At 37.6% G+C, this 144,179-nt stretch overlaps 2 long non-coding RNA genes and 1 pseudogene across 3 annotated transcripts; 1 reads left to right on the top strand and 2 right to left on the bottom strand.

Moving 5' to 3' along the window:
• Nucleotides 1-32,029: 32,029 nt before the first annotated feature.
• On the bottom strand, nt 32,030-105,115 carry LOC131833794 (uncharacterized). Of its 2 annotated transcripts, none has more exons than XR_009354634.1 (3): nt 104,877-105,115; nt 85,867-86,097; nt 32,030-32,224 (listed from the first exon to the last, which is right to left on the bottom strand). It is a non-coding gene; the product is annotated as an uncharacterized LOC131833794 (long non-coding RNA). The 2 variants fall into 2 exon arrangements; XR_009354633.1 differs by lacking the exon at nt 32,030-32,224 and adding an exon at nt 84,602-84,882.
• On the top strand, nt 79,464-98,798 carry LOC131833793 (uncharacterized). The gene is made up of 3 exons (XR_009354632.1): nt 79,464-80,327; nt 96,577-96,755; nt 98,038-98,798. It is a non-coding gene; the product is annotated as an uncharacterized LOC131833793 (long non-coding RNA).
• LOC131834972 (U6 spliceosomal RNA) lies at nt 96,416-96,515 on the bottom strand (annotated as a pseudogene).
• Nucleotides 105,116-144,179: the final 39,064 nt, after the last annotated feature.

Below are 144,179 nucleotides of genomic sequence, written 5' to 3'. Positions count from 1 at the left end.
AATGACACAATAATTAGTAATGGGGTTGCAAGATCTGAGTTTGATTATTCTTGATATATCCCTTTAATTGTTCATATAAAATTTCCTGTAGAAAAAAATAGTCTTAGTTCTGTGTTTATTGATCATAACCAAAGATGTGTAAGTTTATGGGTGACAATAACTGCAAAGAGTAGGTCAAGTCCAGGGTGCTTATTGTATTATTAGAATCTTTCTTCCCTTTTCACTAGCTTTCCATTTAGTTATATTCTTCTGTGTCAGACTGAGAAGATCCAATTCACACTAGATGGGTCATTGTCAGGGAGATAATGACTAGGTCAAGAAATACTTTAGGGTACTTCCAGATTGATTTAGAACCTTAGGAGGTTCAGATAAGTATCCTAATTTTTAGGATTTATGTTAGTTGCTTCTCAAACATGGATTGCCTGGTGTTTACTCCTCTATTCCAAAAAATTAATTTTGTCCTTTTAAGGACCTTGTGGGTCTTGGTATAATAGTATCTGTCATATTTTTCAGTTATTTTTAGGTATATTTTAATATAAATTACTAATTATTTTAATTTTGGACAAGTGCAGTTTTTATTTATGAAGTCTGAATTATAAAATCTTTTAAATGAAGTAGAATTGTATTACTTTTAAACTCAACTATAACAGACAAATAGAACCGCTTGAATGGGGAGAAATCAAAATCTTGTCAATAACATGTTAATTATTTTTTAGGCAATGTATATTTTTAAAATACTTTATGGCAGTTCAAGGTAATTTGTTTTCCTCATCAAACACATTCAGTGAACATTAATTTGGCACTTGTTATGTGTAAGGTTTGTGACTAGAATGATGTTTGTGTTTTCTATATCAGCAAGAGAAGCAAGGACATGTAAGTTGCTTTGATTGAAGCTCTGTATTGTGAGTTAATCTATAATTTTGCTGAGGCACCAATTTTATTGGGATATGGGTGTGTGCAGGAACCACTTGGCTACTATTTCAGCCGGGTCATGTCAGCTTTGTTGCAGAATTTTATAGATAGTACATAAAATTAGTGAGAAAGATGGCATTGTTTTACATTCTAAAAATATCTTTTAAAATGCTTGGTTTAAGAGAAGATAGCAGTATTCTTGTATCTGCTTCTGCAATTTTTGTGTATACATGTGATAATGCTCAGTATAGAGGCAGATAAAGTCTTAGTAGTATTATGAAACTATTTTGATCTCAAGGAACCCCTAAAAGGGTCCCGGGGACCCCAGAGGTTCCCAGACCGCACTTAGAGAAACACCCCTCCTTATACTCAAGAGTCCACAGAGCAACTAGCTGTCTTACGAGGCAGGTCATGATCATGGCTTAAAATAGGTACAAAGGATAAATAGCAGGAGAAAAATAATTAAATGAGTATAACTTAAAAATGAAACAAAAAACACCCAAAGCTTGTACAGATTGGATTAAAGGTGACATTTTCCACTTTTGTGTGCCTCGTTTTTCTCATTTTCAGTAAAAGCAATAAAGATAAAAGGAACAATACAGGATTGTTGCAGGGCTCACAAGGGATGAAAGATGTAAGCATTTAGAAGGCTGCCTGGCCCAATCACAGATAACGATCACAGTTATTTTAAATTCAACCAGTGGAGTTGAAGGGAAGGATGCACCTGGGGGAAAGGCAAGGGCTCAGAGGCAAGACCAGTGGGGTGCATTCTGGGAATTGTGTATGTTACACTAGCCTGGATAGGTTGATTTGGGAAAGAAGCAAAAGGTCAGATTGTGGCTGTTCTTTCGGGGTAGATCAGGCGGTTTGGATTTTATTCCCATGAAATAGGGAAACCATTGACATTTGGGAGGAAGAAGTAGCCAAAAGAGATCTGTGCTCACAGCAAGCCTGGAATCAAATTCTACTTGTGTCCTATTTCCCTAATTCATTTACCTGGCTAGTTCTTTCTTTTCAGTGTGGGCCAAGAGAAACTTTAAGCCGCTGTCTGTATTCCCAATCAAGTACAAATTTAAAATTAGCACTGTTATTTCTGTTTTGCCACTGGGTGTCTCAGTTATTGAAACTCATACCCTCCCTTGATGGTATAGTCCCATCTGGGGCCCCAGATCCCCACTCCTGTGTTAAGCTGGTTGATGGATTAAAAACTCTTGCCTGGTGGTTTAGGGACTGGAGGGTGGTTTTAAGGGAAGTGGGGTTTGACAAGGTCAAGGACAAAAAGAGCTCCTGGAAAAAATAATTTGCATTCAAGATATATTTTAAAAATCCCCCCAGCAGGATGAGAAAATCATTCTAGGATTGCCAGGGCTTTACTGCAGATCTTTTAGCCAGACCCCAGATAACAATCTGCCTTAACCATAATTCCTGCATTCATTTACTTGTGCATTGCTTTTTATTACCGTGGTCAGCTTTGAGCCTTTGGAACTGTGGTATGTGAATAGCTTTGATACTTCAATTTTTTTTTTAAATAAGTAAGTCATATTTTAACTTTGTTTTGAAAGCCTCCCAAAGGCTTAAGGATCTGCATCTTTATTGCCTCAAAAGTCATGTTGTGAGGATAAAGTGAGATAATACATGTTAAAGCATTTTGATTGTTTATAGATAGAGAAGTGGTTTATGTGTATATGTGTTTGTTTCTTTTGTCTTCAGCATTTGGGAGCTTCAAAGAAAAGCAGCTTCTATGCAGTAAGCTTTTTCAGTTAATTTAGAAACCCAAGCTGTATCTAAATTCCATGGAACAAACTCAAGAGGCTCTTTTTTTTTGACATGGTAATAGGTTATGGTTGCAAAAAGCATAGCATTGACTACAGATGGGGATGTTTTGATGTCCTTGCAAACAAAAACAAAAAAAAGCAACACCAAAAAAACAAAAGGAAGAAATGAATCATTTTCCCTTTATGTATCTTTTTCTTATTTTCAGTTGGTGTACTGGGAAATTTTTAAATTTTTGTTTGTTTGTTTTAGCAGTAGCAGTATGGTGCCTGTAAGGGATGTCTTTAGCATTACAGTGAAGAATGTGCTAAAGGCAGCATTTCAGATACTCACACAAATGGGAAGGAATTCTGTAATTCTGCGGCTTTCAAGACAGAGCTATAGTTCTCAAATTGCTGTATGTTTAGAAAATGCAGTTGGACAGATAAAGCAAGAAGATGTCAGTTATTCTAGTTACAAACCCCTATTTTTTTTATTCTCAACATGTATTCTTCTCTGATTATAAAAATAATACATGTCTTTGTTAGGACGTTATAAACACACAAAAGTATCAATAAAAAAATTAAAATTACTTACCACTTTCTTACCAGGCAAGAATAATTACTTTGGCCTTTCTATATATTTCCTTCTAAACTTTTCTATTCATATGTATTGGACTGGTTAGCAAAACTGGGATAATGCCATACATAACTTTTTGTGTAATGATTTTCCCACTGATGGAATAGAAGCATATTCTGCATCATTAAGTAGTTTTTGAAAACAGTTTAATGACTAATTCATGTTCTACTCTATGGATACATGGTGGTATGTGTAGTATGTGTAGGAATTATGACCAAGTGTCCTGGAATCAGACTGCCTGGGTTTGAATCCCAGCTCTGCTGCTTGCCAGCTGGGTGCCTTTGGATGTGTTACTTAACCTCTCAGCATCTCCATTTCCTCACTTCTAAAATGAGATAAAAATAATAGAACAAAGTTCATGGGCTTGTTATAAGGATTAAATGGATTAATCTGTATTTATCAAAGCATTTAGAATGATTCCTGGCACAAAGTAAGTTTTATTACCATTATAATATTAAAGTAAGGCATCATAAATTATTATTAATAACTAATTATTAGTATTAATTAACATTTAGCCATTACTCTCTTACATAATAATCAATCCATTACTACCATCATAAGCATGATTAATGTAATTAGATAGGCTATTTCTCATTTTTATTGTTAAAAATTAAGCCATGATGAACATTCTTGTAACTGTCCTTTTCCATCTGATCGTTTCCTTAAGAGGATTCCTTACACATGGAATTTCAGGGGCAAAAATATTAAAAATATGACTAAATTGCATTCCAGAAGGATTGCAAGACTTTACCTTTCCACTTTCAATTGATGACTGTGTGTATTTCACTACACTGATGATAATACTGAGATTTTTTATTTAAAACATTTTATACTAATATTTTAAAATTTAATTTAATTTTTTTCAGTGTTCCAAAATTCACTGTTTATGCACCACACCCAGTGCTCCATGCAATATGTCCCCTCCGTAATACCCACCACCGGGCTCACCCCACCCTCCAGCCCCCCTCCAAAACCCTAAGTTTGTTTCTCAGAGTCCACAGTCTCTCCTGGTTTGTCTCCCCCTCCAATTTCCCCCAACTCACGTCTTTTCTCCATCTCACAATGTCTTCCGTGTTATTCCTTATGTTCCATAAGTAAGTGAAACCATATGATAATTGACTCTCTCTGCTTGACTTATTTCACTCAGCATAATCTCTTCCAGTCCCGGTCCGTATGATACAAAAGTTGGGTATTCATCCTTTATGATGGAGGCATAATACTCCATAGTGTATATGGACCACATCTTCCTTATCCATTCATCCATTGAAGGGCACCTTGGTTCTTTCCACAGTTTGGCGACCGTGGCCATTGCTGCTATGAACATTGGGGTACAGATGGACCTTCTTTTCACTACATCTGTATCTTTGGGGTAAATACCCAGTAGTTCAATTGCAGGGTCATAGGGTAACTCTATTTTTAATTTCTTAAGGAATCTCCACACTGTTTTCCAAAGTGGCTGCACTAACTTGCATTCCCACCAATAGTGTAAGAAGGTTCCCCTTTCTCCACATCCTCTCCAACACATGTTTCTTACTGTCATGTTGATTTTGGCCATTCTAACTGGTGTAAAGTGGTATTTCAATGTGGTTTTAATTTGAATCTCCCTGATGGCTAATGATGATGAACATTTTTTCATGTGTCTGTTAGCCAGGTGTATGGCTTCTTTGGAGAAGTGTCTATTCATGTCGTCTGCCCACTTTTTGGCATGATTATCTGTTTGTGTGTGTTGAGTTTGAGGAGTTCTTTATAGATCTTGGATATCAGCCCTTTGTAGTGTCATTTGCAAATATCTTCTCTTATTCTGTGGGTTGCCTCTTTGGTTGGTTGGTTTTTAAAAGATTTTATTTACTTATTTGAGAGACAGAGATTACAAGTAGGCAGAGAGAGAGGGTGACGCAGGCTCCCAGTTGATCAGAGAGTCTGATGCGGGGCTCGATCCAAGGACCCCGAGATCATGACCCGAGCCAAAGACAGAGGCCCAACCCACTGAGCTACGCAGGCGCCCCTGCCTCTTTGTTTCGTTGACTGTTTCCTTTGCTGTGCAGAAGCTTTTGATCTTGATGAAGTTCCAAAATTTCATTCTCACTTTTGTTTCCTTTGCCTTTGGAGACATGTCTTAAAAGAAGTTGCAGTGGCCAACATCGAAGAGGTTACTACCTATATTCTCCTCTATGTTTTTTTTTAATCCTTTCATCTATTTTTTAAAAATTTTTTATTTTTTATAAACATATACTATATTTTTATCCCCAGGGGTACCGGTCTGTGAGTCACCAGATTTACACACTTCACAGAATTCATCAAAGCACATACCCTCCCCAATGTCCATAACCCCACCCCTCTTCTCTCAACCCCCCTCCCCGCAGCAACCCTCTGTTTTGTGAGATTAAAAGTCACTTATGGTTTGTCTCCCTTCCAATCCCATCTTTTTCACTTATTCTTCTCCTACCCCCTTAACCCCCCATGTTGCATCACCACTTCCTCATATCAGGGAGATCATATGATAGTTGTCTTTCTCCGCTTGACTTATTTCGTTAAGCATGATATGCTCTAGTTCCATCCACATTATCGCAAATGGCAAGATTTCATTTCTTTTGATGGCTGCATAGTATTCCATTGTGTATATATACCACATCTTCTTGATCCATTCATCTGTTGATGGACATCTAGGTTCTTTCCATAGTTTGGCTATTGTCGACATTGTGCCTATAAACATTCAGGTGCACATGCCCCTTCTTATCACTGCGTTTGTTATCTTTAGGATAAATACCCAGTAGTGCTATTGCCTGGTCATAGGGTAGTTCTATTTTCAACGTTTTGAGGAACCTCCATGCTGTTTTCCAGAGTGGTTGCACCAGCTTGCATTCCCACCAACAGTGTAGGAGGGTTCCGCTTTCTCCGCATCCTCGCCAGCATCTGTCAGTTCCTGACTTGTTGATTTTAGCCATTCTGACTGGTGTGAGGTGATACCTCATTGTGGTTTTGATTTGTATTTCCCTGATGCCGAGTGATGTGGAGCACTTTTTCATGTGTCTGTTGGCCATCTGGATGTCTTCTTTGCAGAAATGTCTGTTCATGTCCTCTGCCCATTTCTTGATTGGATTATTTGTTCTTTGGGTGTTGAGTTTGCTAAGTTCTTTATAGATTTTGGATACTAGTCCTTTATCTTCTATGTCGTTTGCAAATATCTTCTCCCATTCTGTCAGTTGTCTTTTGGTTTTGTCAACTGTTTTCTTTGCTGTGCAAAAGCTTTTGATCTTGATGAAATCCCAATAGTTCATTTTTGCCCTTGCTTCCCTTGCCTTTGGTGATGTTCCTAGGAAGATGTTGCTGTGGCTGAGGTCAAAGAGGTTGCTGCCTGTGTTCTCCTCAAGGATTTTGATGGATTCCTTTCTCACATTGAGGTCCTTCATCCATTTTGAGTCTATTTTTGTGTGTGGTGTAAGGAAATGGTCCAATTTCATTTTTCTGCATGTGGCTGTCCAATTTTCCCAACACCATTTATTAGAGAGGCTGTCTTTTTTCCATTGGACATTCTTTCCTGCTTTGTCGAAGATTAGTTGACCATAGAGTTGAGGGTCTATTTCTGGGCTTTCTATTCTGTTCCATTGATCTATGTATCTGTTTTTGTGCCAGTACCATGCTATCTTAATGATGACAGCTTTGTAATAGAGCTTGAAGTCCGGAATTGTGATGCCACCAACTTTGGCTTTCTTTTTCAATATTCCCTTGGCTATTTGAGGTCTTTTCTGGTTCCATATAAATTTCAGGATTATTTGTTCCATTTATTTGAAAAAGATGGATTGTACTTTGATAGGAATTGCATTAAATGTGTAGATTGCTTTAGGTAGCATAGACATTTTCACAATATTTATTCTTCCAATCCAGGAGCATGGAACATTTTTCCATTTTTTTGGGTCTTCCTCAGTTGCTTTCATGAGTACTTTATAGTTTTCTGAGTATAGATTCTGTGCCTCTTTGGTTAGGTTTATTCCTAGGTATCTTATGGTTTTGGGTGCAATTGTAAATGGGATTGACTCCTTAATTTCTCTTTCTTCTGTCCTGTTGTTGGTGTAGAGAAATGCAACTGATTTCTATGCATTGATTTTATATCCTGACACTTTACTGAATTCCTGTACAAGTTCTAGCAGTTTTGGATTGGGGTCTTTTGGGTTTTCCACATATAGTATCATATCATCTGCGAAGAGTGATAGTTTGACTTCTTCTTTGCCGATTTGGATGCCTTTAATTTCCTTTTGTTGTCTGATTGCTGAGGCTAGGACTTCTAGTACTATGTTGAATAGCAGTGGTGATAATGGACATTCCTGCCGTGTTCCTGACCTTAGCGGAAAAGCTTTCAGTTTTTCTCCATTGAGAATGATATTTGCGGTGGGTTTTTCATAGATGGCTTTGATGATATTGAGGTTTGTGCCCTCTATCCCTACACTTTGAAGAGTTTTGATCAGGAAGGGATGCTGTACTTTGTCAAATGCTTTTTCAGCATCTATTGAGAGTATCATATGGTTCTTATTCTTTCTTTTATTGATGTCTTGTATCACATTGATTGATTTGCGGATGTTGAACCAACCTTGCAGCCCTGGAATAAATCCCACTTGGTCGTGGTGAATAATCCTTTTAATGTACTGTTGGATCGTATTGGCTAGTATTTTGGTGAGAATTTTCGCATCTGTGTTCATCAAGGATATTGGTCTATAGCTCTCTTTTTTGATGGGATCCTTGTTTAGTTTTGGGATCAAGGTGATGCTGGCCTCATAAAATGAGTTTGGAAATTTTCCTTCCATTTCTATTTTTTGGAACAGTTTCAGGAGAATAGGAATTAGTTCTTCTTTAAATGTTTGATAGAATTCCTCCAGGAAGCTGTCTGGCCCTGGGCTTTTGTTTGGAGCTTTTTAAGGACTGTTTCAATCTCCTTACTGGTTATGGGTCTGTTCAGGCTTTCTATTTCTTCCTGGTTCAGTTGTGGTAGTTTATATGTTTCTAGGAATGCATCCATTTATTCCAGATTGTCAAATTTGTTGGTGTAGAGTTGCTCATAGTATGTTCTTATAATTGTTTGTGTTTCTTTGGTGTTAGTTGTGATCTCTCCTCTTTCACTCATGATTTTATTTATTTGGGTCCTTTCTCTTCTTTTTGACAAGTCTGGCCAGGGGGTTATCAATTTTATTCATTCTTTCAAAGAAACAGCTCCTAGTTTCATTGATTTGTTCTATTGTTTTTTTGTTTGTTTGTTTGTTTGTTTCTATTTCATTGATTTCTGCTCTGATCTTTATGATTTCTCTTCTCCTGCTGGGTTTACGGTTTCTTTCTTGTTCTTTCTCCAGCTCCTTTAGGTGTAGGGATAGGTTGTTACCTGAAACCCTTCTTGTTTCTTGAGAAAGGTCTTGTACTGCTATGTATTTTCCTCTCAGGACTGCCTTTGTTGTGTCCCACAGATTTTGAACCGTTGTGTTTTCATTATCATTTGTTTCCATGATTTTTTTCAATTCTTCTTTAATTACCTGGTTGACTCATTCATTCTTTAGAAGGACGCTGTTTAGTCTCCATGTATTTAGGTTCTTTTCAAACTTCCTCTTGTGGTTGAGTTCTAGCTTCAGAGCATTGTGGTCTGAAAATATGCAGGGAATGATCCCAGTCTTTTGATACCGGTTGAGTCCTGATTGTGGACCGAGGATGTGATCTATTCTGGAGAATGTTCCCTGTGCATTAGAGAGGAATGTGTATTCTGTTAATTTGGGATGAAATGTTCTGAATATATCTGTGATGTCCATCTGGTCGTGTGTCATTTAAGGCCTTTATTTCCTTGTTGATATTTTGCTTGGATGATCTGTCCATTTCAGTGAGGGGAGTGTTAAAGTCCCCTACTATTATTGTATTATTGTTGATGTGTTTCTTTGATTTTGTTATTAATTGGTTTATATAGTTGTCTGCTCCCATGTTGGGGGCATAGATATTTAAAATTGTTAGATCTTCTTGTTGTACAGACCCTTTGAGTATGATATAGTGTCCTTCCTCATCTCTTATTATAGTCTTTGGCTTAAAATCTAATTGATCTGATATAAGGATTGCCACTCCTGCTTTCTTCTGATGTCCGTTAGCATAGTAAATTATTTTTCACCCCCTCACTTTAAATCTGGAAGTGTCTTTGGGCTTAAAATGAGTTTCTTGTAGGCAACATATAGATGGGTTTTGTTTTTTGATCCATTCTGATACCCTGTGTCTTTTGATTGGGGCATTTAGCCCATTAACATTCAGGGTAGCTATTGAGAGATATGAATTTAGTGCCATTGTATTGCCTGTAAGGTGACTGTTACTGTATATGGTCTCTGTTCCTTTCTGATCTACCACTTGTAGGCTCTCTCTTTGCTTAGGGGACCCCTTTCAATGTTTCCTGTAGAGCTGGTTTGGTGTTTGCAAATTCTTTCAGTTTTTGTTTGTCCTGGAAGCTTTTAATCTCTCCTTCTATTTTCAATGATAGCCTAGCTGGATATAGTATTCTTGGCTGCATGTTTTTCTCGTTTAGTGCTCTGAATATATCATGCCTGCTCTTTCTGGCCTGCCAGGTCTCTGTGGATAAGTCTGCTGCCAACCTAATATTTTTACCATTGTATGTTATAGACTTCTTTTCCCAGGCTGCTTTTAGGATTTTCTCTTTGTCACTAAGACTTGTAAATTTTACTATTAGGTGACGGGGTATAGGCCTATTCTTATTGATATTGAGGGGCATTCTCTGCACCTCCTGAATTTTTATGCTTGCTCCCTTTGCCATATTGGGGAAATTCTCCCCAATAATTCTCTCCAGTATACTTCTGCTCCCCTCTCTCTTTCTTCTTCTTCTGAAATCCCAATTATTCTAATGTTGTTTTGTCTTATGGTGTCACTTATCTCTCGAAATCTCCCCTTGTGGTCCAGTAGCTGTTTTTCCCTCTTTTGCTCAGCTTCTTTATTCTCTGTCATTTGGTCTTCTATATCACTAATTCTTTCTTCTGCCTCATTTATCCTAGCAGTGAGAGCCTCCATTTTTTATTGCACCTCATTAATAGCTTTTTTTATTTCAACTTGGTTAGATTTTAGTTCTTTTATTTCTCCAGAAAGGGCTTTTATATCTCCCGAGAGGGTTTCTCTAATATCTTCCATGCCTTTTTCGAGCCTGGCTAGAACCTTGAGAATTGTCATTATGAACTCTAGATCTGACATATTACCAATGTCTGTATTGATTAGGTCCCTAGCCTTTGGTACTTCCTCTTGTTCTTTTTTTTTTTTTTTTTTTTTGTGGTGAATTTTTCCACCTTGTCATTTTGTCCAGATAAGAGTATATGAAGGAGAAAAAAAATACTAAAAGGGTGGCAACCTCCCCAGGAAAACATGCTTTAACCAAATCAGAAGAGATCCCAAATCATGAGTGGGGGAGAAAGGGAGTAAAAAGAGGTTCAGAAAGAAAGAAAGAGAAAAAAAAAAGAAAGGAAAGAAAAGAATTTTAAAAAGAAAACGAATAAAGAAAAGTATAAAAAAGAAAATATATATATATTAGATAATCTAGTTTAAAAACATTAAAAAAGAAAAGGGTAAAAGTTAAAAACATTTTAGCAGAAGAAGAGAAAAAAAATGAAAAAGAGAAAAAGAAAATTAAATTAACTGCAAGACTAAAGAATCATAGGGAGAAAGCCATGAGTTCTGTGCTTTGCTTTCTCCTCTTCTGGAATTCTGCTGCTCTCCTTGGTATTGAAACTGCACTCCTTGGTAGGTGAACTTGGTCTTCGCCTGATTTCTTGTTGATCTTCTGGGGGAGGGGCCTGTTGTAGTGTTTCTCAAGTGTCTTTGCCCGAGGCGGAATTGCACCGCCTTTACTAGGGGCTGGGCTGAGTAATCCGCTCGGGTTTGCTTTCAGGAGCTTTTGTTCCCTGAGCGCTTTCCGTAGAGTTCCGGAGGATAGGAAAACAAATGGCGGCCTCCTGGTCTCCGGCCCAGAGGAGCCGAGAGCCCGGGGCCCCACTCCTCATTGTGCCCTCAGAGAACAGCGCCCAGCAACTCCTGTCCGCCTGACCTCCGGCACGCTCTGAGCCCAACAAGCCCATGACTGGTTCAAGGTAACCCTGAGCTGTGAGCTCACTGTCGGCTCTGTCTCTGTAGCCGGCTTCCTTGTTCTAATACCTATAAGCTCTGCGACACTCAGACACCCCCATCCTTCTGTGACCCTGCGGGATCTGAGGCCACGCTGACCCCACGTGGGCTTCACCCCGGTTTAGCCTCTGGAGCGATGTCCCTCAGCAGAACAGACCTTCAAAAGTCCAGATTTTAAAAATAAATAAATAAATAAATAAAAGTCCAGATTTTGTGCTCTGTTGCTCCGTCGCTTGCCAGGAGCCAGCCCCTCCCCTGGGGTCTATCTTCCTGTGGCTTTGGATTCACTTCTCTGCCAGTCCTACCTTTCAGAAAGTGGTTGTTTTTCTGTTTCCAGAATTGCTGTTCTTCTTCTCTTCGATCTGCCAATGGATTTGTAGGTGTTTGCAATCTTTAGATAAGCTATCTAGCTGATCTCCTGCTAGCTGAAGTAGTCTCAGCCTGCTACTTCTCCGCCATCTTGACTCCTCCCCTCTTCTATGATTTTGACAGACTCCTGCCTCATGATGAGGTGTTTCATCTATTTTGAGTTTACCTTTGTGTGTGGTGTAAGAGAATGGTTGAATTTCATTCTTCTATACATAACTATCCAATTTGTCCAGCACCATTTATTGAAAAGACTGTCTTTTTTCCACTGTTTATTTTTTCCTGCTTTGTCGAAGATTATTTGACCATAGAGTTGAGGGTCCATATCTGGGCTCTCTACTCTGTTTCTATTGGTCTGTGTGTCTGTTTTTGTGCCAGTATCATGCTGTCTTGGTGATTGCAGATTTGTAGTAAAGCTTGTAATCAGGCAATGTGATGCCCCCAGTTTTTTTTTTTCTTTTTCAAGGCTTCCCTAACAATTCAGGGTCTCTTCTGGTTGCATACAAGTTTTAGGAGCTAGGGGAAAGAGATTCCTTACATACAGAGGAAGGTCCATCAGAATAACATCAGACCTGTCCACAGAAGCCTGGCAAGCAGAAAGGGCTGGCAAGACATATTCAGGACCCTAAATGAGAAGAACATGCAGCCAAGAATACTTTATCCAGCAAGGCTGACATTCAAAATGGATGGAGAGATAAAGAGCTTCTAAGACCAGCAAGGTTTAAAAGAGTATGTGACCACCACGTCGGCACTACAAGAAATATTAAGGGGGATTCTATAAAGGAAGAAAGAACCCAAGAGTGACATAAAACAGAAATTTACAGAGAAAGTCTATAGAAACAAGGACTTCACAGTCAACATGCTGTCAATAAAAATGTATCGTTCAATGATTACTCTCAATGTAACCGGCCTAAATGCTCCCATAAAATGACACAGGGTTGCAGATTGGATAAAACAACAGGGTCCATGCATATGCTGTCTATAAGACACCCATTTGGAACCTAAAGATACATCCAGACTGAAAGTGAAGGGGTGGAGAAGCATCTTTCATGCCAATGGGCCTCTAGAGAAAGCTAAAATAGTGATTCTCACATCAGATAAATTAGATTATATACTAAAGACTGTGCTCAGAGATAAAGAAGGATACTACATCATTCTTAAATGGTCTATCCACCAAGAAGATCTAACAATTGTAAATATTTATGCCCTTAATACGGGAGCAGCCAACTACATAAGACAACTGTTAATCAAGATGAAGAGTCATACTGATATGAATACATTAATAGTAGGGGATCTAAACACGCCACTCTCCGTAATAGATCATCCAAGCAGAAAATCAATAAAGAAACAAGAGCATTGAATGACACATTGGACCAGATGAATCTCATAGATATATATAGAACATTCCACCCTAAAACAACAGAATACTCATTGTTCTTGAGTGCACATGGAACTTTCTCCAGAGCAGACCACATACTGGGTCACAAATCAGGACTCAACCAATACCAAAAGAATGAGATTATTCCCTGCATAGTCTCAGACCACAATGCTTTGAAACTGGAACTCCAAGAAAAAGTTTGGAAGGAATTCAAACACTTGGAAGCTAAAGACCACCCTGCTTAAGAATGTTTGGATTAACTGGGAAATCAAAGAAGAACTTAAACAATTCATGGAAACCAATGATAATGAAAACACTTCAGTCCAAAACCTATGGGATACGGCAAAGGCGGTCCTAAGGGAGAAATACATAGCCATCCAAACCTCCCTCAAAAAAACTGAAAAATCCAGAATACACCAGCTCTCTTTACACCTTAAAGAACTGGAAAACCAACAACAAATTAAGCTAACCCCACACACAAGAAGGGAAGTAATCAAGATTAGAGCAGAGATCAATGAGATAGAAACTAGAGATACAGCAGAACACATCAACGAAACTAGAAGCTGTTTTTTTGAAAGAATCAATAAAATCTATAAACCATTGGCCAAACTAATCCAAAAAAAAAAAAGAGAGAGGACCCAAATTAATAAAATTATGAATGAAAAGGGAGAGATCACGACTAACAGCAAGGAAATAGAAAGAATCATCAGAAATTATTATCAACAGTTATATGCCAATAAGTTGAGTGACCTAGACGAAATGGATGCCTTCCTGGAAACCTATAAACTTCCAAAACTGAATTAGGAAGAAATTGACACCCTGAATAGACCAATATCTAGTAATGAGATTGAAGCAGTGATCCAAAACCTCCCAAAAAACAAGAGCCCAGGACCTGATGGATTCCCTGGAGAATTTTACCAAACATTCAAAGAAGAAATATACCAATATTTTATTTTTTTATTTTTTATTTGTTTTTTTTAAAGGTTAGTTTTTTTTTTTTTAAGATTTTATTTATTTACTTGACAGAGATTATAAGCAGGCAGAGAGGCAGGCAAGAGATGGGGGTGGTAGGAAGCAGGCTTCCGCCCAGCAGAGAGCCTGATATGGGGCTCAATCCCAGGACCCTGAGACCATGACCTGAGTTGAAGTCAGAGGCTTAAACCACTGAACCACCCAGGAGCCCTGAAATATACCAATATTTTAATAAATTAATTTAAATTTGTATTTCTTTGAGTACTCTTATAGAAGTTCTTAAAAAATATGTTTTTTATTTATATACTTTCCTCCCATAAGTTGTCTATTCATTTCCTTTTCCCAATTTGTGAAAATTTTTGATATGTTAATATTTTGAGGTATGATCTGTCATAGTTTTGGCAATTGTTTTCCTGTTTTTTATTTTGTTTGGGTTGTTTTTTGTGATTTATATTTATTTTGTTTTTTAAAGACAAATCTGACCTTTTATTTATTTTTTTATCTTAATGTTTTATGTTTAGTAAATTTAAAATAGCCCCCTACCTATCTTTAGTTTATTTTAAGTCTTTTTTTTTTTTTTAACAATTAACTCTTAAACCCATCTGGAATGTATATTGATTATGATTTGAGGTAGGAATTAATGGTATGTATTCCCTCCATATCTAACTATATTTTACAAAATTATTTACTGAGTAAACTTTCCTTTCTTGATAGACTTAGAAAGTCATCTCTTCAATATGCTAATCATATCATAATATGCTAAATGTAATTACTGAGCCAGTCTGTTCCTGGCGGTTTTTTTTTTTTTTAAAGATTTTTTAAATTTATTTATCAGAGAGAGAGATGGGGAGAGAGCGAGCACAGGCAGACAGAATGGCAGGCAGAGGCAGAGGGAGAAGCAGGCTCCCTGCTGAGCAAGGAGCCCAATGTGGGACTCGATCCCAGGACGCTGGGATCATGACCTGAGCCGAAGGCAGCTGCTTAACCAACTGAGCCACCCAGGCGTCCCCTGAAAACATTCTTTATTTTCATAGTGTGTTGGTTGGATAACTTCCTTCAGCTCAGCATCCCCCTGGCGGGTTTTTTGTTTTGTTTTGTTTGCTTCTATATCATTGAAACTGTATATAGTACATTTTAATATTTGGCAGTACAAATCAGATACTTCCCAAACATGTCACACACTATGGCTGTGAGGTTCCCACACCGTTCCCAACCTCCTTTTCCTGTATTTGCTTCTACCTCGGATGCTGAGAAGGCTACTTCTCACTCTTCCAGCTGCCCTTGCACCTGTCTGGCTATGTGCCCAAGGTCAAGCTACAGAGCCACAAGCAGAAGCCTGTAAGGGATTTTCTAGGAAAGCTTTATGGGACATCCTAGTTTTGTTTTGTTATGGTCTTCTGGAGGTGGAAGACCAAGAATCCTATTGTCATTCTTTTTGCCTTATGGAACTATAACAAGTATGAAGCCTTGTTTCCTATGGCAATATTTCCCACATAACGTTCTTTAGATGTTAATAGATCCTTGGTGAAGAAAGGAGTCCATAGTCATCTGTCAACAACATCCTGGACCCTTGGAAATACCTCTTGTACCTTAGCTTATTGAAGCATCTGAGTATAAACATTTTAACATTGTTTTAAATCAGTATTTTCAAAACCAGCATGAGCACACAAAGCTACTTCCTCTTCTCTTTTCGATAAACTTTTCCTAAAGGGGAACAACATTTTCAGGAAGCCTGCAATAAAGACTATAAACTATTTTGCTTTCACTGCATAAATGACTAAAACTATAGAATGTGTCCACCTGATTCAAATTATATCTCTCTTAGTAATTACAAAAGATGTATTCCCTAGTACTTTTTTTTTTTTTTTTTAAAGTAATCTCTACATCTATCATGGGGCTTGAACTCACAATACCAAGATTAAGAATGGCATGTTCTCCCCATCCTCATGGGGGGTGGTGAGCCTGGTGGTGGGTATTGTGGAGGGCACTTATTGCATGGAGCACTGGGTGTGGTGCATAAACAATGAATTTTGGAACACTGAAAAAAAATTAAATTAAATTTTTTAAAAATTGCATGTTCTACGGATTAAACTGGTCAGACAACCCTCTTTAGTACAATTTGTATCCCAGAATGAAATAACCATGCTGTTGGTTCTCTAACAATTTATCATACCATAGAGGTCATGTTATAGTGGCTAAAAACAACATATGTGCAAAGCTACAGGTGGTTTCATGTTTGGGTGAAACTTGAGACACTGCCCAAGTATCCATGTCCTCATGTTTTTGGATGTCTTCTCTTTTACTCTGGTTTGCATTCTGTTTCTCTATTCCTTGCCAGTCCATATTGGATTAGTCACTATTGCCAAATTGTCAGTCTCTGTTGTCATTCTCTGGCAGTTCCTATTGCCAAGTTCTTAGTCTGTGTGTCTGCAGCAGCCAATCTTCAATTGGATAATTTGTATTTATTGTGAACCACATTTTATGAAGAATGTTCTTTGTTCTTAAAATTTTTTTTCTCTGTTAATTATATCGAGATGTGGGTGGGGGTGGGGAGAGGCATTTGCCTCCTGTGAAAGTAGTACTTTACTTGCTGTAAGATGCCTGGGCATGGTTTGCACCATAATCTGTCTCAGTTCGGCCAGTTGAGGGTTCCCTGGATGATTCTTCACTCTTACTCAGAAAGTTCTGCTTCCATAATGTAGCTTTCAGTCTCCCTCGTATCCCAGTCTCATTTACTTTAATAACTAAAGGTACAACAGTCTACTTACTGTGATGTGAATACTTAAAAGGCTAAAATTCTAGGCTTTAGAGAACCAGGTTTTATGGTATATATGATATATAAGTTATATGGCATATACCTTCTCAGTTACATAGTTAGGCACTTCATCAATGATTCCTGGTGATGTCAAGATAGGAACCGGAGAGAAGGCAGCTTAAATGGTTGCTCACTGTAGGAGAGAGTCATTGGCTGCCTTGCCATAGGAACTGACTGTCAAGGTTTGGAACATGGATACTATTGCCTTCAGTTTCAGAGTTGAGTGAGGATTATGCTTTTCTCAGTTTCACAGAAATTATCATTTAATGGAGTAGGCCATAGGTAGGACAAGCCCCAGGATTTATTGTAAAGGAATCTGCAACAATACATGTTTGTCTTGTCTGTAGGCTGAATATAGTTGTAGATGGGTGCTTCAAGAACATGATTAACAAGGTAGGTGGGTGCCCTGCTTATATTTTTTTCAGGGGGTTGGGGAAAGACAAGCAATACATGAATAAACAATAGAAATAGTAGATACATGTGATAGAGAATGACCGCATGGCTATTTAAATTGGATGGCCAGGGAAGGACTTTCTAAAGTGGTGTCTTTTAAACTGAGATGCAATGACTCAGGAGGAGGCAACCATATGCAGATCTAGAGGAAGCATCTGCCGGCTGGAAGATTAGCTAGGCCACGGTCCTCTTGAGGCTAGAAGATTGCTCTGAGGATCAGAAAGAAAGCTGGAGGGTCCGGTGACATTGTAGGCTTGGCCAAGAAGTTTGTATTTTACTCTTGACTTTGTAGGAAAACTTAAATAAATTTGTGTTTTATGGCCTGATCATATTCAGTGACCACTCCTTCTGCTGTGTGCTCCGTAGAGGGACAGGATTCGAAGCTAGCTGGTCATGTGAGTTAAACGTTTAGGGTAAGAACAGTGTCAACAAAAATCATAGCTAATGTTTATTCTGTGCTACTGTGTGTAGGCATCATGCTAGACATAACATGCATTATCTAGTTTAGTCAAATATGGATGATTTTTTCAAAGATATGAGGGGCTCTTATGATCCAAAAAATATAAATTAGATGAAAAATACTCCTAATAGTACTTTTTATTACCCAACATTATTAAAGAATGTTAAAATTATAGTTATGTGTGGAGGGAGTTGAGTAATTTCTTCACTGTAAAGTGGTCCTTATATTTAAAAAATAGGAGGGAATATGTGAGGTGGAAAAGAATATTCAGTCATATTCAGTGCCTATCAGGAATGGCTCCCAGGAGGGTCACACCACAATGTAGAAACCAGGAGTAGGCCGAAGGGACTAAGCTTAGCAGAAGGAAGTAATGGAGGCAGGACTAGCTGTAGATCCTTCCACCTCAATAATGGGACTGCAGCCTACAAAATCCCAAATTCAGGGAGTATGGCAAAAATGCCATCCCAATACAGGCCGGTACAAATCTCTAGGGTTAGAAAACCTTATCTGAGGAGAAGAGCTGGGGACAAGATTTGGGTTTTTTTTGCAGTAGCCAAACACTAAGACAAGTATAGTTTGAGTTTGTTAACTAGGGAAGGTGGTCTGACTTAGGGTAAGACAATTGGAGTTACATTTTAGTTCTAGGAGACATGGGTATAGTAGACATGAAGAAAGAAAGTAGGACCTATATCAGCCACCTGGGGAGGACACTTCAGAATGCCAATTAGATGCAGAATCAGGGCACAGAAGGAGCTCCACTGTGGGAGAAATAGCAAAAGAACAGGTCAGGAAGATTGACTGGACTTTGCAAAGTAGATGCAAGAGCTTACCTACCCACAGGTAATCCCAGTGCCCCAGGCTTCATAATTCCTTGGCTTGTTGGTCACTAGATATAGATCATGAAGGTGTCTAGAACTCAGGTACACTCAGGAGGGAAGGAGATCCTTTTCTGACACATTCTGTTGGTTCTGAAGTGGGGACAGGGTGACATGATCTGGCTTATACCTGGTTTCAGTGACATCATCAAGTTGGTTGAACTGCATACCATGGCTTACAATTCACCGGTGACTGAATACGATACCTAATCCCAGGAGATGCCATTTAATGCGAAAATTTCTCTTAGGGATTTTGTGATTATTGCAGATGGCTGAAACAGCAAGGACTATGCATCAGGACTGATAATCCACTCTACTTTACCTTGAAAACATATCAGAAATCTACATTCATATCCCCTTCCTTAAAATAAGCCATGGTGAAAATATGTCACAGGGATAAGAATCGGTGATACAGTATTTGCTGAAGCCACACAGTATCAACCGTGTGCATCTGCAGCCACATAGGATTTTCAGGTTAATAGGAAGTCTTACTTTCTTGTCGAATTAAAAATTATAAACTGATGTTACCACGTGTTTTGCTTATCAACTTTGAAAGCTGGTTTAACAAAAGATCTAAGGAACTATTTTATTATATAGTTGAGTACCTCCACAACAGTTTACAAGTGGTTTGCTGCCTTGCCTTTATCTACTTCAAGCAAAAAAGTGTAAGGCAAATCAGTGACTTGGACATTCAAGCATCTTAAAGCCCATAGTGACAGGTATAATTTCCCAGGCTAGTGTTCCACTTGGGGCATGGAATTAAAACTGAAGCATAGCTTCAGGAGGTAATGTTGAAATACTTATTTGAGTTCAGGTATTTGCAGGTTTCCCCACCTCTTTTGAAGTCTTTAAAACAAACTGCTCAATTATAAAACTCTTCCTATAACAGGATTTCCATAATGTGTGGTCAGCTTTCTGGGAAAATTAGATTGAGATCAAGAATTTTGAAATCTGAACTTCAAGCTTGCTGGATTTCCAGTTGGTTTCAGATTTTCTTTCAAAAGTTTTATTGCCCATTGACTCAGCATTCTCAAGAAATCAAAATATAATAATAAGGGGAGCAGGTATACCATGTAAAGTACACCCATCTGGAATTCATTTCACTCTAAAAGAGCATATCTTCAATGTTAAACCAAGTTTTAGAAAATTCTTTTGCTTGAATTATAATTATGAATTATTTGGGTCTTTCTATTTTCTTCTGCAAAATATTTTAAAATTCCTCTTGATCACCAAGGCTGTTTCTTTGAAATTTAATAGGATTCAGGTGTCTCCAGCAACTCATCTACTACTCAGAAAATTCCTCTTCCTCCCTCCTCTCCATACCCTTCCTTTTACTCTTCATGAATGCATGCTACTGAATGCACACATTCTGGAAGCCAAGGCAGGCTCCTGTTCCACACCCTCCTGCCCTTGATATCGATACTACAACAAGCTTTCCTCCACCCAGATTCCTTTTTAGCCACAGTAACCATAAGAGTTGAGCAATTCATCTTTACCTTTCTCTCTTTGGTCTTCAAGCCAGGTATGAGCTATAAATTGAGGTAGAATGTACAGCTGGGTCAATAAAGGGTGTGGACAAAAAAGAAGTAGGTTTCCTATCATTTTCCACAAAGTTTGAAAAACAGAGTTGGCAAAGAGGAAAAAAATAAAACAGGAAGCGGAATTACACATATAAATTAAATATTTTCACCCCAACCCTTTTTAGATAGCCCAGGGGTATTAGGAGTGTGTGTGTTTTGGATGGGCTCAGCAGGCATTCCAACAGTAAATGGCTTCAGCGTGTTCGAAGTCAGACTGTCTTTTGGGGTTGGTTAAAAATATGTGTGAAATATGTACTTTCATTTCAAGCCAAGTCAAATGTTTTCAATCATCCCCCCTTACTTGCTTCTCCTCTCTTCTCATCCTGTCATTTCTTGCCCCCCAGACAGTAAAGTATACCCCAAAATGTGTTTTTTTTCCCAAAAGGAAGTTTAGTGATTAATTATGAGTTACATGCAAACATATATTATTGCTCTCGAAGGTATTCACCAAGAACCTGGCCACTGTCACTCTTGGCTGGCGTTTTTTGAGTGTTGGATCTTGGTGAGTAGAAGTAAGAGAGGCATGCAAAGAAACCAGGTATTTGGCTCAGGCACAACGGAGAACCAATGGATAATTGAGGGTGAGAAATGGTCTATAACTTTTCACCCCAGTGGTGATGAACCTATAATTCCCGAATTGTTTGTATAATTTTCTATTTCTACCACATCAGTAACAAATATTATTCTGTACTGCGTGTTCCTTGTGGATTTTTTTTTTTTTCATCAGCAAGGTCCAGTTAGGATGCCTGAAAGGAAAATAACATACCTGGGGCCATCAGACCTACTAAGAAATGCCACAGATGTACCCAGGAGGAAAAATATAGACTTCTGGTGGAAGCCACAGAGTCCTTTCTGCAATAGGCTGCTCTGATGTTGATACACTTTAAAAATGTATGTCATATGATCTAATTAGAGGAAACTCTCAGATGTTCGAATTTGACACCAAACTGTCGAGGAACGCTTTATGTTTGGCATAGGCTTCTGAGGCTGCAAGCACTCTCTACAAAAGGCTCAGGTAGTGGCTTTGTTTTCCGATTCCTCCATTAGTCTGAGCCTACTTAAATTCAGAAGTGTCCTTAGACAACTATGTTTACTAATGGTATTAGGTATCAGAGTTCACCCTTTCCATATTTTAAAATTTATTTAGTGTAAAAAGTGATTTTTTTTTTTTTAACTCCTAGTGTGTTACATGGCTTGTGTGTGTGGGTTGGGGAGGTGGAGAAGTCAACCTTTCCAAGTTAATCTCTAAGGATAATTTATTCGAAGAATGTTTCTTGACATGTGATTCCAGGTTTTTGGTGTTTGCTGTTTTCAAATTGGTTTAACTCCGCAAACACTTATTAAATTGTTGACTGCACAAAGCTCAGTGCTGTTTAAAGGATGTTAATGACTTGGCAGTAATTCACATTGACAAAGTCTAACACTTTTTTATTATGAGAACCGTCAGAAAATTAGGATGAAAAGGGAACGTCTGCTACATGATATACAGCATTTATAGACAAACAAACAAACAAAAACAACACATAGCTAACATCACACTCAATGGTAAAAGACTGAAACTTCCCTCATCAAATCATGAACAGGACAAGGATCTCTACTATTCAACAGTGCTATTCTACATTGTTCTGGAAGTTCTAGCTAGAGCAATTAGACAAGAAAAATAAATAAAAGGATTCAAATTGGGAAGGAAGAAGTAAAAGTATTTCTGTTCACAAATGATGTGATGTTATATATAGAAAATCCTAAAGAATCCACAAGAAAACTACAAGAGGTAATAAATAAATTCAAGAGATTTGCAGTTGCTCCACTTTTTGGTCATAGTTTAGCACTACAGTATCCTCATAATAGGTCTAATGGCTTATCTTCAACACTTAATGTTTTAAAAAGTAAATATGAAAAAAAAAGTGACTGTGGAAGATCTCTTATTTTAATGGTGAAAAGACATTTTATTTGCTACCCTCATATTCAGCTTCATGTCTGGAATTCTCATGAGATTACTTTGGCAGTCAGTCATATTTTGGTTAGGTTCCAAATACTTATGAAACTAGTAGCCCATAAAGCCTCATTATGCCTTGAAAAAGATTCATTATTGGGTTATCTCCTGAAAAAAGATGATACTGGCTAAAAAATAGAGGGAAAAGAGTGAAGATTACTTTTCAAGTTGAGTCAGGAGGGAAGGACAGAGACATGAGTGAAGCATTAAAGGAAGGTGAGGACAGGAGGGACAGAAGAATCAACAAAAGATACTGTAGCGGGGCGCCTGGGTGGCTCAGTGGGTTAATGCCTCTGCCTTCAGCTCAGGTCATGATCTCAGAGTCCTGAGATCGAGCCCCACGTCTGGCTCTCTGCTCAGCAGGGAGCCTGCTTCCCCCGCCTCCGCCCGCCTCCGCCTGCCTCTCTGCCTCCTTGTGATTTGTCTGTCAAATAAATAAATAAAATCTTTAAAAAATAGAAAAAAGATACTGTAGACCTTCACTGTTCATTATAGTAACCATGAGCTGTATTTGATTATTTAAATTAAATTAATTAAAATTAAATTAAATTAAGTTTCTTAGTCGCATTGATCACATTTCTAATGAGTGGTTATTGTGTGTGACTAGTGACTACCATCTTGAACAGCATAGATATAGAATATTTCTATCACCAAAGAAAATTTCTTGAAGAGTTCTGCTATAGGGAGTATCCTGTCTTTATGTCACTCGATAATGTGTAGCAAATATGGGTTTTTTTTGTTGAAAGTAATCTTAAGTTCAATTTTCAATGACTGGATAGTACTTGATTATGTGAGTAGATATATGATTTTTAAAAACCAGCCATTACAAAAAAGTTCTTATGTAACTTTGTTATGATAAATATGACTATGATTTTTGAAAAGCCCTTGTAGCACAATTTTTGCACTCACCTTAAATTATTTATTTAGAAAAAATTCCTGAAAATAAGTTGGCTGGATCAAATATTATGAACATTTTTAAGGCTTTTGATATGTGTGGTCAAATTCCTCTCTGGAAAGTTTGTCTGTTTACATACCATAAGCAAAAGTGACAGGAGAGGCATTTAATTTCAGAAGAAAAAGAACTATACCTGAAGGAGCAAAAATAAAACAGAGCAGTGAAGAAGGGAATTTCAAGTTTGAGTAGGAAATAACTATGAGGACTTAAGCAGTAAAACGCAATAACAACAAAGTAATAAGTAACCCCTTTTATAGTATTCCTACTTGATGGGCACTATTTATACATTTTATATGTTAGCTCAAACCTCAGACAACCTTGTGAGTTAGGTACTACTATTATTGCCTTCCTATACATAGAGGCAAATAAATAAACCCCAAAACAACAAAAAAACAAGGACAAGAGCAACAGCAAACTGAGGTACTGGAGTTAAGTTACTTGTTTGAGATCACACAGTAGATCAGAAAGCCAGCATTTGAATTACCTGAGTTGATTCAGACTGGTAAGATTTCAAGAGTAGCCCTGCCTTCAACCACTAGGCTCCATGGCCTCTAAACCATTTTATTTAAACCCCAACAAAACCAAGTATTACGGATTGGATTGTGTCTCTCAAGAAGATATGTGGAAGTCATAGACCTCGGTACTTCAAAATGTGACTTGTTTTGGGAAGAAGGTCACTATAGGTGTAATTAGTTAAGAGGAGGTCATGATCCAGTACTGTGGACTCCTAATTCAATATGACTCTTGTCCTTACAAGAAGATAGCTCTGTGAAGACAGAGACACACAAGGGGAAGCTTGTGATAATGAAGACAGATTGAGGGTATGCACATGTAATCAAGGAATGCCAAAGATTGCCAGCAAATCATCAGAAGCTGGGAATAGCAAGGAAAGAGTCCCCTACAGGTTTGAAAGGCAGCCGAGTATTGCCAAAACCGTAATTTCAGACCTCTAGCCTCCAGAAGTCTGAGGTGATAAATTTCTGTTGTTTTAAGCCACTAACTTTGTGGTACTTTGTTGCAGTAATCACAGAAGACGAAGACACCAAGTAACTTAGACGTTTCAGTGTTTGACCACATAACTGTTAGTCCATGGGCACACCTCACCTACTTTTTGCCTCAGGATCATAGCTGGTGGATAACTACTTGGTGTCCAATCACATGGGCTGAAGGCCAAAGACAATATGTTTGCAATTGAGACTGCCTGTCTTGGAAATATCAAAGAATGTTCTGACTCACAAAGAATATTTTATAGAACTTGCCAACATTTTATTCACTTTCTGGGAAGCTAATAATTGTATATTTTTGTTTGTTTGGAAGGGCGGTGATTCACTAAGACAGTATGAACCATGCTGGTATCATGTTGCAGCATTTAGATGTATCTACCTTGTAGGAAAAACCGAGGTTTAAACAGCTATAGATAATGCATGAATTTGTCCTTTTGTCCCGATTTGCACTGCTGTATTCAGTCGTATTGTAGTTTGTCCACTTTGGGAAATGCACTATGCTTCTTGGCTTAAAAAATAAACCAATGGTTTATTTTGTACTCTGATAGAAATCTTTACAGTGAAAATAACTGGAAATTATCTTATATTGAATGAACATCTGAAATATGATTTTTGGATGTTGAAAATATGATTTTCTAATTTCCCTTTTATAGTATCAGAAAGAGAGAAAAGTCTAGAAGTATCAGGAATTTCAAAAGATACTTTGCTCTCAAACATGCTTGCCCCTCCACCAGTAGTTCTTATCCTTGATTCATTTGCCTCCTCTGAAGGGATATCCTCCCCAGCCTGTGAGGGGTGCCTGAAATTCTGAAAGCAGTCCTTTTTCTTTTTTTGTTAAATTAAACATTACCTTCTCCTAGCAGACATGGTTTAAAAGAAAAGTTAGCAAAGCTTCTTTGCAATGCCTTTGCTATGCCAAGCACTGTGCTAAATACTTTTACATAGACATTGCACTTGAATTTCATAAAAATTCTCTGCAGGGTACTGAGCTAGGTGTTGATGAGGAATCCAAAGCTCAAACGAAGTTATGTTATAAGGTCTGGTATATGGCACTTCAGATTTCAAATCCCAGAATGTTCGAATCCTGGGATTTCCATGTATTTCCAGGGAATCCTGGGATTTCCAGTGTATTTCCATGCCCTATGCTTGCTTGTTTTCCTAGAGTAAGGGAGTGGACAGCAAAACACTGGGACTGTGAAAGAAGAAGCAGGAAGATGTCCCAATGGAGAAAAGAGGAGCATTAAGGACAAATTTCTGGCTCCTTTTCATTTTACCTGGGGCTTTCCTTGAATTTTTTAGATATGCTCTGTCTAGTAGGGTAGCCATTAGATGCATGGGACTACCGAGCATTTGCAATGAGGCTAATGCAGATTGAGATATGCTAGAAGTAAAAAATGCATACTGGATTTTGAAGACTTAAGATGAAGAAAAGAATGCAAAATATCTCAATATTTTTATTTTGGTTACACGGTGGATGATAATATTTACCTACATTGGCTTTAATAAAATATCAAAATTCATTTTACTATTTTCTTTTTACTTTTTTAAAAATGTGGCTTCTGTTAAAAATGTGAAATTATTCATGTGAGTCCCATTCTGTTGTTTTCAAACAATACCGTTTAGATGTCCAGATCATCTGGACACCCTAAATAATGTTAATCTAATTTAAATGAAAAAAATAGATCTTGACTTTTTAAGAAAGGTAAATAATACCATTATTCAAAACTAATACAAATTTTAAAGCACACAACATACTGTTTTCATCTTTAAGGCAATACCTTTGTTCAAATTTTAAGCCCAGTTCCTTAAAAAGGAAATGTAATAGTGGGATATGAAGGTTTTTGTCTTTGTGGTAGGCTATTTGCAAAACTAGACTCCCTCTTTTGATTTGCACTCCTTGGTATCTCCTCTGAGTAGGAGGTGGGATCTATTTTCCTACTCCTTAAATCTCCAACCATAGTGTTGGTCTTGTGAGTTGGTTTGGCCAACAGAATATGGCAGAATGATGATGGGCCAGTTTGGGGCTTAGATGTATCTATAGGCCTCACACTCTACCCACTTGCTATCTTGGGATCCTCCCCACTTTCAATCTGAGCAAAACCCGAAGATAGCCTGTTGGAGGATGAGAAGCCATGTTGAGCAGAGACAGATTCTCCCATCTGAGACAATCTGTATTGGTTTTCCATGGCTCCTCTAACAAATTACCAAACATATAGTGGCTTAAATAACACCAATTTGTCATTTCTCAGTTCTGTACGTCAAGAACAAGGCAGGTCTCACTGGACTAAAATCAGGGTGTAACCAGGGCTGTGTTGTTTTCTGGAAGCTCTAGAGAAGAATCCTTTTCCTTTCCTTTCTAGCGTCTAGAGGCTGCCCAAATTTCTTGGTTTACAGCCTCTGCTTTTATCTCTAAAGCCAGCAACTGCTGTTGGAGTCTTTCTCAATTCACTTCACTCTGACCTCCTCTTTTGACTCCCTCTTACACTTTTAAGGACCCTTGTTTTTATACTGGTATAATCTGGGTGATCTTATTTTAAAATGAGATAATTAACCTTGATTCCATCTATAATCTTAAACCCCTCTTTGCAGTATAAAGTAACATATTCAACAGGTTACATGGATTAGGATAAGGACATCTTGGGGTAGGTGGGTCATTATTCTGCCCACCACATCATCCTGGAGCACCTGGCATCTAACTAGCCCCCAGAGCTGATTGAAGATGCCTCGGTGAGTCTGGCTGTGACCAGAACTGCCCTGTTGAGCCCTGCCCAAATTGCTGACCTACAAAATGGATAATTAAATAAAGGTTGGTTGAGCATCAACCCAAAAGTGGTTGGGTGATTTGTCATGTGACAAAAGAAAACTGATACAGTTTTTGAAAAGGCCCAACAAATACTAATTGACTTAAGATTATGTGAAATATTCTTAGATCTAATTTTTAAAGCAATCCTGATCATTGAGGCTCTCAATTTTTTTTCATCGAAGTACAGTTGACATGCAATGTTATATTAATTTGAGATGTACAACATATTTATTCTACTGAAGTACTCCATTTTTATTCAGTTATTTTATTAATAATTTTTGCTATATTTTAAGGTAGTTGTGATATTATTGGGACAAGCTATGTCTTCCTACTGAATTATTTGCAGTAGAAGAAATCATAGTTGCCTGGTCTTCCCTTCCCAACATTCTCAAATCTGCTCTCAGAAGATGACTCCTGCCAACAAAAGGAAGGCTTAATCTTCAGGTCCCTGCTGTTTGAAATAATAATGACTTGGGGCATGGGCCAAATTTCCGTTAGTGAATAAATAACATTTCTTTAACAACCTCTCAAGCTGTTTAATAATATTTTAGTTCTTTTTTAAGTGGATTCAACATGCAGTAACCTACTTTTGGTTTGCACTCTGTGGTATAGATTACACAGTCAACTTCTGGAGGAATCAAAGTTTTATTTACCATTAGCAGAAAACCTTGATATGCCTCACAGTGTACATTCTCTGTTTCAGCTGTGAAACAGAAAGGGAAAAAAAGTCAAAATATTTTCCTGGGAGGCATAACATTTTAGCCTCCTGAGTAAAACCTCAGAGAAACTGGGACTAATAAAGAAGTTTCAAATGGAAAATATGAACCAAGCAGAATAATTTTCTAATTGAGGCACATGAAGTTTTCACCTTGTAATGTTTTTACCTTGTAATGTTTGATCTATGATTCCAAGATTTCCATTTCAAGTATTTACTAGCATAACACGAAGGAGCACTGGGTTGACATCATCATTTTGGTGGCAGCGCCTCATAAAATGGTACCCATCTGCCTACTATAGCCTCATGCTGTAAGAGTTCCACCAGATGTGTGTGTGTGTGTCAGTGTTATGGGGTTGTTGGTTACCAGCAAAATTTATTAGTAAAGTTCCTGAAACTGGAAGGGAATAAACAAGGTAATTATTTGGCAACCTACCAAAATCCACACATTCAAAACTCTTGGAAGTTTAAGGCACCTGCTAATGATTCCCAGGATTACAAGTAAAATAAGGAAATATATTTAGGGATAAATAAATAAGTTGCCTCATTGAAATTTCCTGGGTCTTTTTGTTTGTTTTGCATTTCCTTTCTTCTTAAGAGTGTTTTGAACTTTGTCAGCAAGATGTCATCTGAGAGGGATATGAAAGAATTTAGGTTGTTTTCTACTTTTTCCCCATGGAAAACTGAATGGATCTAGACTGACCTAAGAAATTCTGACTGTCGTGTACATTGACTACATACTGAGCTCTGTTTTTTGATATCATTATTATTGTGTTTCTTATGGGAATCATGGGACCAGAATTTGGCCTCAGAAGGATATCACCGTGTCTTCTGAATTGTAAATTAGATAAAGGCTTTTTTTCTCTTGACATGACAAAACATATTCCTATTGGAAAATTGCATAATTTTCACGGTAACCCCGAAAATGGCTTGGCTGCTCACCAGCAATTAAGATACAAAATACTTCACTTAAACAGCAGTTTGGGGCACGGAGGAGCTCTAAACAAAACTGCATTTTAGTGATGCTTCCTGACTCTGTGTGCCGTTTACTAACTAGAATGGGATGGGCCGACTTGCAGGTCAGCACATATGTGTGGTGTGTGTGCTCATATGCAAATGTGCACTAAATGTCACGCCTATTGGACACTGAGGTGAGAAGAGGTGTGTTTTCCTACTTACAGAAAAGGTCAATGTGCTTAGTGGGGCTTTGAAGTGTTTTTACTTCACATATTAAAACAGTAGTAATTCAGTTTAATTAATCTCATTAGTCCAAATGCTAGGTACATAAAGTTAGACAGGGAGACAAAAGGAGGAAGTACACTTGCAGAGCACCTCTAGTGTGTGGACCTCCAAATACACACCTCACTATAGTTAATGTTGACACCAACAGCTATTATATTTGTAGCATATGGGTAAAGAAATGATGCAGGGAGATTAAACCACGTGTATGTCCGAGCTAGGATTCACATTCTACTGTGATTCCAAATCATGTGTCATGACCTCTATTCTTTGATGCCTCTTTACCCAATAGGAGTTAATAGTTTTGTCCAATATAAAGTTCATAGACTTTTATAGACACTTTCTTGATTATGATGTGGGAAGATTTTACACACAACTGTCAGGAATGGTGGGAGAAAAAAAATGAAGTTATAAAAAATATCTTTATGGAATTCATAGTCACCAACATATTTTCATAAAAAGAGGCCCCTAATTATGTTTTAAAATCTCTACACCTGCATCTTTCTTGTGATGTTTAATCAGGACTAGACTGAATATACCAGAGATAAAGATATCACTTAAGGTCCTTGAAAGAGAGGTACTAGCCTTCATATGTATTTGATACTGTTTAACTGTTAAAATATATTTCTTAAAAGAAAAAAAAAATTTAAGACAGCGTTTAAGAATAAGACAATATTGTGCTTTATAAAGTATCTACCCCTTATTTTGAAAATGCAAAATAGTTGGCTCACAAATATCTTCTATTTAATCCTTTTAACTACTCTGAACCGTAAGCATTAATATTCAGTTTTTACAATGAAAATCTCAAGGCTGTAGGGATTAAGTAATTTATAAACATTAGCACTAGGTGTAAGGTCTTACTGAAGACCCACACTGTTCCTCAGATACCACACACGGCCTTCTCATACACAGACTTGGATATCTTTTTTTTTTTTTTCTTGAGAGAGAAAGGGAGAGTGAGTGCATGTGGGGGGTGGGGGGGGGCGGGTGTGGGAGCCGGGGTAGAGGGAGAGGGAGAGAAAAATCTCAAGACTCGATCTCACAACCCTGAGATCATGACCTGAGCTGAATCAAGATGTAGACGTATAAGCAACTGAGCCACCCAGGTGCCCCCAGACTTGAATATCTTGAATAAAGTTTATCATTGAGGCTAAGAATGATTGCTACATTGATTTGACCTAGAAAGTTCAGAGAATGGACAACAGAATGAGAAACACAATAGTTTTTGTTGCTGTTGTTTTAAATTACTGTGTTGGAATAGCAGCAGAAAAGAATTCAGAAGACAAAAAGTAGCTTTAAGTGGTAATTAGCTAGCTATCTGAAGAGTAGCTATGAGAATGACATCACCAGGGAAGAAAAGAGTAAGTATTTCAGCAGACAATCTACCTCAAGGCTAATAGATCTAAAACAAAAGGGTCACTGATAATCCTTCGATTCCTTTTCCTGGCTATCATGCTGGAAAGAGCTACATGAGCATAAGGCTGAATTGTTCTGCAAGGCCTGGTGAGCTACAGCTGGCTCATGGTTAATTGCTGGAACCTTGTTGGAGATGTAAGTCAGTCCTGTTAGCCTTTGTAGTTTCATGACTTATACCTGAAGAACACAAACATGTATGGAGTGAGTTAGGGAGTTCATTTCTTGGAACCTTTTTTACGTATTCACCATATGAATACAGAACAACATGGGTTTGCATGGGAAGATCTGTTGAATGACAGAGAAACAGACATGTGTAGTGATTCTTGAACCCTTGATTCTGTTCCTTCTGCCCCACTGACTAGTTTCATGATTTCCTGTCAGTGTCATGTATGTAAAATTCTTGGGACAGGGTTACTGTATAAGTTAAATCAGTTCATGTACAGTTGACCTTGGGACAACATGTGTTTGAACTGCATGGATCTGCACATACACAGATTTATTTTTTGATATATATAGTACAATATTATAAACATATGTTCTCTTCCTTATGACTTCTTAACATTTTTCTCTAGCTCACTTTACTGTAAGTATACATGTTTCATACATAAAACATACAAAATATGTGTTAATCTACTGTTTATATTATCAGTAAGGTTTCCAGGCAGTAGTAGACTATTAGTCGTTAACTTTGGGAGGAGTCATAAGTTAAGGAGGATTTCCAGCTGCCGGGGGAGGTCAGCACTCCTAACCCACACATTGTTTAAAGGTCAACTGTATAGAAAACAGTTGGCATTGTGCCTAGAACAGAGTTAATAAACCAAACAGTGCTTGCTATTAATGCGTATGTTGTAAGACGTAGATCTCTGACTCTTCTCAAAAGGAAAGCAGTAACCAGATTTGTCTTAAGTGAGTGTTAGTCTCCCATTATTGATCCCAGAAGGCCATTAAGCAGGGTCAAATGGGAGAAAAGCCTGTGTCTGACTTGTAGCTGCAGAAGGCTTATATTCAGGTTTGGGCTCTTGTCTTTGGTCCCTATTAATCTGACCAACCCGATGCTTCACCAGCATAAAACTACTTCCTCCCATGGTTTTCATTTGCAGAAACAAGAAGACCCTGGAGGCCAATAATTAGACATTTATTTTTAAAATGTTTTAAAGTAAAAATAATAGTGTGAGGCTTTTGCTTCAGCTTTCTTTCAGAAATGACCCTTGACAGGAACTGGAAATACTTCTTGTCAATGCAGCCATTATCTCTTGTGACCGAACGGGATGCGGGAGGCAGAGTGGAATTTCTGAGTTCTTTGTACATAGGAATAAAATGTCTGTCATTTAGTTAAAATAAATTATTGATTTTTAAATCAAATCAAAATACTGAGTCAAACAAGCAGGTACCGTACTTGAATTTTCCCTTATTTGTAAGAACTGTTTTCCACTGTTTTATGGATAGTGGGGAAAAATAAAAGGTTATAAATAACAAAAATGTGTTTTGGGCTCCATGAAACCCATACAGGCACATAATTATAGGAGAGGTTTTTTTTTTAAAAATGTTTAAATTACCATCGTTTCCTATGAAAATGATTCTCATTCTTGCCTTATCAGAGAAGCAAGCTGGCAAAATGCTCCAAGACTTAAGTCCCCTTCTCACTGGAGGCCTATGCATGAAGCCCAAACCCTTTAAACTTCCACACTCTGGTGCTTTCTCTTCCTGGGGAACGAAGGTATTAAGTGTCCTCAGCATCTCCCAGGGCTCAGGCTTGGGAAACTGGAGAGAAAGACAAATGACTGGGTTAGCTGGAAGGGAGATAGAGGAAGCCAGATACATACTAAAGTGGAATAATGACAAGAAGTTTCTCCTTATTTAGCAGGTCAAGTGTTGATTTCTCCCAGGGATTGAGATAAGACAATTTGGATTTACTGTGTTGTTGCTTTAAGACCTGCAAGATTTAAGTATCTATGGCCTGGGAGTAAAGAAAGGAAAAGGATGGGCAATGAATTATTAGCTTCTTGTTCAAATTTTCTTCAAAGCTCTAATTGTTTCAAAAACATCTTCTAAATCCTCAGAGATGAGAATGGAGGAGTTTTCTTGCTCTGCCTCCTACCTACTTATCCGGTTCCTGTCGTTGTCTTTCTGTCTTCAAACCTTGGGCTTCCCATGCTCTGCTCATGAATAAGAGCAGTATCACTGTCCTGTATCAGAAGTCTGTTTCTCTGCTTTGAATGTCCTCCTTCTTTTATCCAGAATGCTCCTACTTCATTTCCCAGGTTAACCGATCTGTCATCCTTTAAAACATGTTACTCAGCCCTGAATCTGAATTGTGTGTACTTTCTATGTTATTTCAAAATATCCTTTACTTTTGTCAGTCATTTCATTTATCACATTGTAATCCTGTTTTATTGCCTACGTCTACCACCAAACCAATGTCTTTGACTTCATTCTCTCAATACGAGGTGGAGCCTTATCAGTGGTAGGCTTATCAGTGCTTTAAAAGCTCCCTGGTGATTCTGGTTCACAGCCAGGACTAAAACCCACTGAACTAGAATGAATGCTCCATGAAGACGGGACATTGACTGTCTAGTTCACTGCCATACCCCATTTTCTAGGTCAGTGCAGGAAACACACTAAATGCTCCAGAAATATCTATGGATCAAATGTCATTATAGCCCCAATGCTTGATACAGTGTTAAACATAATTGTTGTTGAATGAATGAATGAATGAATGAACAAATGAATGAATGAATGAGTACCTTAAATTCTACAAGGATTATACAAAATAGTAAATCACAGCTTTGTTTTTGGAAAGTTATACTTGGAAGGGAATGAGGGGAATCAGAGAAGCACATATTCTGGTATAATCACTTACGCAACCAGTGATAGAAATATTTACAGTGGTTGTGATGATTTCTTAGGGAGAATCTCATGTTGAGAATCCTCCTTCTTTCTGAGTGCAGACATTTTCCAAGTGGTTTGGCAGATGTCCAGTTAATTGAAGTTTTGAGCAAACTCGGTTTTAAGTTTTTTAGAAAACTGCTAAATCTTCTGAGGTCATGCCAGACCATTTGCCTTCTGTGTTATGCACTAAGGCAGGAAATGTTTTCCTCCTTTTTGAAATGAGCAATTCAAGGGGCCAGTAAAGAATGCATGCGGTGGGACATGCTATCAGCCCCCTCCAGCTGTTTACCATGGTCCTTTTCATTCTTAACAGGGACATCAGGTTCTTTTGGATACTAGTTATGATTTTATACATAAGACAAAATAAACATTTCCTGGAGGGCTTCAGAGGGTAACTACTCTTAGGTCTTATCTTGCATTTTCCTTCAATCAAAAGAGGAAAAAATAAGATTTAATTTGAGAGAAGTCTACCATTTATCAGGTTATGCTGTAGTCAGTTGGTGTATTAAAAAAAAATTTTTTTTGAGACTGAAAGCAGAAAATCAACTTTCTCCATCTTCCATTGCTTAATTTTTTATGCTGGTGAATTGTCATGGCCCCCACCTGAGGTCATCTGAGAACGATAGTACCTGAGTCATTAACATTCTTAGGTCTTGTTTAGAAGGGGTTGGTTGGACCTGCTGTATTCTGACCTGAGTCATCCCACAGTGGGCCAAAGAGGCTAAAAAACTGGACTCTTCCCAAAGGAATGCTTGTTATCATGGCGAATCTCCAGAAGGAAACCTTAGTGCTAAGTGAACAAGTATTTTGCCTCAGATTTACTGCTGGGCATGGACAGATCATGACCTTTTAATCAGGATAGGCTGAGATTGAAGTTTTTGTACAAAATAAATTTGCTTCTGGAAGGATTTGCCAGAGACCACCCTGGGGGAAGTTTCAATGGTTCAGTTGGAGATCATGGGATTTGGAGTCAGGTAAGACTAAAGTTTAAATCCTGTCTCCATCATGTACTGTGTGAATTAGGTAAAATACTTAACTTCTTTGGGGCTCAATTTTCTCATCTATAAAATATAATAACAAATATAATAACAAAATAGTGAAAAATCACTTAATTTTGTCAGATACAAACTTTCCTAAAAAATAGTTAAAGCTATGTTGTGTGCCGTATAAAGAGAAACAGTGTCCTCCTCCTACCCAGGTATTATAGTCCATATTAATACAGAGAAGCATGTAGAGAATGACCAAATAAGAATAACCTTGAATAAGGTAAGAACAAAAGACTAGGATGGTAAAAGCATTGAATTTGAGATAGAAAGACCTCATTCCTAATCTTAACTCTAGCTGTGTGACTTGATGCTCACTTACAGAAATAGTATCTATCTTCATATCATTGTTTAGAAAGTCAAATGGTATAATGTTGACAGATCTACCTTTGAAAGTGTTAAAAGCACAAATGCCCATATTAATTATTAAGAAGTTTGTATTTCTTCTCCTACTAACCAAAACCAAAGTAGTTTAAGAGTGGGGAGTGGTACACAGGTGGGAAAGGGTTATTTTTTTCAGAAGTCAAAAAGGGAGATGGTGGTTTTAGTTAAAAGTATGCTAACTGAAAGCAATCTTTGCCATCTCCTCACCTTTCCCTTAGAAGCAGAGCTTAACTTTATGTAGACAACCCAGTGTTTGCTTTAGTGGAGCAGTTAGGTGGGGCTGAGATAAGGAACTGCGGGAATTCCTGCATAGACTTTATATGGTGTGTGCTAGTGAAAAGGATTGTGCCCTGTAAAATTATGGAGGGCAAGATTGAGGACTTCATGAAAATAGTGGTTTGTGGAAAGAGCAATCAAAATAGTGTATGTATGTGTTCGTTTAAATGTCACCGTTCAGGGCCCCCTAGGTGGTTCACTCAGTTCAGTGTCTGCCTTCAGCTCAGGTCATGATCCCCAGGGTCCTGGGATTGAGCCCTGCATCTGGCTCCCTGCTCAGTGGGGAGCCTGCTTCTCCCTCTGCCTGCCACTCCCCCTGCTTTTCTCTCTGTCTCGGATGAATAAAAAAGTAAAATCTACAAATAAATAAAAGGCAGAGTTCATAGTAGTTCTTGAAGGCATCCTCCACTAAAACAGACTAAATTTATTGTTAAAAAGTTTCTCTGATAGGTAATCATTTTCCCGACTGTCCTCCTGAATTGTTCTAGAAGTCTTCCAAAGCAGATTCTTCCATGAGTCATATGTTTTGCAAACTCATTTTAAAGCTTTTGGACCTATTGACTTGGAGTTTAACATTTTTTTGCCCTTATATAATCGTTTTGTGAATTTCCTCACGTATTAGGAAAACATGCCGCCCTTCTCCCTGGGTCTGGTCATCAGTCCACATACAGAGAAAGTAGAACCTAATCAGGTCTCCCCTTTATACAACACACCCCTTCTCTTTGGGGGCAGGGAGAGGGAGCAGCAATGGCTTCTGGGCTTTTTTGTTTGAAAGGAATCAAGTACACAAAATATAGATAAAAATATTGCAGATGTAAAACTGTCATTCAAACGTAAAATTCGATATTCTGATGATTGTAATTTGAAGCCCATATACAATGAGCCACACCTCTGGGTGATATCATGGGAAACAGTATGGCATGTTATTGTGAATGGAGAAAACACCAAATTTATCATTTACAGGCATTCATTTCAAGTTGGTTTCAGAGAAATCTCTGTACTTTCTGATCAATTTAGCTGTGAATCTAAAACTGCTCTAAACTTTAAAAAAGGAAAAAGAAAAAGAAAACAAGCAAAAAACCAACCAACCAAACAAAAAAAAAAACCCAGGAACAAACAAACTACAAACTAGATGAACAACAAACTAGATGAGATGAGAGAACAAAGGACCATGGAAGTTTTGAGCTGGGAAAATTAATTCAGAGTTGGGTTTGGAAAGTAGGGGAGAGAGATCAAGGAAAAGCTCACCGAGATGTCAAGTGGGAGACTGACCTTGAAGGAGAGATCTTGGTATGGAGAACAGAATGAGCAAAGGCACTGGTGTAATGTTCAGGTTACATAAGTGGAATGATGTGGAGTGGTTAGAATTGTGAAGATGAAGGCAACGGATTGGTGGCAGGTGATGTCATCTTTGAATATTTCTTCCTGAACCTCTAAGGGAAACTGAACTCAATATCATGCTAATTAGAAGTTCTTTTTAGTGTTATTTATTTGGATTACTGATATGGGACATGGGAAAACTAGAAAAGAATAATGAAAACATTAATGAAATAATACTTTAACATTCCTATTTAAAATGTTTCTTGGCTTTAAGTCTTTTTTGCTTTGTAAAGTGTTAGTTTCCACATTTACTTTAGAATTATTTCATTGGATATTTTTCTATTTCATTAAAATATCAGTCACACATTTTTTTAAAGCAAAATCATAAAGTGAAAAGAACACAGTATTTGAATGAGGATTGTGAATTTTTAAGCTTTTCTTTGTTTAGTATCACATTACTAAATCAGAGAAGAAATATTTATCTGACTGAAATGTAGGAAGGAATCAGGAAATATCAACCCATTTACACCTTTAGATTTCAGCAATGCACCCCCTGAGCTATGAGGCATTGGAGGTCCCAGAGAGAGATTTGTTCACTACTGGAGCTGCTCAACAACTGTTAGGCTGCTTCTAATGAAATAATTTAGAATGTATGTAGAATGATCTGACTATTCAGATTATACATTGGGGTTTTTTTCTTTTTTAATCTCCTTTCTTTTGTATATAACCTTGGTTATCTACTAGGAAAACATGGAGAAGCATGTAAGATTGGGAGGTGATAGTTTTACAGTTCTTTTCCAGGAAAACTCTATTTAGCAAAGATCAAGATTTAGAAAGTTATTTCAGCATCCATAAAATATTATTACAGGCTTCTGAAGAGAACCAAGCCAATCATGCTTCATTCTCACTGGAGTCTTTCATAAGTGAGCCTTTAACACAGTTTGGAATCAGGCAACATCAGTCATGTAGAGTAGTATAGATCCAAAGTGTATATTCTATTATATTCTTTGTGGATAATCTGGGCAAATGTACATGGACCCTAGAATGATTTGCCTCTGCTGCCAGGCATCATTCTGGGTGTTTCTAAAGAAGCGTGTCTGTACAACACCTGTCACAAAATCAAAGATTTTTGTTTAATTAATGCAGATGGATTTTAATATTATTCTAGTCACAATGTAAATAGAAGGTAAAATTGAGGTCTAAATACTCACATATTAGGTTTAATGTTGAATAGAAAAAAAAAAAGAACAGTATCTTTGCTTCTGAGATCTTTATAGTTTTCAGAGCATTCAGGACTTTAAATGCTCTGTATGAGTCCTTCTGTCTATACATGGATATCTGAGAATTCATTAACAGCTGAAGAATGGAAAGACTTGGAAATGAGTTTGGCAAGAGAAGATATTTGAGTGTTTGGGTCTGTGGACTATGTTTTCTGTCTTTTCCCCTTACAGTATTTAAAAATGAATTATGTGCTGGGGCACCTGGGTGGCTCAGTGGGTTAAGCCGCTGCCTTCGGCTCAGGTCATGATCTCAGGGTCCTGGGGTCGAGTCCCGCATCGGGCTCTCTGCTCGGCAGGGAGCCTGCTTCCCCTCTCTCTCTCTGTCTGCCTCTCCGTCTACTTGTGATTTCTCTCTATCAAATAAATAAAATCTTAAAAAAAAAAAAATGAATTATGTGCTGGATGTTACATTTTTATGTTATGCCTGATGTAAGGTTGACACAAACCATATGCATTTAACACTCAGGGTGAGTTTGTAGGAGTCTTGCTGTAAAAACTAAAATCTAATTGTTAGTAATAGTTAATAAATGAGCATGAAAACAGACTAATTTATGTAATGCCATATTTATAAGACAGACTGTTTAATTTTTTAAAAAGATTTTATTTACCTATGATGGAGGGAGAGAGCGAGAGAGGGAACAGAAGCACGGGGGAGTTGGAGAGGGAGAAGCAGGTTCCCTGCTGAGCAGGGAGCCAGTTATGGGGCTTGATCCCAGGATACTGGGATCCTGACCTGAGCTTAAGACAGACGCCTAACAACTGAGTAACCCAGGTGTCCCAGACTATTTGATTTCTTTTTTTTTTTTAAATTTTTTATCTTTTATAAACATATATTTTTATCCCCAGGGGTACAGGTCTGTGAATCACCAGGTTTACACACTTCACAGCACTCACCAAAGCACATACCCTCCCCAATGTCCATAATCCCACCCCCTTCTCCCAAACCCCCTCCCCCCAGCAACCCTCAGTTTGTTTTGTGAGATTAAGAGTCACTTATGGTTTGTCTCCCTCCCAATCCCATCTTGTTTCATTGATTCTTCTCCTACCCACTTAAGCCCCCATGTTGATTTCTTAATGTTATTTAAAATTACTCTTGGGTGCCAATTTGTCAGATATTGTCCGCAGTTCTAAGTGAAATCAAAAAAGACTAGAAGAAACAGTATAAAAAACAAACTATTTACCTTTTAAGAATTCAAGAGATATTTTAGAGAAAATTGGAGACATTGTAAACAAATTCAAATTAATTGTAAACAAATTCAACATATTCAACAATATACACACTTTGGGTCAAATACTCTATATGACTGAAGATGCTGGATTTCAAACTGTGTTAGCGAGGCTCACTGTGTTACTTCTCTCCATTGACATAGACAAGACCATGATCTAAGGACTGACCAAAATTGACGTCATGTTCTACTTCATAACATGGTTTTGAACAAACCCAGTGATTTCTTGAAGACTATATTGTGAATGAATTTTGTAACATAGTATAAATGTTTTGTGTTTTCCCAAGGATTAATCATATCAAGATGTAGTTTTCTAGCTCTTTAAAAAAGCAAACATGGTTTGAGGGCTTATTATGTACTAGAGATTATTAGGCACTGGAAATAGAAAGATAAACAGATATTGTCTCTGCCCTCATGGATAGTATACCCAATATGACTTTTCAATCAATCACATACTACCAAAAAAAAATGACATGCTGAACTGCTAATGAATTATACATAGTCTTGAAGAAGAAGAACAACAACAACAACAACAGCAACAAAACAATTAGCCCAATGAAAGGTTTAGGAAAGAAACAATAAAGATAAAAACAGAAAATAATAATAGAGCAGAGAAACATTCTGTATGGAGGACTGACATAGAAAAAAAGATCATTTCAATGAAAAAACTAATAAATTTGACAAACGTGTGATGAAGTGGTTTAAGAAAAAGAGAGAAGTCACAAAAAATGCTACTGGAATGAGTGGATGCTGCACACACTGAAATAAAAACAAAAAGGTATTATGAGCAACTTTTTGCCAGGAAATATGGAAAGTTAGATGTAATGGACAAATTCCTGGAAAACCACAATTGACAAAAAACATTAATATTCTTAATAATTATTAATAAAATCAGTAGTTAAACACAGGAGACTGTCACTTCCAGCCATGACAGAGCAGCTGGTAGTGGATTGCCCTCTTACCAAAAACAACTCTCACACAGAAGTAAATCACGAGACAAGCCTTACTAACCATTGAAGAACAGGCTGAGACAAAGGAAAGACATAAGATGAGCCCTACTGTTTGGGGTTTGGGACAAATTCTTGCTGTGTCACATGATAGGGAGCCCAAGCCAAGCCGATATAGGGTCTTGCTAAGTTTTGGAGGCAGAGATTGGAATTTGGGCAGCCTGAAGCAGCTGGAATTTGCAAGCCAGTCTGTATGAGGATCTCTCTCAGATCTTTGGCTGGGAGTTAGCCAAGCTTGTATGAGACAAGGTTCCATGAAACCTACTGGGGATCCGCTACAGGGCTGAACAGCGATGCCAGCCAGAAGAGCTGGCCCAATTAGAGAGCAAATAGAATACTTACAATACTTATAATACTTACAATAGAAGCAAATAGAAGATATGTAGTTACAATATTCATTGTATGTTAGATCCATGCACCTACAGAGTAGTGTGTGCATGCTCTCTCCCCTTCTCTCTTAGTTGTCTATATGAAAGTGTGGGTGCTCCCCCAGGTCCCACTGGAGTAGTTCCTAGTAACAGATTTATCCATTACTTATCCAGTCCTATAATTATGAAATTAACATTTACTTGTAAAAGAAATAGGTAAGAAATACCACCTGATCTTTAGATCTAATAATCTTAAACCAGTACTAAATCAAAGCAGAGGAAATTTGAATTCAGACTATTCATGTTACTTTAAAATTGATCTGGGTTTGACAGTTCTCAAAACTAATTTTCTAATGAACTTTCAGCTTAAATTTTTAAGAATTAAGATAGCAAGAGAAATTTATTTAGCTTTTTACTTTTGCTTTAAATATCATTTTTCTTGCTTTCTTTTTCTTTTTTTTTTTTTTTTTTTTTTGCTAAGAACAAAATCCTTTGGTATAGAGTTAAAAACATTGAAAAGACTTTTAAAAATCAAGAACACAAAGGTATTAAGTTTTTTAGAAATAATTTTGGGTTTAGGTAGAAACCTGTAATATTCTTGAGTTGAAAACCTTGCACCTAAATATTTTCAAACTTGGGAAAATAAAAATTAGTCATTATTTTATTTAGAATAATGGTACTATTAGCAGGGTTAAATAATAGTAACATAGTTTGATCCTAAGACAATGCAAGTTATTGATGTAAGACAGGCAGTCTCAAATTATTAACAGTGGAGCAAAACCAAGAAAGACCTCATGGTATAAAATAGCCTTGACCCAGGGGCTAAGTGTACTTCACAACTGTTTGGACTTTTCAAGAGTCCTGCTATCTTTATAACATACACTTTTAGCTTTCTGTAGTGCACTGTGTGTATTTATGGTCATTCATGCTGAACAGAGAACAGTTTATGTATGTTTACTCCTAGCATCTAAGCAACTTTGGTACTATCTTTTTTTGGGGGTGGGGGAGGATCACTTTCTGTTAGCTCAGATGTTTGCAAGCCTATTTGCATAGGAAGGGGGGATAAAAGCCATGTAGAGTGGCTTTCTGTGTTACCTAGACATAACAGAAATTCATTCGCAATGGGTTCTTAGGTTTAAGAGGCCTTATAAGGAGTATGTTCTATGAATATGTATATGAGAACCAAGAATATATGGTTGTACCCTTTATTGAATGATCGCCTTCCTAATAAGCTTGCCTTTTCATTTAGCCAGATATTGGTTTTTCCAACTCTAACGTATCAAGGTTTTCCAAGCTCAATATACCTAATAAGTAGAATACATACTCTTAGAGGTTTTCAGTCATGAGATGTATCAGTCTCCTATGTATTTGAGTTATCCTTTTCATTTTTTAGCTCTAAAAAGAAATCAATTCTCCACATATTACTTAAGAACATAGCATACAACGTTGCTACCTACCTCAACTGAAGATTTATTTATCAATATGTGGGATTTACCTACAAATTTTAGACAAATTTTCTTTTTTTTACTTTCCTCATTTTTTCCCTCTACAAATCCTGCCACAGGCTTATTCATACAAACAATCAAGAGGACACCAGCCCCATGCAAACAGAAGCCCAGGGGTCATACCAGTCCTTCCGTAGAACTCTTATCTGCATAATTTTATGACACCGAAATGATTGTGTATTCCTTCAGATAGGATATTGTTTGCTTTATCCAAGCATCCTGGGACTTTATTTACCTAGTATTGCTTTAATTATTTTGAACTTTCTTAGATCCTGCAGGTTAAAAAGTTGGTAGATATAGGTGATAGAGTAGAGATGAAAAGTGTTCAAAAATTCCTGCCCTCAGGTGTTTACATTCTACAGGTAAGACAGATATTATGCATAATAAGTAAATTTTATAGTATGCTAGAGAATGATAAATGCTATGGAAAAGAAAAGAAGCAGACTAATGGATATCAGATATATAAAGATTGGGGTTACACTCTAGGTGTGTGGGGAAAAGTATCGATGAGAAAGTGAAATTACAGCACACATTTGAGGTGTGTACTTTTGGAGAGAAGTACACCCCAGGGAGGAGGAGCAGCCCGTGAAACCCAAGGTAGGAGTGTAGACAGTATGTTTGAGACAGAAGGCCCTTGGGGCTCAAGAGGGTTAGCGAGGGCAGGAGTGGGAAGATAAAGTCAGGAGGAGGACAGGAGTGGGGGTCCAGACCAGGTAAGGCATTGTGGGCCATTATGAGAATGAGGCTCCTGCTCGTAGTGAAGGACAGTGGAGTGTTCAAACACAGTGAGGCTGTTCAAAGACATGACATTGTTGAAAGAAGCAATCTGGCTGCTATGCTGAGAATGCACCGTAGTGGGTCAGGGAAGGCCAGGGAAGAGATTACGCCAGGAATCTAGGCAAGATACGATGATGGCCTTGACTAGTGTGGTGGCAGTCAAAAAGGTGAAAAATGGCAAAATTTGGAATATATTTTGATGGTAGATCCAGCAGGACTTGCCGATGGATAGGATATTAGTAGAAGAAAAACAAGTGGACCCAGGGTTAATGCTGTTTTGGGTCTGAACAGTTGGAAGGATGGTTCAGTTCTGCACCATCTCACACTGTTTTAATCTTCTCTTATTTTTACCCTCATGACTTTATGCTTGTTTATATCCTTTAATGATAGTTTAGAGGGGCTTTGGGTTGAAGCAATGATAAACCTGTGTCTTTAACTCAGCATGTTTATCCAGAAATCCATAATCGTTATTTTGATAAATTAATTTTATTTAATTTTGCTTTGTGGGGAAGAAACCCTTTGGAATGTAACTGTAATGTGATACCTTATTTTTTAAAAAGGTGATGGAAAATAAATGTCCATGACCAAAACAATGTGGCTCATATCCATGTAACACATGATTCAATTAGAATTTCCTTGTTGTATTTGGTTTCTGTGGAGAGAGATTATTTTTTACCCTTGTGCCCTTGCCAAAATGATATCCATGAATTAACCTCTTTGCAATTAAACTAGTCCATTTTCGTGTTTTGAAAGGATTGATGGAAATCATCCAGGGCTTTTATGTGCCCAGAAAGATACCACACACCCTGCATATTTCCACAAGGAGTTAGGAAAGGTCCAAAGAATCAGAGCAGATATTTAATGCCACTCATTGAGAAATATGAACAGGATCTTCCAAAAGAGCTGGAGAAATAATATATAAATTGTTATAATCAGTAATTTGTTTTAGTTTTGTTTTGTTTGGATCAGTACTTTGTTAATTAGCTTTGTTTCCTGCTAGAAGGCAAAAGGTCAGAGTTTTAAGCTATTATTGTCCAGTTACTGCCTTTTTTACCCCCTGCTCTATAAAGGAAAGTCAAACCTTAACTGGATATGCTTATTTCTTTTAGGTATGTTCCATATCTCCCTGTCCTTTCCATGATCTAACAAGATCAACTTAAAAAAAAACCGAAAAAACAAATTATTGTCTATTTTTAAACTATATACTATAAAATGTTCTTTTTACAAAAACCTGAAAACTTTAAAAAGAGTAATTTGGGCAGCCTGAGGCATTAATTGAAGATCAATATTTTGATTATGCCTTTTGGTTATGTTGAGAATCAGATATACCTTCTGAGGGGGACCTTGGTGGCTCGTTGGTTGGATAACTTCCTTCAGCTCAGGTCATGATCCCAGAGTCCTGGGATCGAGTCCCACATCAGGCTCCCACCTCCACGGGGAGTCTGCTTCTCTCTCTAACCTTCTTCTCGCTCATGCTCTCTCTCACTGACTCTCTCTCAAATAAATAAAATATTAAAAAAAAGATACACCATCTGAATACATCAAAAAATAAAATTCTGCAGGTGAAAAGTATACTTAATCACCTTTTAAATCTTTTCAAATTGTTGATACACATGAGAATAATCAGAGAGCCAGAATATTCAAGATTATCACCACTGAGCCTCCTATTTCACAGCTGTTAAATAGTTTGTGTAATCTATCTCAGTGGCAGTATGCTAATTAGAATTCTCTTTCTATTTCCTGTTCTCAAATCGGAATACCTGAATCTCTGGGAAACCATGGCAGGTTGCTGGTGGTTGATACCCCAGAATGAACAAAGTGAAATTTCCTGGAGCAGCTATCTTGGAATTTTTTGTGAAAACTTTCTGTATTTATATATTGGTGTATAACAGAGAGTGGTCATAAAGAAGACACAAGAGAAATTTCTACTAGTTATAGGTCCCTTTGGACTTCCTTTACCTTAACCTACCTTCTATCTCCTCTACTATTCAGACACATTGATATAAACATTTGAGCTCCCCATTTTGAAAGTCTTCAGGAAAGTTTCTGTGATGTTCTTCAGATACTTCTAGGGTTTGATACTGATGATATCATATTTCATGGCTCTTGTAAAAGTGCAAAATATTCTAGAAAAGCTTGCAGAGTAAAACATAAATGTCTAATAAGCTACTAAGTTGGCCAGTCTTTCTTTTTACCAGGCATGCCTAATTTTGTCTCACGTAAGTCAATTCCATGACTTTGGATGACATTTTCAGTCTTTTTTACAGAAGATAATTCTAACAGATATGAATTGAGAGCTTGCTTTGTATTAAGAGCCTTTCTGTATTCTCTCTTTTAACCATCACAGCACTCCTCTAAGTTAAGTACTAGTCTCATATATTTTTTAAAAATTTATTTTTACTTAAATTCAATTAAAATATAATGTATTAATGGTTTCGGGGTAGAGGTCAGTGATTCATCAGTCTTATAAATACCCAGTACTCATAATATTGCATGCCCTCCTTAATATCCATCACCCATTTACCCCATCCCCCCCCAACCCTCCCCTCCAGCTACCCTCAGTTTGTCTCATTCATTTTTATAGGTGAGAACCTGCACAGAGTGCTCAGGTTACCATTCTCAAAATCATACAGCCTCAGAAGGGAAGGATCCAGGATTTGACCCCAAGTGGTCCTCTTTGGAGGCCCTACCTAACTTTAAATATTATATTTTGTCTGTAAATAATCTTGAGTTAACACACTTTGTTTAAAAACCAAATAAAATCTTTATAATTATGGATAGCAGGGTTGACTTCTGCAACGTGATGTGATCCTTACTTAACTGATGGGATCCAGGCACGCAGTGCTCAGCTTGCACGAACAGCATCAAATGAACACACACTCAGAACTGCATGATCAATCCTAAACCAAAAATGAAGTTGGTGAAATTCATGTTCCATTTTCACAGGCCTCAGCTTCCACATTCTCAACTTTTCTTGGCACATTCTCTCCAAATGCTTTCTAGCCCTCCCATCTTGTGTAAACAGAAGAGAATTTGATACTAGCCTTTATAAAAGTGTGGTTAATGGGTTCCACTTTACATGGGTATAAATGAATCTCAGTAATGTGCCTTATCTAAAGTAAGCATCTTCATTTGAACCTTTGGTTTTATCTCTAATAGAAAGATTTGAGTCCATTAAAATACCAGCCTAAGTAACCATGTGGTAAGATAACTTGAGAGAGGTCGGCCCTTGATCTATGTCTTCATAAGTTACTCTACTTAATGAGACCAATAGGTGAAGGTGGCCTGAGGAGTAACACTATGCAGTTTTCTTTGCTTATTTAGACCTACCTGCCTTTGGTGGACCCAAGACTTAACAGTGACCCATCAGTTGAAGCACCACCCATTTTCCAGGAGTTTCTGGGGACAGAAGAGCACGTATCTCATTGTTTTCTTTTTGTGCCAAGACTGGAATAGGTGTCTAGGGCACATCCATTCCTTCCGGAATACTCTGCACACCATCACTGCCTGTACAGAGGCTTCAAGATCAAACAGCTCAAGCTTCCTGTTTATTCTGATGTTGTGACGTTTGGTAACCAGCATCAAGGTTTCATAGAAACCCTGCTCTTGTGACATCCTGAAATGCCTATGTCTTTTGTATTACTTTGATCTCTGTTAAGAAGCTACTAAAAAGAAAACCATCTTCCTTACTAAAGGAGGCACTGCCATGGAATTTTCTTCTTCCATATGGTTTTTCTCTGTTTATATGTTTATCTTTTTCAGTCGACTTATCAAAGTCATGGACTGTTTCTTTTCTCTTTGCATCCTTAGTGAAAACTTGACACAGAGTAATGTAAATGTGGAATGAGGGAATTAATGAATGAGGAGTGAATAAATACATTTTTGTTGAGTCTGTATATAACTTTAGCCTCTTTAGGGGTATGTGTAGAATAATTTTCCAACAGAAATTAATAACACTGCAAAGTATCCAGTGGCATTAAGCAGCATAGTTTATGTTTCTAGAATAAGATACTAGCTTAGGCAAAACTCATCCCATTTATGAACAGAAAGTTAGGACTTAGGTATTAAGTATTAATACCTAAAATTAATAATTTTAGATTATTTAGAAAAGTCTCATTAAAAACAGGCAGAGAGGGGCACCTGGGTGGCTCAGTGGGTTAAAGCCTCTGCTTTCGGCTCAGGTCATTGTCCCAGGGTTCTGGGATCGAGCCCTGCATTGGGCTCTCTGCTCAGTGGGGAGCCTGCCTCCTCTCTCTCTGCCTCTCTGCCTGTTTGTGATCTCTGTCTGTCAAATAAATAAATAAAATCTTTTAAAAAAAAATAAATAAAAACGGGCAGAGAATCTGAATAAACATTTTTCCAAAGAAGACATACAGATGATCAATACATACATAAAGAGGTACTCAGCATCACTCATCATCAGGGAAATGCAAATCAAAACCACAATGATATATCACTTATACCAGTTAGAATGGATTACATCAAGAAGAGAAAAGATAAGTGGTGAGGATGTGGAGAAAAGAGAACCCTTGTATACTCTTGTCAGCAATGTAAATTGGTGCAACCACTATGGAAAATAGTTATGGAAGTTCCTCAAAAAATTAAAAAATCCAGTAATCCCACCTTTGCTTAAATACCAAAGAAAATGAAAACAGGATATTGAAGAGATGTGTGCACTTCCCTGTTCATTGCACCATTATTCATATAGCCAAGATAAGTGTCACTGGATGGATGAATGGATAAAGAGGATGCAGCATTTGTATGCAATGTAATACTCAGCCATGAGAAGGAAGGAAATCCTGCCATTTGTGACAGCGTGGATGGAACTTGAAGGCGTTATGCTAAGTGAAATGCGCCAGACAGGGAAAGACAATTATTGTATACTATCACATAAATATATAAAAAAGTCAAACTCATAGAGTAGAAAAGTGGTTGTCAGGGACTGGGAAATATTGAAAGATTGGTAAAAGGGTACAAGCAATCTTTCAACTAGAAGACAAATAAGGTTTGAGGATCTGATGTATAATATGGTGACTATAGTTGATAATAGTATACTGTATAATGGAAATTTGCTAAGAGGGTGAAACTCAAATGTTCTCACCAAAAGAAAAGAAGAAAGAAGAAAAAGGGAAGGGAGGGGAAGAAAAAAAAAGAGAGAGAGAAAGAAAAGGAGGAAAGAAGGAAGGAGGGAAGGAAGAAATGTGAGGTGATGGATGTGTTCGTTAACTAGATGGGGGTACTGTTTCACAATGTATGTACATCAAATCAGCATGAGGTACAGATTAAATATCTTACCATTTTGTCAGTTTTATTTCTATAAAGCTGAAATTTAAAACAAATGTACTTGGCAGTGTTGTTTGTTGTCAGAGAAGGTGTGGAGTTTTTTTTATTTTTCACTGACTCCTTTAACGATACTTCTCATATCCACTTCCTATTTGATCTTTAAAAATTAAAATCACTTGTCAAAATCATTCTTATAACCTGTCATGTCTTAATGCTGTGTCTTAATCAAATGATATTCAAACTTGTCTGAAAGGGAAGTTTGCCTTCCTGTTTGGAAATTTACACAACATTCTGCCCAACAGATGTCAATGCTTCTTTTGGAAACACTTTTTGTATGGTTTCACTTCTCATCGTGCAAAAAGCACAGTCTGTAGTTTGAAAATCTTGACACTTTTAACATCTGGGGGTGACTTGAATCCAGGAAACTCTATGGCCATAATGATAAGGATAAACAAAGAATATACCAAAGGTGGTCTTAAAGGAGAGACTATTTCCCCCCACTTTTCACTTACAGTAAAAAGTGAAATGAATAGGGAATTGAAGGATAACCTGTAAGTCTGAAACAGCACTTTTCCAGGTGCAGGAGAGGATGTGAAGTTGCTGACATTGGTTTTAAAAAAGTTCAAACTGTAAAGAAAAGGGAAATAGTACCTAGATGTTGGTTTTTCACTGAAGCTAAGATCAAAGCTCATCATTTCTAAGTATAAAGTAAATGGAGGCTTTGGGAATTGCTCTAATTTTAATATAAGATAATTTTCCAATTTTTGTGTACTTTCTACTGACTGATGCCTCTGTTTGCAGTTACATAGATTTGAAATGTCTGTATTTGTGAAAAAGTTTGGCCACTTGTCTTTTAACTTGGTAGTATGCTAATTAGCAGTGAGGTCCATTTGTTTAACATCTGGACTACTGTAATGCTAATTAGAAGGGACAGTATATTTTTAAGATTTCCATGTACCTTTATACACTGAACCTATTTTTTAAAAGATTTTTTATTTATTCATTTGAGAGAGAGCAGGCCAGAGAGATAGGAGCAGGGGGGAGGGGAAGAAAGAAAAGGAGGGGGAGGGTAAGAGGGAGAAGCAGACTTCCTGCTGAGCCAGGAGCCCAATGTGGGTTTGTGGGCTAATGCAGGGCTAATTCTCAGGACCCCAGGATCATGACCTGAGCCAAAGGCAGATGCTTAATGGACTGAACCAGCCAAGTGCCCCAACACTGAACCTTCTAATATGTCTTATTGTACTTGTCACACTTCAAGGTGTGACATTATTGGTAGCCATGATGGAAATATTTCATTTCTTGATTTAAAACATAGAAGAATAATTGTCCAGATCTTAAATGAACTCTGCCTATTTTGACAATGGGAAATGAAGCAAAGATTTTGCTCTATTTTCCTGAGTCTGTGGAAATTGTAAAGGTACACTGAGCCTCAAGTATAGTTCTGGGTCACTTCAAAACCCTTCCTTCACCTTTTGTATTTTCTACCTCTTCTGCTCTTTGAACTGCTTTGGTCCTCTTGAAAAACAAATGGGTCAAGATTTTTTTTTTTATAAGTTCTATCCTTCAGACTTAGACTTTATAAGTACATGAGTTAATATCATAAATATCATGACTAATTATGCTCTGTGCAATTAATCAAATTTCCATTTCATCTGGGGATTTTGCTAGCAGATGACACAGCTTTGGCAGTGATTAATTGGCCAGGAGAAAGGTGGTCTCTATGGGCTGGATTGATAGGGTCATGGGAAACACCCCAGTGCTAAGAAGCTGAAATGAGCCACTCTCTGAATAAAAATTATTTGAAGACTACATTTAAATTAGAAAAAATATATAGTCAGTTGTATATATGCTTCTTACAAGGGCAGTTTACATTAGCATTTTAATTAGCCCCTTTGGATATCTGCTAAACTTTGGTAAGAATGAGAATTGATATAGATATTCTCATTTTGAAAGGGCTGAAGGAAAGAATTTTTTTGAAGTAAAAGCAATTTAGAAATTTCAATGTAAAAATGGCTTTACTTAGACACTGTGAACTTTGTGTAAAAATTTAAATGCCTGAAATAAAACCTTTGTGCATGCAAGTCATTAGGGTTTGATTGACACAACAGTTTGAGCTAGCCAAAAAAAAAAAAAGTAACAAACTGTTTTTAGAATGTCTCAAGACTCCAGCACTGTGACTGCTATGCTTATGTTTCCCTACTTTGGGACAGGTTTATATTTCTTAAAACAGGAGTCAAAAAACAAGACAAAACAAAATAAAATGGAACTCTTACGACAATTGTTCCAATCACTTTCCTATTTCTGATTTCAGTAAAAAGTTTATTGGTTATTCATGGTTAAAAGGTAAACTGAGGAACATTAAAAGTTTCAAGTTTATTTGAGCATGCGTAAGTTCAAATTGGGCAGTGCCAAACCAAAGATGTTTAGAAGAGTTCTACCCATAGGAGCAAGGGACAGGGTTTTTATAGAGCAGACACTGAACCAAAGCAAAGAGATGATTTGATTGGTTATTGCTTAAGGGGTTGCCTTATTTGGGAAAGCCTCCTTCACTGTTTGTGATTAGTTGGTCTTACCAACCAAACCAAACCATTGTTTGGATTTGAGGGCATTGACTCTGGCTCAGATTTTGATTCACTTATGCTGGTTACCACTGCATTAGAGACACCTCAGTGTGCTGGACTCTTTGTTTAAATACTTTAACAACGTTATAGACATAAGCTACTGTTCCTGATTCGTGCTATAAATATGGGCAAGCTAGAATTCAAAGTTCTGTACCATACTATTCAAAAGTAAATATCATAGAGCAACACTGTTGTGTACCCAGTTATTTCCATATATCATTAGCTCTGAACAGGTTTATTTATTCTAAGACTCTTCAATCTAGGACTCTTCAATCTAGAGTCATTAAAACATGTATCACTTCTAACCTCCCAATTGTGGACTTAAGGATTCAGGTCAAGAAAAGAAGTGTAGCCCACACAAAACTGAAGATCACGGTCATGTGCAGATGAGCTTGTGGTGTAGTGATCTTGGCAGAAGCAAGTTATCTAAGTTTAAAAAACATGGGAATCCTTTAGAATCGTATTTTGTTACCATGGTAAAGAGACATAGGTTTTCATCATGTGCTTTCTCCTTATTATGTAACAGGAATGAGAAATATTTCTAGGTTCAGTAACTGAAACCTCAAAATCCCCTTTACAGATATGATAATAATTTAGTTTACTGAAAATTAAACCAGAAAAACTTGCAATTGTACCTGTCTTGATATATGTTTCTTATATGCAAAATGGGTTGGTTTCTATTCAAAGAAAGAAAAAAAAATAACTGTTTATGTAATAATAGGAATGTTTCTCACACTCACTTCTCTGCAGGGGATAAAAAACAACGTCTGTTTTCTTTGTTCCTGAGTTTTGTCTTTTTTTTTTTTAATCAGATCTATGCACTGAACTTTGTGTTGTCAGTATGTCTTTCTATTGCTGCTTGCTGTTTCTTTCTAGATGCCCTTCTGAGTAGACCTCTACGTGAACTATATTTGTTCCTGGAGAATGCAGCATGACCTCACAGATTTGGTCAAAATAATGAACATTTCTTTAAAGGCCAGCTGAGAGAGAAAGGATTTGCTCAGCACATTTTTACCACTGATGCAACTCTCTCCCCCTTTCTTTCTTTTTTTTATTTCCTCTCTCATACAAAATGTCTGATCATTCCTAAGGTTGAGAAACTCACAGGGCAAAAATGTAAGGCTTTCTCCGTGTCTGGAGGAAAATTTTGTCATTTAAAATAAAATAGCTCTGATCAGGCAGGACAGTCTTCCTGAGTATTTCATTCCTAGGACTGTTTGCATTCTTTCCCAGTGAGCTGGTGTGATAGGCACCAGAACCTATTTATAACAGGAAAGATGAGCTATTAGGCTATTCAGTACTGGTTTAAGAATAAGTGATTGGCTGGAATTTCTATGTGCCTCTTGTCAGCAAGATCCTTTGCCCTTTTGGGGGAGATGTGGCTGTTAGGCTTGTGAGAACCCAGCTCAGGAATAGCATGTGATGCGAGAAGGGAAGCAGTTGGATTGAAACCATACATGGTGAAGTCAAAAAGATGCTCTTTCTTGAGCTGTTGCTGAAATATGCTGGGGTTATTCCAGTGCCTGCAGAGTAAATAGAACTGAAGGCGCCCTGGAGGATAATGGAAAAGGATGTGAGAAGACTCTGAATTTTTCCCAGCTGTATCTCTCAGCCAGTTACCATTAGCTTTCACTCTGACTTGAGAAAACATTATTCCAGGACACAAGAGTCTGAGCCCTTTGGGAGAGCGTCCTGCTTGTTTAAAGACATAAGAGAAGTTTCTACCCAACCCTCTATTCCTCACAATTGCTGAGAATCAAACACTGAAGCTAAAGCAAAGAAACAAACAAAACAACAACAAAACTCCTCAATAAGCACAAGAAGACATTATAAATATATGATAGCTCATGATAAACTACACAGGATCATAGAATGTTCGACCCATACAAGACACCAAAAGGTCTTGATCCAAGCCCTTCTTCAGATGAAGAAAGCAAGACACACTCATTCAAATAACCTATTAACTTAGCCAGTTATACCAGAACTGGAATGACTTCTTGTGGCTTCCTGTCTCCCTGTCCAAGGGTACCCTTCTTTGGGAAATGCACATTAATAGCAAACATTACAAATGGAAAGCATGTCTATACGTTGTTAGAGCAATGTTCTCCATAGCCAGTCTCTAGCCTGATCAAGTCTGTGGTCCCAGAGCTGTGGAGCAGCCCTAAAGAAGCTACAGCATGTTGATATTACAAGTACTTCGGTTCATCTGGCTTGGTTGTCCCCAGGGAGAATAAAGTTGCTGGATATTTTTCAGAAAGTTTAGCCATTCAGATTAAAAGGAGGGTGGTGCTGGTGTTGTGAAAAACAGACCAAGGTACAGGGTTAGGTAGTTAAGAATGTTGACTGATCGGGGGAGATATTCTTCTATGCATTTTTTTACTTTATTTATAAAGCACTGAGATGTTCTCATTAAATTATTTAGAATTTAACACAATGGGGATTCGTCTGTTTAACGTAACCCATTTTTTTTTTTTTCTAATGACAGAGAGAGAGAGAACACAAGCAGAGCCTGACATGGGGCTAGATCCTAGGACCCCAGGACTATGACCAGAGCCAAAGGCAGACGCCCAATCATCTGAGCCACCTGGGAGCCCCTAATGTAACCCATTATTCTTCTATTTTGTTCAGTCTGCCAACATAGAGTATTAGTTTCTGATGTAATGTTCAATGATTCATTAGTTGTATATAACACCCAGTGCTCATCACAACATGTGCCCTCCTTAATACCCATCACCCAGCGACCTCATCCCCCTGACTTTAGACCCTCAGTTTGTTTCTTGGAGTCCAGAATCTCTCGTGTTTTTTCTCCCTCTCTGATTTCTTCCCATTCAGTTTTCCTGTGTGTTGATTATCCCCCATGATCTTCTCAACCATGTAAGAATAACTAGTGTCATCATTTCCATTCTTAAATATGAAAATGGAGGCTTAAAAAGATCATGCGACCAATCCATGGCAGAGCCACCGATCTTTATGATTCCAGAATATATGTTTTTGACTCCTAGGTTCTGTTATCTGAAATATGTTATATTTTTCATTACATCATAAAAACACAAAGTAAATAAGTTTATAACTCTGCTGGTTGTGTGCTAAGCCTGTCAGGTTTTCATTGGTTTTGTTGGTTAGGTCTTTTTGTTTTGATGAAAAATCTTAGAAGATTTTTCTTAAATCTTAAGATTTAAGATTTTCTTAAGCTCTCCTATGTTCTTTATGAAGAGAGATCAGAACAAAGTAGGCTGTCAGCAGTTGGCAAGCATTAGTGATTCATGTGAAAGACGATTGTCTTTGGTGATACAAAGAGTGCTGGGCTAAGAGCCTAGGGACAGGAATCTGCCATATCCTGGCTATGAGATGTATGTAAACAATGTCACTGGGATACGTTATCTACAGTTTCTTTTTAAAAGCTTTGGGGTGTCATGATTCCCTTATAAAATTTTCCACTTGAAGATCCGGCATTATTTATTTAGAAGGAATATGTAGCTTTATTTTTTTTTTTACTTTTTTCAATAATTTTTTATCTTTTATATTAACATATACTGTATTACTAGCCCTAGGGGTACAGGTCTGTTAATCGCCAGGTTTACACATTTCACAGCACTCACCAGAGCACACACCTTCCCCAATGTTTATTACCCCACCACCCTCTCCCTATCCCCCCTCCCCGCTGCAACTCTCAGTTTGTTTTCTGAGATTAAGAGTGTCTTATAGGGACGCCTGGGTGGCTCAGTTGGTTAAGCAGCTGCCTTCAGCTCAGGTCATGATCCCAGCGTCCTGGGATCGAGTCCCACATCGGGCTCCTTGCTCCGCAGGGAGCCTGCTTCTCCCTCTGACTCTTCCTTCCACTCTGTCTACCTGTGCTCGCTCTCACTCACTCTCTCTCTGACAAATAAATAAATAAAATCTTTAAAAAAAAAAAAAAAAAAAAAGAGTGTCTTATAGTTTGTCTCCCTCCCCATCCCATCTTGTTTCATTTATTCCTTTCCTACTCCCCCAAGCCCCCCACGTGGCCTCTCAACTTCCTAATATCAGGGAGATCATGTGATAATTGTCTTTCTCTGATTTACTTATTTCACTCAGCATCATACCCTCTAGTTCCATCCACATCATCGCAAATGGCAAGATTTCATTTCTTTTGATGGCTGCAAAGTATTCATATATATATATATATATATCACATCTTCTTTATCCATTCATCTGTTGATGGATATGTAGGTTCTTTCCATAGTTTGGCTATTGTGGACATTACTGCTATAAACATTCGAGTGCGCATGCCCCTTTGGGTGGAATATGTAGCTTTAAATCACAGGAACAAAAAATGGGATCAATCTATCATTAAATCCATACTTTCAGGGACGCCTGGGTGGCTCAGTTGGTTAGCAGCTGCCTTTGGCTCAGGTCATGATCCCAGCATCCTGGGATCAAGTCCCACATTGGGCTCCTTGCTTGGCAGGGAGCCTGCTTCTCCCTCTGCCTCTGCCTGCCATTCTGTCTGCCTGTGCTCGCTCTCTCTCTCTCTCTCTCTCTCTCTCTCTGATAAATAAATAAATAAATAAGTCTTTAAAAAAATCCATACTTTCAGAGTACCAGATTCCCTCGAAACATGATTGCTCAGAAAACTAGGGCCAACACATTCATTGTAAAATGCCTAACGGAAAAAGGTAGTAATGTGTAATATGGGGCATTCTGCTAACTGTTGTCTGGTATACGAAGAGACTTGCATCACAGAAGAAGATATATGATGTGTTTTTTGGGGGGCAGAGCCTTTGAGCCTGGTCCTCCACACCCCACCCTCATCTCAGCTTTAGCTCAGGGCTGAAGCCCTGCGAATTGTTCAATACATATTTACCCTGAAGGTGTTCTGCCTCAAGAGAGTTGAGTCATTTTGAACTTCAGTCCAGTTTTTCAGACTTAAACCTCAGCAATTTCTTTTCGCTTTTCTGTCATTCTCCCTGTCATCTTACAGATCTAGAAACTGAGCAGAAAGGGCACGAGTTACTCTAACCTGGTCACCCAGCCACTCGCAGAACTGAAACCAAGAGTCTAGATGTACACACGGACTACTACATTGCACATGATGAAAAGACAACCTCGACTTTGACACAGTTGAATTTAACGCAGTGCTGACTCGTGTAGACATGGCGTCTGAAAGGTACCCGGCCTTTCTGGGTTCAGTTACTGGGTGGGACGATTGCAGACATTATTGTCTGTGGATGTTGGGTTTCCCTGGACTTGTTTTCCCTCCCCTTTTCATAAAACAGTTTGAGATTATAAATAGAGCATCACTGCTGGAGAATAGGAGAGTTGGTAGGGTCAGTTCATAAATAAAGAATGCCATATTTTATCCTTCTGTGTACACACAGAAACACAAAGTAAAGAAAAGCACAGAAACACTTGTACAGATTTTTTCTAAACACGATCTTGTCTACATCTTTAGACCTCCCCCTGCTAAGAATGTTCTGGGATATCTCCAGCTAACATAAAAAACAACTGCGTTGGGAAATTCCTGATTGTTTTAGCTAAATGACAATTCTGCGACCGAGCTAAGTAGGTGGTTTTTCTAGTATCAGTGCTACGCAATTTTGCTGTCACGTGTCCCATTGCTCCTTAGATTTTCCCATTCACCCAGCGGTAATGTCTTCACGAAGGAGGCTTGTTCCTACAAAGAAAGCTCAGAGTGTGTTCACAAATAGTGACAATATTAGTTGCATGTTGTTCTGGATATCACTCGCCAGGGATTCTGCACACATTTCATTTTTAGGACGGGAAATTTCTATTTAGTCTATGGCTTGGCATGTGAATGTGAGCCAGTTTCTTATTCAGAAGCTGATGATGGTATATTTTTCTATCTTGATTATTTTCTTGGATTTCTGGCCATCCTGTTTAGGTGACTGCTTAGCTGCCAGTGAGTCTCCTCAACATCCAGACCATGCAGGGACAGCTGTGTTCCATAAAAGCCTGTCTGGGGAGGTGAGAGTAACTTTCCTCTTTTACAAATATCCACAGGGCACAAGACTACAAAAACATATGCCTAGCCTTTGTACCTTTGTAGACATCTTTGTAGGATATCTTTTTTTTTCTCCCCTGTAGACGATTCCTGCCACATTTCCCTCAAGCCTTTTTAAAAATACTAATTTCTTTTCACACCTAGTCTGATTTTGTCCGTTGTAGATGAAATTATTCAAGGAGGAATTATTTTGTATAGAAAATAGTGAAACTGGGAAAAAAGCAAACATGCACACCTTTATCACAGGTGAGATAAGCCTTTTTCTCTTTTATCTCCTGTATCATATTAAGAAAACTTTCATAATACGCCAATGGGAAGATTTGTTGCTATGGTCTGAGTTGTGTGGGGCCCCCCACCCCACAATCCATGTGTTGGAACCTTAACCCTCTTGATGCGATGATCTTTGGAGGCAGGGCCTTTGGGAGATAATTAGGTTTAGATGAGGTCATGAGAATGGGGCTTTCATAATGAGATTAGTGCCCTTGTAAGAAGAGACACCAGAGAGCTTGTGCTCTCTCTCTTTCTCTCCTTGCCATGAGATGACACAGGGAGAAGGGATCCATCCATAAACCATAAAGAGATCTCTCACTGGAGAGCAAACTCTGTTAGACCTTGACACTGGACTTTCCAGCCTCCAGAACTATGAGAGAATTTACTTCTCTCATTTAATCACCTAATCTATGGTATTTTTGCAGTACAGTATGGACTGACAAAGACATTCATCATATAACAAATACCAATGTAAGTATGACTGGTTAGTTTGATTTGAAAAGTGGCCTGGTTTCCTTATCCATTTAAAAGTTCACTTATAGTTAACAGTACAAAATACCAGGTGGGTTCTTCTATAGGAAAAGATGTCATAGTTCATCCCAGAAAACTCTTAGGCTCTCTCACAGCCTTAAAGACTCCTTGTCAAGTCTAATAATTTATAGATTTTCTTGGACTTTTTATTTACACAGCCATACCATTTACAAATAAAGTCTGTTTTGTTTTTAATCTCTGTGGTGTAAGCCATTTTATTTAACTGTCTTAGTGTTATTAACTTGGCTGACATACCTAATGTTTTATTGAATAAAAGAAATAGTGCAAAGTCTCCTTGTACGGTATTTGCTGGAGAGTTTTGATAAGAATCCTTTATCTGGTTAAGCCTGTTTCTCTTCCATTCCTATTTGCTAGTTTTGTTTTCTACATGAACGAGTATGAAATTAATTTTCATCATTTATTGGGAATATCATAAGTTAATTATTTTTTAAGGGGTGCATTATATTGCATTACATTTTGAGATAAATCATCACTTTATTCTTAGGGTTAGATTTCTCTGTGGATCTTTCTTTCTATAAGAAATATAAGGAGGATGTTTCTTTTGTGAGTCTAAGTAGGGGGATTGGTCAGAGGTAGCCACTTTTTTTTTTTAAGATGTATTTATTTATTTTGAGAGAGAAGAGAGAGAGACAGCTTAAGCAAAGTGGGAGGAGCAGAAGGAGAAGGAGAGAGAATCTCAAGCAGACTCTGTGCTCAGTGCAGTACCCAAGACAAGGCTCCATCTCACGACCCTAAGATCATGACCTGAGCCATGGAAGCCAAGAGTCTGAGGCTTAACCGATGGAGCTACTCTCATGCCCCCAAGAGGTAGCCTCTCTAATTTCAGTATTTTCAGATGCATCCCAGCCAGTTGGAAGGACTATGAGGAGGAGGAAGAGAGGCCTACATTTTACAAGGACATACATTTCTTTCATGATACTTCAGTGGCCATAACTTACGTGGCCACTTTTCACGATCAGAGAAGCCCCATTTTATCATTTTCTATTTAATATTTCCTGTATCCTATTTAATTTTTATATTTTCTGTTATGTATGGGCCAGATTTTTAAATCACTTATGCTTAATTTTTCTAGTTGGTTAATAAAATTATTGGTGCCTATAACTATATGTTCCTTGAAAAATCACTTAGGTAAGTCTCACAAGTTTGATATATTACACATTCAATGTTGCTCAATTCTATACATTTTATAATATTCATGTGTGAATTCCACTTCTAACCATTAACCAGAAAGTATGTTTTTTAATTTCTATATGGTTTAAGAATACATTTTTAAGGTTGATTTCTTATGTGATTGCCCAGAGAATGTGAAATATATGCTGTGGATTTTTTAATGTTTATTGAGATTGCCTTCTCATTTAATTTGTGGTCAAATCTTTTAGTTGTCCCTTTTATGCCTGAAATAAATGTGTGCTTCCTATTTATTGCATCCAGGAATTCTGTCGATCGACATTATTTATTATAATGATATTATCTTAATATTATGATAATATTATTTATTATGATAATGATATTAACTTTTCCATAATTTGTTAATTTTTACCTGCTTTTTCTGCTTTACTTCTGCATATTCTAATAGAGGTATGTTACAGTTTTTTATTGGTTGTGGATTTGTCCATTTTTCCTGAAGATTTTCCTTATATTTATCTTTATTCACATTTAATTATTGATTATTGCATCTACGTGAATTTTTCTATTAGTTTTACTCTAAATTCTAATGTAGCTTTTTAAGTATTGCTAAATTAACTTTGCATCTTCATTTGCTTGTAACATATTTTCATCCCTTTATTGTCAAGTTCTGTCTTCTTTGTTTTAGGTATGTTTCTTAACATAGACCTAGCTCAATTTCTATAAAATAAATTTAATAATTCATTCTTTTACTATATTAGTTTTAGGTATGTTTTAGGTATGTTTCTTAGCATAGACCTAGCTCAATTTCTATAAAATAAATTTAATAATTCATTCTTTTACTATATTAGTTGGACACATTTGCATTTATTATGTTAACTGATTATATGATTATAACATCTTACTTTGACTTTTTTATTTTCCATACATTTTGTTTGTTTTTCCTCTTTTATGCATTTTTTAAAAAAACTTTTAGAAAATTTGCCTTTATTTCCTTTGCTGATTTGGAAGCTATAGATTATATTTCTTTTCATGTAGTAGACATCTATTAAGTTTATACTAGCTATTTAAGTACACTTTTTTTTTAACAAAGTTCAAAATTATTCAAGATATCTATACTTACTTCATGCATGACATGGATCTCAGTATGCTTTAACTATTCACACAACACCCAATCCTATATCATTCTTATTAACTATTATATTGAGTTTTGTCTATCATTTAAAAGTAGCAAATACTCTGAAACTTTATTCTGGTCTAAAATTTTAAAAATTTGCCCTTATTCATGAATGTATAATTAAGTATAGAATTGTAATTATAAGTCATTAATCTCAGTACTTGGAAGATACTACTCCACTGTGTTATACAATCTAGTGTTACTGATAAAATTGTTTTGTCTTCCTGAATGTTGTTCATTCATAGTTTATCTCTTTTTTTCTTTTTCCTTTTTTAAATGACTTTTTATTTATCTTTGATGTAATTGCCTTGATGTACATAGTTTCCTTATAATGCATCCAGATATGAATTTATCCTTATTGTTCCTACATTTTGCTTGATGTAATCTTTCAATCTGAGAACCCATGTCTTTTTACCTAGTAAGTATTACATCAATAATCCTTTAATCAGTAATCCTGGTTCTTATATTGACAACCCACAGATTGGTTTATGGTTCTTTCCAGGTTTGCAGCTATGCTAAATCTAGAATATAAATCATTACTCCTTAGGGTTCTGTCTCATGTGAATATCAAGTGTGCTCTCATATCACCACCATTTATGGTAGGTTGTCATAATGATGGCCCCAATGAGTGATAGCTCTCAGTAGCCATGGTCTATATAGTCCCTTCCACATTGACTCTGGCCTTAAACATATGTCTTGCTTTATCTAATTGGACATCCACAAATGTGACTAAGTAGAGGCTTAATACATGCTTGTGCATTAGGGCTGGCCCTGTTAGAACCCTGAGATCACCATATTATGAGGATCATCGTTTAGCCTCTAGTCATGCCTCAGCCATCCCTTTAGCTGAAAGCTAAATGGACACCTGTGATGGACAAGCCAACACTCAGAATTATCAAAAACAATAAATCCTTGTAGTTTTAACCTACTGAGGTTTGGAGTGTTATCTTATCCAGCAATAGTTAACTAATACTCTGTCTGATTTTTAACCCTTTCCTCTTCAAGGATATGTTCCAAATGGCATACAGATTTTTATACCTAGTTGTGATGATGGCATGCAAAAAACAAACTTTTCAGTCCTTTGTTTCTTATGTTTAGTTATCCCCAGAATGAGGTCATAACTCCCAAGGGTACAAGTAATCATACTTACAGAACTTATGTAGAACATTCAGGTTCCCAATGGAGATAAAAAATTAGAACAGATTAGGTATATAAATAAAGTAGGTTTTTTTTAGAGCTGAGAAAGAAATTAAGATAGAGTTATGGGTGGAGCAGCGCCCATCTGAGAATGCCAGAGCTCTGAAAAAACAGCCAGCGGATGTCGGTAACTGAAGTAGAAGCTCTGAATCATGATCGCGGTCCTGGTTTTCCTTCCCAATAGAATGAAGTCCAGTTTTACATGGAAAAGACACAGGGTTGCCTCTGTATTTATACAAAGAGCTTTCAAGTCATACTTTCTTGGAAGCCATGTGACTAACTCCATTTTGGGTGTGTGGTTTTCTTTTAAATGGCCCTTCCCCTAACTGCTTTGATCAGACTCTCAGCTTAATGGAGAGATGTGATAAAAACTGAGGCATTGGTGCCGCTCTCCACTGCCGCTCTGACGTGCTGGCAGTGTTTGTTATTCCCTTCGTGTGGTGCCCATAGTCATGTTGTTTTTGCTTAACCTCTGTGATATTCATAGGCCATGGCTTGAGGTTTACGTTTTTTTTTTTTTTTAATCTGGTCACTCTCTTTTTGCTTTTCCAGTGTGTCAGGCTTAAGGACATCATTTACTTGGTTGGTGGCTGCAAACACGTACTTACAGCCTTTGAGAGAATACAGCACACAGGGAGATTATTATGATCACTATAAACAGAACAATTCTCAATGTTCATAATGCACTTTGTAGTGATGGTCCTCAAGACCCCAGCTAATCAAAATCAAATAAGTCAAAGAAAGATCTTATTGAAGAACTCCCCTTTTTTAAGCCAGGTGGCTTACTCAATGATCTTATGTAACTGAGTTTTAACTTCCCCAGAAGTATTAACCCTGGTATAGCTAGACAGACAGTATTGGCCACAGCATAGACACCTCCCTTGCTCAGCTAAAAGATAGTCATGGGCTATTCTATTATTAAGAACAACTTTGGCCATGGAGTCTAAGGGTCTTTGCTGCATAGCTACTGCTTAGCCGTGGATTTTTCAGTAGTTTCAAGAATTAAGGAGAAAATCCTGATCATAGCTTCATTTACATTTGTCACTAACCAGGTGAAAGAAGTGAATCCAAATTGTGAGAGCCTCCTAATAGGTCCTTTCTAACTCGATGATGTAAATTCAGGGTAAATTCAGAGGAGTCAGCCAATGAGATTTTTATTTTGCTTGTGAAAAGTGAGGGGCTCAGTTAGATTTTTTCCTAGCCTGTAATAAAGGTTGTTCTAAATTCTAAAGGTTACGCTCCTTACCAATGGCCTAGGAGATACAGTGAAAGCATTATCTTTTTAGGCCAATGTCAGAGTAAAGGAAGGGAAGAGAAAGGGTTTCATGTTCTGTTTAAGCAGGAATTCTTGACTCATCATCTGGACTGGAAGCAGTCTACCACCGTGTCAACTATTACTCTTCCCAGCCACTTTATTCAGAGGTCTCCAGTGTCTAAACAAGACCAAGTGTCAGGTGGAGTCTTTAGCTGTGGGATGGGTATCCAAGGCTCAGTACTTTCTAGTTTTGCAGCAGTGTCAGTGGTCAGGAGCACTTGGTAAGTTCCCTTCAGATTCAACTTGAGGGCTGTCTTCCTCTGATGGTATGTCCAGAATATTCAGTTACCAGGCTCTAAACTGTGACCAACAAGATCCTTTGAATTGGAATCGGAATGTTTTCTTTAACCTGTTGATGACGGGCCTGAGCATCATATTATTTGCCCAGTGACGTCAGTTCCTTGATCACTGGAGATCGTGGAGGGTTCTTTCTAAAGGGGAAACACATTTTCTTTGCCACTTTGAGGCATCAGCCTTGGGGCAGGGGAAAGCTTCAACCTATCTAGAAACCTTATGTACAATAACAAGGCCATATTGATAACCTGTACTAAGTAGCAGTTGAATGAAGTCCAGCTGCAGGCTTTAAAGGGTCCAGAGGGAGGAGGTCTGAGGCCTGTGGGGATACAGATTTTTTGTTTCAGGATTATGGACCTGACAGGTCAAGTGTTGCCAGTAGACTATTTCCACAATTTTATGAAAGTCTCCCCGCCAATGTCTATTCATAATTTGAGTCATCTGAAAAGTACTGTGGTGGGTAAAGGAATGCAAATGTTGAAAAATGGGATTTCCAGGGATCCGGGAAGAACCAAGTAACTATCTTGGGTTTCCCATAGCCCCAGCTGTTAATTTTCAACCATTGTTTACCCATCGTAGTTTCTCTGATTCAGGAGCATACTACTGCCATGTTGTAAGGATATTAGGTTGGCAAAAGGCTGGCCCCAGGAAGTCTTTCTTTGAAGAAGAAGCAGTAGAATGCGCTTCATCCCTGTGTGTCACAATTTTTTTTAAAGATTCTATTGCCAATGTCTTTGAATGAAAGCAAGCTTGATTACATATTAAAAGTTCTTTCCAAAGATCCCTTTTCAACAAACATTAATGGCTTTAATTACATATATTAAAATTTTTCTTAGCCCTTAGAAATTTCTAGTGAAAGTACAAGATGTATGAACTGTTACACTAGTATTCTTTAGATTTGCAAATTTATGAATCCATTTTCATTATTTCTAGAAGCTGCACCAACTTGCATTCCCACCAACAGTGGAAGAGAGTTCCCCTTTCTCCACATCCTCTCCAACACATGTTGTTTCCTGTTTTGTTAATTTTGGCCATTCTAACTGGTATAAGGTGATATCTCAATGTGGTTTTAATTTGAATCTCCCTGAGGGCTAGTGATGATGAACATTTTTTCATGTGTCTGATAGCCATTTGTATGTCTTCATTGGAGAAATGTCTGTTCATATCTTCTGCCCATTTTTTGATATGTTTGCCTGTTTCATGTGTGTTGAGTTTGAGGAGTTCATTATAGATCCTGGATATCAACCTTTTGTCTGTACTGTCATTTGCAAATATCTTCTCCCAAAGGGTTGCCTCTTTGTTTTTTTGACTGTTTCCTTTGCTGTGCAGAAGCTTTTGATTTTGATGAAGTCCCAAAAGTTTATTTTCACTTTTGTTTCCTTTGCCTTTGGAGACATATCTTGAAAGAAGTTGCTGTGGCTGATATCGAAGAGATTACTGCCTATGTTCTCCTCTAGGAGTCTGAAGGATTCCTGTCTCACATTGAGGCCTTTTATCCATCTTGAGTTTATCTTTGTGTATGGTGTAAGAGAATGGTCGAGTTTCATTCTTCTACTTATAGCTGTCCAGTTTTCCCAGCACCATTTATTGAAGAGACTTGCTGTCTTGGTGATCACAGCTTTGTAATAAAGCTTGAGATCAGATAATGTGATGTCCCCAGCTTTATTTTTTTTTTTTCAACATTTCCTTAGCGATTCGGGGTCTCTTCTGATTCCATACAAATTTTAGGATTATTTGCTCCAGCTCTTTGAAGAATACTGGGGGAATTTTGATCGGAATGGCATTAAAATTATATATTGCTCTAGGCAGTATAGACATTTTAACAATGTTTATTCTTCCAATACAAGAGCATGGAATGGTCTTCCATCTTTTTGTGTCTTCTTCAATTTCTTTCATGAGTGTTCTGTAGTTCCTCAAGTACAGATCCTTTACTTCTAGAAGCTTATGCTTTTTCCAGTTTTCCAGTTTCTCTGTAATAAGCTGCCAAAGTACAGAAACCAATGTAAAGTAATTAAGTTTAGTATTTTGTCTTTTTTAAAAAGATTTTATTTATTTATTGGACTGAGAGAGAATACAACCAGGGGGAGAGGCAGGCATAGAGAGAGAGGGAGAAGCAGATAAGACATGGGGCTCGATCCCAGGACACTGGGATGATGACCCAAACAGAAGGCAGAACTTTAACCAACTGAGCTTTGCAGGTGATGCAGTATTGGGTCTTATGTGGAAATGATCTAGATATTTAATGATTATCCATCATCTAACTTACCTTAGCAAAACCCTAAGATTTTAAGATACCAAAATGATCTGGGAAAATTAAGTAGACATAAATGTTGTTGAAAAATTCATTTATAAACTTTTTATCTTATATCTATTTAATTCATTTGTTTAAATATGTTTAGATTAGTCTTAAAACATCACAAGACGTTAAACAGCTAAGCACCATCTGTAAGTACCTTTCTTGCTGACAAATTCTGTGACAGAACATGAGTTTATTTGACTTATAGTGAATGTAGGTAGACCAAAAGTATTATGTTTAAGACTGAAAACTAAAAATATATCTGTTTTAGTTAAACCAACAAATGTCAATTAGCTTTTATTTATTAAAGATTAATCCTAGATCACCTGAACTTGAAAAGCATTTGGGCTAAGTTTCTACTATATTTCTGAAAGTCTAATTTGTATAAGCAATGAAATTTTTTAAGCCAACTAAATGAACTCTTTTGCAAATGAATTTTGGCAATACCATCCAGAGGTAGAAAATACCACACATCTACAGCACATATATGGGAACAAACATGAACATGCAGACAGATGCAAACACCTTATTGTTTTAAAATTTTTTGCCATAAGAAGTATAACAAAGCGAAATTCACTAGAGTTCATTAAAGGACAGTGGGATCTAGACTGTTTTTCTGGCAGATGGATTAAGTTAAGCTTGCCTGCTCAGATGGCTAAAGTTTTTTCTACTAATAGCGATAGAGAAGACACTTAAGATTTGTGTTTTTCCTTGATGAGTAAAGAAGCCATGGGCTAGATTTTGAGCAAGGGTTCTTCTATAGCCATTTGTATTTTTTTTTAAAGCCCTCTTTTTTCCCGTGGTTTTTGTTGTTGTTATTTTGTTTTGTTTTTGTTTTTGTTTTCCTTTAGTCTTAGGAATTGGGGAAGATCTAAATAAGTTTCCAGAGAGGTTAAAAACCTTTTGAAATAAAGAGGGGAGGTTTTGGGATTGGTGAAAAGGAATGGGTACAATTTGACCTTCTTCTAGAGCTACACTTCTACTTTTGCAGAAGATTTGTAAGGTAAGGACAGTTGTTCTTATTTCTTCAAAGAATGGGTTGTAATCTAAATGATCTCATAGGTTGGTCCACCTATCCAATAACTTTATCTTCAGTTTGCTTCTTTCTATCTGATACATAGCCCTAATTTTATCTAATTTCTATCAGGCTCTGAATATCAGTTTCCAGTTTGGCCAGCCTTTTGACTATAGAACTACCTTTTCAAAATATTTGCTTAAATATATTGTCAGTCTTCAATGGGCACAAACAATAAATATTTCAGGCAGTATTAATTAACCCAAAGAGGGTAAAGGGATACTATCTTCCCAAGTTTGAGAGTCACTCCCCCAAAGAAAGAACTAACAATCTCTATGTCCTCGCAGGCAGAAAACCAAGCTCAGTTCTTAGAATGCAGAATGAGACAAGGAAGAAGTCAATAGCTATCCCTAGGAGGTGAAGGATCAATAATCACTGGGTCTGTATTAGGAAGGGAAGGGACAATGTGTAATTTTATTCTCTTCACTCAACTGGGCACTATGGACAGATTTGTTAGAACTGATTCTGGAAAGAATTCTTACCTCCCTCTGGTTTCTGCCAGTTTTTCCAGGATCCCTTCTGCACACTCTGATATCTAGTTTCCTGTTGGCTACTTAAGGGAATAATGTAGCATTTTACCAGAAAATTCCTCACTTTAATCAACTCTGGCAGGGGTCCATTTGAGGGCCCTTCTCTGAAGGTAGATATGGCATGTCTGAAAAACTTAATGGACTTTTGTTTACAGTTATATAGCATTTTTTTTCCACAGTGAAAGAACAATTGAGACAGGATTACTCAAAGGAGGTTAGAAGAAATAGGAATCATGTCAGACTTAGTCTTTTGTTTTAGGCCTCTTACATCTTTAATTTTTCATTAGCCATTTGCAACAAATCTTTCAATGGAAACTGTTTTGGAATGGTGAAAACTTTGAAGACTTCTGCATGCTGATTAAAACAAGTATCTAATTCTGTTTCCTTTAGGAACCCTTGCTTTCAAGTGCTCTTCTTAAATGATACTATCTAATTGTAACATTTTGCATAATGGCATTGTAATTCTAGGTTGCTTTTAGTAAGATTTTGCCCTTTCACTAGGTATCTGTGACTTTGGGGACTACAGTTCTTAGCATAAAAGAAGCAAGTGTACTGGAAGTTGGCACACTCAACTCTCTGGAATTTAAGGATTCTATTTTTCTAAATTAAAAAGTACTTTATGCTAAAAATGCTAACCATTGTTTGAGCTTTCAGCAAGTTGTAATCTTGTTTTATTGTTAACATATATTGTATATTTATTTCAAGGGTACAGGTCTATGATTCATCAGTCTTCAATTCACAGCACTCGCCATAGCACATACCTTCCCCAAAGTCCATCGCCCAGCCACACCATCCCTCCCACCCCCCTCCACTCCAGCAACCCTCAGTTTGATTCCTGAGATTAAGAGTCTCTTACGGTTTTGTCTCCCTATCTAGTTTCATCTTGTTTCATTTTTCCCTCCATTCCCCTATGAGCCTCTGTTTTGTTTCTCAAATTCCTCATATCAGTGAGATTATGTGATAATTGTCTTTAATTATCTTATTTTTCTCAGCATAATACCCTCTAGTTCCATCCAAATCGTTGCAAATGGCAAGATTTCATTTTCAATGACTATGTAATATTCTGTTGTGTATATATACCTCATCTTCTTTATCCATCCATCTGTCCATGGACATCTGGGCTCTTTCCATGCTTTGGCTATTGTGAACACTGCTGCTATAAACATTGGGGTGTAGGTGCCCCTTTGGATCACTACATTTATATCTTTGGGGTAAATAAGCTGTAGTGCAATTACTGGGTCATAGGTAGCTCTATTTTCAACTTTTTGAGGAATATCCATATTGTTTTCCAGAGTGGTTGCACCAGCTTGCATTCCCACCAATAGTGTAGGAGGGTTTCCGTTTCTCTAAAAATCACAATGACATACCACCTCACACCAGTCAGAATGGTTAAAATTAACAAGCCAGCAAAAGAAAGATGTTGGCAATGATGTGGAGAAAAGATCCTGTTAAGTAAACCTTTGGTCACTCAGAGCTAAACTAATACCTGAAAAGAATGTGCCACTGGGTTGGAGATTATTCATAATTTACAGTGTACCTAAGGCACTATTTTCCTTGAGGTTGACAGGTGGTCTAGAGTCAATCTAACCTGTTCAGTGACCAACTTAACAGAACATGGGAGTCTTTGAGTTAGTTGGCAAGTACTCTGAACAGTTCTTTTTTTTTTTTTTAATTAGGTATTTATCCTTTTTAAATTTTTTTATTTATTTATTGTTTATTATTTTTATTGTGTTATGTTAGTCATCATACAGTACATCATTCGTTTTTGATGTAGTGCTTCATGATTCACTGTTTGCATATAACTCCCAGTGCTCCATGCAATCCGTGCCCTCCTTAATAATGCTTAACCTGTGCCCACGAATTTTTGCCTATGGTTTTCTTTTTTACACCTCCTAGATCCCTATAGGTAACAGCCATTATTTACACAAATCAGGACAAAAAAATTTTAACTCAACGCACTAGCTGTGACCTAAAGATGTCACTGTGAACTGGCCAAGAGAAGACTGTGCTCTCCACCAATTCCCAATGTGGACTAAACCAATAGACCCTGTTATGGGGACTGCAGACTGGAACTGGGGAAGGGACTCTGAAGCATGGAATTGTGGACTGAACAAAGACTAAGGACTAGTGCTCCGTTAGAGCCTCCTGTCAGTCTAGACTGACATGTAAACCTTGGACTAAAAAGCTAATTGGGTCGGAAGTGCAAATGCAAACATTGCAGAGCTCGCTCAACTGAGATGAGCTCACCAGTGGCCCTTGGAAATGGTGATAAGGACAGTGAATTATGGGGCACCGCACTGTGTTTCTCATTATTGCCAAATGCCATCAGGGGTTCACCTGATAGCCCATCACTACCACCAGAACTATTAAATAACAAAATTTAGCCAAATAGATTTTAAAGATTTAATTGGCTTTATTTATTGATAAATGAATCAGGCAGCATCTCACTGGCAAGTAGACAGGAACTCCAAAGGGCTACAGAAAGGGAAAGGTTTTTTAAAAGCAGGACAAGGAAGTCATGAACAGAAGAAAGGGTTATTTTAGGTCATTTTACCTTCCTTTGTGGGGATGGAGAGGGTCCATCTGACAGATGACCTTATTGGTGCTGACCAGAAAATTCCTAACTGGTTGAGACTACAGTTCTGGGAGAGGCTGAATGTACAATTATGTTAGATACTAGAAGTCCTGGTTTGGTGGCATGGCCAAGCATAAGTGACTCCATTTTGGGCCCATGTTTTTTTTTTGTTTTTTTTTTTTTGAACGATGCCTGACCATTGGTCAATGATCTATTTACTGAATGAATGAATTACTGTATAGAACACTGGGAAAATCTCCTCCGAGTATGGACAGGTGGTTGTTCAAAAATAGCAGAGTGGAAGCACGGTTGTTGATCTCATAGAAGATGGGATCTGCTATTACTAGAGTCAGACTTCTTGTTGGAAAGTAGAAAAGGGCTTTTGGATGTAGGGTTCTGTAAGGTTTCAGGATTTTAAGAGAAGCCTTGTTTACTTGAGGAGTCCAGAGAGTTCTAATAATGCCTCTTCAATACAGCAAGCCTTTGCTCCTGTCTAATGCCTTGATTTTTCAGAGTAAGGCTAGTGAAAACCTCACATCATAGCTGAAGCACAAATGATCTTTGCAGGCTGAAAAGCCCATACTCTTATTATTATTTTATTATTTTTTAAAATTGAAATATAGTTGACATACATTATGTTAGTTCCCAGTGTATGACATAGTCAGCAACTCTGTACGCTATATGCTATAAGCCAATATTCTAACTTGTTCTTTCTAGTTTGGCACGTACAGATACATCTTATAGTCATGATATTTTTCCCTCAAATAACAATGGCTTGAGAAATCATAAGAACATGAATAACACAGTATAGTAAGTGATAGATAAGCGGCTTTTATCCTCTGGGTGGGTTGAGGAAAGTTTTCTAGGAGAAGATGACCCTCACTGGGTCTAGAGAGGATGAATAGAGATTACTGGGGGAAAGATGAGTAGGATTTCCTGACAAATCAAAGAAACAGAGTAATTGCATGAAATGCTGAAGTACATAAATTTGGGGAATAGTGTTAGTTGTCCTGCTTAATTAGGACCCAAGGTATAAGGCACATAAGGATAGTTTAAAAATGCTAATGTTTAGAGATGAGAGGTTGTTTGAAATAAGATCTTAAGCCATTTAACTACCAAAGCAGGCAATTTGCCTATCATTTATGAGGAACCACCAGAAGTTATTAAGCAGAAAAATGATTAATAAGAGTTGAAAAACCTTGATTTTTCTATTTTTCCCCCATATTCACATTTACCATGGAAGAAGACTGTATCAAAAGAGCAAGTTTCAGGGTCTCAGCAGTCTTGAATAGCTTGAGTCAATTTAGAGATTTCTGCTGATCCAGGGTTCTAGGAATGAGAATTCTTTTCATCGATATGAGTCTTGAATTTGAATGGAGATCAAAATCTATACTATCAAGGCAAAATGGACAACTCAGTAGAGTTTAGGGTGTGAGGAGGTGGCTGGGTATAACATGTAGACTTTAAGTCAGCCCAGAGGAGTTTGGGGATATAGCCATGGATTTAGTTTCCAATTTCAAATGAAGGAGAAAAGAGGCCATCAAAATCAGAATGAAGACAGAAACCTGGAAATTGTGTCTGTGGATGTGGATTGAGAGGGCAGGTCCACACAATAGCTCAGCTGGGTTATGACAGTTGCTCCTAGGCTGCCAACATCTCTCCCTCACTTTCAGGCCAGCTTTTGTGGTGTGGTTTAACAGCACCAAAATGTATGTGAAGTTCATCTCACAGGACCTCCCATTTAAACAAGGTATTTTTAGTTCAGCTGGATCATATTCAGACAGCTTGTCATTGCGACTTTAAGGGATATCAAATGGTCTTGTTAACCTGTGAGACTGGCATAAAATAGAGAAGAGGCCAAAATGGCACATAGAGGAGGAGAAGCTCAGACACAGATGACCAGCAGCCCAGCTTGCTGTACAGATAAAAGTAGGAAATATGGCCCTATAAAAACTGCCAAGGCAAGATGCTTTCAATAGCCAATGAGAACTTGGGCAGGGGGAATTTGGTCTCTTTGAAGTCAGAATTACATTGCAGATACTTATAATCAAATAAAATGCAAAACATATTTAGGAAACGGAAATAAAGTAGGAGTCAATGATTTCTTTTTTTCAACTACTGATGATCAGATCCAAAATGCCAAAGTAAACATTCTACTGGGTATTAATACAACAATGCTATTTTAACTCAAAGAATGTTTAGCTTAAATATTTGTACAAGAATGTCAACTGCTCAGTGAATGCTTGGTTTGAGGAAGACGTTGCTTTCCAGCATACCTTATCAGATCTGAGTTGTGGCAGTAGCCACAGCTAAAAACAAACAAAAAATCAAAATAAAAACCACCTCTATCACTACTACCACCATTTCTTAAAAAAACACAGGACCACCTTTTATTGGCATTCCAATTTAGTTCTTTTTTTTCTGGCTTTGAGTAATACATGTCTCCAACTTAATTAAAGAGTGCCAGTCAGTCAAATTAGCATCCAAATAAAAAATTGGAACTAGAAACTGATTATGAAGTAGAAGAAATATCCTGGGAATGTTAAGGGCATCTTAATAATATCAGATAAGTGAACTCATTTAATGACAGAATCAGAAATGGTGGAGTGATAAGCTCAGAAAGCTACATTAGGACCAGAGTTATTTAGGCTGCAAGTTTATCAAAGTGTTGAACTGATTTTGATGTGCAGGTTGGAAGCTATCTCAAGAAAGACCCCAAATTGTTTCATTGTCCTGGGATGTTCAGTTTATCTGTTAAGATGTGCAGGGAGTAGACTAGCAGTTTCCTTGTTATAATGCTGTTTGTCCTAATCAGAGGAATTTGGGGAGGCAGAGGCAGGGAGAAGCACAGACTGTCTCATTTCAATAAGAAGGCCTAATAGCGAGCAACTCTCCTCTTGCAAAGGCACGATCTGAAATAGTTGCTCTGAATTTCTGCCAGGGAACAGCTGCAACCCTTTGGTAGCCCAACTTAACATACTCCTCCCCGTCCTGGGGGAAGTTCAGATATCATTATCTTTCCATCGTTAGCCAACCAATGGCCTGTGATTTGGGCATCTGAAAATGAGTATTATATGGAGTAGAAGGGAGTAAAGACAGAAATTTGAAATAAGGCCAACCATTTTTTAATTAGCAGAAGATAACCATGTAACTTATTTTCAAAGCTGGATAGATTTGAAAGGGGGCCCTCGTAATAATTTTACCAGGATAGCGGTAGTAAGTAGGAACTGTCTTGGGCAGATAGAACATACGATCAGTTGACCCCACAGAGAATCATATGTCCAAGTCTAATATGTTATTTCTTTAGTTCAGGTATATCTTAATATCTAAGTGTAACAAAAACGTATCTAGGCATTGTAAAGTGTAAGCTCTTATTCTACCACACTGCATATCTTTGTGAATATTTGGTGCTGCCTAGGCCCAGTACCTCAGATCTTATCAGGAATAAAAGCCATATTTGAAAAAAAGAAAGTATAGTTGACCCTTGAACAACATGTATTTGAAATTTGTGGATCCATTTATGCAGGATATTTTTGGATATAGTCCAGTACTGTAAATATATATGCTTCCAACCTAGTTAAAGTCTACATGTATTTTCTCTTGCTTACAATTTTCTCAATAATGTTTTCTTTCTCCAGCTCACTCTACTATAAGAGTAAACTGGAGAAATATAAGGATACATAAGAAATATAAGAATATATGAATATAAGAATACAGAAGTATAAGAATATAAGAATACAGTTCATAATACATATAACATACAAAATACATATATGTTAGACTGTGTATGTTGTTGGTAAGGCTTCTGATCATCAGCAGGCTATTAGTAGTTAAATCCTTGGGAGAGTTAAAAGTTGCACATGGGTTTTCAACTATGGAGAGGATTGGAGCTCGTAACCCCTAAGTTGTTCAAGGGTGAACTGTAAATGATTGTGAATAAGTGTCCCTAAAAATTTCTAAAAGATTGCATACATCCAGATTCCTACTGTATAAATTTAATTAGTCATAGGAGAAAGTGTCCTACAGGGAACTAAAGACTTTGAGAAGGATAGTAATCTGTTTATTAATAACAGATTCAACTTTAGAACAATAACCATCAGAAAAAATAGATATATATTATGGCCAGTTTATTTTTATCATGCCGGCCTTTTTGAATATATTTTAATTCAACCAATTTAAGCTTTAAATTCTTCAATTATAACTCAAATATAAGTTCTTTGTTCAAAAACTAAAGAAAGTCGATGAGCATTAAAAGAGAAAGAGGGAGAGTGTCTAATTGTATTCACCTACAGTTGGGACCTAAGGTTATATTCAAACAAATATAGTCCATGGTTTCCTGGGCCATCTTTCCCTCCCTGCCAATATAGAAATTGTTCTGCAATGCCTAAGTTGTCTTCCTGAATTGAATCACTAATACTACTACACCCCTTTATGTTGTTCTTCCTCATTGGAAGATTTTGAATGCAGAACCCATCAACTTTAAGACTCCCCTTTGGTAAAGGGTGGTGTGGACCTTCAGGATGGCCCCTTAATCTCTTCACTGTTCTGACCCCTCCTATATCTTTTTGTAGATTTCTTTTTATAAATAGAGTCCTGTTTCTTTTCCCACTGTACTTTGGGCCTAATCTGTCCATCATTTATGATGTGCAGTTTTGCTAATATGAGAGCAGGAAGATTTGTTCCTTCCTTCTGTATGTTTCTGTTGAGAGCTTACCATGTTCCAGATGCAGAGATCATGTAAATGCAGAGCAAAGCTTGGAATCATAGTAATGAGCTAGGTTAACTTTGCAGGGATTTTGTGTGTAACAATATATATTCAGTAATTCACTTTTGGCATTTAACAGGTCATGTTTTGGGGTGCGTGAGTAGCTCAGTTGATTAAGTGACCAAGTCTAGATTTTGGCTCAGATTATGTTCTCAGGATGATGGGATCAAGCCCCATGTCAGAGTCTGCTTGAAATCCTCTCTGTCCCTCTTCCTCTCACCCTCTCCCTGTTCATGCTCTCTTTCTCTCTCTCTCTGAAATAAATAACCTTTTTTTAAAAAATAACCTTTTTTTTTTAAAAAAAAAGGACATTTTTTCTTTGCTTTTGTTATCAAAATGTATTTCCATATCAGTACATATAAATTTATCTCACCCTTTTAATGACGGTTAGTCATTAATATAGATATACCTTGTTTCTATTGATAGGATGTTTAAAGCCACTTCTGAATTTGCAATGTTTCACACAATGCTTCATAGTTATTTATGCAGATATGAGTGTTTCTGTGGTAGGATGTACTTCAGGGTCCTGAAAAAATTCGAGTTAAAGATAAAGTGTAGGGTACAAAAGAAAATAGTTTGTCCTAATTATGCAGGATATGTCTGTATTGCTATTTTAAGAGAAGCAGAAATCTTTGTTGTCCCATTAACAATGGAGAACAAAGGCACGGAATGCAAGTCATGATTGTATGTGAGGGGATAGGATGAGAAAGCATGAGGAAAGTGGCACAGAAGTACTTGTGCTCTTCCCTTCTTTTTAAAAAAAAAATTTTTTTTTATTTACTTGAGAGAAATTGAAAGAGCACAAGGCAGGGGAGCAGAGGGAGAGGGAGAAGAAGGCTTCCCGTGGAGCAAAGACCCCGAACCGAAGCAGGACCCGATCCCAGGACCCTGGCATCATGATCTGAACTGAAGGCAGACGCTTAACCAACTGAGCCACCCAGCTGCCCCTACTTTTCCTTTCTATATCATTGGACTGATTTATAACAGGTAGGCATTAATTTTATTTAAAATTAATTCTCAAAAACTATATACAAAGAAAACAGTATTTTCTCTCTATTCTCATAGTGAAAAGCATAAGGCTCCATTCATCCAAGGTAAATTACACGTCTTTTTTTTTGTTTGTTTTAATAAAGTTTAATTAAAGAGCTGCTTCTGAAAACTTTAGGGTGATAGGAAAGAACTTGTCCAAGGAATCAGCTTTTTAAACAAGCAGAATTGAAAAATAAATTTAAATTACCTCTGAACCTCAGTTCTGATTTCTCTGTAGATCAACAGAACCATTCCAAACTGAGAACTATTATGTAAAAAAAAACAAACACAAGGAGCTATTGGGAAATCCAAAATAATTTTGTTAAATTAATTGAGTAACTTCCTTCCCTGTAACCCCCACCCTGCTTTGTAGGGCTGACTCCTTTGGTTCCTCATGTACCTCCTGGCCTGGTTTTCTTTTTGCCCTTCCCAATTTAAGAGGTCCAAAATCACTTCATGAGTAATTAATAAAAACCTAAAAATTATTCATTCCATGATAGTCTGTATGATTTAATATTCTATAAAATACCATGACTCCTCAAATCACAAGGTTTTCAGCTCTGAGCTGTTTGTCTAGGTTCCCCACCTTAGTTTCATAGCCCCTGATTTAGTAATTAACATCACATAATTATTGACAATTTTTATATGTGTGTACCCATATGTGTAGAGAGAGACAGAGAGACCAGGAGACTGAGAAAGACAGAGATTTCACAAAGGCTTTAAAAGAGTAGCTTTTAAGGAAACTATTTTGAGCTTTCTCCCTTATGTCCACTGAATGTGGATTATATTGTTATGGTATCATTGGATACATTACTATATTTATTGGGTGAAAAGAGGATCATAGGAAGCAGATCATTTTCCTTCATTAGGAAAGATCAGGTGAAGATACCAACATCTAGGATTAGTCCCAAACTAAACTGCTTTATCTAGTACATTCAGCCCAAACATTACTAATATTACATTTCAGACAGGCCTGCCTTGCTTAGAACCAGATCATCTTTCATCTTTGAAATTCACCTCCATACCCCCCGACCCTGCTCGCTCACTAGATACCTCTCCTCAGGAAATGCTGTTGAACTCATTTTCTAACTTTTCTGAGTATGGTGCACAGAGGTATAAATGGCATATTTACCTCTTCTAAGGAAAACTTGCCATTTAAAAACAACCTCACCACCTCCCCACAAAAGACACTACGATACAGCAGTGCTTGAATTCAGAGAAGAAGAGGTGAAGATTTCAGCCAATATTGCTTATTCTTGGGAGGAATGGTACTCTTTTCCATAAAGCCCACTGTCTTGGTCCTTAATATTGGCATTCCTAGTTCTGTTTTCTCTTGTTTAACTTCCAGTGCTTTTAGGAAAGCAGGCTGCCATTTTGATCACATTAATGTTATTCACGGTTGTTTTGAGGCCTTCTCTTCTTACTCTTGGCTGCTCTGAGTGTATAACATATCAGGCCAATTAAAATCCACCCATATCCTGCAGTAAATATAATTTATACTGCAGTTAAGAGCATAAAGTTGCAGTTGACTCATTGATGTAATGTTATGTTTTTGTAGACATTCAATTAAGTTAATTAATTTTCATCTTGCAGCTTTCATTTTGTAGTTTGGAGCCAATATATTTTTTTCTTCTGAGTTTCAATCATTTTTCTAGACCTTTAAAAATCTCACAACCCATTTACATTGGGCTCAAATGACTAATGGATAAAATGGCCTTGATGATGCTGATTTAATAGAGGAGTGTCTTTTAAAACTCTTTTTTAAAAAAAATTTATAATGGTTTACCGTTCTGACATGTATGTGTTTTTTACAGCAAACTATCTTCCTGAATTTTCTATATCTTAGTTACTTAATTTTTGAAAAATTAAAGTGCTCTACTTCTTTATAGTCAACTTTATTTTCTATTTTCATATTTTTATATATAAGATCTAATGGTACAATCCAATCTTAAGGCAATTTCTGTAATTTACTATGTATTGCCAATTCTTTGAAACACTGATGTCCAGTGAACCCATTGGACCATCCCTTTCACAAACTATGGTTCCAACTTTGGCTTCTAAAAAGATAGTTCTGGGCACCTGGGTGGCTCAGTCCGTTAGGCAACTGACTTCGGCTCAGGTCATGATCCCAGGGTCCTGGAATCAAGCCCTGCATTGGGCTCCCTGCTTAGCGGGGAACCCGCTGCTCCCTCTCCCTCTACTGCTCCCCCTTCTTATACTCTTTCTCTCTCCCCCGCCAACCTTGGTCAAATAAATAAATAAATAAAATCTTTTTTTTTTTTTTTTAAGATTTTTATTTATTTGACAGAGATCACAAGTAGGCAGAGAGGCAGGCAGAGAGAGTGGGGGAAGCAGGCTCCTGCTGAACAGAGAGCCCACTGCAGGACTTGATCCCAGGACCCTGATGTCATGACCTGAGCCAAAGGCAGAGGCTTAACCTACTGAGAAACCCAGGCGCCCAATAAATAAAATCTAAAAAAAAAAAATGTTCTTTGGATAATGAAACCTCCAGCCCCTCAACTGTGGTAGTTCCTACAGAGACTTCCCTTCGTGTTTCTCCAGACATTAATTTTTGTTAACAACTAAACCTCAGTGCACCATGCTGCCCCACTTTGGAAAATGATGCATGACTATAACTGTGGGATGCTCTGAAAAGAAATCCAAAATCAGCATACACACTTGTAATTCCCAAAACATGGGCACCCTAAGTTCACCAAGTTCAAAGTTTCTCATATCCTTTAAAGTCCAGGAGCATTTTTGTAAAGTCTGCAAACTGTTCTTAGTTTAGCTGAGAACCTTAGTTTAGCTGAGTTACCAAGCTCCCCAGTGGATTCTTGGTAAACCTCCATCTCTCAGCTAACAGAGACAAAAAGTGTTTTTTCTTTTCTGCCATGTTTCCTATTTTAGTTGTTGTCATATGGGTGATGTGTATTGTTTTTATTGTTCTGTATTGTTTTTATTCAGCAGAGAGGAAAAGCCCCATACTAGCCTAGTTGTTCTGCAAGGAGAGAACATTTTCTGTGTCACAGAGGTTGGTGGAGACTAATAAAATCAGAAAAGTTTCACTGCTTGCCTTAGGAAGACAAATATTTATATTATTAAATGCAAAGCTTGCTTTCTGATACATTGTTTTGTGGCCTGGCTAAGTTATTGATAGTGACTTCAGGAGGGATCAAAATGCCGGGAAGAAGATATTAAATAAAGCATTTTTTTAACTGTTTCTGTTTTATAATCCTGAAGGCAAAGGTGAACTCTATTTTTATTCTCATGCCCATTGCCTTTTATGAAAAGATTTCCCTTTTACATCTTTTAGGGACCTTAGTTTAGGATGTCTCTATAGAGTCCAGTTTCTTTTCTTTGGAAAACCTGAATATCATATTGCAGTACAAAGCTCTCCTCCTGCTGTCCCCCCTCAGAGGGTGTCACGGAATTCACAGAGACAAGAATGTTTTGGAATGCTGGCAAAGGAGCAAAAACAGTGTGTCCTCCCCACACATTTAGAAAAATAAAGGTACGGAGGACATGGCGTACTTCTTATTAAAGGCTTTGAAAAACACCACACCTCAGTAAACATTCCTCAGGAGCTGAGGAAACACTCTGGTCAATGGCTTACCTCAGCTCCCTTAATTTTGTTTTAGGGACATGGACAATGGCACAGACACAATGCTGGCCTTGGAGATGGGAGAGCCAAGCCAGGGCCATGCAGGCACACTCTTGTCTTGCTTCAGGCAGTTCGTGTTGTCATCCCAAGACGTGTTTGGGATTTGCTGAACACTCATCATAATAGGTAACCAAGTCTTGGTGCTTTCTTCTGTTCCTGAATGAGACATTTTACAACTTCCTCCTTTTTGGCCTTCAGAGCTCCCAGTGAGGCTCCCTTTGGAGCTCCGCATGGGCCAACCCAAGGGCAACTGTCTCTGATGTTAGTTTATTTACCCCTCTCCTTCATTTGAAAACACAAGTATCATCATCTTCTGTGACAGTAACCAGAGAGAACCAAAGGTTCAGCTTACGGTCAGATCACACATCGTCATTCCCTTTTGCTTCCTGAATGTTTCACCTGAAGTAGGAAGTACCTTTTCCAACAAGAGGGAAATGATCTACTAGGAATGTTCCCATCATTTTTGAAAAGACAGGCAACATTCTAGATTCATTCCCATGACAGAGGTTAGTACTGAACTGGCTTCCCTTCTTAGTTTGTGAACCAAATATTCTTTACTGATGCCATTTTTGTGAACCACTAACAAACTATTCACCTCACGCCAGCCCCTTGAAACAACTCTAGACTCCCTGAGTGCTCTATGCTGGAGTTTTGTAAAAAGCTAGTGAGAGCCCCCACTTCTGCCTTCAGGTTTCTCCAGAGTGGTGGTTCCCTCACAGACAGCTCCACTAGCAGAGGAAATCAGAAATATGTGTGAGCTACAAAAAGGCAGATACATAGGCCTCATTCTGCAGATTCTCATTCAGTGTGTGTATGATTGGGGACCCAGTATTAATGATTTCTTAATGCTTAGGTCATCCTAATTCACAGGAGGTTTGTTAACTAGCAATTTAGACCACGTGTCTGGTTGTCTACTCCCCTCCTCATTTCTGATTTCCCTGTTTTATGATTCCCGTACATCTCAGCTTCCCCTCTTGTCACTTGCATCAATGACAATTTTCAGATTGACCACCCCAGTATCAGCCTCTGGCCCCACTCCAGAACATGACTCATGCTTACTGCTATTCTGGTTTTACTCTCTTAGCCCTCCTAGCCCTTACTTGGACAACCTCCTGCCAAGAAAAAATAATCAGACACATGCACCAAGCAGGGAAGGGTCTCCAAAGCATGGTACCATGGCAATTGTTTGATTTGTTACCCTTAAAAATTCTTTATGCAAAGGATTTATCAAAATGACTGTGAGTGACATAAAAAATAAGTAAGGACATCACCACCTTCAACCTTTGGGCTGCAAAAAAAAAAAAAAAAAATGCATTGTCTTTGGCTGTGTCTTTGCTCCAGCTTTGTTCTTCTGTCTTCTAGGGTAAATATATATATATGAAGAATGTAGGCTAGAAGTAACTCTAAGCAGCTGTCGTGCTCTGAAGGAGGGCATGCAGAGCAGACAAGGTGAAGAACTATCTGTGGCTATATGAAGCATGGTTGCAAAAGATTTGGCCATACAGGGGATTGCTGAAAGCGAATAGCAGGATAAAGACTAACCTCAAGGGAACAATCCACAAAGAAGATGCTTATTTGGAGGCAAGTTACCTGAGCCCCTCAAAGTATAACAGCAAACACCCAAAAACAAAAAGATTAATTTAAAAAAAGAAGAAGAATTGGCCAAACCAAGCTGAAATATATACTACTTTGAAACTGCAGACTACAGTTGTATTGCAAAATGCCTAGAATGAATTGGTAACTTTACTTATGTATAAAGAGAGCTAGGTCTCAAGATGGAAAACAAAAGCCTTTGGGTAGAAACGGACATACAGTCGGAGTATTGAAACAGACTGTAAATAATTGGGAAAAAGTCCTACCTGTGAAAGTTTATTCTGTGCATATTTCTCAAAGAAGGCTCACTGAAGCTCAGAAATTCTGTTAAGAGAAATGCACCAGGCTGATCTTCTGCAGCTAGAAGGGGAGCACATTTAATGAAAGTCTACTTGGTCAAAGATTGTGAATGACCTTGGAGAGGGACAAGGTAATATGAGCCCAACAGTATTCTTTTTAGTAGAGTCAGATCTTCTGCCTTTTCTGCCAATTTCCTACTTTATTTTCTTAGTTCTAAATAATGATGTTATATCCTTCACCAACTCTCTTTAGGTATACTGTATATTTTTGTGTTTTAATATAATTTTATTGTTATATAACATACAAAAAATGCACAAATCTCGAGTGTGTGCTTTATTGGATTATCCAGAGTGAACACATGTAATCACCACCCAATCAATAGAATATTATCAGCATCTTAAATTTCCCCACTATGTCCCCAAACACTACCCAAACTACCTTTTAATACCATAGATTAGTTTTACCTGTTTTTGAACTTTATATACATGCAATGACTGACTTCCTCCACTTAACATTATATTGGATTTGGCAATGCTATTGGGTATTCCAAACACCCTGTTCAATTTTAATAAAGAATATTGCCAGGTATGTAATATGCAAACATGTCTGTCAAAAGAAGACTGTCTAAGATGCTGTTAAGAACAAACTGTAGCAAGTATAGGCAGCACTTTACTTACAGGTAACTTGATTTTCTCATGTACTTTATCTGCCCAATCTTTATCGGTGCTTTTTAGCCTTTATGTTGAATCAGATATACAGAGTATCTAGAATGATGCCCATACCATAAGTGTATAGACAGATCGTTTTCATTAATTGACTGTATCTGTATAATGACCACTCACATAAACTCAGACTATTATCAACATCCACAAAAGTCTTCTTCTTGCCATCTCCTAATCACTACTTACCCCCAAAGATGATTACTATCCTGATTTCAAAAACATAAAATAGATTTTCCTACTTTTATATTTTGTGAAAGTGACATATGAAATATACTTTTTTGGGGTCTAGCTTTGTTCTCTAGTATTATGTTTGTGAACATTCCCCAGATGTTGGCATATAGTTATGGAATGCTACTTCTTGTCTCTGGTGTTCCATTATAGGAATATATCATAATTATTCCACATATATATAGGCCTTTGCACTCTCTAATAGTTTTTTAATGAACAGATGTTTCTAGTTTTAATGTAATGCATTTTATTATTTCTTTTAAGACTAGTGCCTTATGAGTTCTGTTTAAGAAATCTTCCTTTCACCAAATCATGAATTAGTTTCCTACCTTTTCTTCTAGAAGATTTATTATTTTGCCTTTTGCATTTAACTCTACAGTATACCTAAAATTGACCTTAGTATGTGATATGAAGTAGGAGTTAAATTTTACTTTCCTTTTCTCTGTGCATATCCAGCATCATTTACTGAAATGTGGTACGTTACCTTCTGCCTGGAAGTGTTGAGTTTACCAAAATATAGTGTTTATATAAGTATATATACTTATATAAAGTCTCTTCCATTGGTTTACTTTGGTCAGGTCTCTTCCATTGGTTTACTTTGTCTATCATTACACTTTGTCTTTATTACTACTGTTGCTTTATAATGGTCTTAATATCTGTAAAATGAGCCCTCCAACTTTACTCTTCTTTTCCCAGAGTATCCTGGCTATTCTTGGCCCTTTACATTTCCATATCACTAGCACGTCTATATCTGGATCCTCTGTGGAACTATTTCTGTTGTCTGGATTTTTTTTTTCTTGGTTTTCTGTCAGAATTATCCAATAACTTACCATTATCCAGAGGATAAAGTCCATGTCTCTTATCGTAGCATAATACAATGTAGTCATGGTATTGCATTTCCGTGATTACTAGTGAGACAATCAAAATGTTATGTTTCTAGGATATTCACATCTTCACTTTTGTACTATGCCTGTTCACATCTTCTGACCATATTTGAAATTTGAATGTTGGTCTTTTCTGGTTTACGAGAGTTCTTTTGCTAGAGATACCTTCTTGTCTTTATGTAGTTCTCCTTTCCGATTACTGACCAATCTCCATTTCTCAGTTTGAAGTCTAATAATGTTAAACTGCTTATAGGAAAACCATACACATGTTATTTTGCTTCTTCTGCTCCTTCTGATTCAGTACCCATCCCCTTCCTTCCTACATTGGCCAACTGCTGTTCATTGTGCGAAATTTAGGTTAGACCTGATTTCCTTTCAGAATTTCTTCCCTGGGGCCCTACCATTAGAATGGCTTCTACGCCCCTCTAGGCTTGTCTCTCTCTTGGAATTTACCTTGCAATATCTGGAGTTATCTTTTTTATGTATCTTCCCATTTATGCGTCTTTTTCATGTCTGTGCACTTTCACTTTGTGCAGTTTCTGACTCGTATTAAGTATTTAAGTCACTCACCATTGATGGCAATCTCCAATCTAGACAGTTCTTGCCCAAGAGCAGCTGCTAAACAACTTGAAATCTTGTCTGCGTATTTGTTGCAGCAGTTTTCATATTTGACACTAATTTTTGCATCTAGAACAAGTGAATAGATGATGCCTAATAATAACATGGGAGACTTTGTCATGAAGAAGTTTCTGATATTCTAAGGAAGCTTGGGCCAGAAGTCCAAGAGGAGACTTCTCATTTCAGGACACTTAGCAACTTCCTCTTTCTGGCCTTCAGAGTTTCTGATTGGATTCCCTTCTTAGACCACATAGGCTAATCTAATTCCAACTGCCCCTCTAAACATGCTGGGGATGTAAATTCTTGTGGAGACTTCCCACTTGGAGGGGATGAGTGCTCTGCTGCCTCAAAACATTATACCTCTTTTTAAGGGATTGCCAGGCAGGAGAAATACTTCAACCAACATCTAATTACTAATGGAAATGAAAGGAATAACTTAACCTCCCACTGTTACTACATTCAAACAACACCCAACATGTTTAAATAGTCTTCTAAAATCTCCTTTATGTGAATAACTTATATAATCTTTCGTCCACCTCAGTGGACTGGATTAAAATCCTACATAGGTAAGAAAAGACCATTTCTGATGACTTTGATATGAATGAAATATATCTTTCTCTGTGGTTATCCTTCTGAGCATAAGTAACATTTGACCTGTGTGTCTACATAGTGGTGGGGGGGGGGGCGGGAGTGTGGATCAAGTGAGAGAATATGTTGTGCTGCCAATTAGAAGCCGTCGTTTCTTGTAGTTAAATTGGATTCTCCCTAAGAAGTGTTTCATTGAAATGTTTGCTTCAAAATGACTCTGTTCTGCTGCAGTGAGGAGAGACTTCCAGTTAAAACATTTAATTAGCTCCCAATTTAGTTGGCCAGAATGATCAGTCGGCCTGTGTTTTGGAACCTGAGTTTGTACATTCCTTGGGATTGGTGAGTCTTGCCCAGCGGATGTGGTCAACTGTGAATAGTTTGTATGCAGTTCTCATCATAGAACAGATTTTTCTCCAGCTCCTTGAAGGAGAGCTAGAAAGAGATTATGAAAAAGTGAGCGATATAGAGAGAAGACTTCTTTGTCTTCTCCTTAACCTCCCCACAGAAGCTTATACGAAGGTTATCTCCAGTCTTAGAAGTTGCAGATGCTGGGAAAGCACATGGAACTAAAATGAGCAGGACTCTGGTTTAAACTGCTTGGACTGTTTTCACTCACTTTTGGGGTAATCAAGATCTGGGTAGTGCCTTTAGACATACTACATTCTAAGTAAATATTTTTTAGATAAAACAAATAAATTGCTTTACCAGCATTGGTGTGTGTATGTGAATTTGTGGGCGGTATGTCTGTGAACAATTAGATTCCTCAGTCCAACTAACCTTCTTGTTTATTTCCGTAGTGTAAACCTAACCTGCTTTTTCTCTCTGTACCAGACAATAGGAAGTTCCAACCTGAATTCCTTATAGTCTTAATAAGTTAGCCTAATGACTTTATAATACTTTTCTGAGAGAATACCTTCACCCTTTCCTAGTTCCGTCTAGCCGAGGGGACTTTGAGAAGATGAGCTCTTTCTTTCCAGCCCAGCCCTTTCTCCTTCACAGAACCCCAGTTTCATCTGTCATTTCTCTAATCCTAGCATTTACTATTCTACAAATAGCAAATAGCATAGATTCCTGCCTTGTCCATGACATTTCACATGTCTCTGCTTTTGACTATGCCCTTTACTTACCCAGAAATGCTCTCGCCCCTGTCACCATCTGTATAACAAAAATTCAAATATGATTTCTTGCAACAGAAATCTCCATTTGGTTAATGGCCTTTCCCCTGAGTTCCCTTTTGCTGTCATGATCAACCAGTACGTGGTGTAGGAGGATCTCCATATGTGTGAGTGAATGCGTGATATTCCCAACCTGTGTTGATTCTCTTGAGTGTGTCTCTGTTTCTCTAGACCTTGAGCATCTTGAGATCAGGGACTCTTGTTTCATTCATACCCTTCATATCTGTATTCCTGGAGTCCATCCAAAAGCCTGGATGGAATATGGAGTGTGCTCAGTAATTGTTCTATTAGAAAACTGATGGGAAACATGTTAATACCTTGAGAACAATTAGAAGTGGGCCTCTTCCAGAAGGCAACAAAATTTCTTTGAAATATTTCCCCATGTTTTTTAAGATGCTGAAGCTGAAAGCCCACAGACTCATGTGCCGCCATGTATCACTACTTGTGTCCTCCTGCCTCAGGCTCTTCAGCTGGCGAAAGGGAAAAATGCTGGTGATTTACAAAGAATATTTGCCAATAGATACAGCTTCTTAGAACTTCAGGACACTAACTGACATGATGTGTTAAAACATGAGTGTAAAGAAGTTTTCATGAACAATAAATCATAGAAGGAAATTTTGCTAATCTCAAAAATTCATGAGGGAGCATTAGAACAGAAATAGAAGATAAATGAAAGCTACTGATCCGTGAATCATTTGGACAGAATCATAAGGGTCCACCCGCTAACTATGTTTTATTTTCACATCTCACTGTTTTTGATGCAGACAAGTGAGTTAAATCAGGGATGAGGAAAACATATGTGGGCTAACTGGCTAAATGCTACCTGATTGCTTTGATGCATAGGCCTCATATCATTTAGGACTTATTTTCATAAAATAAGTTTTGTGAACTTTGTAATTGGCAAAGAATGCACGAGTTGAGTGTAAAAGATAACATTCTTGGAAAACTGTTTGAGATATTTTATTTCTCTGTTTTAGAAATTAATATGAATAAAAATGAGAATGCTTTATCTGGGAGAACATAATACCTCTGAAAGAATATATATTTAAATGATCTGGAAATTAGTTTCTTTGTTCTTAATCGTTCTGCAAAACAGTAAGAATATTTTTCCTTTGGGTTCTAAAGTGTAGTATTCTACTTACTGTCAGATACCCAAGATAGCATTGGAACCTGAGACCCATAGAAAATAAGCATCGGAGGGGAGTGTTAAAACCAAAAGCAAAAATAGTCAAAAACAAAACAAAACGCAAGTACTTTGAAAGAATATGCCCTATGGGAAAACTAAGAGCCAAATGAAAATAAGCTGCTAAGATCACCCGTACAGTGCAGTGTGTGCGTAATGGGAGCTGACCAAATAAATGATCTCATCAGATTTTTGACATCTTGGTTTTCTGAGGTATTATAATGGCTTGCCTACCATTACTCCGAAGAAAACAATCTTACTTTTCACTTACTTGCATGGGAAGCTCCATTATTCAGACGTGGGGAATATCTTTGCAAGAAGCTTGAAAGTAGATACATCAGAATATCCAGGACTGCTGAATATGCTTAGAAAGGAAGAGTTGTGTTTCAGTCAACACAAGTTTTAGCAAGTCTGTCAGTTCCCACAGTTACAACACAGATCCCAGGTTTTAACTTGTGCTCCAGTAAATTCACACTCACATCATACTGTTAATAGGCATGAGCTGAAAAACAAGACAATCAAACAGACTATAAGTTGGCCTCATCTTCAATAAACATGAACTATTTTTTTATATTTATTGCGGATATCCTCAAGCCTTGTGCCGAGTGTTTAAATATATGGAATTGAATGGCAGTAATAATACTAGCCATCTGGCTTGAAAGATTGCTATAGTCTCTGAAATTCTTTCTAGGCAATATTATTTAGGTACACCATTTAAATAGAATAAAATGAGATTACTTTCACTCATTTTGACAACTGTTGTAAATGGCACACTTAAAAATGTATTCCAGGAGGTCATAACCTGATGACAAAGAACACCATACAGTATCACTGAGTTTAGAGAGTTTATTTTACATCTCTGTGTTCTGAAATAGTACCCCTTGGGTTGTTGCCTCCCTCCATATGCCCTTTTTTCCATTTTCCCACTCCACTTTGGTCCTGCAGCTTTGAAAAAGAAACGTTCTTACATTACTTCACATAAATCTTCTATGCCCCCACCTTCTGGGAAGTGCTGGCAAGTCAACTCTCACACTCTATTATCTCCCCAGGTAAACACGGCTGAGAACTCTTGCACACCCTTTGACTTTCCTAAAAGCCATGGAAGGTTTTTTATATATCTGTGGTCACTGTGCTGACCACAACACAGTGGAGATAGTGCCATACTGATGCTCTTTGTCACATGAGGGGGGAAAGGGGGTTATACCAGTAGGATGAGAGGATCGAGCATTTTCCACTGATTTTGCCTAATTATGGGAACGGTCCTTGAGTTTTCAACAGTACTCCTGCAGCTCCTTCCTTCATTTTGTTCACATTGGTTCATATTGTTCAAACTGAGCCATTCTGCCTGTTGCCAGCCATTCTGGTTAGCCTTCATGAGTTCACTGCCTAAAGGTAATGGCTCTTAAATTCAGGGCCTCAATATCCCTTTATAATCTCAAAAATTATTGAGAATCCCAAAGTGATTTTGTTTATGTGGGTTATAGCTATTGCTATTATATCTATTGCTATTCTAGATGGGAAAACTAAGAAAAGAAAAAATGTTTATTGATTGACCCATTTAAAATAAAAATCATAAATCTACTACTACATACATATAACATGTCTTTATGAAAATTAACTATCTTTTCCAAACAAAAAATTTCTGCAAATCTCTTTGGTGTCTAGATCAAAGAGAGAGGGCTACTCATCTGTGTCTGATTCAATCTGTTGTGATATGTTGCTTGGAATTAAAGTAAATGCAGAAAATCTGCCCTCACACAAATATGTAGGTGGAAAAAAGAAGGGGTATTTTATCTTATTTATTTATTTTTAAAAGACTTTATTTATTTCAGAGAGAGAGAGCATGCTTATGGGTGGAGGAGCAGAGGGAGAAGGACAAGCAGACTACATTCTGAGCCCAGATCCCCATGTGAGGCTTGATCGCAGGACCCTGAGATCATGACCTGAGCCCAAACCAAGAATCAGATGCTTAACCGACTGAACCACCTAGGTACCCCAAGATAGGGGTAGTTTAATAGTGCTTTTAGATAATCATGGATATTCTTCTCTGATGCTGTATCAAAAATCAAGGAATGGTAATTTCTTTAGAGTAACAGGGTGAGATCTTAAACCCCATGGATGAACTTTCTTAATTTACTCTTACTTTAAAATCTGTCCTGTATTTTGACTATGTCTTCTTTTTTGCAGAATCACACATGTATCATTTGGAACATATTAGTTAATGTAGTTATATAAATCTTACAAATATTGTGAGATTTCATTATTTTATTTATAAATATAAATATATTTAAATTATCTATAAATGTTATTTAAATATGATATTTTAAAATACTAAATATTATGTTAAAATATATATTACATCTATATCTTGCCTTTGTTACTATCACCACCCATCTCATTAGAAGCCTTAATGGGTTAAGTGTCAAACTCAAAATGACCAAAATTCTAATCTTCACTTTCACTCTGATTTTATCATTGGTATCAGAAACTGTCAGTTGTCTTTCCTGGAGTAGTAGGATCACTTCAATTCATTTTTGAGAAAATGTCTGATAAATGTCCCAGTGTTCTGAATAATATAGTTTGTCTGTCAGTCATTTCTTAAATGAAAATCATGTTCCCTGACTTTGACTCAAAAAAGATCACAAACATTTTTCCTGAAGACAGCCAGCATATTTTAGCAAGAAGTGCTTTATGCATATTTCTCATTTCATCATACTTAATAGTAAAAAGATATGTATTTAGGGTTTAGATTTAATAACATTAATTCTTTTTATTGTTTCATCAAAAACATTAAGCAAAACTTGATTTTTTTTTTTTAAGATTTTATTTATTTGACAGAGATCACAAGTTGGCAGAGGCAGGCAGAGAGAGAGAGGAAGGGAAGTAGGCTCCCCGCCGAACAGAGAGCCCAATGTGGGGCTCAATCCCAGGACCCCAAGATCATGACCTGAGCCGAAGGCAGAGGCTTTAACCCACTGAGCCACCCAGGCGCCCCTTGATTTTTTTTAAATGGCAAGGGCACAACCGTGAGGATAGAATCACTACTAGCATAGTCTGAGTCCATAGCCTTTGAGTCTTGCTCAAGCACCAGAACTCTTAACCTGCTCATTTTTACACTCTGAGTATGTTCACATAATGTAAGCAGCAAATAATATGGATATTATGATGAGAATAATTTTTAGATTGCAGACCCCTGAAAGGGTGTCCAGAAACCTAGAGGTCTGGAAACCACATTTTTTTTTTAAAGATTGTATTTATTCATCTGACAGAGAGATCACAGGTAGGCAGAGAGGCAGGCAGAGAGAGAGGAGAAAGCAGGCTCCCTGCTGAGCAAAGAGCCCAATGTGGGGCTCAACCCCAGGACCCTGAGATCATGACCTGAGCTGAAGGCAGAGGTTTTAACCCACTAAGCCACCCAGGTGCCCCAGAAACCACATTTTGAGGACTGATGCCTAAAAGTATCTTTTTTCTTTTTTTTAAGATTTCTTTATTTATTTGAGAGAGAAAGATTGTGCACAGGGGTGGAGGGAGAGGGAGAGAGAATTTCAAGCAGGCTCCACATTGAGCATGGAGCCTGACCTGGGGCTTGATCTCACTCCCCCCAGATAAGGACCTGTGCTGAAAGCAAGAGTCAGCAGCTTAACCACTTGCTGCATCCAGGCGCACCCCCACCCCATTTTTTAAAAATTTCTTTTCAGCGTAACAGAATTCATTTTTATGCATCACACCCAGTGCTCTATGCAATATGTGCCCTCCATAATACCCACCACCTGGCTCCCCCAACCTCTCACCCCCCACCCCTTCAAAACCCTCGGGTTGTTTTTCAGAGTCCATAGTCTCTCATGGTTCATCTCCCCTTCCAATTTGCCTCAACTCCCTTCTCCTCTCCATCTCCCTATGTCCTCCATGTTGTTATGCTCCACGAATAAGTGAAACCATATGATAATTGACTCTCTCTGCTTGACTTATTTCACTCAGCATAATCTCTTCCAGTCCCGTCCATGTTGATACAAAAGTTGGGTATTCATTCTTTCTGATGGAGGCATAATACTCTATAACGTATATGGACCACATATTCCTTATCCATTCATCCGTTAAAGGGCATCTTGGTTCTTTCCACAGTTTGGCAGCCATGGCCATTGCTGCTATAAACATTGGGGTACAGATGGCCCTTCATTTCACTACATCTGTATCTTTGGGGTTAATACCCAGTAGTGCAATTGCAGGGTCATAGGGAAGCTCTATTTTTAATTTCTTGAGGAATCTCCACACTGTTCTCCAAAGTGGCTGTACCAACTTGCATTCCCACCAACAGTGTAAAAGGGTTCCCCTTTCTCCACATCCTCTGCAACACACTTTGTTTCTTGTCTTGCTAATTTTGGCCACTCTAACTGGATGGAGTAAGGTGGTATCTCAATGTGGTTTTAATTTGAATCTCCCTGATGGCTAGTGATGATGAACATTTTTTCATGTGTCTGACAGCCATTTGTATGTCTTCATTGGAGAAATGTCTGTTCATATCTTCTGCCCATTTTTTGACATGATTATCTGTTGTGTGTTGAGTTTGAGAAGTTCTTTATAGATCTTGGATATCAACCTTTTGTCTGTACTGTCATTTGCAAATATCTTCTCCCATTCTGTGGGTTGCCTCTTTGTTTTTTTGACTGTTTCCTTTACTGTGCAGAAGCTTTTGATCTTGATGAAGTCCCAAAAGTTCATTTTCACTTTTGTTTCCTTTGCCTTTGGGGACATATCTTGAAAGAAGTTGCTGTGGCTGATATCGAAGAGGTTACTGCCTATGTTCTCCTCTAGGATTCTGATGGGTTCCTGTCTCACGTTGAGGTCTTTTATCCATTTTGAGTTTCTTTGTGTACAGTGTAAGAGAATGGTCGAGTTTCATTCTTCTACGTATAGCTGTCCAATTTTCCCAGCACCATTTATTGAAGAGACTTTCTTTTCCTTTAGTGTGACTGTGTATTTGACTTCCTCTTTCACTTGCTTTTGAGTAACATAGCAGCTCTTCAAAGGAAGCTTCTCTCATTCTTGCTGCCAGCCATTTTTCTAGATGCCAAGACAAGGTTGGTTACTGTTGTTGTGTTACTTGAGATTGGTACAGCCCATTTGCTGTACCAATGAAAGGTTAATGAAAACCTTCAAAAAACCATGGAAGTAAGGTTCTGTTTAAGGTTCTGTTAAGTAAGGTTCTTTAAGAATTTCATGGGAAGATATATTTGAAGTATTAACCCCAGGCAAGGCCTGACCCATTATGACAATAAAGTGTCTTCTTTCAGGAAACATTTATTGGACCAAAGAGTGGATTTGTTACTCCATTAGTCTCTCTTCTGCCTACTTCTATCTAGCTGCAATACTGAAGTCCACTATATTTAGACCAGGTGATGAGGCCTCTCTTTCATTCAGTCTGTATACAGTATGTCTGAAGAGAGCTGTTTGCTCAGTATTCATAACTTAGTTTTTAAGTTGTAGTTCTATCCTATTCTCTATGTCCTACCTACACTCTGGGTATAGCCCTACTGTAAATCTCAGCCTGCTTTGCTATGACCTTGAGGCCTCTACCACCTTTCTAATACCCATTGCTATTAGTCCTCCAGATCTCTTGGACGTCCAGGCTGAAAATACTGTCCTCACCTGTTCCTATGTACTGTCTGTGACATCTCTACTAGGAGGTCAGCATTTCTGAGTATTGATATCTGCCTGAATGCAGCTTGTTTGGACACAAACTTGTTCTGGCCTCCCCACCTATTCTGGGGATGGCTATAATAGATATATTGTTTTATGTGAGCCTAATCCCACTACTTCCTCATTTATTTACTTCCCCACTGGTCTCTTCATATTAGTTAGGGACCTACAAGTCATTGCTTTATTTTATTTTCACAATCATCATCTGTGTCATCATCATTTATGTCAATGTTACAAGCAGTTCTAAGAAAAGCCATCAGTGAATCTGAGCTAATTTTTCTCCTGAACCCCTAAATGACCTGATGAATCTGCAAATTCAAATAAACTCCTCAGTATTGCTTCTCAGTAGGCATTAATCCCATTTTCTGTACTCTCCTTTCTGTTATATATCACAGATGTTTGGAAAGATCATCATGACTTGAGCATAAAGAAGGGCAATACTAGTAAGTGAGACCAGTTATTTGGCTCTTCAAGGTTCTAGGTTAGAGATCCTAATGGCTAAGACTAGGGAAAGCAGTGGTATTGTGCATAGATGGAAAACCTAAGAAAATACATGAAGTGAAATTAGTAAATCTTAACTAATGTGTGGGTTAAAAGAGAGATGACATTTTTCTCTCTGGTCTGAACTCCTAGTGGATTAATTCAGTGGTTCCACTGAGAATAGAACTACAGAGAATTAAGCTGTTGGGGGAAGATCATGGGATCAGGGTCAAGGTATCTGTGGAATATCCAAGAGCAATAAGATAATTGTTAACATATACTTTGTGCTCTAGATATTGGATTTGACCAGAAATATATTGAAGTCATCAGCATATAGATTATAACCGAAACATGTATTAGGAGGACATTGTTGAGAGAGATAATTTGCATGGGAGCCTAGAACTGAGCATGGATGTATATGAAATTTAATGGACATTCAGAAACATGAGGGCCACAAAGACACAGAGTTAGCATGGTCAACTCTCTTTCAATAAATGTTATTGGTAAATCACTAAGCATTCATTCAATCTTTATCAAACCTTGTAAAAGACCCTCAAGGAGGAAAAAAAAAATTCCTAAAAATTAAAATGAGGTAGAGCAGAATTTATAGGATTTTTGTGACCCACACCGTTGCTTATTCTGAAGCCATTTCAGTATTTCTCGGCTTTTATCAGAAAAAGGACATCTTATTTAGAATTGAAATTAAACAGGGTAAGGATAAAGAGAAGGCTATTAAAGCTAAAAGTACAAAGGGTCCAAAAAAGGGAATAATAATGAGCCTGAAGAGTTGGCAAGTTATTTTACACTCCTTGGAAAGAGATAGTTAAGACTGGTTAATGAGTTGTCAAGGAGAGCTGGCTGCCTCTGGCACAGTCTGGGATCCCTTATACCTGCAGAAGGGGGTAGGATGGGCGTTGTGGTTTAGGGAGGTAGAACCTGAGCAGACTGGGAGCCCTTTGCCATAGTAACTGCAACATCTTAGTGGGGCTTACTTTAGTCATTAGCCTCAACAGTTCTTGACTCCTTCTCAATACCAGGACTATTGAGGGAGAGACTTTGTGTTTGCTAACTTCCATCTGCCACTTCCTAAACTCAAATGGACCTAGTGATATTACCCGTTTTTAGAGACAAATCATTAGACCACACCAGTGAAAGCAAAAATAAAATCTCACAGTATTTATAATAAGGATAACATAATGGAATTGGCTTGGCTGGTATGATGATATCATAATAATGAATAGTTCTCATTTGAGTGTTTCTAGATGCCAAGTCCCGGGGTAAGTACTTTATGTGCATTCTCTCATTAAATCCTTACAGTCCTACACATAATCTTCACTTCTGAAGAAAAACAGCCCCCAGACTTACATATTCAAATATATTCATTTTTAATGTTGATTATTCTTACATGTGTAGGTCAAGGTAATTAATACTGGATTTGTTTAGACTTTAATTTGTTTGGCTCCCTCTATCTGCAGTTACCAGCTTGCATGTCAAAGCCTAAAACTTATTTTTATTTTTTTAAAAAGATTTTATTTATTTGAGACAGCATGAGCGCAAGCAAGCATGAGCAGGGGGAGTGGGAGAGGGAAAAGCAGGCTCCTCACTGAGCAGGAAGCCGGATGCAGGGCTTGATCCCAGGACCCTGGGATCATGAGGTGAGCTGAAGGTAGCTGCTTAACCAACTGAGCCACCCAGGCGGCCCCCAAAGCCTAAAACTTTAGTTTGTGGTTGACAGTCAGAGATAACTTTCCTTTTAGTTTAGTTTAGGAAGACTGTACCCCCCTAAACCTTGTTTGAACCCAACCCCAAAATTCATTTCTTTAAAAGTTTTGCACTGTGGTGTTCAAATATTTTGAATCTGGCTGTTTTGAAGACATTTGTGATTCTATAAAGAAAAATTGCTAAGGAATCACCAAGTCAGCATTCTTATAATGGCAATTTCTGGTTATATTTCCTTAGTATGCAGAGGATTAGTTCCTGGGAGAAAAAAAAAAAATGCTACTCTTTTGCTTTATTCCATAAACTTGTCAAACTCAGAGAAGTACACTTAAAAATGGCAAGTACTATTGATAAACTATGTGGGTTTCTATTTACAGCTTTTTATTTTAAAGAGCTATAATCTTTATTGTTTTGTTTTGGATTCCTTTATATATTGCTTTGAAATTAAAAAAAAAAAAAAAAATAGCTAAACAATGGTGTTGCATAACCAAAGTTAACAAGAGTGAACATGACTTGGCTGTGTTAAATCTTTGAAAACCATCTCTGTTTTCACAAGTTTCTCCATTTTCATCCAGTGTGTGCTCCTTTTCCCATAGGCTAGTCTTCATGATTTATTTGTGATCCTACCCAGCCTTCATCAGATGCCTGAGAGGAAGGGGCAGGATGCAATTGTTATCCTCTGTAAGGATAGCAGTATACTCTCCCTAAGACCAGAATTGATAGATATCTCCAATAAACAGAATGACTTTTGAGGGTCCAATTTCTTTTTGATCTCCTCGTCTCTAACTATGGCATGTGAGGCTTTTTTTCACTCTTTATTCCACAACATTGTCTGTTGCTGAATACTGGGCATGCAGAAGACAAACTCCATAGAACTAGGCAGAAAATTACCAGATGATCAAAAAGTTCTAAACTGACTAATTACTAGGGCTCACATGTAATTTGTGATTGGGGTGAAGGATGGTCCATCTCAGAAGCTGGTGTAGGAAGTTGATGTAATCAGACCATCAAGAGTCATGTGCCACCTGTCCACCAAGCATCAGTTCTAAAGGCTGAATATTATGCTATAAGCACTAGAAAATGGCAAGTCCTCGCATATTTGTATTTCTCTTGGCCATCCTATCTGATTCTTCCTCTCCCATCTGTGCATAAATGGGAAAAAAACAAAGATGACAAGCTGAGCTGAGTTCCATGGTTAATTCTGAGCTTCCAGAGAAGACCTAAGCAAGGCGCAAGTGGAGGCAGTTTTGTGTGTTCTGAAATCTACATGCCACACCTCCCCAACATCTCTAATCCTTGCCCATGCTGAGAGCCACGTGCAGGGTCATCCAGCTGGTGAGAATAAACAACCATTCAGGGCTTTTGGCTTTCTGAGTGTGTGAGTCACGGAGGGGTGCTTGCTGGAGTGTAAAGAAAGATAAACACATGGCAGCTCTCTGAAGCCTGTTTCTGGAAACCCAGCGGGAGGAAACAGATAGCCATTGTTCAGAGCCTGTAAAGTGTTATGAGACTGCAGTGGGAAATGCATACTTAGGGAAGACCAGACTTTTGATGGATCAGAAATTGAAATGCTTGTAATTAAACTGGAATTAAACCAGTGGTGACGGGGGGGGGGGGGGGGGAGGGTTTGGGTGAAAGGATATAGAGGCAAGAGAGCAAGAAAACAGGACTCAAGATCAAGGAGTTGTCAGGTTCGGTTGAATCAGGAATTTTCATAAGAAAACCAAACAAAATACTAGAGAAAATCTGATTTCTCCTGGAATAGATTTGACTGTGTTCATGAGAAAAAAAAAAGGATTGCTGAAGTCCTTTTTCTAGAAGTGAATCTACAACTGTATTCCTACGTGGCAATGGCCACATTAGCAATCTATACATACAATCACCAAATTCTGGTCATCAAGAAACCCCGTCATAACAGCTTTCTGCAGAAGCTCGTTCGTGCCTTAAGCCTTTTTAGATTCTGCACATCTGTGAAAGAGCTCAGGAAATAACCTAAATCCGGCACTGCATTCACATGTAAGTAAAAGGTATCCTGTATATCACAAACCCAGGATAAAGAAATTTTATAAGGAAACACAGGTGCCCTTACTATGGACCCAGCACTCAGCCCTGACACAGGACAACCTAGAACCCTAGACATTCCCGCTGGGACTAACCTTGTTCAGGCTCTAGGGAAATGTCCATGCCTATCTTGTGCCCTATGTCCTAGAAAACAAAAAAAAAGTGGTATCTCCATCTCTGTTGCTGTTGGAGAAAGAAGCCACTTTGGAGTGAAGGCAGGCTTTGAATAGCAGAAACCCTCAAGTATGAGAAAATATAGTGAGTGATTTATCAAGTCCCTCCTTGGAGATAATAGAAACACATATTCATTCTTTCCTAATGAAGTGTACTTTCCCAGTAGTGCTGAGCAGCCATTGTTCTGGCTCTTCTTTGGGTCCTGATTCATGGTTCCAGAGATTACTCCCAGACTAGACGAGTGTGCTATTCATAGCACTTGTATCTGGTGGCTGTGGAATATTTTGCATAGTACTTTGAATTTTTTAGTGTATAGAGTATTTACTATATTACTATTAAATTTCTATATGCATTATATTAGTCATCCAAGTATCATTGGACCACCCACGGAACCCAGAGATGTGCACAATAAAAATTAATGTGCTTGTCTTTGATAATTGCTGACTTCCAGTCATATAAAAGTCATAGATTTGGACATATTTCCAATTTTGTCATTATGACAGTGATGTATGTCAAGGTCAGAGAATAAAACATTTTTTACAGTGTGTTAGCTTGATTTATAACTTAAATATTGAGACAATACGGTATGCTGGCCTCTGGTTTTACTCTTTTTTTTTTTTTCGTTTTATAGGTGTTGAATAGTTTATGGATTGGTAAAGTAGGATTTTTTAATATGCAGAAAACATGAAAGAAGCATGAAAGGCTTCACAAATTTGTGTGTCATCCTTGCACAGGGAATGTGCTACTCTTTGTATTGTTCTGATTTTGGTATGTTGCTGTCAAAGAGAGACCCACAATTTTACTCGTTTTTTTATTTTTTTTAAGATTTTATTTATTTATTTGTTTGAAGGAGAGAGCAAGAGAGAACACAAGCAGTGGGACTGGCAAGCAGAGGCAGAGGGAGAAGCGGCTTCCCACCGAGCAAGGAACCCAATACAGGACTTGATCCCAGGACCCTGAGATCATGACCTAAGTCAAAGGCAGATTCTTAAGGAACTGAGCCACCCAGGTGTCCCTCCAGTTATACTCGTGAGTCCTGCAACCCTTACTCCTGGGCCTGTCTGCTCACATTTGACCCAGCACTATCCAAGTGACCAGAGTTAAGTGACCTGGCTTAGTAGTGACCTTTCAACAAGGAAAAGAAGTTATGTCATCTTAGCCTGAAAATATCTTACTATTCACTCAGAAAATACTGTTACATGCCTTTGGTTCTGGTAATGTAGTTTCTTTTCTAAAGAGGAATTTCTCTTCCTGAAAAAAGTTAGTCATTTTTATGTTCTGCCTTCTTACGTTTTGTCATTGAAGATTCCATTTCACGAGTTGCAATATAGAACACGGGCAGAATAAATTCTGGTCTTATACAGAGAAAGACTTAGGGAAACCTCACTTTTCAAAGGTCACTGCTGGCTGTCCATGACACGTTAATAACTTCACCCCCCATTTAGTATTGCCTATGCGTTGTGTGGGGGGATGAGAAAATGGGATGTCACATTAGTCTGTTTGCCGGTATACACACAGCATCCACAAACATATATAATATTTATGTTTGTAATGAATTTACCTCTGTAAAGAAACTGTAATAGAGAGAAGAGATGTAACAAAATATGTTAAAACTACTTTGGGAGCTGATACAGAGCCCAGGAAAATTTTTCTATAATAGTATAAGTAAAAGCCATCTATTAGGGTAAATTGCCCAGAGCAGAGAGAAGATAGTGGTTTGTCTTGAGAACATATGACAAAGATAGGACGAATTCCTGAAGGAAAGCCCTACAGCTAGGATGGAGAGTCTATGCCTCCTGCTATTCTTTTTTATTTTATTTTATTTTATTAATTAATTTTTTAAAAGATTTTATTTATTTATTTGACAGACAGAGATCACAAGTAGTCTGAGAGGCAGGCAGAGAGAGAGGAGGAAGCAGGCTCTCCGCTGAGCAGAGACCTCCCCCCCTCCATGTGGGCTCCCTCCCAGGACCGTGGGATCATGACCGGAGCTGAAGGCAGAGGCTTTAAACCACTGAGCCACCCAGGTGCCCCTTCTTTTTTATTTTAAATGCACCCGCACTTAGACCTGAGCTTCCAGGTTCCATAATGGGAGCCCCTAACTTCTACTTTATACAGAGGCCCAAAACTATTTGGACCTGTCCTGCTGCTTGATTTTGTTCTTTGTTACTTCTTAACTAGTCTTAGGATAAAGACTTGGGCCTTTTCTTCTGAAGAAAAGTTAAGGAATCTCGAGTAGCTCTTTGAAACCAAGCTCAATAACCCTTGCCCTTGAAACCATAATATCATTTCTAAATATTGTTTCTTCCAGACATGCTTGGAAACATAGGATAAACCACTTGGAAAGTGATAAACCTTAAGAAAGAATATAATATTTGGCTTTACAACAGACACATGAAAAAGTGCTCCACATCACTCGGCATCAGGGAAATACAAATCAAAACCACAATGAAATACCACCTCACTCACACCCGTCAGAATGGCTAAAATTAACAAGTCAGGAAATGACAGATGCTGGCAAGGATGCGGAGAAAGGGGAACCCTCCTACACTGTTGGTGGGAATGCAAGCTGGTGCAACCACTCTGGAAAACAGCATGGAGGTTCCTCAAAAAGTTGAAAATAGAGCTACCCTATGAACTAGCAATTGCTTAATGGGTATTTACCCTAAAGCTACAAATGTAGTGATCCGAAGGGGCATGTGCACCCGAATGTTTATAGCAGCAGTGTCCACAACAGCCAAACTATGGAAAGAACCTACATGTCCATCAACAGATGAATGGATAAAGAAGATGTGGTATAGATATCTACAAAGGAATATTATGCAGCCATCAAAAGGAATGAAATCTCACCATTTGCAACAACGTGGATGGAACTAGAGGGTATTATGCTTAGTGAAATAAGTCAATCGGAGAAAGACAACTATCATGTGATCTGCTTGATATGAGGAAGTGGAGATGCAATGTGAGGGGTTTGGGGGTAGGAAAAGAAGAAATGAAACAAATGGGACTGGGAGGGAGACAAACCATGAGAGACTATTAATGTCATGAAACAAACTGAGGGTAGACAGGGGGAAGGGGGTAGAGAGAGGGTGGTGGGGTTATGGACATTGGGGAGTGTATGTGCTATGGTGAGTGCTGTGAAGTATGTAAACTTGGCGATTCACATACCTGTACCCCTGGGGCTAATAATACATTATATGTTTATTAAAAAATAAAAAAATTTTTTTAAATGTCTGGTTTTTCCTAAACATGTGTGAAGCATATTATGTCAGTAAAGTAAGTAAAGTCTGGCTTCTGATTAACTTAGTGACATTAGATTTATTCATAACATCCAAGATGTTTTAAAAGCGGTTTAAGATTAATTATATTTTGAGAAAAATTTGGCAGTTCACATCATTGGGAGATAATTATAAGCACCCTTCTTTAAGTGTCTTATAAACCAGACTACTGATTTCCAGGATGCCATCGTCTGTGTCATAGAGAGAACATCATCGGTTATACTTTATTATTTTCTTCTATCTTTTGTTTGTTTATTTCATAAAGCCCTTTGGACTAAAAATCCCATTGTAGAATTGTCAAAGTGGAAATGATCTTTAAATAAGTTATGTTACTGTTGTGATTTTTTCTCTTATTATAAAATTAGAATCATACCTAAAAATGAAAATCAACATGCATTTACATTATTTCCTCCTCTTCCAATTTCAACCTACGCCTCTATTTTCTCTACGCCTTGTGTCCTTTCCTCTTTAAATCGTAGTGTACAGTCTTTTGCTTTTTGATTCTGAAATATGTTGGTCTTTCTTGGGCTTATCTGTCCCATGCTATTTTGTAGGCCTTTTTATTCATTTTACTTTTTTCAGTTTGGTTTCGTTCTCACATTCGGAACTCTTCTGCGAGGGTCCCTTGCTTTCTAGTTTCCTGGTGTTTATGGAAATCTGCGTAATTGCTTTATATGTTTGATTACTGGGCCCTCTGCCAATTCCATCTCTTCCACTCCTTGCCTCCTCACTCCTACAATCAATGTGTTTTTACTCATGACTTAAATACAGCTATCGAAGTTAATTAATCTGACCATTTGGTTACCCTTTTGGTTCTTTTCCCTTTTATCTCAAAACCACACCAGATTTGACAAAACTACCAAAGTACTTCTATATTTGCCTCACATAAAAACCTTAGTAGCCAATAAAAATATGATTTTGTTTTCTAACTGCATGTCTGTAGTGATCTCACCAATCTTCAAATTTTGTCTTCTCTTTTCTCCAAAGAGTTATCTTCACTGTTTTCTAAGTGAAAGTGATTTTTCTAATCAGACTCTTCTCAGACCATGCCCTTCCATGACTCCATTTGGGTTTTGGAAATGAATCATGTAGACCTCTCATTCTTCTTTAATCCTCTCACATACTGTTCCAATAAACAAATCCCTGCTAAATTTTAATTGAGACCCTTTTCCTTCATCCTGGGAATGGAATCAAGAGAAAAGAAATGGCCCTCGGCTATATTTTTATTTGGAAGATTTATTTATTTTTTTTCTTAAAGTGAGGCCTTATCCCAATTCATTTATTTCTCCCCCACTCCTCCCTTCAGATAAATTTTTCATGTGTCAAGCCTCTAGCCTAGACCAATACCACCGCTCATCTATGGTTTCTAAAACTCCAGCTACTACCAGTGAAGAGCTCCAAGTGCTACAGATACTCTAACTTATCTCCTGTTACTCTGTTCTCCAGATGTACCTTATCTCTCCAGTTAGTGTGTAAATCCCTTTAGAATAAGAGCTTAATGTTTCTATGATTGTCATACCAAATGCCTTATCTAGTGGGTGATAAAATCCATTTAGAAAATTTGACCCATGATAAAAATAAATCAAATATAAACAAAGAGAGGCTATCCCAGTGAATTACTCATAATAAGCATAAGAGTTAGCCAAGATATGGGAACAATCTAAGTGTCATCAGTGGATGAATGGATAAATAAAATGAATGGATGAAGAAAAAATATGTGTGTGTGTGTGTGTGTGTGTATATATATATAATATTCAGCCACAAAGAAGGAAATCTTGACATTTGTGACAATATGGACGGACCTTGAGGCATTATGCTATGTGAAATAAGTCTAATCTATGATCTCACTTATATGAGGTATCTAAAAAAAAACAAACAAAATGAGCTCACAAATACAGAACACAGATTGGTGCTTGCTAGAGTTCAGGGTTGGGAAATGGAAGAAATGCGTAAAGGGGATCAAAAGACACAATTTATTTATTATAAAATAAATAAAATAAATAAATCATAAAGAATGTAATGTACAGCATGGAAAATCTAATTAATAATACTGCATTGCATATTTGAAAGATGCAAAGAAAGTCGCTCTGAAAACTTCTCAGTGCAGGAGGAAAATTTTGTAACTCTATGACAACTGACATTGGTGGTTGTTAACTAGGCTTGTCATGGTGATCACTTCACAATAAATACAAATACTGAACAATGATGTTGTGTACCTGAAGCTAGTGTTATACATGAATTATACCTCAGTTCCTAAAAACAATTTAGAAATGGGGGAAGAGTAAGAATTGTTTTGGGAAACATTTTAGTGTGTGCCCAGTGGGTCATGACCAGAATTTTGAGAAGCACAGCACTACAGTGTAAGAGCACAATAGACACCTGGTATTTGGTCATTTAAGTTGCTAAAAAAGAAGAGTTGAGGAAAAATCTGGAAGAAGCCTATCCATGAAATTCTGAGGGTCTTCTCTGGCTCTTGCTCTTTGATCATTCAGTCTGGGTATGGATCTCAGGTTGCTTCATTAGCCTGACAGAAAACCTCTTTTCCTTGTTCAGAACATTTGGATGAGCCATAGATTCCCTAAGGGAATTCATATGCTGATGTAAGCCTCATGGTGGACACAGCCTATCAACCCTACTGTGGGTTTTCTATCTCCCAAATGGGAAGTTAATTATAATTGTCATAAACTGTTAAGTTCCACACCCTTCAATTTATTTTAGCAAATATTCATGGAACACCTCCTCTGGGCCAGGATTGCATGGACTGAAGATACAGAGTTGAATCAGACATAGGTTACACCCTAGAAGAGCTTGTGATTTAATAGGGGAATTGACAAACTGCAGCCCACAGGCCAAATCTGGCCCACAGTTTGTTAGTGTAAATAAAGTTTTATTGGAACTCAGCCAGGCTCATTTGTTTGCAAAGTATTGTCTATGGCTGCTTTCACACAGCCATGCAGAACTGAGTTTTTGCAACAGCAACCACAACGGCCCACAGGCCTTCCATATTTACTGAAAAATATCTGTGAAAAAGTTTGGCAATCTCTGATCAATTTAAGATAATACTTTTTTCTATGGTATTTCCATATACAAAAGCAGCAGGTATATCAGGAACAATGTAATATTTTCTTATTTTTATGACTAAAAAAACATAGATTATTGGTCTGATGGGGCAACCTTAGAAGTATCCAAGAAGTGACCCCTTTTGAAAAGCTGGTGAGAGAAAAACATGATCTTAATGAAATGCCATTTCATGTTTCTCTCTCTTACACATACATAACCACCCTGCCCGGAGACTTGGATGTCTGAATACAGGGCCAATATTGTCACAAAAATTACAGAGATAAATCAGCTGAATATTAGGTCAGAGATCCCCAAGGCCCTGCCCATTAGCTGAGGAGAGTTCATCTTATGCTTGACTCTAAAATTTTTGAGCAACTTTAATTAAGAAATTAACTTAATTTCACATTAAAATCTGTGTATCTCAATTCTTTTGAAAAATCACATTTGGCAGCACTAGGCCTCCCTTTCTGGGTGATGAAAGCTCGCTGGGGCTGAAGAGCAGCTTCTGTCTTTGGACACAACAGACACACTCCAGATTACCGCAATTTCTCCTGTTCTCAAATATTTCCCTGACTCAAGATTGTCAATTGCCATTTACAATAAACTCACATTGCTGTTTTCCTCAGTAAAGAAATTTCTCTGTAACTATTCTCTTTTAGAAGTAGTATAAGATTAACCGAAGAAGATTATGTTTTTAAAAAACTTTTGGGGGGTGCCTGCGTGTCTCAGTCAGTTAAGCAATCTACCGTCTGCTCAGGTCCTAGTTCTGAGATAGAGCCCCAAGTCAGGCTCTCAGCTCAGCAGGGAGCCTGCTTCCCCCTCTCCCTCTCCCTCTGCCTGCTGATCCCCCTGCTTGTGCTTTCTGTCTCTGTGTCAAATAAAATCTTTTTAAAAATGTAAAAAAATTTAAAAATGTCTTAAAAATAATAAAAAACTTTATGTATTTAATATGCAAGCAAAGGGTATGTAATCTTCAGTCACTTTACTGACCTATGTTCTCTCTTAGCCCCTGTGGAAATGATGATTTAATGTCTTACACCCATAAAAAAAAAAAAAAAAAAAACAGAACTGAACTGAAAAGGGGCCTGGAGCCATGATCTAAGAGACCCCGGGCAGTGCGTAAGAGAAACTATTGAGGTTTGGAGGGAAAATACTAGAAGTTACATATTTGGTCTCCTTTTTAATTTGTATTTTATATGTTTTATATATTTTGTAACTTTATAATATACTTATAAAGCAGTGCATATACATATACATGTAACTAGATGGATATTCAAATATATTTTAGTGATTGAGGCATGTGATCAAACTAGCTTACAGACTTTAGTTTGGGGAACCTGGAGAGATCTGGGAAATCATCACATCCAAGTGTTTCTTTTACCAATAAAGCATCTGAAGCCCCAGAAGGTGAAATGATCTGGTCAAAGGCACAGACATGTTAGCAATATACCGCACGCCTGCTTTCTTAGCAAAGGCCTACATGAGAAAATGAGACCGATGTGGTGATAAGTAATTCCACTGGAATAGCTGGGCGATTTGTAGGAAACGGTCAGACGTCTCCTCCAGCAGAGCACACATTTCAACGGATGGTACCTAGAATAGTCTCTCTTTTTTGGTGAAAACTGGCATCTGATCAATTTCCCCACCTCCCGTAAAGGCCGCCCCTGTGGCCGGATTCTCATTGGCCAGCTCCCACTGGCCCTCTTCTGCCTTCTTTTCCTGTGGAAATAAAATATAAGAGCAGGAGAAAGGACATATTTGGTAATGTTACGCTCCTCAGCTTCCTGCTCAGGGCTGTCTCAGCTGCAAAATGTCAAGGGAAAAAATATCCCTCCAACTTGGAATGAATTCCAGACAGACCCTGATGCCTGCAAATTTGTCAGAGAGAGCCAAGTCCAGAAAAGCAGAACATGAAGAAGGTTCATTATTCGACTTCAAGAGACGCTCACATAATCAGACACTCTGGTATTTATGATTTTCCCCATTTCAGATGGTCTGTAGTTCACAACATTCCCCTCCCTTTACCGCTGATTCTGAGCTTCCTTTTAAATTAAACCTCAACAGTTATAAAAAGACTCTCACATTACTTGTAAGCCACAAGCACTACTGGGAGACACTGTTCGTACTCGGCTGTTTGGAGCTGGAGAAGGACAGCTCTTTTTGATTATTAGTCTGGGAAGGGCAGTCCAGGAAAGCAGACTCACTTCACCTTGACCACGCCACTGTCCTCATCCAGTTACCACATCTGTGCCAAGACCTCCTGCCATTTACAGCATTTGAGACAATGATCTGTACTAAAAAGCAGTTATTTTATGCCGTTGGCTTGTTTTTTCATTTGGCTTTTATTTTTATGGGTGGGGGCACCCGGAATAACCAGAAAGTCAACCAGAAATATCCTGATACTCCCGGCTTGTGAATATACCAGCAGCACTGTTTGCAAGGTCGAGTTTGGGGGGATTTTAGTCTTTTCCTGGCATTCAGCACATTTTCTTTCTCTTTTAAAACTGTTGCCACATGGGACGCCTGGGTGGCTCAGTGGGTTAAGCCGCTGCCTTCGGCTCAGGTCATGATCTCGGGGTCCTGGGATCGAGCCCCGCATCGGGCTCTCTGCTCAGCAGGGAGCCTGCTTCCTTCTCTCTCTCTCTCTGCCTGCCTCTCCATCTACTTGTGATTTCTCTCTGTAAAATAAATAAATAAAATCTTTAAAAAAAAAAAAAAAAAAAAAAAAGAATTATTAAAACTGTTGCCACACACTGGCAAAAAGGTAAGGAAACAGAATCTGTCACCCAAACCTCATTAAATGGCTACATACACATTTTCCCTTCGGCTTCTTGTTCTTCGTTTCTAAATGCCAGGGCATTTGTTTGTACTCGGTCACCCGAAGTCCTTATTTTGGTTCCTCCAATAGGCACGAAGACATCCACATGGCAGTTTTAGCAAGCAGTGGAAGTGCCCACATGAGGAATATGGTGTTCGGTCCTCACATGTGGTCTTGATGAATAAGGGTCTTCTTTGGCCTCTTCCGAAACCGTCCAGCATCTCAACACTGGATTTACTCCTCAACAGTCTAAGGTTTGTGCTCCTTCCATGGTGATCGACTGTTAGGTCATAAACATTAGATTGTGGCATCACTGGCTGAGTCAGTTGGGAGGAAGCTGGGCTGGAAGTACAGCTGAAAGTCTCCGTTGACAGATGCCTTCTAATCATGGCCTGCGTGGGGAATGGAAAACTGCTGGGCCCACCCCCGGCCTTGATTCACAAACCTGCACTGCTCTGGAGGAGGCTGGGAAAGCCCGTCCTCGGGGAATACCACTTTGCCCTCCCCCACACTTCTCACAGGATAGCAGCACAACTCAAGAGGAGGGGGGGAAAGGGATAAGCTCTTTCTGGTTACTTTTTGGGTATCAGCAAAGAAAAACAGTGTTCACCATCTTTTCGACATCTCGTGCTATTCCCTCTTAAATAGCTTCTATTGTTAGCATTGCCTCTTGCCTTCTTTTTTGATAGGGTTCCTGTTCCACTTTATTGGCCTTGTCTATAGAATGGGCATCGTAAGAGCTCACCTGTTAGAAGGCAGGAGGTGGGGATACACAATATTGTTATGTTTCCTTTCACCACATTTTCCTGTCTCTTTGGGGGGGCACCTAGATGGCTCAGTCGGTTGAACTTCTGACTCTTGATTTTGGCTCAGGTCATGATCCCAGGGTCTTGAGATGGAGCCTCGTGTCCGGCTATGCACTGAGCATGGAGCCTGCTTAGGATTCTCTCTCTGGAGAGATTCTCTGGAGAGATTCTGGAGGATTCTTCCCTCTGGCCCTCTCCCCCTGCTCCTGCTCACGGGAGCTCTCTCTAGGGGCGAAGAAAAAAACCCTGTCTCTCTTAGGCACTGGAGACTACTAGAAATTTTACCATTTAAAAACACAATTTCCTGAGTTCATATTTCATTGTCGAAGAATTGATTTAATATTTCCAAGTTTGGGTTTTTAGAGAGTGTGATATCAAGAGCCACTGTGCATTAATTAGGCTGCTAGGAGACTGGTCAGTGAGAGAAACAATGTCCTTCCCTGTGTCCCCTATCAAGAACTGCACGGTATTCTTGCCAGTCTGTTTGGCTTTATCATCTGGTCATTTTAAACCTGCGAGAGAACATTCCATTTGAAGATCAGGTTCTATCATTTCACTGGAATGCAGTGTAAGACCACAGAAGCTGTAGTACAAACAAATTTACCATGGCTCAGATTAATAATAGATAGCGCGTAAATGGTCAGCTCCACTGTATTCCCTCCCTGCTAAGGATAGAAGACATGACATTAAGTTGAAAATCCAGCCAGGCACCTCAGACCAGAAGGAAGGAAGCCATTTCTGGCCTTAAGGTTACAGATGAACTTGGGATGTTTGCCTCCTGGGGAGAATCTCGAAGATTCGCCTGTGAGAGCATATTTGAATGGTTAAGATGAAGTTCTGACTGAAGATGGGGCACAAATTTATATGATTGCCAAACATTTGTTCAAGACACAAGTGTGTTGAAGTTGTTGAAAAGTGGCTCCATGCATTTCTCACTGCTGTTAAGATTGTTATTCAGGACCAGACTACTTTTGTAAAACACAGACAAATTCTGCTGTTTGGAAGATCAGTGAGGAGTTAGTTATTACATCTCCCTCATTTTGCTGAGGAGAAAACCCAGGCACAGAAGGGTCCTTGTCAGATAACCAGCAAGAAGAGCTGAGTCAGCCACAGGGACCCTCTTGGCTCCTTGTACCATGTGCTTTTACTCCACCATAGTTTTTACCAATAGTATAAATCAACTTAAGATGTAGCTCCAGTTGGTAGGAATTTTGTTTACTTCATGAGCAGCACTGAGACAGAAATATGAGAATCTTTGGGAATTGGCAGGGCTAAATATTACAATTTAGAAGAATAGCTTAAGCAAATACAAAAGAGGAAATGCTATTGAGATGAGTTCATTTCTACTCACTAAAAAAATTAAAAAATTAAACTCCAGATCCAACATTTTCCTTCACTTCGCCCAACATCAGAGGCTTTACGCAGCAACTCCCCAAATAAATCCCTTTCATACGTTTCATCTTTCCAATGAAGGAATTTATTTTAATAACTAATCTTGAGTTTATTAACTTCTCTTAGAAAAAGTTCTATTTCATCTCTACAACTGCAAAATTTAACCTAATTTTACCCCTCTCTTCTTTTACAATTCCTTAAAAGGATAATGCTGACTGATTTTAGAAGACCTCCAACAGCTTTAATTTCTAAGATATAAATTCTTTTCCCTCCTTTCTTCCTCTTCTCCTCTCCTCTCCTTTCCTTTCCTTTCCTCTTCCTTCCTCCTGCCTGCCTTTTGGAGGGTAATCTACCCATTTTACAGAGGAATCCAGTTGAATCGTTCCTACATGGAAGCTACATTTGAAGTGCCTCCTCAGTCCGACTATTGATCAGAAGTCATTCCTCTCAGATTCATTTACTTATGAAGAACTTAAGGAGCCAGTAATTATATTAAATGATAAAATTCTCCCCTAAAGCTGATATTAATATTCTGATATCTGTCTTCTCTCCTGTTTTGGTCTTTCTAGATCCTTTGCTGGGTGTCTAGCAAAATCATAATTTTAGTAAACCCCCCATGAAGTCTGAGTAGGCACTTCCTAGTTGGTTTGATTTAGGGGGTTCCAAAAGCCAATTTTTATCCTAGATTTTTTTTCTGTTGATCAATGGGAAACTAAAATTTCAACTAATGAACCACATTGTTCAGATTAAGCCATAACTTCTAAAACACTCTTTGACCCCTGGCAGGGTCAAAGTATTAACCCATTAGAACCAATGAGTACATCAGCCTTATATCTTGAATCTCAGCATGGAACAGAAGGTTATATGTTTATAGTAAGCCCACATGGTCTAGATTGATTATGTTGAGAAAGGAAGTCCATGTTGGACAATAGCAGTGGAAGATTAAGGTACGAATAAGAGAAGGTGCCAAATAGACCATGAATAAATGCAGTTTTCTCTTTACCTGTCTTGGGAGGCTGTTACTTGTATTTCAGGCATCTTTAAAACTTCTATTGACTTCTTTCTCAAAAGTCTTCACTGAGGTTAATCGATTTGTATCTTCAGATTAAGTCTGAAGTGTGTATCATTAAATGAGATTTTGCTAGGTCCAGAGGTCCTTTTAGAATAGTATATGTGCATTAGATTAGGTAACAATTTTGAAAAACAAAACAAGAAAGCTAGTAATCGAGTTTTATGATGGTTTACATATGTCAGGGGAGGCAAGCAAGGCATGGAATATAAAAGAAAATGGAGTTTAGGTCATTTTTTAAGTTAAGAAAAAACAAGTTGGAATGAGGAGACTGGAAATACTAGTACAAGCTAACCATACATTTTAATTCTAGAGATAACCTGTTAGAAAAATAGGCATCAGCTCAGCCTAGTGAAAAGACCATTGTGGCCTTGCTCTCATTGCTGTTCTTTTCAGATAAAGCAACAAAATGCATTTTGGTACATGAGCACTTGTGTGTGTGTGTGTGTGTGTGTGTGTGTGTTGAAGCTGATTCTGTAGACACAGATAAACTATGAGCTATGCATTATATACCTAGTGTTCACTTGATGATCAATGATTCCTGGTAGCTATAAACAGCTGTTTATGTCCAGCAGATCAGAGAAAATCTAGTGCTGTGTAATGACTATTTTCTAGAAGATAATATTTCGGATTGGATTTTAGAGATTGGTTAAAACTCTGACAATTTTACTGTGTCGAGAACAGAGTGGTGTAATTCAAAATAAAGCAATCATTCCTCTCCTTTACCAGTAGAGAAAGCTGGATACCATCAGTTTAGATTATCAGGAAAATAGTGGCAAGAGTTCTAACAGTTAAATTTTACTTCTAAATTCTGGAGTTTGTACAATAAGAGTTGTAAGGATTATTTTGAAATAAAATATTTGAACACATGCCAAACATATCCACCAAAGAAACACACATACATTGGTCATGAATTAGTATTTCATTCATTCATTTATTCATTCAAAAAATGCTACTTGGAACTACTGTGTGCCTACTCAATTGTATTAGTCAGGGTTCTTCAGAGAAACAGAACTACCTAGATGTGTATATATCTTACTGGTTACATTTATATAGAGACATTTATTTTCAGGAATTGGCTTAGATGATGTGGAAGCTTGGCAAGTCCAAGGTCTGCAGGATAGGCCTTCAGATTGGAGACCCAGGGAAGGGTTACTGTTTGAGTCTGTTAGTCTTGCTGGCAGAATTGCTCCTTGGCTTGGACAGGTCAGTCTTTTTTCTATTAAGCCTTTTAATTGATTGGATGAGACCCACATACGTTCCCAAAGACTTCTGTTTTAAATGTTAGCTTTACTTTTTAAAAAAGTTTCATAGAAACATCCCCAAGATCATTTCACCAAATATTTGGGTACTATGGCCTAGCCAAGTTGATGCATAAAATTAACCCTGACATGAGGGCTAGGCACAGGTCTAAACTTCATGGAAATAGGCATCATCTCATGGAACTTACATTCTAGTGGCCTTTAGAAGTTTGAGACATGTTGCCATAGACTTTACAAAAAATACCCAAAGTTAAATTCAATTGGTTTCTTACCCTCATCTTTTGGTGATGATGATGGTGTTGGTGGTGGTTAATTTAGCATCTTCCTGGGATTATGTGGATCAAGAAATTTATGCACTAATAATGGTAAAGAGGCTTTTTAAAAAATATTTTTATTTATTTGACAGAGAGAGAGAGAGAGAGAGCAAACAAGCAGGGGGAACAGCAGGCAGAGTGAGAGAGAGAAGCAGGCTCTCTGCTGAGCAGGGAGCCTGATGTAGGACTCAATCCCAGGACCCTGAGGGAGCCCGATGAGGGACTTCATCCCAGGACCCAGGGATCATGACCTGAGCTGAAGTCAGATGCTTAACCACTGAGCCACCCAGGCGCCCCATAAGGAGTTTGTTGCCATTGTTGGCAAACGCTTGGATCATAAGGATCTTTCTGAAGAATAAAGCATTTATTTCTTTATCCTACTAAGATTAGAGCAGTAGATACAATGATCATATAGCATTTTCCTAACATTTTCTGAAAATGACACAGGAGAGCTCATTGAGCAGAATGAGACTGTGAGGGCCATATTAAAATAGCAGACCAACTGTAATATCAGAGACATACAAGGAGTTTATGGATTTCTGCTTGTTTACCTGCAAGGAAAGTGCCTGAAAGTCTGAAGTATACATTATACATAATTTGGCTGGTTTCCATAGTGTGGTGGTCATCACACCTGCCTGACACATAATTTGGCTGCATTTACAGGAAAATATTGGATTACCCCGCACCTTCACACTTTTATCAAACAAAGAACCTATTGTCACCTTGCCATACCCATTGGTGAAACACAGAAGTTCTCCATCTGTTTTTTACTTTATTAATATTTTACTTTACTTTTTTGTCTTACAGTTTGTTTTTTCACTTCACTACACCTGTTTTCAAGTGCTAAGTGAAATCACTCCTTATCCTTGGGAGAAAATGACACAAGAAATGACAGTCATGGAATCTTCTTCTGGATGTGGGAACAGAAATCGTTCTCAAAATAAATCGTGGCCATACACAGGTAGCTTCTTCTTGAGGTGACTTGGCGACGTCACAAGGTAGGCCACCCCACCCATCTTGGATAAGCATGACTCGGGCTGCCATGCTCATTGGGGACCTATAATTATAGCACAAAGACTAAGGTGCATCTATGAGAGAAAACTTTATCCAGATCTCCCTCAAAGATACATTCTGCTTTTCCAAATTACCTCACTTGGGGGCGTATACCGGAAAAAGTCATTAAATATCTGGAAAGATACACAGAAGACCTAGTAACATTGTTTCCTTTGGGGTGGGAGCTGGGATTTCTGGATAGGGGAAGTGCAGGGCTTACTTCCCAATGCATTCCTTTGTACTACTGAAAATTTACTATTTGCATATATTATCTCCTTAAAATTAGCTACCTACCTAGCTGGTTAATTAGCTAAGTAAATTAATAAAATATAAAAAATCCAAAAAACTAGAAATACCTAGATCTTTTGTTAGTATTTAGCTACCTCCTCAATTTAACCCTTACATCAGCTATTTCCCTTCTTTCTTTCCTTCTTTCTTTCTCCCTTCCTTCCTTCCTTCCTTCCTTCCTTCCTTCCTTCCTTCCTTTCTTTCCCTTCTTCCCTCCCTCCCTCCCTTTCTTCCTTCCTTCAACATATCAGTCACATTCTTGCCTCAGGTTCTTTCCAAAAAGAGTTTCCAGTACCTGGAATATTCTCACCTCCATTATCTGCATGACTTGTTCCTTGCCACTTTTTTTTTTTTTTTTTTTTTAAGATTTTATTTGTTTGAGGGAGAGAGAGAGAGTGCATGAGTGGAGGGGAGAAGCAGAGGGAGAAGCAGACTCCCCACTTTGCAGGCAACCTAATGTGGGGCTTGACTCCAAGACCCTGGGATCAGGACCTGACCACTAGGCAGATGCTTAACCAACTGAGCCACCCAGGCATCCTTGTTCCTTGCTACTTTAAGTCTTGAGTCAGATATCACTTTTTCAGTAGAGCCTACCTTCACTACCCAGTTTAAAACTGCAAGCTTCAAATAGGTGATGGGAATTAAGGATTGCATTTATCATGATGGACAGTGGGTGTTATTGTATGGAAGTACTGAATCACTATATTGTACTCCTGAAACTAATATTACACCCTATGTTAACTAACTGAAATTTAAATAAAAACTTGAAAAAAATTAAATTAAACAATAAAATTGTAAGCTTACACTTTAGAATTCTTCATCCACTTTATTTTTTATACTAAGTTCTTTTAAAATCCTGCATAATGTATTTATTCAACATCTTTATTGTCTGTATCTCAGTACTGAAAATAAGTTCTCTGAGGGCTAGGATTTGTTTGCTTAGTTCGCTCCTGTTTCTGCAGTATCTAAATACTGTCTGGCAGTCATTGGTTGTCATGAAAAAATTACCAAACAAATGAGAGAGAAAATGAATGAGTTTTGTTTTCCAAATTTGTTTTGCTTGACTGAGTACCACTAAGTGATTTGAGACTGACACATGTAGTTTTTAATTCTAATAATGATGACTGTTTTCCAAAAACATTCCTGAATGTATATTTTGAACATAGATTCAACAATAACCTTCTCTCAGGATGTCTGGGTGGCTCAGTTGGTTAAGCATCTGCTTTCAGCTTAGGTCATGATCCCAGGGTTCTGGGATCAAGTCCCACATTGGGCTCCTTGTTCAGTGGGGAGCCTGCTTCCCCCTCTGCCTCTGCCTCTGCCTGCTGCTCCCCCTACTTGCTCTCTCTCTCTCTAACAAATAAATAAATAGAATCTTGAAAAAAAAAAAAAAAAGAAGAAGAACCTTCTCTCATTTTTGCAAGGTAAAGAATACTTTTTCTTCTGTAACTTCACAAATCTGCCTAGCCAATATCCTCCTATTTGTTAGCAGTACTTCACAGTCTAAATTACTGTTATTAACATATCATTTTTTTGTTTATAGATATTTAACTTCTGGGAATATTTTGGACATAATCATTCTATTTTGGACAAATTTACCATCAGTGTTTACACTTCTCTATATTTATAAGCTTTCAGTACTCATCGCCTCAAACAGTCAGGGTTAATCAAGAGTAGTCCACTTGCTACTTCAGCCAGAGGATTTCACATAGGGAATTAAGCACTGAAAAAACTCACTGGAGGAGTGAGGGTCAGAGCAAGCCTCTGTGACCTTGGGGTAACCCAGGAAGTTCCTAGAAACTTAACCAACCACCTTATTGCAGCTGGCAGCCCTGAGGCGGGCCATTGGCAGAAGAGCTCCAGAAACCGCTCTGAACCGCCATGTGCAGTATGGTCAGCATCGCCATCACCATTCTCATTCTCATTATTCTTGTCCACAAACACTGGCAGGTTTATGTGATGGATTGTCCGTTGGACACTTAATTCCTTATTTCATCCTGTGTCTATGCCTTTGTCAGGGTCTCTTCAAGGGCAAAGTGCAGTTCTTCACTGCTGGAATTTGAACTCGGTCATATGACTTGTTTCGGTCAATAGCATAGGAGCAGAAGTGACAGTTTGCCAGTTCTGAGTCTAGGCTCTGTGCTTCCCCTAGCACCCTTGCTCTTCTCCCGTGGCTGTGTTAGGAGCTTCCTCCCAGCTTGCTCTTGCCCCTGCAGCCTCAGTCCCGGAAAACGTACCCACTGGCCAGAGCTGCCTCCGTCAATCTGCAGAAACACAGCGAATAACAAAGCCATACGGCCAAGCCCAAGCTTGATGCTCTGAACCCCATTCTGCTCACATAGGAGTAAATAATAATAAATGATGGCTGTTTGAAACCTCTGTATTTGGGTAGTTTGTGGTGTAACAGGTGAACTAATACACTTCATTTCAGATAGACCTCCACAGAAGACCAACCACGGACAGAGTTGAGTGATGACCCTTGCTCTCTGGCTGAATTATAGTAGAGGTTTTGCCCGCATGCTGCTGCCTCTGTGCACATGGCCCAGAGCAGTGCTGCAGAAAGGGAGTGAGCGTGGGGAGAGGTGAGGCTTGCTGCCAGTTTCTGCCTTCTGTGTTTATGCCACCTTCCCCAGTCTGCCAGCTGGTGCAGCTGCACCCTCTGGACAAATGATACAATATCCTGGGCATTAGCCGAATGGTACCACACATGTGAAGAGCCACAGCTGCTCTTTGTTGTGTTCTTTGCTGTTCTTGGCTCCATTGCCATGCCTGGAGGTGGCACAGATTTCTACACGTGAAGTGTGTCTTTCCAAGATTCATAGAGAGCATGTCTTTTCAAGATTCTCAAATTTGATCAAGGCTTCCACTAATGATGAGGACTGTGCATTTGGAAAATAGGCCAGGTTCATTTTTGCATGGTCTGATTTTTTTTTTCCCTGAAAGTAATTGTGCAAGTAACTAATTCATATAAAATAATGTTATAATATCATATAGTTCACCCTTCCTGGAAAAAAACTAAAGCTTCACCCATATCTTAATGTACTTTTTACATTTTTTTAAAGGTGGGAATATTTCTTCTTCTTCTTCTTTTTTTTTTTTGCTTTATATATTGATATTCATACCAGCACATATGTGGATAAATCCTGTGTGTTAAACATTCAATAAATCAAATGTATAATTAGTGTCCATTTCTAAGTAAAAAGGTGATTTATTCTGCATGGGTGTCCTGAGATCATTGAAAATCATTATTAATTAGTACATGCTTCTGGTGACTGTGATTATCTCAAAAATTTCTGAGCTTGATTTGAAATCTAAAAAAGAGAGAGTAAGGATAAATGTGAGCCCAACATTCTTAGTTCATCCAAAACTTAAAGTTTGTTTTTTTTTAAATTGATTCTAAGGAGATGGGAGAAGGAATAAAAAGAGAAAAAAGGAAATCACATATCTGGTCCAGCCAGGGTTCATGATGTCATGGGATGGGCTACAGTCTCCCTTCAGAATATTATCAGTGAGAATGTAGGCAAATAAATACATGGAGTAGTTGTTTACAAAGCTGCTTACAAAATAAACACTTGGGGAGTTTTTTTTTAAAACTGTCAGTACCTTGCCTCACTCAAAGCCTTTTTTTTTTTTTTTTTTTTTTTTTCTCTCATTTGAGAGAGAAAGGGAGAGCTCCTGAGCAGGGGGAGGGGTGGAAGGACAAGCAGGCCCCCTGCTGAGCGGAAAGCCTAAACGTGGAGCTGGATCCCAGGACCCTAAGAGCATGATCTGAGGCAAATGCAGACATTTAACAGACAGCCCCACAGGCGCCCCTCGCCCAGAGCCTTCTCATTTAGTTGGGCCTGGGTGGGATCAAGGAGTTAGTACTTTATGGAAGCGCCCTACATGATTCTAGTGTGCAGGGTTATCCTGGCTAGTACATGGCATTTGGAATTGATCTTAAGTCCGAGAGGATGATAAAATAGATACACCACCTATTTTCAGACTTCTTTAGAGGATTTGAGGTTACAAGTAGGGTTTGAAAAGGAAGAAGCATGGATTGACATAAAAAGGTGTTTTCCTTTTAAAATAAAATTCCACCAAGGATGCCTGGGTATGTGTCAGTTAAGTGTCTGGCTTCCACTCAGATCATGACTCCAGTGCCCTGGGATCAAATCCCACATCAGGCTCCTTGCTCTGTGGGAGCCTGCTTCTCCCTCTCCCTCTGCCTGCCACTTCCCCTGCTTTTGCTCTCTCAATCACTCTATCTCTATCTCTCCCTCTCTCGAATGAATCAATAAAATCTTTTTTAAAAAGTCAATTCCAACATTTGGATTTTCTCAAGTCTTACCATTTCAATCGGCCAAACTTAGATTCATTAATTTGTGAGATGATGATGTTCACCCGCTAATTTCTTTTATCAGTATTTTTACCAAATGTTAGTCTAGATTGCATTTTCTTATCTGTCTTCTTTGTAAAACTATGACTTCACTTTGTGATGTGCTGGAACAGTGTATGGTGGCTTGCAAGAGCTGACGGTGCATGTTTTGTTCCAAGTCTTATATTCAGGAACATTGGGTTGGTAGATTGAAATTAGCCATGGTAAAAAAGTGTTTGCATCATGGACATTAGCGAATGCTAAAAAATCAGATGCTCTCGGATCCCAGAGAGGACTATTAAAAATTTAGTAGCACACAGCTGATTTCAGGAGAAGAGAATTATAGCACATAAGTTGGTTTTTTAATTCTTTTTCTCCAATATCTTCAAGTTGAAAGTCTCAATTTTTAAGTATCTATTGATCTGGGTAAAGTAAACTTACATTTTCCAAGGATGTCTCTTGTGTATTTTTATTTCCTACTGAATTCCCCTCATCTTACCCCTTCCACCCACAACAGAAATTCCCACATAGTCTATGCTGAGAATAGATTTACTGGTATTAGCTTAAGAATCGTTCTATGGGTTCTATGAGAACCCATACCACAGTGTTCAATTTTTCTTTTCAGTTACACAGCAATCCTTTTTTGTTTGATGAAAAAAGATAACCAAGAAAATAAATTAACAGTCTTATGATTGACCCTTTTTTTGGGTTTTGTTTTGTTTTTTTGTTATTCAAAGAAACCCAAAATGAAGCAAAATAATCAAATTTTGCCAAGGAAAACATTTCCAACCATTTCAATTACTGCTTTAATTGGCTAGGTCTGGCTGCCAGATTATTCTCTAATCTCTACAAGAATGTTATTTGGGAAAAGCTGAAATATGCCCTGCATGGAAGCCACATTCATCTCTTCAGCACATTCTAGTTGGAATAACTCTCTCAGCATACTGGAATCATATTAGAGTAAAATTGGGAGTTCCTGGAAGAACATAATCCATAGATCATATAAAGGCCTAATTCACTATCAGCACATTATTGAAAAGTCTGAAAAATGTTGCATGCCCAAGTCCAAGATAAAGAAAAATGAGGATATTGAGATGTTTGTACAGCAAATACCTCTGGACTATGAGCAGATGTATGTGTGTGTCTGTGTGTGTCTGTGTGTGTCTGTGTGTGTATTAAGGAACAGAACAACAGAAGGAGGAAAATGGCTGCACTTACTCGAATGGTTTCATGAAAGCATCTGGGGATGTGGGATGTGTTTTATGAAGACTTTATGAAGAAATTGTCCCAGATGCTTATCAGACTTTGTTTGGAGACAGGAAGAAGCTTTTCTTATTTGTTTTAACTGAGTCTTGAAAAGACTGATTTTAAGACTAGATTATGACATTTTCAGACTGCCATTTCAGTGTGTTCTCATTCAAGTGGGATGAAGAGTTACTGTGCACATTATTCTTTAAAAGTTATTTGTTGTCAGATTCCACAAATAGACTCCAGAAAATACACACACACACACACACACACACTCGCACACACAAATACGTGTGGCTATGATAATCAGTTGGGCTTTTACCATAGACTTATGGGCTTTACCCATAAATTTGGGTAGTCAGGCCCTGTACTGAAATTATAAAATTTAAGCTAACATTAAGTTCACCAGCATCTGTTTCCTATGTTGGGGCAAGGCCACTGGGAAGAAGCATGCATAATTGTGCAGTTGAAGCCAGAAGTTTTGTTGTGGCCTCTCAGAGTACATACGTCTCCAAGAATCTACTCTGTGGTGTCATTAAAGGGTGTGGAAAAGCTGCTCTGTACTTCACAGGATTAGGTGACTGGAACAGGGGTCTCGTGCATTGATATTCTCCAATCAGCTTTTTTACAGGGGTCTGCTACAGACAAAGAAGTAGTTTGAAAATCCAGTCCCCATCATTTAATCCCAGAGTAGCACTAATTCATCAAAAATCATAAATGTAATGAATCTTTAGATCTGAAGTGATCAAGGGAGAACAGGTTCGGGGAGAGAGACAGAGAGGGAGAAAGTACAAATTATGTTCAGGCCAAAATAATATCCAGAGTCCCAAAGCCCTTATCAACCATTTCTTACCTTTCTGATTAGTGACACATTTATACATACAACTAACAGATCTTCTCAGCTTCTCACTGGCACTTGTGATGTCCCAGACTTAAGAGAAACTGGCTGAGAAGCCAGATGTGGAACTCTTCAACTCAAGCTGGATCACTGCTCCAATTTCCCTCAGTCTTTATTGTTTCTAACAAACTTGTATCTGCATTATACCATTATCAGACCAAGCGGGATTCTAACATATCTCCTGTGTCTTCTCACTTCTCCATCCCACACACAGATTTTTCAGTAGAGATTAAACAAATGGAATGGAGTGTGGCAATAAGACCAGCTTTTTCACCTCAGTGCCTCTGACAACTAAGTGAGAGAGACTGCTGCTGGTGGGTCCTTAACAACTGTGGGGATTCTGAATTGAACTAGACATTGAACAATTCCTACATATAAAGCACATTTTGTGTTAGCAATGAAATTGAAAGTCTTTCACTATATTTAGGTTCTGAAAGTTTGTGGGTGATATGAAAATCCACACATGCTCACATATGGAGCACATACATGGCTGTTGCTTGCTGTGTCACCTAGAGGAGAAGTGTGTGAGCCACTGTTCTCAAATAAGAGATAGCACAGAAGAATTCATTTCAGCCTTAAATGGCTGATTCAGCCACTAGCCATAAGACACGCAGATAGCATCAGGTCTTACTTTGACCTGATGTATAACAGGATGCACCAAGGTCCTTCAGGGACGTGAAACTTTAACGAATTTTTAGGTAGAACTCAAATGTCAAAAACTATTTTTTCCCATAGTGTAAATTTCTTGACAGGTTAAAAAATTTCTTCTTTTTGAGGAAACCTGTGTTTATTATATACTCCTATACCATTCTGTTGTTGAGAAAGGAGGAATAAAAGCAGTATTCAAAAAGGATGGAAGACTTTGGAGGTGAGCACCATGTGTTTATTGTTGTTTGGAGTGGACCTTTTCTTGCCCTCCATGTATGTGCTAAATGAAGTAGGATGTGGTTAGTCATGTGGTTTGTAGCTAAATTAGATTGTCCATGGGAATCAGTTTCTTAGGCCTATAACAGAGACCTTAAGTAATATTTTATAAATACTGAAAGAGAAGTCTTTCTCTAGATAAACATCATAGAGCAAGAATTTGGGGATGCTAATTAACATTTTACATTTATAGAGGTTTTATAGATTTCATACTTTGAAAAAAACCTGACATGACAGCCAATATAGGAAAACTAACAAAAGATTCACATGCAGTGAGAGTAGTGTTCCTACAGCAGGAAATAATTATGGTCAGCAATGTGGGAGTAGAGTCATCCCAAAGTTAGCTGACTGTAATGGATTAAGTTCACATCTGGCTGATACAGACTATCCAAGTCTGATTCTGGGAATGCAGGGAAGCCTTTGACAGTCCTGTGATTTTATCCTATCTTTGTGAGCACCATCTGACAGTGCTTCCTCAATGCATTCATTATGACATCATTTTATGGACAATTCATGGACCAAGAAGATCTGAGAATCCCTGGGGTGAATAGAAATGCCACAGACATGCGGGGTCTTGGATGTTCAGTGAGTAAACAATGGTTTTTAAGCAGTTTCTAAGGCCTGAGAAATAGTTGATCATCACCCAGGACTACACCCTTCAGCATGAGTTTTCTTGAAGAGGAGTTGGATACATCTGCAAGCCCCATACTGGCCCCACATGTTTCTAACACATTAGAGTGAATAAAGCTAATATGGAGGAGCTTCTGTTGAATGGAACTCTAAAGGAAAATGTTTTCTTGAGGAGTCTGAATGCTAAGACATCTTGTTTCATTGTTTCTTTGGTGCCAGTTAATTCCCTGTCATAGTATTGGTATGCATAAGGCATGGGTGCAATGTTACTCTGGAAAGAAAGAAATTCAGAAAATTCTTAAATCTGCATGCATAAGCCTTCATGATGATAATATTTTAAGGATTATATGGGAAGATAACTTCCAGCTCATTAGATGTAGGTATAGATATAGAGAGATATACATACACATATATATTCATACTCAGTTATAGATATACATAAAATAATCCTTCATGGACATTCAATCTACTTTTCCCTTATTAGCTCTTATTACTCTTAAGATTCTACAGGATGCGTCGAAACCAGACCTATATCCTTCCATCATACTCTTACTCTGCTTTTGCACTGCTATCTCTACCCAGTATCACTACGCTCTGTAATTCTCCTTTAAGATGACTGAAAGATATGATGAAGTTTCTCTAAAAGATTTAACTTGACAATGACCTCGTCCTCTGCTAGCTTTCAGGACTATGTATTTATGTCTTTCATTTTCCATTCCATTCCTTCTTGTGTCATCATCTTTTCGGTACATGCTCAAAAATATTGGGTGTGCACTTCAACAAATGTTACATTTTAGAAATGACCTGTTAGCTTTTATTTTAGGCAATTTTGCTTGTGAAAGACAGAGCTGATCTGCATTTTTCACGGAGTTAACTTGACTTCTCTTTTTGTGACTGAATCCAGCCAATCAAAATTACATACATATCTGTAGTCATGTAAAAACAGGGCCATATATAGAAATGGTTGCATTTGCAAATTGATCCCACATAATCTCTCCCTTTGACAATAATATCCCTTGACCTCCAAGTTAAAAAAAAAATCTATATCTCCCATAGCGAAGGCTTATGAGGAAAATGGTTTTGGCCTTTTGGAATTATTCTAATTAAATTCATTTTACTTTTCGGGCTATGATGTCAAGTTAGATGTTTGTTGAAAAAAAATGGTATTCTCTTGACTTACAGACATACCCTTAATTCTAAATGGACCATGTAAAGATCAAACATGTTTAACTTAACAAACGTAAGTGGAATGTGGGCTTCTTTTGGCATTTACTGATTTGTCTGTCTGCTTATTCATAGGATGTATATTACTCCCTTATGATCCTTGTGCCACATGAACAATGTGAATATTACTGACTTCTAATTAAAAGTACCATCACATTCTCTCAAGTATTATTTCACTGTGTGTGTTTATGAAAACATGAGTAAAACCTCAATAATAGTAAGAAAACATTGCCTATTTTAAAGAGGGGAATTAAGAAATGAAAGTTTTAGTAAGGCACTTATTCTCATATTGAACCTACAACTTCCATTATAAATTGTTGTCTGATTCAGTGTCTGGTTTCAGAAAAAAAAGACATATTGTACAAACTAAAGTTGCCTAAAATGACAGATATAGAGACTCTAGTGTTACATGTAACAAGAATTCAGTGCAAAATTTAATTTTAAATGAAAATGAGACTAAAATCAGTTAATACTTACATTGTCAGTCAAAACATTTCTGTGCTATTATAAAACTCCAGACTTGTTTTAATATGCATTTATCCCAAAGGGTGAACATATTTCAGTGACTGGCAATGTAGTATCTTATAAAGAACATGGGCTTTCGCATCAGACAGACGCAGATTCATATATTTTGGCCCTTAATAGCTGTGTACTACTGGTACACACTTAAACCAAATCCTAGATTCTTCCTCAGTGAAAGGGAAATAATTACACTTTTTTAGAAAGCTGTAGTGACGTGCTTATTGAAGCACTATTTATAAAAGCAAAACTGGAAAACAACCTCAGTGTTCAATTCCAGTTGTATTGATCAGATGTTGACACAATAATGCATGCAAAAAAGCATCTCCACAGTTTGTTATATGCAATAGCAAGCCTTTATTCTAATGCTTACATGTCTGCAGATCAACTGTGATTGGCTGATTTAGACCAGGCTTGACTGGGCTGCTCTGTGGTGACAGTACTTGGTCCAGTTTGGGTTCAGATTTGTTCCAGATGTGCTTATTTTTTGGAAGTCCCAAACAGAAAGGACCAGGAGCTATCTACAGTGAGTCATCAAAACATTAGACCCAAACCAATTTGGACAAGGACAATTATCATTTCTGCACAAAATTCATTAACTTCCATTGGCCAAAATAAGTTTCATGGCTAAGCTTGAAATCGACAAGTGTTAGAAAAGCATCTTCTGTAGGAGGGGAGGGAAGCAAACATTTGCTGTTTAATAATCCAGACTACCACAGTAGCTAAATAGTGTTTTAATGATTAAGCAAGATTCACATGATAAAGGCTATCTATCATTAAAAAAATAATAACATAATAGAATAAAAACAATTGGCATAGTAATATGCTTATGATCTATTTTAAAGGGAAAAGAACACATAAAAAGACATCTTTGTGAAAAATTATAGGAAGATTTTGGAGCAAAATATTAACTGACAGTGGTTATCTTTGAGGAATGAGATATTGGATGATTTTTATTTCTCCCCCTTTCAGTGTTTTCCAAGTCAACTAGATTGATCACATATTTTTTTGTCATTTTAAAGTTAATTAATAAAACTTGCTTTTCAAATTTTGGAAAAACACAGCTTCTTATTTGGGGCAAGAGCATCACCACATTGCTATGGCTCAAGCAAGAAAAGAAATGTGAAAGAATGTTGTAAATTACAAAGCAGAACAAAATGTAAGAGATTATTTTTATAATTTGGATTATGTCTCAAATTCCAGTATTTTATATTCAAGTAGGTTTTCCTTGAAATAAAAAAAAAAGTTTTCATTTCATTTTATCTTTAGTCCCAAAAGATAGTTTTACTGAGTATAAAATTCTAAGCTGATGCTTCTTCATTTCTCTCTGAGTTTACTTCCAGAGCTCTAAAGATATTATTTTGGCTTCCAGTATTATTACTGAGAGGTCTGCTTTGGTTTAATTTTTATTTGTTTGGGGTTACTTTATCTTGTTTCTATTTTAAGATCTTTTCATCTTTTATGTGATGTTTGACAATATACCTGGATAGGCTTTTTACACTTGGACTCCCCTAAAAGTTGATCTCCTTTGTAATATTAGAAAAGTCTAACTCATTAACACTTCGACGGTTTCCTTACATTCTTTATCTCTCTCTACTCTCTTTCTCCATCCAAAACTTCAGTTACCTTCTTGATCTTCTGTTTTGATTAACCCTATATTTTATATATTTTAATTTCTTTGTCTCTGTACTATATTATGTTTAAAGCCTTTCCCAATTCATCATTTGGTTCTTTTTTTACAGGTATCTAGTGATTTTTGAACAATTTCTTGTCCTCTTGGTAATCTTGATATCTTGCTTCTCAAAACATGTGACTGATGTTCACTTCAGGGTCTGTACGTACCTTTTCAAAACCTACAATATTTTGAGTCTGATTATTTTGATGATGCCCACTCACAGTTGCTTGATTGGCTTCAATCTCCTTCTTAGAATGTTCTTTCTCAGTTCATTCACTGAGATGTCACCATTTGGAGGCTTTTGTGTTGGATTTTTTTGTTGTTGTTGCTGTTGTTCTTGTATCTTTCCTTGCATAGACTCCAGGCTTTGTCTCTATGTAGCCCATGAAGCTGTGGACCACCAGCTCTGGCACATGCTGTCAGGACAAACAATGATTTTGGAACTTGCTTGCTTCTTCGTATTCATACCTTCTTGCTATCTGCCCATTAAGATTTCCTTGTCTTTTTCATCAGTTCAGACCAGTAATACAGAAATATATCATTTTACAAAAACTTATTCATATTTGTAGGTATTGTTTTCTGGGAGAATCTTTCTGAACAACTATCCTACCATATGCTCAAAAATAAAACTGCCTAATCACATTTTAAATTACCTGCTTACCTGGAGACAGATGAAAGCCTTTTATGGATATGTGTTATGTGATGCATGCAGAAATCCCTGAAACTTGGGCACCTAGGTGGCTCAGCAAATTAAGCCTCTGCCTTCGGCTCAGGTCATGATCTCAGGGTCCTGGGATCGAGCCCCACATCAGGCTCTCTGCTGAGCAGGGAGCCTGCTTCCCTCTCTCTCTCTGCTGCTTCTCTGCCTACTTGTGATCTCTCTCTCTGTCAAATAAATAAAATCTTAAAAAAAAAAAAAAAAAAGAAAGAAATCCCTGAAACTTAATCCCATACCTGATATATATGAGACAATGAAGGAATAAAGAATAAATGAATGGAATCAATCATATAATCTTACAGCATAAGATCCTTGAAAAATAACTACAAAGTCAAAAAATGTAAGACATTACTATTTCCCCAAAAGATTTGGATGTCATAAAAACTTTCTCATTTTACTATAAAGATGCCTAAAAGAGATTTCATAGCCTAGTGAAAAATCTTAATTATCTGAGAAAGTTAAAACATCAAAATATTGCTAAAAATCTATCATTTATGCAGGACTAGATACTTTTAAAAATATGCTACAATTGATATCAGACCAATATGCTTTAATTGCCTAGTTTTAACTTGTTTGTACCCAAGAAAAAGGCAGCCTGATGAGTATCTTTAACTATATTTTGAAGAAATTTTTGTCCTCTACATAAAGGAACCTAAATGATAGGGTAAAAAAAAGACAATTTGTGGTAAAAATGCCTGTATTTTAGGGAAAGATTTGGGGCCTGTGTCCTAGAGGCAGATTTGAAGCACAGTAACTTATTTTTTTATTTTAATCAGCTGTGTATGGCCTGATCATTAGAAACTGAATTTCATGGATTGCATTTTTTTATTTTTAGGTTTTGTTTTGTTTTATGTTTGCAATATTTGTAAAGCCAAGCATTTAAGCATGGAAACAGACATGAAATTTTTATATACTTTTTATATACCTTATATATATTTTTATACTTTTTTTATACTGGAATGTTAATAAGGTTTAAAAAAAAAAAACTACATTGATGAAAATTCCTGGGGAAAGGGCTGACCTGTGTTAGTGTGTGTGTGTGTGTGTGTGTGTGTGTGTGTGTGTGTTGTGTCTACCTGTGTGTTTACACTTGTTTGTGGTTCACATATTTTGTGGTTGGATTATCCAAAGTTTGTTCCCCCCCCTTCTGATGAAGACTTGCATTCCAACTTCATTGCAGTGTGCAGTTCTTCTGTGTGGTTTGCTTTTTCTTGCATCTGAAAATAATTTGGGAGAAACAGAAACATAAAATTTGATTTGGCCTGAAAATTTTTTCTTCATTTCTTTTTAAAATGTGACCAGTCCAGCCATTTCTATATAAGGATAAAGATGTGAACCTGAAGACTTCTTCACATCGGATATTTGGACAAACCAATCCCAAAATATTCAAGACTTATTCCTTGGCTCTGAGAATTACAACATCATAGGGATAGCTCTTTTCCCATTATTGGCAGATCTTTTGCTTGTTCACACTTTGCCATTGAGATTTACTTCTTAAGATTCTTCTTGAAAAAGATTGAGTATAGAATGAACACTGTGCTCCTAAAGTCACAAAAATGCAAGGCAAAATGATTTTATATTCAGGCATCAGTGCAAAGTATTTAAATCTGAAGGACTTCACTCCAAAATGAGACCAAAAATAGAAATCATTTTTTAAACTATGGAACATCCAATTCAATGAAACACCACCCAGGCATATTTACAAGAGTTTTGAAACTATGGTTTGTGTTTATTATAAAATTAAGTGGAAAAGTAAGCTCTAAAATTATATGATGCTACATTAAAATTATATGATGCTACATTAATACAACTATGACTTCTTTTAAAGTTAGAATAGAAAAAAATAAATCAGATAAAAATGCATCCTCGAACTCTTAATAGTCTTTATCTTTTTGTTTAGAGAGTATGGAGTTTTTAAAAACTGTCACTTTTCTAAACTTAATGTGTATAGGTATTTTTTTGATTTTTATTTCTCTATTATTGATTGATTGATTGATTTGGAAGGGGTAGTGTGTTAAGGCAGAATATGTTTCCAAGAGCCAGAGTTTTGATTCTGTTCTTTACCATCTAGTCATACGGGCTTTATACTGGAATATTTATGGTCCAAAAATACTGTTATCCTGTGACTGTATTTCATTCATGCATTATTCTGGTGATATATTAAAAAATGTATTTTCTATTCTACTTACATTATATAAGGAATCAGATAGCTGTTTATAAATATATTCATACTGACAGATGTCACAAATCACATTTTTCACTATGAAGTGACATTACAGATGCAAACGTTTGCCTTGATGACCCCAAAATGGCTGGATCTAGCAAGGTTTAAGGTGATTGCTGCTTAATACGAGAATGAACACCAATATGTAGTACTGACAGAACAACGAAAGCAAATGTGGGTTAAGAACAATCGCTTTTATGGGTTTCTGTGTGTTAGGTTGTCTCATGCAAAGGCCCGTTTCTTTAACTCTTAGATATTGATTTAAATCCTCAGGCTCTAGTAGGTATTAATCATAATAAATACCTCATGTGAAATTATTTACCATGTATATTTTCTCTCAATCTAACGTTTTACATCATCATACTCAGTCAGCTTAGCTCTAAAATAAAAGGAAACCATGACAATTTCCAGAATGTTTAACTCTAATGTATACCCTAGCTCTGATTTTCACCTAACATAACCTAGTTTTCAGTATGAACTGTAGAACGTGCCTTCAACCCATTAGAAGTTACATAGTTTTCTATTCTTTACTGTATTTGAACAGAAATACTTTTCCCTGTAATCGAAGGCTGATGCCTTCCAGTACCTTCAAGTACTACCTTCTGCGGATATGATCTCCTAGTAGTTTTTTTGAAAAATGTTTTAAAATAGCTTACCGAAGACCACAAACATTCCCCTGCATCATAGTGAAAATTATATGCAAGTCTCATGAGCAGCCTACCTATTTAAATTAACCACTAGAGAGTTATGATAGTAGCATTTGCCATTTAAGGCAGACAAATCACCTTATCCATTTTAAGAGCACATTTGTCCTGACCAGTCTGGTTGAATTTTTTCAATGAGAAAGTCATTTTTCAATCAGTAAACATTTTTATGGATATGAAATCCATATGGAAACATGGGCATTTTAAAGTGAATACTAGAAGGCATTCTACAAAACTATGGTTATCACTCAAGCTAGATGTTCAAATGGGTTTTATTCAAAATAATTATAGATAAACTCTGTATTTTAGCTGAATGAGGCTAAGGAACAAAATTTTAGGTAGAGACAAATACTTTATTGCTTTATTGGGTCTTATTAAAGTTCTTAACATTTTGTATTATACATACTGATTGACCTGGCTGGGTAAAGGGCTTACCACATCCCTTAGGGAGCAGAGATTTCCATAGTAAAACTGGGGCACTATTAGCAGACAGATGGCATGAAGCTTGGGAAGGCAAGAAAAAAAAAATCCAGTGCTTTTTATGTATTTTCCTTGTTTAAGTTAGAACCAACGGGGTATATGCATGAAAAATAATAGTTTCCCCCCACAAGTCCTAGTTATTTGAAATATTTGAACCTTCTTTTTCTTTTTCCCTTCTTCCCAATTTTACCCCTCCCTCCCTCTTCCTTCCATCTGTCCTTCCTTTTGCCCTTGTGTCATCCCACACCTGCCCTCTCCTTTCTTACTCTTCCCTTTCTTCCTTCCTGCCTTTCTTCTGTCATGACCACATTGTCATTCCAAAGCATAACACTAAAGATACAGGCCTAGTTCAGGTTGATAATTGACCCTCAGATTCAGATCAAACAACAGTTCATTTATCATGACTTTTTCAGTTTTGTAGCTTGCTGCAAAGTCATTTAGGTATTTGTGAAGAATTAAGCTATTCTTTTCTTAAAATAGTAATTGCTTTCTCAAAATTTAAGAGGATAGAATTTCTTTAATTTCAAGTATTCCTTCCGATATATTTCTTAAAAGTCTATGTTGTGCTGTAATAAAATTATTATAGAGTTAGAAAAAAGTATTCTTAAAAGAAAAAATAATGTGTAAATGGGTCTAGGACTATTGGTTTGTTGCTTATTGTACTCAGAATTGGTGTTTGATATTGAATAAAGGAATATTTTCTTATATTAATATTGGTCTAAATTTATATAATGACATTAGTGATACATATGTCAAAGTAGTACCCCCCAAAGCACTAGAAATTTTGCTTCCCCCCAGTGAACTGGAGAACTTGTGACATGGCAGAAAATCTTTCCCAAAGGCTGCTGTTGTGGTTGGTTTTAGAAGTTGCATTTCCCCCACCTACTATTTCTTCTATTGGAAATTTCATGAGTGAAATCCTTTCTGTTTTTAATTTATTTCCTCCTACAAATCATTTACTGAAAGTCCAGCTAATATTGTACATCGGTTACATACTGGCTGAATTTGTCATATTATCATTAGATCAGAAGATGCTATATATTCATGGTTTGGGGCTTGTCTATGATTATGAATTGCTGATCCAGTAGAATTCTCCCAAAGACAACAGGCTAAACTTGATTGCAATTAAGGTGATTCACATTTTTTATATCCAAGCATATATAGAGAGGGATCATTTTATACTGAAGTAATACAGTCAATGGAGCTGATTTCAAGCTATGTCTTTGAAATGCAAATGCTTATAGAGAGAGGTAGGAGTTCGTTTAAAATTGTCAGTGAGAGGAGAAGATGGAGTAGACATACTTCTCCTTATTTGTCCCACCATGGACAACTAAAAATCCTGGGATTGAGCCCCATGTTGGACTCCCTGCTCAGCAGGGAGCCTGCTTCTCCTTCTCCCTCCCATTGCCCTCAGCTCCTGCTCATGCTCATGCACTCTTTTTCTCTCTTAAATGAATAAATAAAATCTTTAAAAAAAATAGAGGTATACAGGGGCAGTCAAGCTGTGCCAGCTTCCAACTGTTCTATTTCCAGGTTACCTTCCTTAAAAAACAAACAAATAAACAAACAAAACTGAATATAGGAAGATATACAAAACAAACATAGGAAGACTGAAAGATGAGAGAAGAAGGAAGACTGACTAGGAACTCAGGACCCAAGAAATGACAGTGATGAATTCCCTGTATTTTATTTTTGCCTCATATATCCCAGATTTCGAACTAAAGAAACTGGTAACTCAGAAACACAAGTGGACATGGACCCAAAAATCCCCAACAAAAGCCTGTTCTCCTTAGCTAAAGAACCAGGATTAGGATGGTCTAGCAAGAAAGAAAAGCAGTTATTTTGGACAATAACTGCTCTACTTTAGCTAAATACCACAGGGAAGAAAAATTTGGCCCCACCCTCATCCATGCCAGCGAACGCTAACAGGAGATTCTAGACTTCCACCATCATCAGTCTATGAGGAATGCCCCTCAACATTGGGGCAAGGTCAGAGAAACTCTAGTGTAGCATCAGGATTTTCACCATCATCCAGCAGTAACGAAGCCATCTTCCCATTCTCTGGAGTTACGTGCAGAGCAATAGGATGTACTCCTTTCTCTACCAGTAGGATGGTATCAGAGGATGCTTATGGGGGGGGGGGTCTGAATTCTCACCAACATCAAGCACTAATAAGGAGCCCCTTCTCTTTTCAGGAATCAACAGAGGTGGAAACAAAAACTAAAAACCACGCTTTGCCTGCCACAGTGGTGTGAGAAGAAGCTATAAAATTACCAGATACATATTGCTAATATTCTGTTAAGGATTTTTACTTTATATTAATGAGGTTTATTAGTCTGTACTTTTAATTTTTATACTACTTATGTCTTATTTTTGTATCAGGGTAATATTAGGTTCATAAAACTAACTGGGAAATGTTTGCTCCTATTCTTTTTTTTTTAATATTGTATATATAATGGATATTAATTTTTCTTTAAATATTTGTATAATTAGTTTCAAAATTATGAATTCAATTCCTTTAGTGGTTCTAGTGTTATTGCAATTATTTTCATGATCTATTTCTTATTGGGTGAGTTGTAATAGCTTGTGCTTTTTGAAGATTTGATCTACTTATTCTAAGTTATCAAACTTCTGTGTGTAGATTATTGATTTGAAATATCTTCTCTCTCCTAATATAAACATTTAGTGATATAAATTTCCCCCTTAGAACTGCATTAGCTGTGATCCACAAATTTTGATATACAGTATTTTAATTTTCACTCAATTATATATATATATATATATTTTTTTTTTAATTTTCCTTGAGACTTTCTCTTTGGCCCATGGTAACAAATGTGTTGTTTAGTTTCCAAATGATTAGAGGTTTTCCTGTTATCTTTTTCCTGTTGGTATGCAGTTTGATTCCAGTGTGGTCCAAGACCACACTTTGTATTAATGTCACTTATTTTAAGTGTGTTGTAGTTTGTGTTGCTGCCCAGGGTATCATCTATGTCATCAAAGTTCCATGGATCTTTGAGAAGAATGTGTATTTTGCTGGTATTTGGGCAGTTTTCTATGAATATCAGTTCAAGCCTGTGGGTTGATGGTAGTGTTGAGTTCTTCTATATCTTTGCTGATTTTCTCTCAATTATTGAGAGAAGGATGTTGAAATCCTCAGCTGTAACAGTGGACTTATTTCTCTTTTCAGTTCGATCAGTTTTTGTTCCCCCTATTTGGCTGCTCTGTTCTTTGGTGCATATACATTTAAGATTGCTAGGTCTTTTTGGTGAACTGACATTTTAACATTTTGTAATGTTTGTATGTCATGTATGTCATGACAAAGCAAGGTTTATTTCTGGGATGCAAGGCTAGTTTACTATTTGAAAATCAGTAATATAATACACCATATTAGCAGTCTAAAGAATAAAAATCACATAATGGTATCAGTTGGTACATAAAATGCATGTGATAAAAATTCAGTATTTATTCATGATTAAAAACTCCCAGAAAATTATGAATAGAGGGGAAATTCCACAACTTGATAAAGTGCATTTTCAAAAGCAAAAATAAAAACCCTACAGAAAAGATAGACATAATGATGAAAGACTGAATGCTTTCCACCTTAGATCAGGAACAATCCAAAGATTTGTGCTCTCACTGTTCCTGTTCAAAAAGTAACTGAAAATTCCAGTCAATTCATATAATAAGAAAAGGGGACAGAAACCATAGAAATCATTACACCTCCCCAAAATGAAATACTTAGGTATAATGCTAACAAAATATGTGCAAGATGAGGAAAACTACAAAACTCTGATGAAAATGAAATAATAAAAAGAATTAAGTGGATAGATAGTCCATGTTTGTGAACTCCATATTGTTAAGATGTCAGTTCCCAACTGACCTATAGATTCAGTGCAATCATAACCAAAATCTCAGAGAATTATTTGGTAGCCATCAGTAAAGTGGTTCTGAAGTTTCCATGAAGAGGCAAAAGATCCAAAAAAGCCAACAGAGTATCAAAGAACAGGTTAGAGGACTAACACTACCTGACTTCAAGACTTACTATAAAACTACAGTAATCAAGATAGAGTGATATTGATGAAAGAACAGACAAAGAGATCAATGGAACAGAATAGAGTGCCCAGAAATAGACCCACAGAAACAGAGTCAGCTGATGTTTGACAAAAAAACAAAGGCTAGGCAATGGCTCAAAGATGGTCTTTTCAACAAATGTGGAACAACTGGACATCCACGTGCAAAAAAAAAAAAATAATTAATCTAGACACAGGCCTCACACACTTCACAAAAAATAACTTGAAATGGATTATTGACATAAATTTAAAGAACAAAACTATAAAATTCCTAGAAGAAAGCATAGAAGAAAATCTAGATGATCTTGGGTGTAATTTAGGTATGACATCAAAGGCAAGATCCATGAAAACAATAATTGATAAACTGGACTTCATTAAAATGAAAACATACACTGCACAACATAATACCAAGAGAATGCGAAGATAAGGCACAGACTGGGAGAAATTATTTGCAAAAGACACATCTGATAACTGTTTCTCAAAATATACAAAGAACTTATAAAACTCCAAAATAAGAAAACAAACAACCTAATTTAAAAAATGGGTCAAAGATCTTAGCTGACATGCCACCAAGGAAGATATGCAGATAGCAAATAAGTGTATGAAAATATGTTCCATATTATATGTTATCAGGGAAGTGCTAATTAAAACGAGGAGATAACCACTACACATCAAGTAGAACGGCCAAAATCAGAAATTCTAGCATTAAATGCTGTGAGGATGTGGAGCCATAAGAATTCTCATTCATTGCTGATGAGGATGAACCGGCACAACCCCTTTGGGAGACAATTTGGCAGTTTCTTACAAAATTAAACACACTCATACCATACAATCCAGCAAACACCCTCTTTGGTGTTTACCCAGAAAGTTGAAAACTTTGTGTACACAAAAACTGTACACAGATCTTTACAGCAGCTTTATTTATAATTGCATAAACTTGGAAGCAACCAAGATATCCTTAAGGAGATGAATGGTTAAATAAACTGTGGTATATCCATATAATAGAATATTATTCAGCTCTAAAAAGAAATGAGCTTTAAAACCATGAGAAGAGGGATGCCTGGGTGGCTTAGTAGATTAAGCATCTGCCTTCAGCTCAGGTATCCTAGGGTCCTGGGATCTAGCTCTGCATCAGGCTCCCTGCTCAGAGGGGAGACTGCTTCTCCCCCTCTCTCTCTGCCTGCTGGTCCCCCTGCTTGTGCTTTCTCTGACCAAAAAAATCTTAAAAACAAAACAAAATCGTGAGAAAACATGGAGGAAACTTAAACACATTGTTACTAAGTGAAAGAAGCCACTCTGAAAACACTACATACTGTATTATTCCAACCATACAACATCCTGTAAATTACTAACTAGGGAGATGAAAAAAAAAAGTCAGGAGTTGACAGGGGTTGGGGAATAGAGAGATGAGTAGGCAGAGCACAGAGGATTTTAGGGCATTCAAAATACTCTGCATGATAACATAATGGTGGACGCAAGTCATTATATATTTGTCCAAACCAAGAGACAGTGTAACATCAAGAGTGAACCCTAAGGTAAACTATGGACTTCGGGGTGATAATGATGTTCAGTATGTAGATTCATCTAGCATAACAAAGGTACCTACTGGTGAGGGATGTTGATAATGGGTGTGGGCAGGGGGTCTATGAAAAATCTCTGTGCCTTCTTCTCAATTTTTCTGTGAGTCTAAAACTGCTCTAAAAAATTAAAATCTTTAAAAAAACCCACACAGATTATAAAAGAAAAAACAAAACTGTTCATATTTGTAGAGGATATGATTATCTCTCTAGAAAATCCCAAGGAGTCTATAAACTCCTAGATTTGATAAGTGAGTTCAGCAAGATTGCAAGATAAAAGATAAGCATATAAAATTTAATTGTCTCCCACAGGTGTCAGGCATGGTCAGCCAAGGTCAGCAAGGTCAGTGGGGTCCATAGCAGTGGCAGCAACTACAGGTGGGAAATGATGCAATAAAGATTTTTTTAATTAAAAAATAGTAAAATAAAAGTGGATTGTAATTCTGTATACTAACAATGAACACACAGACATCAAAATTAAAAATACGATGCCATTTTTGTTCACTCAAAAAAATGATAGATTAAGGTATAACTCTAATAAGCACATATGCTGAGAACTGTAGAATGCTGATGAAAGAGATCAAAAAGGATATAACTATAGAGCCATACAGTGTTTGTGAATTGAAAGACTCAACCTAATAAAAATTGTCAGTTTTCCCCAAATTCCCATCCAGGTTTAACACAATTTCCATCAAAATCCCAGCAAAGTTTTTGTGTAGTGAAAGATTATCCTAAAGAAACTCTTCTTCCTGTTTTCAAGACTTATTATAGAGTGATGGTAATTAAGATAGTGTGATGGAGGAGGAATACACACATAGATCAAAACAACAGAATAAAGAATCCAGAAATAGACTCACACAATTATACCCAAATGATTTTTGATGCTCAAAACAAGCCACAGACGAAGAAAAAAATTTTCAAGCCACATATGCAACAAGAGATGCATATCTAGAACATAGGAAGACTCAAAACTTAGTACGTAAACAACTCCATTGGAAAAGAGGCAGAAACACTTCACTGGCCAGCATGCCCAGATAGCACATAAGCGCATGAAAAGATGTTTAACAATATTAGCCATCAGGGAAAGGCAAATTAAAATCTCCATGGGTTAGTACTACACACCTATCAAAATGACTAAAAGCAAACAATAGTGACAACCCAAATGCTAGTAAGAATGTGGAGAAACTGGATCACTTATACATTGCTGGTGGGAGTTTAAAATGATCTAGCTATTCTGGTAAACAGTTTATTGGTTTCTTAAAAACCAAACAGGTAACGGCCCTACAGCCCAGCAATTGTGCTCCTGGTCATTTCATCCCAAAGAAATGAAAACTTATGTTCACAAAAAAACCTGTGCACAAATGTTCATAGGAGCATCACAGGTAATATAAACTGGGATGGGGGCAGATTTTGTTTAATGGATGAGTGATTATAAATACTGTGGTATATTTATATCATCAACTATATCTCCGTAATAACAAGGAATTAACTACTGATACCATAACAACTTGGATGAATCTTCAAAGAATTACATTCCATGAAAAAATTCTAATCCCAAAAGGTAACACATTGTGCAGTTTCATTTATATAACATTCTTAAAAATAGCAAAAGTGTGGAAATGGAGAACAGATCAGTAGTTACCAGAGTTAGAAATAGGTGAGAGGGAAAGGAAGATGGGAGAGAAGTAGGTAGCTTTACAAGGACAAAATGAGAGATCTTTGTGGTGATGGAAATGTGCTGCATCTCTTTTTTAAATCAATAAATCCCATTTATTTTTTGTATATTAAGATTTTTTAAAAACTTAAATTCCGGGGAGGAGTCAAGATGGCGGAGAAGTAGCAAGCTGAGACTGCTTCAGCTAGCCGGAGATCAGCTAGATAGCTTATCTAAAGATTGCAAACACCTGAAAATCCATCGGCAGATCGAAGAGAAGAAGAACAGCAATTCTGGAAACAGAAAAACAACCACTTTCTGAAAGGTAGGACCGGCGGAGAAGTGAATCCAAAGCGACGGGAAGATAGACCCCGGGGGGAGGGGCCGGCTCCCGGCAAGCGGCGGAGCAACCGCGCACAAAATCAGGACTTTTAAAAGTCTGTTCCGCGGAGGGACATCGCTCCAGAGGCTAAACCGGAGCGAAGCCCACGCGGGGTCAGCGTGGCCTCAGGTCCCGCAGGGTCACAGAAGGATCGGGGGTGTCTGAGTGTCGCAGAGCTTGCGGGTATTGGAACGGGAAAGCCGGCTACAGAGACAGAGCCGACAGTAAGCTCGCAGCTCCGTGTTACCTTGAACCGGTCGCAGGCTCGGTGAGCTCGGAGCACGGCCGGAGGTCAGGCAGACGGGAGTAACTGGGCGCTGTTCTCTGAGGGCGCACTGAGGAGTGGGGCCCTGGGCTCTCGGCTCCTCCGGGCCGGAGACCAGGAGGCCGCCATTTGTATTCCCGTCCTCTGGAACTCTACGGAAAGCGCTCAGGGAACAAAAGCTCCTGAAAGCAAACCCGAGCGGATTACTCACCCCGGCCCCGGGTAAGGGCGGTGTAATTCCGCCTGGGGCAAAGACACTTGAAAATCACTACAACAGGCCCCTCCCCCAGAAGATCAACAAGAAATCCAGCCGAGACCAAGCTCACCTACCAAGGAGTGCGGTTTCAATACCAAGGAGAGCAGCAGAATTCCAGAGGAGGAGAAAGCCAAGCACGGAACTCATGGCTTTTTTCCTGTGATTTTTTTTAGTCTTGCAGTTAATTTAATTTTTTCTTTTTCATCTTTTTTTTTTTTTCTCGCCTTCGGGTAAAATTTTTTTTTTTTTTAACTGTTACCTTTTTCTTTTTTAACGATTTTTTACTAGTTTATCTAATATATATATATATTTTTTTACATTTTTCTTAGGTGTTTTCTTTTTTAAAAAAAAATTCTTTTCTTTTTTTTTTTTTTTTTCTTTTTTCTTTCTTCCTTTTTGAACCTCTTTTTATCCCCTTTCTCCCCACTCACGATTTTGGATCTCTTCTAATTTGGCTAAAGCATACTTTCCTGGGGTTGTTGCCACCCTTTTAGTATTTTACTTGCCCCTTCATTTACTCTTATCTGGACAAAATGACAAGACGTAAAAATTCACCACAAAAAAAAGAACAAGAGGCAGTACCGAAGGCTAGGGACCTAATCAATACAGACATCGGTAATATGTCAGATCTAGAGTTCAGAATGACAATTCTCAAGGTTCTAGCCGGGCTCGAAAAAGGCATGGAAGATATTAGAGAAACCCTCTCGAGAGATATAAAAGCCCTTTCTGGAGAAATAAAAGAACTAAAATCTAACCAAGTTGAAATCAAAAAAGCTATTAATGAGGTGCAATCAAAAATGGAGGCTCTCACTGCTAGGATAAATGAGGCAGAAGAAAGAATTAGTGATATAGAAGACCAAATGACAGAGAATAAAGAAGCTGATCAAAAGAGGGACAAACAGCTACTGGACCACGAGGGGAGAATTCGAGAAATAAGTGACACCATAAGACGAAACAACATTAGAATAATTGGGATTCCAGAAGAAGAAGAAAGTGAGAGGGGAGCAGAAGGTATACTGGAGAGAATTATTGGGGAGAATTTCCCCAATATGGCAAAGGGAACAAGCATCAAAATTCAGGAGGTTCAGAGAATGCCCCTCAAAATAAATAAGAATAGGCCCACACCCCGTCACATAATAGTAAAATTTACAAGTCTCAATGACAAAGAGAAAATCCTGAAAGCAGCCCGGGAAAAGAAGTCTGTAACATACAATGGTAAAAATATTAGATTGGCAGCTGACTTATCCACAGAGACCTGGCAGGCCAGAAAGAGCTGGCATGATATTTTCAGAGCACTAAACGAGAAAAACATGCAGCCAAGAATACTATATCCAGCTAGGCTATCATTGAAAATAGAAGGAGAGATTAAAAGCTTCCAGGACAAACAACAACTGAAAGAATTTGCAAATACCAAACCAGCTCTACAGGAAATATTGAAAGGGGTCCTCTAAGCAAAGAGAGAGCCTACAAGTGGTAGATCAGAAAGGAACAGAGACCATATACAGTAACAGTCACCTTACAGGCAATACAATGGCACTAAATTCATATCTCTCAATAGTTACCCTGAATGTGAATGGGCTAAATGCCCCTGTCAAAAGACACAGGGTATCAGAATGGATAAAAAAACAAAACCCATCTATATGTTGCCTCCAAGAAACACATTTTAAGCCCGAAGACACCTCCAGATTTAAAGTGAGGGGGTGGAAAAGAATTTACCATGCTAATGGACATCAGAAGAAAGCAGGAGTGGCAATCCTTATATCAGATCAATTAGATTTTAAGCCAAAGACTGTAATAAGAGATGAGGAAGGACACTATATCATACTCAAAGGGTCTGTCCAACAAGAAGATTTAACAATTTTAAATATCTATGCCCCCAACGTGGGAGCAGCCAACTATATAAACCAATTAATAACAAAATCAAAGAAACACATAAACAACAATACAATAATAGTAGGGGACTTTAATATTCCCCTCACTGAAATGGACAGGTCATCCAAGCAAAAGATCAGCAAGGAAATAAAGGCCTTAAATGACACACTGGACCAGATGGACATCACAGATATATTCAGAATATTTCATCCCAAAGCAACAGAATACACATTCTTCTCTAGTGCACATGGAACATTCTCCAGAATAGATCACATCCTCGGTCCTAAATCAGGACTCAACCGGTATCAAAAGATTGGGATCATTCCCTGCATATTTTCAGACCACAATGCTCTAAAGCTAGAACTCAACCACAAAAGGAAGTTTGGAAAGAACCCAAATACATGGAGACTAAACAGTATCCTTCTAAAGAATGAATGGGTCAACCGGGAAATTAAAGAAGAATTGAAAAAAATCATGGAAACAAATGATAATGAAAATACAACGGTTCAAAATCTGTGGGACACAACAAAGGCAGTCCTGAGAGGAAAATATATAGCGGTACAAGCCTTTCTCAAGAAACAAGAAAGGTCTCAGGTACACAACCTAACCCTACACCTAAAGGAGCTGGAGAAGGAACAAGAAAGAAACCCTAAGCCCAGCAGGAGAAGAGAAATCATAAAGATCAGAGCAGAAATCAATGAAATAGAAACCAAAAAAACAATAGAACAAATCAACGAAACTAGGAGCTGGTTCTTTGAAAGAATTAATAAAATTGATAAACCCCTGGCCCGACTTATCAAAAAGAAAAGAGAAAGGACCCAAATAAATAAAATCATGAATGAAAGAGGAGAGATCACAACTAACACCAAGGAAATACAAACTATTATAAGAACATACTATGAGCAACTCTACGGCAATAAATTTGACAATCTGGAAGAAATGGATGCATTCCTAGAAACATATAAACTACCACAACTGAACCATGAAGAAATAGAAAGCCTGAACAGACCCATAACCAGTAAGGAGATTGAAACAGTCATTAAAAATCTCCAAACAAACAAAAGCCCAGGGCCAGACGGCTTCCCGGGGGAATTCTACCAAACATTTAAAGAAGAACTAATTCCTATTCTCCTGAAACTGTTCCAAAAAATAGAAATGGAAGGAAAACTTCCAAACTCATTTTATGAGGCCAGCATCACCTTGATCCCAAAACCAGACAAGGATCCCACCAAAAAAGAGAGCTATAGACCGATATCCTTGATGAACACAGATGCGAAAATACTCAACAAAATACTAGCCAATCGGATTCAACAGTACATTAAAAAGATTATTCACCACGACCAAGTGGGATTTATTCCAGGGCTGCAAGGTTGGTTCAACATCCGCAAATCAGTCAATGTGATACAACACATCAATAAAAGTAAGAACAAGAACCATATGATACTCTCAATAGATGCTGAAAAAGCATTTGACAAAGTACAACATCCCTTCCTGATCAAAACTCTTCAAAGTGTAGGGATAGAGGGCACATACCTCAATATCATCAAAGCCATCTATGAAAAACCCACCGCAAATATCATTCTCAATGGAGAAAAACTGAAAGCTTTTCCGCTAAGGTCAGGAACACGGCAGGGATGTCCATTATCACCACTGCTATTCAACATCGTACTAGAGGTCCTAGCCTCAGCAATCAGACAACAAAAGGAAATTAAAGGCATCCAAATCGGCAAAGAAGAAGTCAAATTATCACTCTTCGCAGATGATATGATACTATATGTGGAAAACCCAAAAGACTCCACTCCAAAACTGCTAGAACTTATACAGGAATTCAGTAAAGTGTCAGGATATAAAATCAATGCACAGAAATCAGTTGCATTTCTCTACACCAACAGCAAGACAGAAGAAAGAGATATTAAGGAGTCAATCCCATTTACAATTGCATCCAAAACCATAAGATACCTAGGAATAAACCTAACCAAAGAGACACAGAATCTATACTCAGAAAACTATAAAGTACTCATGAAAGAAATTGAGGAAGACACAAAGAAATGGAAAAATGTTCCATGCTCCTGGATTGGAAGAATAAATATTGTGAAAATGTCTATGCTACCTAAAGCAATCTACACATTTAATGCAATTCCTATCAAAGTACCATCCATCTTTTTCAAAGAAATGGAACAAATAATTCTAAAATTTATATGGAACCAGAAAAGACCTCGAATAGCCAAAGGGATATTGAAAAAGAAAGCCAACGTTGGTGGCATCACAATTCCGGACTTCAAGCTCTATTACAAAGCTGTCATCATCAAGACAGCATGGTACTGGCACAAAAACAGACACATAGATCAATGGAACAGAATAGAGAGCCCAGAAATAGACCCTCAACTCTATGGTCAACTAATCTTCGACAAAGCAGGAAAGAATGTCCAATGGAAAAAAGACAGCCTTTTCAATAAATGGTGCTGGGAAAATTGGACAGCCACATGCAGAAAAATGAAATTGGACCATTTCCTTACACCACACACAAAAATAGACTCAAAATGGATGAAGGACCTCAATGTACGAAAGGAATCCATCAAAATCCTTGAGGAGAACACGGGCAGCAACCTCTTCGACCTCTGCCGCAGCAACATCTTCCTAGGAACAACGCAAAAGGCAAGGGAAGCAAGGGAAAAAATGAACTACTGGGATTTCATCAAGATCAAAAGCTTTTGCACAGCAAAGGAAACAGTTAACAAAATCAAAAGACAACTGACAGAATGGGAGAAGATATTTGCAAACGACATATCAGATAAAGGACTAGTGTCCAGAATCTATAAAGAACTTAGCAAACTCAACACCCAAAGAACAAATAATCCAATCAAGAAATGGGCAGAAGACATGAACAGACATTTCTGCAAAGAAGACATCCAGATGGCCAACAGACACATGAAAAAGTGCTCCATATCACTTGGCATCAGGGAAATACAAATCAAAACCACAATGAGATATCACCTCACACCAGTCAGAATGGCTAAAATCAACAAGTCAGGAAATGACAGATGCTGGCGAGGATGCGGAGAAAGGGGAACCCTCCTACACTGTTGGTGGGAATGCAAGCTGGTGCAGCCACTCTGGAAAACAGCATGGAGGTTCCTCAAAATGTTGAAAATAGAACTGCCCTATGACCCAGCAATTGCACTATTGGGTATTTACCCTAAAGATACAAATGTAGTGATCCAAAGGGACACATGCACCCGAATGTTTATAGCAGCAATGTCCACAATAGCCAAACTATGGAAAGAACCTAGATGTCCATCAACAGATGAATGGATCAAGAAGATGTGGTATATATACACAATGGAATACTATGCAGCCATCAAAAGAAATGAAATCTTGCCATTTGCAACAACATGGATGGAACTAGAGCGTATCATGCTTAGCGAAATAAGTCAAGCAGAGAAAGACAACTATCATATGATCTCCCTGATATGAGGAAGTGGTGATGCAACATGGAGGCTTAAGTGGGTAGAAGAATAAATGAAACAAGATGGGATTGGGAGGGAGACAAACCATAAGTGACTCTTAATCTCACAAAACAAACTGAGGGTTGCCGGGGGGAGGGGGTTGGGGAGAAGGGGGTGGGATTATGGACATTGGGGAGGGTATGTGATTTGGTGAGTGCTGTGAAGTGTGTAAACCTGGTGATTCACAGACCTGGGGATAAAAATATATGTATATAAAAAATATATGTTTATAAAAAATAAAAAATAAAAAATAAAAAAAAAAAAAACTTAAATTCCAATTTGTTAATATACATGTAATATTAATTTTAGGTGTGAGCTAGAGTGATTCAACACTTCCATTCCATACACTACCTGGTGCTTATTACAAGTGCCCTCCTGAATTCCCATCTTCTATTTCGCCCATTTCCCCCAACCTCCCCACTGGTAACCATCAGTTTGTTCTCTGTAGTTAAGAATCTGTTTCTTGGTTTGCCTCTCTTTCTTTTTTCCCTTTGCTCATTTGTTTTATTTCTTAAAATCATATGGTATTTCTCTTTCCCTAACTGACTTATTTCACTTAACATTATACTCTCTAGCTCCATCTATGTTGTTGCAAATGGATGATTTCATTCATTTTTATGGCTGAGTGATATGCCGTTGTATATACATACCTCATCTCCTTTATTCTTTCATCAGTCAGTGGACACTGGAGCTGTTTCCATAATTTAACTATTGTAGATAATACTGCTATAAACATTGGAATGCATGTCTCGCTTTGAATTAGTATTTTTGTATTCTTTGGGTAAATATATCATAGTGCAATTGCTGGATCATAGGGTAGTTCTATTAAGTTTCTGAGGAACTCCCATACTGTTTTCCATAATAGTTGCATCAGTTTGCATTCCTACCAACAATGCAAGAGAGTTCCCCTTTCTCCATCTCCTTGCCAACACCTGTTGTTTCTTGTATTGTTGATTTTAGCCATCGTAACAGGTGTAAGGTGATATCTCACTTTAATTTTGATTTGTATTTCCCTGATGATAAGTGATGTTGAGCATTTTTTCATTTGTCTGTTGGCTATCTGTCTTTGGAGAAATGCCTGTTCATGTCTTCTGCACATTTTTAAATTGGATTATTTGTTTTCAGTGTTGAATTATATAAGTTCTTCATATATTTTGGACACTAAACCTTTATCAGATATGTCATTTGCAAGTATCTACTCTCATTCCTCAGGTACCTTTTGGTTTCACTGATTGTTTTCTTTGCTGTACAGATAACTTTTTTTTTTTTTTTAATGTGGTCCCAATAGTTTATTTTCGTTTTTATTTCCCTTTTCCTAAGAGACATATCTAGAAAAATGTTGCTATAGCCAATGTCAGATAAATTACCTCATGTTCTATCTTCTAGGATTTGTATGGTGTCAGGTCTCTTAAGTCTTCAATCAAAATTTTAGTTAATTTTTGTGTACAGTATAAGAAAGGGGTCCAGTTTCATTCTTTTGCACGTAGCTGTCCAGTTTTCCCAACACCATTTGTTGAAGAGACTCTTTTTCCCATTGCATATTCTAGTCTCCTTTGTTGAAGATTAAATGACCATAAAATATGGGTTTATTTCTGGGTTTTCTATTCTATTCCATTGATCTCTGCATCTATTTTTTGACAGTACCCTACCATTTTGATTACTACAGCTTTGTAATATAACTTGAAGTCTGGAATTGTGATACCTCTAGTTTTATTTTTTTTTTTTCAAGATTTCTTTGTCTACTCAGGATCTTTTGTGGTTCCACACAAATTTAGGATTGTTTCTTCTACTTCTGTGAAAAATGTGTTGGTTTTTTTATAAGGATTGTATTAAATCCATAGATCATTTTGGGTTCTACAGATATTTTAATAATACTTACTCTTCTAAACCCATGAGCATGAAGTGTCTTTCCATTTCTTCGGGTCATCTTCAATTTCTTTCATCAGTGTTTTATAGTTTTCAGAGCACAGGTTTTTCATCTCATTGGTTCAGTTTATTCCTAGGTATTTTACTTTTTGGTGCAATTGTAAATGGGATTGTTTTCTTAATTTCTCTTTCTGCTACTTCATTATTATTGTATAGAAATGCAATAGATTTCTGTATTGAGTTTTGTGTCCTGCAATTTTACTAGTTTTGTATCCTGTGACTTTAGTAGCTTTTCGGTGGAGTCTTTAGTGTTCTCTATATGTAGCATCATGTCATATGCAAATAGTGCAAGTTTTACTTCTTCTTTACCAGTTTGGATGCCTTCTATTTCTTTCTCTTGTCTGATTACTCTGGCTAGGACTGCCAGTACTGTGTTGCATAAAAGCAATGAGAGTGGACACCCTTGTCTAGATTCTGGCCTTAAGGGAAAAGCTCTCAGTTTTTCCCCATTGAATATGATGTTCACTATGGATTTTTTTTATATGAGGCCTTTATTATATTGAGTTATGTTCCCTCTAGACTTACTTTGTTGAGGGTTTTATCATGAATGGATGTTGTACTTTATCAAATGATTTTTCAGCATCTGTTAAAATAATCATATATTTTTATTCTTTTTCTTTTCTTTTTTTTAAAGATTATTTATTTATTTATTTGACAGACAGAGATTACAAGTAGGCAGAGAGGCAGGCAGAGAGAGAGGAGGGGAAGCAGACTCCCTCCCAAGTAGAGAGCCAGATACAGGGCTCAATCCCAGGACCCTGGGATCATGACCTGAGCTGAAAGCAGAGGCTTTAGCCCACTGAGCCACCCAGGCACCCTGGTTTTTATCCTTTTTCTAATTGATGTGATGGATCACATTGATTGATTTGTGAACATTGAACCACCCTTGCATCTTGAGAATAAATCCCACTTGATTGTGGTGACTTTTTTTTTTACTATGTTGTTGGATTCTGTTTGTTAGTATTTTGTTGAGGGTTTTCACATCTATGTTTATTAGAGATCCTGGCCTATAGTACTCTTTTTTTCCTATGGTATCTTTATTTGATTTTGGTATCAAGGTAACACTTGCCTCATAGAATGAAGTTGGAAGTTTTCCTCCTTCTTTTAATTTTTTGAATAGCTTAAAAATAGGTAATAACTCTTTTTTAAAATGTTTGGTAGAATTCACCTGTCAAATCATCTGGTCCTGGACTTTTGTTTTTGGAAGTTTTTTCCCAAATTTCATTGTTGGTAATCAGTCTGTCCAAATCTTCAACTTCTTCTTCCTTTACTTTTGATAGATTTTATATTTTTAGGATTTATCCATTTCTTCTAGATTGTCCAGTTTGTTGGCATGCAATTTTTCATAATATTCTCTTATAATTATTTGTATTTTTCTAGTGTTGGGTTTTATTTCTCCTCTTTCATTTGTGATTTTGTTTGTTTGGGTCCTCTCTTTTTTCTTATTACTTTGTTGTTGTTGTTGTTGTTTTTTAATTTGACAGGCAGATCACAAGTAGGCAGAGAGAGAGAGAGAGGAGGAAGCAGGCTCCTCGCTGAGCAGAAAGCCAGATATGGGGCTCCATCCAGGACCCTGGGATCATTACCTGAGCTGGAGGCAGAGGCTTTAACCCACTGAGCCACCCAGGTGCCCCATTTACTTAGCTATTTGTTCAGTTTTTATTGATGAGTCTGGCTAGAGGTTTATCAATTTGGTTGATCTCTTCTAAGAGCCAGTTCTTGGTTTCATTGATCTGTTCTATTGTTGTTGTTGTTGTTGTTGTTTTTAGTTTCTATATCATTAATTTCTGCTCTAATCTGTCATCACCAAAATTAAGGTTTATAATGTCAAGTTGCTACTGGAAATTACTTACTTTCAAATTTTGGAGTGAAAATTATGTTACCTACAGCTTATCTGGGGTTAGGATAATTTCTATTTAAGGTCATGTAATTTTGCTGTCAGTTACTTCTTCCATGCTGTATTAGAGAAATTCTTTCAGTGTCATTTATAAAAGTCATTAACAG

Source organism: Mustela lutreola, chromosome 6, assembly GCF_030435805.1.
Source record: "Mustela lutreola isolate mMusLut2 chromosome 6, mMusLut2.pri, whole genome shotgun sequence".
Classification (NCBI taxonomy): Eukaryota; Metazoa; Chordata; class Mammalia; order Carnivora; family Mustelidae; genus Mustela; species Mustela lutreola.
This window is presented reverse-complemented; position numbering and strand designations above follow the sequence as displayed.